The sequence below is a fragment of the Capricornis sumatraensis genome, chromosome 3, assembly GCF_032405125.1.
Source record: "Capricornis sumatraensis isolate serow.1 chromosome 3, serow.2, whole genome shotgun sequence".
Taxonomy (NCBI): Eukaryota; Metazoa; Chordata; class Mammalia; order Artiodactyla; family Bovidae; genus Capricornis; species Capricornis sumatraensis.
Window position 1 is genome coordinate 170715552 of NC_091071.1, and position 144179 is coordinate 170859730.

The 144179-nt window shown below is 45.0% G+C and overlaps 2 protein-coding genes across 5 annotated transcripts; both read right to left on the minus strand.

Moving 5' to 3' along the window:
• Window positions 1-12149: 12149 nt before the first annotated feature.
• PIGV (phosphatidylinositol glycan anchor biosynthesis class V) lies at window positions 12150-21732 on the minus strand. Of its 3 annotated transcripts, none has more exons than XM_068969394.1 (5): window positions 21436-21732; window positions 20770-20854; window positions 18942-19076; window positions 14468-15589; window positions 12150-12928 (listed from the first exon to the last, which is right to left on the minus strand). In XM_068969394.1, exons 3-5 carry the CDS (start codon window positions 19017-19019, stop codon window positions 12647-12649), a joined length of 1482 nt encoding a protein of 493 aa, XP_068825495.1. In that variant the 5' UTR covers window positions 19020-19076; window positions 20770-20854; window positions 21436-21732; the 3' UTR covers window positions 12150-12646. The 3 variants fall into 3 exon arrangements, with proteins under 3 accessions (XP_068825495.1, XP_068825496.1, XP_068825494.1); XM_068969395.1 differs by lacking the exon at window positions 21436-21732 and adding an exon at window positions 20988-21416; XM_068969393.1 differs by lacking the exons at window positions 14468-15589; window positions 21436-21732 and having other exon boundaries at window positions 12154-12928; window positions 20770-21416.
• A 6506-nt stretch (window positions 21733-28238) lies between these two features.
• Window positions 28239-96743, minus strand: ARID1A (AT-rich interaction domain 1A). 2 transcript variants are annotated; one of them, XM_068969388.1, is made up of 20 exons: window positions 95598-96743; window positions 72046-72258; window positions 70086-70538; window positions 68767-68883; window positions 45338-45578; window positions 44979-45068; window positions 44258-44425; window positions 43233-43545; window positions 41768-41913; window positions 41570-41679; window positions 40163-40372; window positions 37333-37540; window positions 36058-36190; window positions 35714-35889; window positions 35236-35386; window positions 35016-35147; window positions 34839-34932; window positions 33477-33732; window positions 33001-33131; window positions 28239-31276 (listed from the first exon to the last, which is right to left on the minus strand). In XM_068969388.1, the coding sequence occupies exons 1-20, from the start codon at window positions 96741-96743 to the stop codon at window positions 29546-29548; spliced, it is 6219 nt and encodes a 2072-aa protein (XP_068825489.1). In that variant the 3' UTR covers window positions 28239-29545. The 2 variants fall into 2 exon arrangements, with proteins under 2 accessions (XP_068825489.1, XP_068825488.1); XM_068969387.1 differs by having other exon boundaries at window positions 33477-34368.
• Between the last annotated feature and the right edge of the window lie 47436 nt (window positions 96744-144179).

Here is a 144179-nt window from a genome sequence, read left to right on the forward strand (position 1 = left end):
GACCCCTCCTAGCGCCAATTTCTGTACCGCTCAGGGTCCTCCCAATGAGAAAGAAACCACACAAGTCACTGGAGAAAATGTAATAAACAGAATGGTTAGCCATTCTAGGTATAACATTGTTATTGGTTATCTGAAAGGGTGAAAAGAAAACAGATTCTATGGAGGCAGCAACAGTAAGAGGCATCTAAACTGCTAGGACTAGGAGAACAGAAGGAAGAGTTTGGAATTACTAAAACTTGGAAACTTAGAAGAGGGGTCCTTCAGAGTTGAAACTCAGACCTCTAAGTCTAGTGTTGGTAGAGGAGAGACCAACACTTCTGAGAAAGAGGTGCTACACAGATGGTGCTGGTGTCTCTGATTGGTACGCCATGAAGCGGGGTCTGCAATTTTTGGAAAAAACTGCAAGTGGATTCAGCTGCTGCTAAAGGACGACACTGCTGCTGCTGGGGTGAAGGAGCATAGTTAGGATGATCTCACAGGAACAGGAAGCAAACTGAAGAAAGCAGTCTTCCTCCTCTGACCTCACTATCTCCCTCTAGTGGCCCTTACTGGCAGAGTCAAACATAGAGCCCGCTGACAATAGCACTGTGATTGGCAAAGTCCCAGCTTCAGTATCTCATAGCAGAAAGTAGAAGGGTGGATTTGGAGCTAAAACAATAACTTAATAACTAGCACAGGTACCTTCATAAAGTATTGGAAGAAAGAGGTGAATTTAGGTGAGGAGTAGCTGATTTTTCAAGCAGAGGAAGTCCAAAAACGATGGGCCTCTCAGGGTCACTAAAAGTGACTGTTTCTGGACTAGAAATTGTATAAGATTGAAAAAGTTCTCAGACAACATGAGTTGAAAGATGTGGTCATCTCTAAGGCAAATATCAGATGAAGACTGTGGCCTTCCCACTTATTATTTCAGATGACCTCAATGTAGCCATCATTGCATTGGAAGTGAGGCAAGGGGATATGGAGGAGATAAATATATCAGCTTGAAAATTCTATCTAGAAAAGAACTGGAGTGTGGTTGTGTCACATGGATCTGACTAGAAGCAAATAGAGCAGAAATCTATTGTGCTAATTTTGTGTCAACTTGGCTAGGCCACAGTATACATATATTTGGTCAAATATACTGGACATTTCTGTGAAGGTACTTTTCAGGTGAGAGTAACATTTAAGTCAGAAGACTTGAGTAAAGCAGATTATCCTCCATAAATTAACTGGGTCTCATCTAATCAGCTGAAGGCCTTAACAGAAAAAAGACTGACTTTCTCTGAGAAAGAAGGAATTCTGCCAGTAGACTGCCTTCAGACTTGAATTACATCAATTGTTCTATTGGGTCTCCAGCTGCTGGCCTACCCAGCAGATTGTGGACTTGCCAGCTTCCACAATCATATGAGCCAATTCATTAAAATCTCTCTATAGACAGATAAATAGATAGATAGGTATAGATACACACATATACACACAATCCTATTGGTTATGTTCCTCTGGAGAATTCTGACTTACACACCAAAAACATTTTGAGGTAATGGTATTGTCAAAGAAACCATGAGCCTAAATTGAAAAACAACAACAAAAAAACTTTGACAACATAAATATAACAGGAGATCTCAAAGGACCCTGAATAGCCAAAACAATTTTGAACAAGAAGAGTAAAGTTGGAGGTCTCACACTTCCTGATTTCAAAACTTACTACAAAGCTACAGTAATCAAAACAGTGTGGTACCAGCATAAAGAGAGGCATATAGAAGAACAGAGTAGAATAGACAGCTTAGGAACCCTTGCATATATAGTCAAATGATTTTAATAAGGATTCCAAGACCTTTCAATGGGGAAAGCACAGTCTTTTCAATAAATAGTGCTGGGAAAACTGGATATTCACATGTATAAGAAAGTAAGAACTTTACCTTATTCCACATACAAAATTGGACCCAAAATGGATAAAAGACCTAAACATAAAAGCTAAAACTATAAAACTCTTAGAAGAAAACATAAGGCAAAATCTTCATGACACTGGATTTGGTGATGACTTTTCTGCATATGATAACGAAAGCATAGGCAATAAGAGAAAGACAGATGCATCAGACTTCATCAAAACTAAAAATTGTGTGCATTGAAGGGTACTATCAATAGAGTGAAAAGGCAACACATCAAATGGGAAAAAATATCTTATTCACATACCTGATTAACATCCAAAATATACACAGAACTTCAACAATTCAACAACAAAGAAACAACCCAATTTAAAAATGAGCAGGGCTTCCTCGGAGACTCAGTGGTAAGGAATCCGCATGCCAACGCAGGAGACATGGGTTCGATCCCTGATCCAGGAAGATCCCACACGCCATGGAGCAGCTAAGGCTGTGCACCACCCACACTGAGCCTGGGCTCTGCAGCCCAGGAGCCATAGCTACAGATGCCCGTGCACTAGAGGCTGTGCTCGGCAGCAAGAGCAGCCACCGCAGTGAGAAGCCTGCAGGCTGCGGCCAGAGAGCAACTCGAGAGCAGCCTGCAGAGCAACGAAGACCTAGGACCGCCAAAAGTAAATAACTGAAATTATAAAAAACGGGCAAAGGGTCTGAACAGACACTTTCCCAAAAGTATACAGACGGTCAATAAGCACATAAAAAGATGCTCAACATCACTAGTTATGAGGGAAATGCAAATCAAAACCACAGTGAGATACCACTTCATACCCACTAGGATGGCTAGTATTAAAAAAAAAAAATAGAAGGGACGAAAAAGGAAAACAAGTGTTGCTGAGGATGTGGAGAAATCTGGATCCTTGTGCATTGCTACTGGGAATACAAAATGGTGCAACTGCTGTGAAAAACAGCATGCTGCTGCTGCTGCTGCTGCTAAGTTGCTTCAGTCATGTCCGACTCTGTGCGACCCCGTAGACAGCAGCCCACCAGGCTCTGCCGTCCCTGGGATTCTCTAGGCAAGAACACTGGCGTGGGTTGCCATTTCCTTCTCCAATGCATGAAACTGAAAAGTAAAAGTGAAGTTGCTCAGTCGTGTCTGACTCTTAGCGACTCCATGGACTGAAGCCTACCAGGCTCCTCCCTCCATGGGATTTTCCAGGCAAGAATACTGGAGTGGGGTACCATTGCCTTCTCCGAAAAACAGCCTAGCAGTTCCTAAAACAACAACAACAGCAGCAAAGGATGAACATATGATCCAGCACTATATACTTCTCAGTATATACCTCAAAGAATTGGAAACAGGCAACTGTAATGTTCATATGCCTTCCCTGATTGTTCAGCTGGTGAAGAATTTGCCTGCAGTGCAGGAGATCCTGGATCAATTCCTGAGTCAGGAAGAGCCACTGGAGAAGCAGTAGGCTACCCACTCCAGTACTCCTGGGCTTCCCTGGTGGCTCAGCTGGAACAGAATCCACTTGCAATGTGGGAGACTTGGGATGGATCCCTGGACTGGGATGATCCCCTAGAGAAGGGAAAGCTCCAAACTCCAATATTCTGGCCTGGAGAATTCCATGGACTGTATAGTCCATGGGGTCGCAAAGAACTGAACAGGACTGAGCGACTTTCACTTTTACTTTTCAATCGGCTTCTCTTGTAGTTCAGTCAGAAAAGAATCTGCCTGCAGTGCAGGAGACCCTGGTTTGAACCCTGGGTTGGAAAGATCTCCTGGAGAAGGAAACGGCAACCCACTCCAGTATTATTGCGTGGAAAATCTCATGGACAGTGGAGCCTGGTGGGCTGCAGTCCATGGGGTCGCAAAGAGTCGGGCAAGACTGAGCAACAAATACTTAAATTACTTTTCAATGTTCATTAGTAGCATTATTTGAAATAGCCAAAAGGTGGCGCTATCCAAGTATATCCATCAACACACAAATAGATACAATACCTAGAAGACAATACGTGGAATAAATACAATAACATTTCATTGTCGTATCTTTTTGCCCTTTCACCAGTACTTTTGCCTGGAGAATGCCATGGACGGAGGAGCCTGGTAGGCTATAGTCCATGAGGCCGCTAAGAGTCGGACACGACTGAGCAACTTCGCTTTCACTTTTCACTTTCATGCACTGGAGAAGGAAATGGCAACCCACTCCAGTGTTCTTGCCTGGAGAATCCCAGGGACGGGGGACCCTAGTGGGCTGCTGTCTATGGGGTCGCACAGAGTCGGGCACGAATGACATGACTTAGCAGCAGCAGCAGCACTCTGAGAAGAAAAGGAAACATACACCCATATGAATGCACAGTTCCAAAGAAAAGCAAAAAGAGGTAAGAAAGCCTTCCTAAGTGAACAACGCAAAGAAATAGAGGAAAACAATAGAATGGGAAAAACTAGAGATCTCTTCAAGAAAATTAGAGATACCAAGGGAACATGACCCAGATAACCACGATGGTGTGATCATTCACCTAGAGCCAGACATCCTGGCTCTAGGTCAAGTGGGCCTTAGGAAGCATCACTATGAACAAAGCTAGTGGAGGTGATGGAATTCCAGTTGAGCTATTTCAAATCCTAAAAGATGATGCTGTGAAAGTGCTGCACTCAGTATGTCAGCAAATTTGGAAAACTCAGCAGAGGCCACGGGACTAGAAGAGGTCAGTTTTCATTCCAATCCCAAAGAAAGGCAATGCCAAAGAATGTTCAAACTACTGCACAATTGCACTCATCTCAGTTCAGTTCAGGTGTGTCCGACTCTTTGCAACCCCATGGACTGCAGCATGCCAGGATTCCCTTTCCTTCACCAACTCCTGAAGCTTGCTCAAACTGATGTCCACTGAGTCGGTGATGCCATCCAACCATCTCATCCTCTGTTGTCCCCTTCTCCTACTGCCTTCAATCTTGCCCAGCATCAGGGGCTTTTCCAGTGAATCAGTTCTTCGCATTAGGTGGCCAAAGTATTGGAGTTTCAGCTTCAGCATCAGTCCTTCCAAGAATATTGAGGACTGATTTCCTTTAGGATCGAATGGTTTGATCGCCTTGCTGTCCAAGGGACTCTCAAGAGTCTTCTCCAACACCACAGTTCAAAAACATCAATTCTTCAGCGCTCAGCTTTCTTTATAGTACAACTCTCACATCCATACATGACTACTGGAAAAACCATAGCTTTGACTAGACAGGAGCTCATCTCACTGCTAGCTCAAATTCTGCAAGCCAGCCTTCAACAGTATTTGAACGGTGAAATTCCAGATGTTCAAGCTGGATTTAGAAAAGTCAGAAGAACCAGAGATCAAATTGCCAACATCCACTGGATCATCAAAAAAGAGAGTTCCAGAAAAACATCCACTTCTGCTTACTTGACTACACCAAACCCTTTGACTATGTGGATCACAACAAACTGTGGAAAATTCTTCAAGAGATGGGAATACCAAACCACCTGACCTGCCTCCTGAGAAATCTGTATGCAGGTCAAGAAGCAAGTTAGAACCAGACATGGAACAACAGACTGGTTCCAAATTGGGAAAGGAGTACATCAAGGCTGTATATTGTCACCCTGCTTGTTTAACTTACATGCAGAGTACATCGTGTGAAATGCCAGGCTGGATAAAGCACAAGCTGGAATCAAGATTGCTGGGAGAAATATCAATAACCTCAGATATGCAGATGACATCACCCTTATGGCAGAAAGTAAAGAGGAACTAAAGAGACTCTTGATGAAAGTGAAAAAGGAGAGTGGAAAAGTTGGCTTAAAACTCAACATTCAAAAAACTAAAATCATGGCATCCATTTCCATCACTTCATGGCAAATAGAGGGGGAAACAATGGAAGCAGTGACAGACTTTATTTTCTTGGGCTCTAAAATCACTGCAGATGGTGACTGCAGCCATGAAATTAAGATGCTTGCTCCTTGGAAGAAAAGCTATGACCAACCTAGACAACATATTAAAAAGCAGAGACATTACTTTGCCAATAAAGGTCTGTCTAGTCAAAGCTATGGTTTTTCCAGTAGTCATGTATGGATGTGAGATTTGGACCATAAAGAAAACTGAGCACCGAAGAACTGACACTTTTGAACTGTGTTGGGGAAGACTCTTGAGAGTCCCTTGGACTGCAAGGAGATCCAACCAGTCCATCCTAAAGGAAATCAGTCCTCAATATTCATTGGAACGACTGATGCTGAAGCTGAAACTTCAATACTTTGGCTACCTGATGCGAAGAACTGACTCACTGGAAAAGACCCTGATGCTAGGAAAGATTGAAGGCAGGGGGAGAAGGGGACAACAGAGGATGAGATGGTGAGATGGCATCACTGACTCAATGGACATGAGTTTGAGAGAAATCTGGGAGTTGGTAAAGGACAGGGAAGCCTGGCGTGCTGTAGTCCATTGGGTTGCAAAGAGTCAGACATGACTGAACAACTGAACAATAATAACATACCTACAATGGAATGTCATTTAGCCTTAAAAAGAATGGAAGTATTTTTAAATCTATTTTTTATTGAAGCATAATTGATTTTCAAAGTTAATTTCTGCTGCACAGCAAAGTGACTCAGTTATACACATACATACATTCTTTACATTTTTTTTTTCTCTTTTTTTGGCAGCACTGCAGAGCTTGTAGGATCTCAGTTCCCAGACTAACGACTGAACCTGGATCATGGCAATGAAAGCCTGGAATCCTAACCACTAGACCACCAGGGAACTCCCTATATGTTCTTTTTTATATTCATTTCCATTATGGTTTATCCTAGGATATGAATATAGTTCCCTGTGCTATACAGTAGGAACTTGTTTATCCATTCTGTATAAAAAAGGAAATTTTCACACCTTCTATAATATGGATGAACCTTGAAGTGGTGATGGTTGCCCAACAATGTGAATATTCTTAATGCCACTGAACTTTATACTTAAAAATGGTTAAAATGATGAACTTTATGTTATGCATATCTTACCTCCTCCCCACACACATACACAGGCTTTTGGCTAGCCAAGATTTAAAGTAACTTTTAGGCTCTCCATTGCTTGTACCAGCAAGAAGTGGCTGAACATTCACCAAGGAGGTCGTACTTCCGAAAGCTCATTTCCTGTGTGGTCATGAAGGATAAACAAGCCAGGAGCTGTGAGAAGAGTGGAGAACAACAGACAAAGGAGTCTTTCCGAGAGCAAGTCAGGGTTAACCAAGGAACTCTCCCCAGGCCCAGGGAAGAGAGCTTTGACAAGACTGACCATTAGAGATTCAGAACTGCTTTGGAAGTGACAGTTTTACATCTTCCATTCTCTCCTTTTCTGAATAGGAGCTTACACTGAGGTTACCCTATTTTTGCTCTATCATTGCATATTTTCTTGTAGGGTATGGATAAAAACTCCCAACAAAGGAGCAGATGGATTCACAAGAGAATGCCACCAAACTTTTTCTTATGGGTGTGTATACTTTTTTTTTTTTGGAGTATAGCTGATTTTGGGCTTCCCAGATGGTTTAGTGGTAAAGAATCTGCCTGCCAAGCAGATGTGGGTTTGATCCCTGGGTTGGGGCAGATCCCTTGGAGAAGGAATTGGCAACCAACTGCAGTATTCTTGTCTGAGAAATCCCATGGACAGAGGAGCCTGGTGGGCTATAGTCCATTGGCTCGCAAAGAGTTGAACCAAACTTAGTGGCTAAATAACAACATAGTTGATTTACAGTACAGTATTAATTTCAGGTGTACAGCAAACTGAATCAGTTATATATATACATATATCCACTCTTTTTAAGAATCTTTACCCAGGGATAACTTGGTTTTTTAGTTCATAATCACCATAAGGAACCATATTAGAAGATGGCTGAGTGATCTGGAGCTGAATAGGGTAACTAGATGGGATGTGGGAGAATCTCCCTTGGGAAGGGTAACTGTTCTTTCTGTGGGAAGGGCAGAAACAGGCATTTGATTCAGAAACACAGACTGAGGCATACTGTGACACACAAATATCTGTGTTCTCTTTGTCCTAAACTCATAGCCACTTCACTTCCCACTAGGGTTGCCAATTTAGCAAATAAAAATACAGTATACCCAATTAAATTTGAATTTCAGATAAACAATGAAGAACTTCTTACATGTCTCCTACAATATTTGGAATATAATTATACTGAAAAAATATATGTCATTTACCTGAAATTTAACTGAGCATCCTATATTTTATCTGGCAGCTCTACTTCCCAACCTCCCTTGGGAGTTAGATGTGGCCATATGGCCGAGTTCCAGTCAATGGAATGACAGTGAAAGTGACGTATAACTCTCCCAGCTCTGGAGCCTGAAAACTTCTCTGCAAGCAGAGGACTCTGAGCATCTATCTGAAGGACGGCAGGGTCAGGAAATGGAAGCAGCCTGGGTCCCAAATGACCTGGTGGAGCAGGCATCCCTCCCCAAATCTCTACTAGACTATGATGTGAGCAAGAAAAGTCTTTATTATTAAACCACTGAGTTTGGGGAGTTGTTACCGCAGTTAGCCTACCCTGATTAATATCCCTAATCCCTAATTTCAATAGCTTTTCTCATCCTTTCCCTAACAGCGTATGAGCCTGGTAACCGTTTCTTTCTTCTTCTTTTTCTGGCCATGCAGCACCGCATGTGGGATCTTAGTTCCTTGACCAGTGATCAAACAAATCTTAATTGGACCTCCAGGGAAATCCCCATTTCTTTCTTCTTGAAACTCTCTTTTCCACCTGATACTATTTGTTCCTGGTCTTTCAGTGACAATGACGATGATGATGATGATAATGACAATAAAAACTAGCTACCGTTCATGAAGTTCCTCCCATGCGCTAGGTGTTGCACTAGTGCTTTATCAGGCTTCTCATTGAATCTTCGTAACTACTCCGTACGGTAAGTGATATCACCCCCATTTTAGAGACGTCCCATCCAATATCGTGGCTGCTGTAATTATCCTGTCAGTGTGGATAGCTCCCTGACCCCCCTCTTTGTCTGCAGTTCCACCTTTCCTGGCATATGAATGTGCTGATGGCACTGTACACTCAACATGTCCGAAATGCAGCTATTCCTTGGTTAGTCCTTTTCATTTGCACAACAACCCTATGAGACAAACAATGTCATTATTCATATCTATGAGGTAGACCGTGTTATCCACGTTTTACAGATGAGCACACAGAGGCCTAGAGATTCAGTGCCTTGCTCACCTTTACACAGCTAGTACGCAGTGGAGCTGAGCTTGTGGCTTTCAAGGCTTAGATCTCAACAACGACACACCTCAAGCTCCACTCAAACTGAGCCCTCCTTGTTCTGTTCTGTTTCCTATTTCTTATACTCATTCTCTGGCCTTAACTTTCAAAGTCTATCCCTTGTGAAGTCTTTTCAAGTATTTCAAGCTGGGAGGAACTTCCATCTTGTGTGAATTTACAGTGTACTAACTCTGTAATGTGGGGTCTTCCCTGGTGGCTCAGCAGTAAAGAATCTGCCTGCAATGCAGGAGATGTGGGTTCGATCCCTGGGTCGGGAAGATCCCCTGGAGAAGGGAATGGCTACCCACTCCAGTACTCTTGCTTGGAGAATCCCATGGACAGAGGAGCCTGGCGGGCTACAGTCCATGGGGTCGCAACAGTCAGACACGACTGAGTGATTAAAACACCACCAATTCTTATATCACACTTACTCTTTCCTAAGTAAAATTCATCCTCATCACAGATAAGTTCAAGTAGAGAAATACAGAGCAAGAAGTTTTTAAGTGTCTCTTCATTCCCCAGAATTTATCAGTTTTTCCCTTGATTAACGGTCCTGTGTTTCTGCTAGAAACTCTATCAAACAGCTATTTGAGGACAAGAGGCACACCAGTCTTATTCCCCTAAAATAGGCATTACTAAACAATTGCTCAAAGAATCAGTTTCAAATCCCCTAAGCCTGCACACACTACATGTTTTACATGAAGGTGAGAGGGCTGGGTCAAGAAAAGTGATTTTTTTTTTCCAGGGAGGCTGGTAAAGACAAGTCAAACACTCCCTTCTCCTCCCACCTTCATTAAAGAACAAAAAAGCATCTACTTCTAGGTACATGAAGGGTCTGGTTTCTGTTTTAGCTGGGTCTCAGAAGGAAATGACTTTTCTCTGAAATTGTAGAAGCCCAACCCAGCTGCAGCATTGTTAGACCTCAGGGTAAACAGGAAGCTTCCTGACTTGGGCCCTTCATGTCCCTCTCCCAGACTATTAAAGACTGTTAATAGGATAGTAAAAAGACAGCTGCTGGCCATAAAATCAGCCCATTCCTTAGTTCCTTAGAGAACAGCAACTATATCCCTCCAAGGTCAGAGGGAAAACGGTGTCTGTCCCAGGTCACACCAGGTGTGTCCACCTAGCTGGGGTTCTCAGTTAGCTCCTCTACGATCAACTGTAACTAGATTGGTCTTTGCAAAATACCAGAGTGATTTAATTCCTTGATATTAGTTGAGAAGGAGAGGTTCCAATTTATAAGGGTTTCTGGTCCTTGAAATCATTTGTTTCCGGGGTGATGAGATCCAGTGTGAAGGTTAAGCTGAGGCTGCCAAAGCAGTGAAATCACCCCCTAAACTATGGAGTCTGAGTCACCTCTTCCAGTAGGGGAATAATCGGTCCTTATTACCCGCCAAAAGCGGCAGCGAGGTACATCCATGAGGGCAATCCGCCTAGTGCCCCTCCCTCTGCAGTGAAGAGCTGACTCAGTACCTCAACTCTTCCTGCACACAAGGTGGAAGGCCCCAGACTTGCAGCTGTTGCTGAGGAGAGAGGGAGCAGTTTCTGCCAACTGGAGGGACACTAGGGCAGGGGTGATCATCTTTTGCCAAGGGCACTCGGGTGTCTTGGCAGAAGGCAGAGGGCTGTCCCGATCTGTGTGTACATTTTCAGAAGCACTTGACTCTGGACCAAATTCTCTCAGCTGTGCTAAAGCTGGGCCGATGGATGGGAAATGCTTATTGGCCAGGCTGACTAGGAGCTCCAACAGAGGGTGCTGGGGCTCAGCCAGGAGCGTCCCTTCAGCTGGCAAGTTGAGCTTTCAGCCATGGTCAGAGGGAGTGTATCATAATTCTAACTCTCACAGGGCTCTCCAGAAGCTGGTTATCCATCTATTTTGAAGTTTCTGCTTGCTGGAATTTTTGGTTCAAGTGGGGAACGAGTTGTGATGATGCAGAACCTCTTACCTGGCTCAAAGAATTGAGAAAAAGTAGCTCAGCAGGGATCAAGGTTTTTACTACAACTATACAGACAGTCCCATCACCAAACGGGGGCCAGAAGATACCATTTCATTCAACCATGGACTTACCTACAATTTATCAACGCCTGCTGCTGTGACGGTTCCTCTGATCCTTGTCTACTAATAAAGCAAGCACAGGCACTCTGGAAGGGAAGGAAAACCAGTCACCGCTCACCAAGCTGAACATCTAGTTGCCTTGGGCAGGTTTACTAACACACAACAGGAGCCTTAGTTGCCAATGTCAGTGCTTTTCCTCATTCAAAGGAAAGGTCACTGAAGTTACTCCTGAGTTGCACCTGAGAAGAGGGAAAGTTTCTTCTAAGTGCTGAAAATAGGAGAACTGGGTATTTTTCTCCAGTAGGCTAATACAGTTTCCCCTTAGTTTCAGAGAGGTAACTGAGGCTCGGGAAGCTCTTCCTAGGGCACAGCTGCTAAGTGGGGTTTCCTGGGGTACCAGAATCTAGGCCTTCTGCCTCCTCATGCAGTGTTCTTACCATGACTTTCCCCCGCAAATAACTTGATGCAGAGCATGTGGCAGGGTCTCAGCCCTTAATTTGTATTATTTTGTAAATCTTTATTTTTTAAATTATTTTTGGCTGCACTGGGTCTTCGGTGCTATCTGTGGGCTTGCTCTAGTTGCAGTGAGCAGGGGCTACTCTTCATGGCGGTGCACAGCTTCTCACTGTGGTGGCTGCTCAGGTTGCACAGGCCTTCAGTAGTTGCTGCATGTGGGCTTAGCAGTTGTGGTTCATGGGCTCAGCTGACCCATGGCATGTGGGAATCTTCCCTGGCCAGGGATCAAACCTGTGTCCCCCTACATTGGCAGGCGAATTCTTAATCATTGCACCACCGGGGAAGTCCTGTATTATTTTTTTTGAAAGATAATTTATGGGATTTCCCCGGTAGTCCAGTTTAGTGCTCTCACTGCAGGAGCCCGGGTTTAATCCCTGCTTGGGGAACTATGGTCCTGCAAGCCAGTACAGCAATAAAAATAAAAAGGTAATTCATTACAGATATAAACAAAAGTTGTTTAATTTGCATATCTTTTCATATAAATAAGTGAACAAATCATGAAAAAACTCATCAGAAACAACATCCCATTTGGAAAAGATGGTCCCATTTTACTCACTATTGCTGCTACACTGTTCAGGCCTCCATCATCATCACTGTGTGGACTATGACCAGCTTGTCAGCTAGAGCCTTTGATGAAATTTATATTTAAACTTACATGTGGGTAGGTGGTAAGCTTAAGACTATCTCTGCTAAGATTGACTGACAACACAGATCTGGAATAAGATTTCTTCCTTTATAGAGAAACCAGTTACTACTTTAACATTTACCACAGCAAGGACCAGAAAGGGCTCTCTAGAGGCTTTCACTTCTTCCATTCCTAACCAATGTTCAGCTAGAGAGAGAGGTTCTAATGGACAGAGTAAGGGTTCCAGGGAGCACAGGCAGCCCCAGAGTGTATTTGTACTTTCAGACCCTGGTTACGTCTGCTTCAGGCCTGTCCCCTAGGTCTCCAGGTTATGTCCAAGGCAGCCAGTTGCAATGGAGGAGTAGTCCCAAGAGCCAGTAAGTCACGAAGTAGCCTAGGATGCATCGTGTGACCAGAGAACAAGTTTTCCAGTTGTACAAGAGTCCCATCATAGAGTTTCTGGGGACCTTTTGTCCTGGTGGGGGATGCCCTGCAGGAGGCTTCCCAGGCACAGCCTCTAGGGATCTCAGCAGCGGTTCTTGATCCAGAAGCAAGTGAGCTGAAAACCAGTACACAATAGGAGTGGAGGAGCATAAAAACCTGGTGAGAACCTGAAATCATAAGAGGGGGAAATCCACACATTTACTGGAATGTCACTGCCTCAGATGGATTGAGCCTGGGACTTCCCTGCTTCTGGGTAAACTATAGCTCCCAGACTAGGAATGCATTATGCTGGAAAAGATATTCATTCAGCAGAGCTTAGGATCTGCCTTATAAAGCTGTGTATAACACCAGCCAGGTGACTGCAATGTTATAAGTAAACACAGCTACAGACTAATTACCACAATAATGGGCCAATCAATACTCAAAACTCCATGGGGTCCATTTTTAGCCCAGGACCAGGACTCTAAACTCTAGGCTGGGGACCTCCCTGGTGGTCCAGTGGTTAAGACTCAGTGCTTCAAATGCAGGGCGCCTGGGTTCGGTCCCTAGTTGGGGAACTAGATCCCACACGCCACAACTAAAGATCCCAAGTGCCGCAACTCACACCTGATGCAGCCAAATAAATAAATAAATAAATATTAAGCTCTAGGCTGGCCCTGGGGCTCTGGGAACCTGAAGTGGTTCTTTAATGCCCTGGGGATGGTAAAGCAGGAGCAAAGGGGCAGGGGATCCTGTGGTTCAACACGGCCCCTCTGGGGGAGTCCAAAGCCAGGTCTCCAAATGGTCTCCCTCATCTCTGGAAACTCTCAGCTTTGCTGGCATTCACTCCAGTAGCTAATCTGGCTGCAAACACAGAATGCTACTTTCTATTTCCCCGTGCCTCTTATTCATATAGCTCGGAGAACTTTAGAGACAGCCAATGTGCACCTCCGAGAGGCAGAAACTGCTGAGGAATGACCAGTGTGGAGACCAAAGACTTCCCCACGGTCATGCTGACCTGAGGCCACAACCAGGAACCAAACCAATTGGATATACAACCAAACCCTTCCCACCTCCCTCCATCCTCACCACTGACTGAATACCGCACAAGACGGCCCCTCTGAAAACAGAGCCCCTGCCAGAGCTCAGAGTACCCCAGAAAGCTGGCATTCAAGGAGACATTCCAGGTACAGTGGTTATGTTAGGGGAAGGTCCCAGAGACATCCTCTGTGCTCATCCCTGTAACTCAGTCAGATCAGGTCCTTTTAGGACTCTCATGTCTTCACCCATGCCCTTCCATCTACCAGAGTGCTCATCCTCTGCTTCTTAAACAGAATTCCTTCTTACTCTTCAGGACCCAGCCGACATATGATGCCCTTCTCGACTCCTTGACAGCTGACTACTGTTTCCTCCATGCTTTCACAATACTTTATCTCAAAAGGATCTCCTCTTCCATTCCGCTATACTGTAGTTTTACCTTTTACTTGTTAAATGTCTGCCTCTCCATTTTGACCGCAAGACCCACTAGGGCAGCAATCTTATCTTATTCATGTTCTATTCTCAGTGGTCTGACCCAGGGACTCACAATAAAAACACCCCCAAATAGTAGCTGAATGAATAAATTAGGTACAGGTCACTCAAACGGAAGAAGTTAGCTGTCTTGCCTGTTCCTGACCAGCGGGTTTGGCCTGTGTTCACACCTTTTCCCAGCCAGGAGTCCACCTCACCTGAACATGCATGCATAGACTGCCAAACAGCAGCAGCGCTGCAGCGTGGACCACGTACACAAACACCCGAGGACTGAGGAATCCAGGTTCAGGCTTCTCTAGGGTCCTTTTGTTCTTGCTCCTTTGCATCCCAAGTGTAAGGAAGAGCCAAGGGTGGCTGGTCACATATGTCCAAGTTGCCCAGGCAACCAATATAGCCATCGGTGCAGCCAGTAGAAAATTGGGCACCTGCTTGAGTTCATAGTATCTCAAAAAGCCAACATTCCAATAGACATCCTGGATGTAGCTGTATATTAGGGGAAGTTCCCAGGAGCACCAAGGTGGCTTGTTTCCCTCTGCAGTTCGGTAGCCCTGGTCTACAGCTAGTTGAAGCAAGGGCTGAGGAATGGGGTGGGCTGAGCCTGGCAGACAGAACTGGGTATAGGCGTAATACTGAAAGAGGGCAAAGGGAAGGCCGAGTGTGAACACTGATAGGAACACAGAGCCCACCAGCTTCAAGAGCTGTCTCAGAGCATTCTGCACCGTGAGAGATGAGAAAAAGCCTTGGCACTGAGAATGTATGAGGAAGCCAATGCTGACTAGCCCATTGGAGCGTACACCAGTGGCAAGGGCGAAAAAGAGTCCACTAGTCCAGCTTCGGCCCCTTTCCAGCTGCCCCATGGCGCTGAATGTCAGGAGAGCAAATAGAGCTTCTGAGTAGCCAGCAGTCAGGAAGACATTGGCGGGGCTGAGGCAGAAGAGCAGCGCTCCATAAAAGGCCTGGCGGGGACAGTGCAAAACCAAACAACCCAGGTCATGAAGTGCAAGTGCAGCCAGCGCGGAAAACAAGGAATTGAGCAGAGCTACTGAGATGAGCAAGCAACTCCGTAGGTTCAGCAACCCCCACAGGGGTCTCAGCAATTCAGCCCCCAGCAACAGGACCAGGGGGAAACCAGGGAAGAAGGCAAAGTTGTGCTCATACAGGTAGCCGTGCTCGGCAATGAACAGGAAGTGTTCAGCGTCCCAGTGAGACAGGCCACCCAGAAGACCTTCCACGAGTTGGTCTGCAGAGCCAGAGGGGGCGAGGCGAGGAGGAGAGAAGGCTTCTGCACGATGGTCTGGGATGATGGCGTTGAAGAGAGCCTGTGGGATGAAGAAGAACTAGTACTTTGGTTGAGCAAGTGGAAGAACTACCATTTAATAAAATGAGGAAGAAAAGACACGTTGGGGAAGAATCATGAGTTCAGTGTGAAGTAGATGTTCCAGCGCAGAGGTCAATGAGGCAGTGAGACATATGAATCTTGAGGGTGAGGAGAACCATCAGGGGTGGAGATATAAATTTGTAAGTCATAAGTGGATGGATAGTACTAAAAGGTATGAGACTGAAAGAGATCACCCAGGGAAGAAGTGCAGATAGAGAAAAGAAGAGCTCTGAGGACTGGGTCCTGGACATGCCAACATTTAGAGGCCCAAAAAGAGTGAGGATCCAGCAATAATGGTAAAGGAGGAAGGGTCAGTGAGGTAGGGAGGAAACAGGAGAGCACAGTGTCACAGAACCAAGCAAAGCAAAGGAGTGATCGGCTCTGTTAAATGTGGTTGACAGGCCAAGTAAGATGGGAACTGAAACTGACCACTGGATTTAGCAATCCCGTGAAGGTCACCAGTGACTATGACGAGAGCTATTTCACTGAAGTGGAGGAGAGAGAAGACTGCCTAGACTGGGTTCAACAGAGAAAGGGAGAAGGGAAACAGTAGATACAGACAACTATTTGGAGGATTTTTGCTGTAAAGGGGAGCAGAGATGGGGTAGTAGGTGAACGACATTGTGGGATCAAGAGAAATCTTTTTTTTTTAAGTGGGAGGTATCTGTTTGCCAACGGGAATAATCCAGCAGAACGGAAACCACTGTGTACACGAGTGAGAAAGGGAAGGGTTGATGGAGCAAGCAAAAGAGGATGGAATCTGCTATGGAAGCGGAGGAGCTGACCTTAGTTTAGAGAGGAGAGACAGCTCACGCCACCTTCAGCAGTGAAGGTGCAGAGGTGCCGATGTAGGTTTGTGGATGGCTGTGGAGGAAGAATTCAGAAGGTTGCTTCTCATTGCTTCTATTTTCCTGAATTCTCATTCAGGAAAACAAGCTAGAGAAAAGGTGCTAGAGACCTGAGGAAGTAAAAAAAATGTGTAAAGTAATTTCTGACCCTAGCTCTCAAAATAGCCTGTGCACTGGATTTTCAAATACAAGATGCCTGGGTTTCTCCTTTGCTCCACAACATTAATGATTTAACCAGTGTGGGGTACAGCCTGGGCTGCTGCTGCTGCTGCTGCTGCTAAGTCACTTCAGTTGTGTCCGACTCTGTGCGACCCCAGAGACGGCAGCCCACCAGGCTCTCCCGTCCCTGGGATTCTCCAGGCAAGAACACTGGAGTGGGTGGCCATTTCCTTCTCCAATGCAGGAAAGTAAAAAGTGAAAGTGAAGTTGCTCAGTCGTGTCTGACTCTTAGCGACCCCATGGACTGCAACCCACCAGGCTCCTCCGTCCATGGAATTTTCCAGGCAAGAGTACTGGAGTGGGGTGCCACTGCCTTCTCCGACAGCCTGGGCATTTAGGTTGTTTTTAGTCCTCCCAGGTGATTCTGATACAGAAAAATTTAGAGAATACGTAGGGACTGGACCAGGGAAATACACTAAGATTGCCAGGCAGCACTAAAGACTCACTTCGGTTAATGGTATTGAATAAAAAGAGACTAGTTAATAGAGTCGTATGCTTTCCTCTGAGCAGATGCAGGCGCAGAGTACACATGGAATTGAATTTAATCAAGGGTGGGCTATTGTCTTGTGATTAAGACAGGAAGAAGGGAGCAAGTGAGTTGTACATGTATGCATGGTGGACCATGGACTCCAAGCTGGGTAAGAAGCGGAGCTGAAGCCACAAGGTGAGTGAGGGACAGGGAAACAGAGCTAGAATCAATGGCTAAGTCCTGAGGGAGTAAACTGCAAAGATAGGAGATAGTGGTTAGATGTATCAGCTTTATTCATATTGAAACCACCAAGAAATATACAGTAATGCTGGAAAGAGCAAGAGTGAATCAGGAGCCAAAACCTTAAAGGAATGAGGAAGAATGAGCTGCCACTAGCAGAGATGACAGAAACAATGAGGGTTAACTGGGGATATAACCTGATGGCAAGAGTTTTAAAGCTGCCAGTGGGGGAGGGGAGGACAATGAAATAGCATTATTATTAAATGTGTTTTTCCCCATTACATTGTCAGCTACTTAAGGGAAAAGAGATCGTGACTTTTTATACTCCCACCTAGCAATTCTTTGAACAGAGCAGGAACTTAATAAAATTTGGTGGCTGAGTGAACAGCACAGAGGAAACATGCTTGTTTCCAAATCACCACCTGAATTAGAACCCCTGCTTCCTGGTACTCCATCCCAGGTGCCATCCAGTCACAGCACTGCTTCCTTAGTTCTGCCAGTCACTCAGCTGATGCTGGTTCAAAGTCATCATCAAGTCAGTTTTCCAAAGCCTGGCCACAGGAGTACAACCTCATTTTTAAGGCTCTTTCCTTTTTTGGTCAATTTCTTTACTAGGCCACTTTGAACACAGAAAACAAGTGGGACAGGACTGACACAGGGAACAGTCCTAGGCTTCAAGCTGAAGACCCTTTTAACTAAACCTGGGACCTAGCAGAGCCTGTTATGCCGCATATACTTGGGGAGGAGAGCGGAAAGGAGTTTTCCACAAAGGAACCAGCTATGAGCCTCAGAGAGAATGTGCTTATGATGACAGGCACACAGAATATGTTGACAGAACATCCCTAGGCTGCTGACGTACATTCAACAATAATAGATACTGTGGACCTACAAGCAGTGGGTACTGTGCTAGGCACCATATATAGTTCATATATACCTGAAATCGGATTAAAATATCTATCAAGGGCAATCGTGGAAGGGAAAGGGAGTTGCAAAATGCACTGGAGGTTGTGTGTGGGTGAGACAGGAAGGGAACACAGCTAGGGAAAGAGTAGAAGACACATGACTAAACAGATAAACACAGATGGTCTTAGGACAGTGCCCCTCTCTTTCACTCAACTGATTGATACTGTGCTCAGCCTCCTGGTTGGGGACCCAGGGTAATGCTTTGAGCTGTCATACCCTAAAGGCAAAAGGTTACAGAATGTAGTCTGGTGGAAAGATCACTAGCCCAGGGGTAAGGAAACCTGGGGTATGATTCTGGCCCTTTTCTAACTTGTCTTGTGACTTTAAGGAAGCCATTGAACCTTTCTGGGCCTCAGCCATTTCATGTGTAACATAAGAGATTAATAGATCACTTCTAAGAGTCCTGTCCACTTTTCAGCTGTGTGGTCTGGGTCTCTAGAGCTGTGCCCCACGTGGAGGGGCACATCTGGGAAACCGAAAGATGAGGCCTATTCTTAGCAAATAGCTCAGTCATGTGGCAACGGCATGTTCGGGACAAAAGATCAGAGACTGACCTGCAGCGCCAGAGTCAGGACACGGCAGCTGACTGCAAACCCCAGGACCTCTTTCCGGGATGGGTCCAGGGGCCACATCCTCTCACCACCAGGAACTCAGGGGGCCTGCTGCCAGGGCTGAGCTCCCTCAGGCTTCTAAACACCAAAATCCAAGGAGGAAATGTTACACATGGGCAGAAAGTCAATTCTTGAAAGCATTCTTCATAGAAACACCCTCCTGCTTCAGCATTATTATGGCAAACTTAACCACCTAACCTCCTAAATGAAGAAAAAGTATCTTAAAGGCAGATGGGACTGCCTCCCGTCACTCTGAAGCACTGTATTCTTATAAGGGAAGTTCCACACTTCCTCTAGGCAGGAAGCTGGAAAGCTAAGCTCACAGAAAACCTTTAAATGCCTGTTGAGAGCCCCTGTGTGGGAACTAAAGGCCTGGGTTCAAGTCCTGACTTTCTCATTCATAAGTTTTCATTTTGTTCTTCTCAGCCTCAGTTTTCTAGGTGTAAGTGAGATTGGACTCTTTTTGTCTGTCTCATGAAACTGTCATGATGGCGAAATGGACTGAAGTGTGAAAAAAGTACTACCAAATCTACACTGCGGTTGCTATTATTTGGTGTGTGCCCTTTCCCTCTTGCCCAGAATAATAAACTAGGTCCCAAACCAGAGTCCCAAAAGTGGGGCATAGAACTGAACTGGAAGACCATAATGACTACACACTCTAGTTAAGCTCTCTGATGTGTGTTCAGTTGGTCTGTTAAATTAAGTGGAGAAGGAAAAGAAAACCACCACTCAGCAGGACTTCAGCCAGCTCATATTGCTAAAACAAACTGAGAGGGACGACAAAGTCGACTACTACAGATGGAGAAACTGTTATTTCCCATCTCTTCATTGGAATGGCAGCAATGTATAAACAACTGCAAAGCCATTCTGAGGGAAGGAATGCACTTTACGGCTTTCTTTCTTTTTTTTTTAAACACAATTCCTTGGGTTCACAGAAGTACCAATGGCTCTTACAGAACCAGTCAGGAATCAGAAGGGAGGGCAGGAGCATCACAGGCAGCTCATCAACTTGGGGTGAAGAACTAACCCTAAAGGAAAAATATTGTACTTAAACAGAAAAATTAAGAGGGAGGGCTGGAAGACTTTCCTTTCTTAACACCAATCAAACCTTTAAGTATCACTTGTTTCTGGAATTCGGTGACCCTCACTAGACTATGTGATATGCTCTCATTACCCTCTTCCTTGTCTTTAATAGTTATTGTTTATTTGTTTATGAGAGCAGGGGCTTTGTCTATCTTGTTCCCAACTATCCTTCCAGGGCCTCGCATTAAACCTGTGTTCTGATTTAGTGGAAGTGGCAGGAACTGGATATGGCTTCACCAGTTCACTGGCTCTGGATACAAAATCTCTGCTCCAAGTACTCCTCCCACCATGTCTCACGTTGAGAGCAAAACAAAGTCACAGAAGCCACAGGAAAATACAATTTCTCCAGAAGCAGCAGTTCTCTTTCTTCAGCACAAGGGGGCGCCTGTTGATTACTCCATCACCAGGAGGCCTGGAGGAAGGGAGGGGCCACCAACGCCACACCGGTTTGCTGATCAAAATTCAGTTCAAAGGCAAGCTTTCGAAATCCCCAGAGAACAGCGGTAGTTTGTGAATCTACCCAACATTGCCAATATCTGACTCGCTGAATCGAGAGGAATCGTAGAAACAAGAACAGCCAACCTTACACGGCCGCTGGTTCTTTATCCTAGGATGAATTCACTTTTTCCCTTCCTTCACTTCCCACCCACATGCAGAAGAGTCGGGAACAGAAAAGCACAGAACCCACCTCAGCCTCTTCACCAGGCTTCCATTCTTCCTTTCGTTTCTCCAGACTCAAGCTCTAGACCCAGCGACCACAGAAGACGTGTAGCCTACACTTAGTTTGCAGGCAAACCAAGTGAAAACAAGAATAAAGCCAGTGAGCTCTCCCTCTCAGCTAATTGCGGCCCTCACTTCCCAACAACCCCTTTACGAAAGCAGACTCTGAACTGGCAGGACACTTACAGAGCAACTAGTTTTACTCTCTTTTCCCTTGAGATAAATATGCCCCAGGTAAGTGAGTAATAAAAACTCTCCAGAGTTTTTACACAGAGAGCTCATTAGACCCTGTGTAATTACCATCGCCATTTTACAGATGTGGAAACTGAGGCTCACAAGTATCAAGTGGCACACCCAAGGATATATTTAAGGAGAATATCTTTTTTTTTTTTTTTTTTCTGTCCGAAACATCAGTCTTTCCACCAGCCCTCACTCCTGCCAAAAGCGGATGCGCTCTTTCAGAGCCAGGATTTCCCAACTCCAAGCTCAGTACTTGTCAGGTGACAGCGCATGCTGTTGTATGCTTAGGGCAGGGAGGGTCCCATCTGAGCAGACAGGAAAACCTGCTGAATCGGAGCCCTGGACGCCCTGGGTAAGACTAACATCCTCGGGGGCAAAGGGGTGTTGTTCTGACCCAGGGTCCTCGGGACCAGAGGCCTTGCTGGCCGCCGGCTTCAGGGGCCACCTTCTGCCCTCCCACCCGGGTCCGAAGCCCGTTCCAGCCGTTTCCTTTTCGACAAGAGTCCCAAGCAGAGATTGGGCATCTTCTCTGCCCAAAGGGCCACAGCTCAGGGGTTACTCCGGAGGGGGCCGGCGACGCCTGCCCCGGCCTACGACCGGAAGGCAGGGGAGGGCGGGAGGCTGTAAAGGAAGAGGCGGCACTGGGAGGCCGCTATGGCGGAGGGGCGGGGCTCTTCGCTTCTCGGCGGCCTCCGCCTCATTTCCCTCGGCCTCCGTTTGACGATTTCCCTCCCCCCACCCAACTCAAAACTCCTAGGCTCCGAGGCTGGCGCCGGGTCCCCAGCGCCGGCGGGTCTCAACCTCTCAGGCGGGGCCCGAACCTTAGCTCCTCCATCCGGGGCTCCGAGCGGGCGCGCCTGCGCACTTGCTCCGCGGACGGCGGCCCCGCCCCGCTCCTGCCGGGAGTCGGAGCTGCCCCGCCCCCCTCCGCAGCGGCCATGTTGACTCCGGGAGAGCGGGGCGGGGGCGGTATAGCCCCGCGACTCAGCGCCCCTCTGCCTTGACCCCTGCCAGCCCTGGTGACACCTGAGGAGTCCCCGCTCCGCCAGCCCCTTCCCCCGCCTTCAGTTAGTCCTCCAGGGCTGCTGTCTCAGCGTCAGTGCTCTTGGCCCAGTTCGAACCACCCCTCAAACATCCATAAGTTCCCTTGAGGGCCGAGGCCCTCGGAGTCGGGGGCTGCCCTGCGGCCCCTTCACGGAAGCCAGAGCCGCATTTTCCCTGCTGTCAGGCAAGAACAGCTCAGCACAGGGCCTGGCACACAATAGCTGTAGTTTGAGTAGAAAGAAAAGCCTTCTTGGGGTTTCTGTGGCCAGCAGCGGCACCCCGCGTCTTGGGTGTGAAGAAAGTGGGGGTTCCCCCTGACTTTCCCCTCCTCCGGCTACTAGGGACCTTCTGTCCTGCCTCAATCCTCAGCCCCAAGTCAGGTGGCTAATGAGGGTGGTGAAGGAAACTTAAGAGAACGCCCCCCACGACTCCTTTCTCCTTCACTGAAGCCGTTTTTCTCGTAGGAAGTGGGGCCAAAAAAGAAGCTAACAACAAAACCGTCTGTTAGGGAGGAGCGGCCAGTTGGTACCCCTGTAACGGAAACTGTTAGAACAACTTTGCACCCTCTTTAGAGGAAATAGATAATAAATCCTTCTCCGTTGGTGGATTTCTCGTTTCTCAGGATTCCAGAGCCCTTTGTGGTTTCAGTTATCTGCCCTCCAAACGAAGCTAGGGTCTGGGTTAGCCTCTGGCCACAGCCCTGGCTGAGGGAGGGGTTTATCTTCCGCCACAGCTACTCCTGTGGGTGGGAACAAAAGAGGTGGTTGCTATCTCTCCAGGCAAAGAGAGGCAGCTCACAACACTTCTGTGGGGGCCAGCGACTGTATCTTTGGATTCTTTATAGCTCATTTCAGGCTCTGAGACCTAAATTGCCCTCAGATATTTGTTGTGTGTAAGGTGGATCCATCACGTTGTAGTGGTGGAGTGCTGGAGACGGGGGGGGGTGGGGGGGGGTGGGGGGGTGGGGGGGTGGGGGGGGTGGGGGGGGTAGGGGGGGGGTGGGGGGGGGTAGGGGGGGTGGGAGGGGGAATGGAGCTTAGAACCCTAGGTTTCTCATTGACACACCCTTGTTCTCGGCTCCAGAGGCATGTGAGTGAGTCGGCAAAGCTGTGGGTTACACTCGTGACTGGGGCCTAAGGTTGTTGCTTGAATCTCTAGAAGTCTTTGAGGCTCCAAGCAGTACTGTGTCTGCAAGGACAAAACTGAGAAATCAACTATCCTTCCTTTCTGAATTCACAATAGAAAAAGACATGCATTGTTAAGATTCCCTCTGTTCACACACCAAATTCTCTCAAAAATCTACTTGTGAAAAGGAGAGGCGTCTATTGTGACAATTCAGAATGTTGTTTTTAAAGCTCAACTGTCACCCTTCAGAGGTAGAACTTTGTCCAGCTCCTCAGCTCTACTTTCTTGCAATTTCTCCTTCCCTTCCTTCTCTACTACCCACCCCCCTCCTCTTCCGCTCTGTTTCCTGTTTCATTTTCTGGCTCCTGCTCCGACTGGAAAACAAGGAGGCTGAATCTTGTGCTCACAAGGCTCTGGCTTGTCAGAATGGAGGAAGCCTTAGGTGGGATGGGAGGGGTTCTGGGCCTCCAGGGCTGTGAGTAAGTAGTGGAGGAGGCAGCTCTCTCTAGTCTGCTGTTAGTCTGCTGCTAAAATGGAGCCTGCAGCCACACACAGGGAGCCAGCTGAGCGGCCAGCGCTGTGGGAGAGCCCGGAAGACAGAGCCTTACCCCAGGGCTCCCAAAAGATTCTACACTACTCAGCCACTTCCCTAAAGAAGTAAATATGCCACACCACCAAGAAACGGTTTCATAATACAGATCTCTGACTAAAACAATGTAAGCAGCACACCACTGTTTCTAGAATCCTAGAATGTAAGAAAGTTAGAACATTTCTCTTTCTTGAACTTGCCTGGCTATGCTCTTGCTGTTTCCTCTGCTTGAAATGCTTCACTGCCGACTGGCTGCCCTTTGGCCAACCCACTTCAGGTCTCAGCTGAAAAGCCACCTCCTTGGAGAAGCTTTCTCTGTCTACCTCACCACAATCACCACCCTGTACTTCCCACCACCCTAATTCTGCTCTCTTTATGGCATTTATGATCACCTGGTTGTCCTGTCCATGAATTAAGTATTTGTTTCATTGTCTTGTTTTCCTCTTAGGAATGTAAGTGCTATGGGGGGGAAGGGGGCCTTGTTCACCAAGGTGTTTCCAGCACTTAGTACCTTGTATATTGTGTGTTCTCAGTAAGGATCTAGTGAATACATCTGTTTGTTTAACCTGCACTTTATGGATGAGGAAACTGAGGCTCGGGTGAAAGTGAACAGTTCTGAAGTTACACAGCTAGTGGCAGAGGTGGGATTTGAATTAAAAACCTCCCCCTTTTTTTTTTTAACCACCCCACGCTATTTTCAATCTTTCTCAGGTTTACCTCTTTCTCTCTCTTCCTTTTTTCACTCAACTATGGGTCTTTATGGGCTATATTGAAAATTCTACATAGGGCACACCAAGTCTTAACAGCGCCTACCTACTATTTCCTTCATTAAATTCCAATTTTACCTTTTGATTAACTCAACAAAATAGGACTACTGTGTAATGAGGATGAGAACATAACACTGAACAAGACAGAGTCCTTGTCCTCTTGGAGATGATGGTATCCTTTTAAAATTAATCTTTAAATGAAACAAAGGTGAATTATTTTTAATGATAAATGATACAATTCACAAAGAAGCTAGACATCATAATCCATGATGGTATCGTTTGTTACAAGGATTTTATAGCGCTTGGCACAAATTGCTTGATAAAGTTGGGCTATTAAAACTCCCTGAACAAAAAAGGGAGCAAGTGATTTTCCCATTGACGATGTGAAGGAAGTTTGGTAGTTTCCATAGGATTAGGACCATGGAGTGTCTAGAGACAAAATTACTGAGAGATGGCCAAGGCCATCTCCAAATGTGATGGCAGAGCCAAGCAAGGTAGCTAGAGAAGTAAGTTGTCAGGTTGCTCCAAGGAAGCGTGTGCTCTATGAGAACTACTAAACTTCCTTCAGAGTCGGACAAGACAGAGTACCTGAGAACACAATCCTACGGGAAGGATGGAGTAGCTGATGCTGATCTTGGTTTTGAGGGGATGCCATTATGGGACAAAAGTGACCACACTGGCCTCTGATCTGCCAGCTGTTAGCAGGCAGTGCTAATGCCTGTGAGGACAGGCAGATGTGCCTTACCAGAACTTTATGCTGCTTCTTTTCATGTGGATTCTTTTTGTGGGCATTCATTGGGAGTTTTCAAGGATGCTGGATGATGCTAAAATCCATCTTGAAACTAGGGGTGGCACCACCGGAAGCATCCTTTTTGTCCTTGCCATATGTATCACTTGAGGATGCCCATCCACCCTGCGACAGAGACCCCACCCTCCTGTCAGTTTCCGCAGTCAAATGCTGATCCTTTAAAGGCCATGGATACTAGATATTTTCCACCCTTTCTTTGGTGTTTGCCTTTCAGTAGTTAGAAAGCCTTGACCCCACAGAGAGGCCTAGTGGGAAGGTCCTTAGCCACTTGGGGGTGGTAGTGGCTGCAGGGCAAAAGAGCCAATGAGGTTGAGAGTATTGTTTAGGCTGGACTTGGCAGCTCTCCAGTTATGAAAGAAGGTTAAGGTCATTTGGGGGGTGGGGAGGGAGGAGCCTGGGAAAAGAACTGCTGGCCACACCCCTGGGTTCTCCACTGGCTAGGTTCTATTTACTTCTCCAAAGCAAATTACTCACAGCTCAGTGGCCAGCAGTTCTTTCTGCATGTGGTAACTCCAGTCAGAAACTGGAGACCAGGCTAGGCTCCTCCTGCATTGCAGGAGAGCAGATGAAAGGAACCCAGGAAACCAAACTCCTAGGTAATGTTCCACACATAGCCCAGAAATGCACTTTCTTGACTAGAAACTGGAGTTTCAGAGGGCCAGAGCAAAAATACCCATTAGCAGTATTACTTGCCAAAATATAGATATGAAAAGTTTGCCATTTAGTTTTTTTCCCCCCAAGAGTTCTAGTAAGGCAGCTTAGTTGACAAACATTAGCCAGTTGTCTCTATTTCCCCCTCTCTCAATGGAGAAATATACAAACTATTCATTCCTGTCCCTGACCCAAATATTAACAACCACACTTAGTTTGACAAACACTTGATTGAAATCAATGGAACAATTTTACCTCATGTTAAACACAACAAGAACCAAATCTTGCTTGCTGTGCTCCACAACTAGATCCAGTTACTCCTGGTTGTCCTCCAAGCCAGGAAGGAGGTGGAGTGTGTATTAAGAACATGGGCCTTGGAGTCATGGTCCTTTGTGTATGAGCTCAAAGAAGCTCCTTTTCTCAACTGTAAAATGGGAGCCAGAATACTTACCTCACAGGCACAGAACTGTTGGGGAATTATTTGCAGTACTATGTTTGGTACACAAGTAGATACTCAATAGAAAGCTGTTGTTTCAAGTTTCACTTTAAATGTCCATGATAATAGCATTTTCTGTTACTGCGTTTGGTTTCTCCATTGTGTCCCTAAGGAAGTCATGAAGGGAAAAACTATATATTGCAACATTAACCTTATAAAAGTAACTGTGTCTGGCCAACATCTACCATTTCATTGAACGACTCCTTAGTAAGTGGCTACAATGTGCCAGGCTGTTCTGTAGGACAGGAACATAGAAATGAACTAAATAAACTCCCTGTCCTCAGAGAACTTACATTAATTACAGTGGAAGACAGTAGGTAAGTACAATATACAAGTATGATGGTAACAAGTGCCATAAAGAAAAATCCAGCAGAGAAATGAGGCAGGGGAACAGGTTGCTTTTTTTTCCCCCCTTTTTTGGGGTCATATCACATGGCATGTGGAACTTTCCCAACCAGGGATGGAAACCCATACCCCTTGCAGTGGAAGCAGAATCTTCACCACTGGAACACCAAGAATGTCCCAAATTACTATTTTAAATAAGGTAGCCAGGGAAAGACTCACTGAGACAATATTTGAACAAAGACCCAAAAGAGATGAGGACTTTAGCTATACAGTTATCTGGCAAAACAGTGTTCTAGACAGAGGGAACAGTAAGTGCAAAGGTCCCAAGGTGGAAACAACTCTATATATAGTGGAATGTGCAATGGGGAAGACAGAAGAGGAAACCAAAAAGTAACAGCAAGCTAGATAACTGAGGGCCATGTAGGTCATAATAAGGATCTGGACTTTTATTCAGAGTTAAGGCTGAAGCACTGAAAGATTTTGATCTTAGATTTTAATGGGAGCATTCTGGTTGCTGTGTTGAGAATAGGTTCAAACACCAGGCAAAGCAGAAGCAGGGAGGCCAGTTTGGAGGATATTTTAAAAGTTTAAGAAAGACACAATGGTTTCTTGAACTACAGAGATAGTAGCTGGACTGAGGATTATTTTTTGAAGAATACCAACGGATGAAAGGAGTCAAAGATGTCTTTGGCCAAACGATGGAGTTGCCATTTCCTGAGGCTTCTAGGGGAAGACAGGGCTTTTTAGGCATGTTCAGATTGAACTTCCAAGCAGAGATGTCCAGAAGACAGCTGAATGCTCTAATCTGGAATCAGGGAAGAGAGCTAGTCTGGGGAAATATTTCTAAAAAAAACCAAAACAGATACTCTCTTTGCCAACTATTTCCAAAAGGTTTCTTTTTCTGGAGTATCATTACTTTCTTTGGCTACTTGAACCCACTTTATTTCAAAAGGCTAATAAGATTTTTTAGTTTTTCTGGTGGTTCAGTGGTAAAGAATCTGCCTGCCAATGCAGGAGACGCAGGTTTGATTCCCCAGGTCAGGAAGATGCACTGGAAAAGAAAATGGCAACCCACTCCAGTATTCTTGCCTGGGAAATCCTGTGGACAGAGCAGCCTAGTAGGCTACAGAGCTTTCTTAAATTCAGACTTACACTGTGGAAGGTCAAGTGGAATATGGTACAGAAATGACAGGGGCCAGGATGTCACCATTTAGGGAGAGAGCATACATACCAAGGGAGATTTGCAAGAACAAGATGGGTTCCCCCAAGCCCCCCAAAGGTTAAGATTTTAAACAGTTTGAAAATAAAAAGCCTCACAAACGTCTTACCAAGATTTAATGTACATTTATTCTTAACACGTGGAACATATAGTATAAAGATTTCATACTGAATAAATGATATTCATTAAGCCAAAAAAGGAAAAAAGGAGGAATTTACATCAAGTTTTAGCTACATTGTTTGAAATACAAATATGCAGATTTTATCACTGAAAAAATCTCAATTGTGTTTCTTCATCAGGAACTTCAACTGAACCTAGAACTTTTTCACACCTCGATTAGAAAGAAAACAAAAACAAAAACAAAAACCCAGAAAAAAATAAACTATAAGTTGATTGGCTGCTGAGACAGCAAGGACTTTTTACAGAGACCTGTACAGCATCGCACCAAGAGGGGCGATGTCTGGCAAGAGATTAAATAGCTGTGTCTCGCTTTGTGCAGGTCACCAACTCGTTAACTCGTCATACTATAAAGGGGTACCTGGGAGGGGGACCAAACTGTGGGGATCCAAGGGTATGTGCAATGTACAACGTCATATATATACACACGTGGCAGCGCAGCCGCTGCAGCTAAAGGTTAAAACCAGTTCTAAGAGGTGATCTCAGGGTTATTCATACAATCAAGGAGGAGAGAAAGAGGTCAGGGTGTTGTAGGTTCACACATGATACTTTGGGGGAAAAGCCTTTTTTTTTTTTCTCCTCAACGTTTAACTAAAAACATTTTTAAAAACTACAGCTTGCTGCTGACCCAGCGTTTTCTCTTGTTTCCATGTGAGACATTATTATTACAGTATGCTTACAGTATCAGGTGTACAGTACAGTACATGAAAGGGTCTACACTCTACTGCACAGGCCTCTCCAGTGAACAGGGTCTGTCCACAACTGCGAACTTCTCGGTTCCTGCAAGATGGTGAATGTACAACAATAAACCACACACAGTTCAGCAGTCACCTTTTTTGTCCTTCAGGGTTTTTTTTTGTACTTTTTTTTTCCTTTTTTTTTTTTTAACCATTAAAAACAGTTATGAAATGTGGCATCCCCTTGATGCAAGGACCGGGAAAGCCATTTTTTATTTTATTTTTTTTCCCCAAACTCACTGTAAACAACAGTAACTTTGGTTAAAATAAAAAAAGTCTTCTATGTAGGCAGAGCTTTGTCTTTTCAAATAGGGCAGGGTCCTGAGGGGAGTAAAGTGAGGACAGGGAATAGAAAGGTGAGGGTGAAGAAGGGACGAGAAGGGGGAGGAAAGAGGAAATAGGAGAGACTTCTTTTCCCGGGGAGAAGCTGGACAGCACAGGGTAAACTGGATTCTGAGGTGGTTTTGCATAAATAAAGGGCAACAGTCAGTTTCTAAGTTCTCCACACACGCACACACACACGGGGAGGGAGGTGTCCCACGGCTGTCATGACTGGCCAATCAAAAACAGTACATCACAAATGACTTGTGAAACCAATGAGTTCATCAACGGTGACACCGAGATGTCCAACAGCCGTGACTCATACAGCGTGAACTCCGAGTGGTTCTCGTCCACCTTGGCCAGGGCCAGCAGCGCACGGGCAGCCCGTCGCATCATGTCCACACTAGTTGGCTCAAAGGGCGGGTTCTGCATGTGGAGCAGGCTAGCCTGGCTCTGCTGGAACTGTGTGGCCGCAAGGCTGTCCTCCAGGAAGCCCAGGAGGTTGCCGATGCTGCCCTTCTGCACTGCGATGGCACGGGCTGCCAGGCTGTCGCCCTGTGCCAGGTTGGCCAGCAGGACTACAGCCATCTCCCGGCACACTGGGTTCTTTCGGTCACTGAGGAAGCGCACCATGGTGCTATACAACTTCTCCAGGCGGCTGAAAGGGGGCGTGGCCAGGATCAGGTCCACATTGTTGTCCTGGATGCTGAGTTTGCTGAGGGTTTCCAAGACCAGTCTCTGGGGGGAAAGGACGGCGTTGGGGCCCAGGGTGGAGAAGGGGTCCTGGGCTTCAGCTGAAGGGCAGACTGCCCAGTGTAGGAGTCCGTCCAGGACAGGCAGGCAAATGCTCTCGGGGTATGGGGAGAGGTCCAACTGCCCCGAGATGTTGGCGAGCGTGACCAAGGTGTTTTCCCGAAGCATCTCCAAGCAGTCCCACCACCACTCCACTTTGTTGCAGCTCACCCCTTGGTCCTGCTCCTCCTCCTTCTCATAAGTTAGTGGTGCCTGCTTCCGTTCTGGGTGCTTGTGGTGCAGAAGGATCAGCTTGCCCAGGATCAGCAGCAGCCCCGGGTGTTTGGACATCTCAAAGTCGTTGCCTGGCACAAATGACAGGCTTCGGATGGTGTTGGAGACACAGATGCAGCGTTTGGCAAGGGAATCCTGCCAGTCCAGAAGGGTACACAGTGGGGTCTCATCTTTACTGTGGGGTTCATCCTCTAGGATCTTGATGTTCCGATGGCTCTGCGCTGGGCTGATGCCGAATGGAAACTTACTGCTTTCCTTCGTGGCCTCTACACTTTTAGCTCCCTCCTCGGTCAGTGTGCTAGACCTCGTGGACAACATGTCATCCATAGTGGCCGTGATCCGTTTTTCTGGAGGGCCATCAGGCGGGGGGCCCTCCTGCTCTGTTGTCCCTGGTGTGCCCTCTACTGCTGTGACATACTTCCGAGGGACTGGTAGGCAGGGCACGTGAGGCCGGGAAGGCAGCAGCTCTGTCTTGCTCTCAAAGTGGGTCTGGATATGCTCAGTGGTGTCGCCCCCACCAATCCGCCAGTGCAGCAGGCCGCTGTCAAACTCCTGCACGCGCCCAAGCTTATCTGAGCAGTCCACCACAAACGGGTCATTCTTCTGCACGATCTTTACTGGAAGCTTGTCAAACTTACTAATCAGTTTCTCCTCACTATTCTCTGAGGCTGCTTTGTCCTTGCCCGAAAAGGCCATCTCCTCATCATTTTCAATTACTTCCTCCTCTTCCTCCTCCTCTAGTTTGGGACCTAGCAGGTCTTCCTCCTCCTCCCCCTCCACAGGGGCTGGACTAGACGCTTTGCTGAATCTCCCAGGGTCCAATAGTGTTCTCTGTCCTGGGTCACCCACCTCGTACTCCTTTAAAATGCCAAAGATCTCAATCAGGCAACGTCGGAAATATTCCACAAGGAGTTCGAGCAACCCTGGGAGCTAAAAGAGAAAGAATAGGAACTAAATTAAGGGAGAAAAGTGGCCAAGAAGAGAATCCTTGACTTGAGAGGCCTGCCAAGGTCTTCTCTCTAACCTCTTCCCTTCCAGATCACACATCTGTATCACTGGGAGAGTCAGGGTTCTTTCCCAAAGGCCGTTCACAAAGCAAGTCATTGATTTCTCCTCTGCCTAGCACAAAGTTCTTCCTTCAGCCCAATCTTCACAGAAGCCTGCATCTGCAGATGGACATGCTGACCAGCAACTCTGTACCTCACCTACCAGGGCCACCCACCTCCCCACCTCGCCTTTCTCAACCAACTCCTGCTTTTCTTCACCAGGCCGTTCCCTACCCACTGAGTCACTGGCATTGTCCCTCTAGGAGGCCACTCTACATTCCAGTGCAAGTGAAGCCCAAGGCTAGGCATGCTGGGATGATGCCTTCCAACACAAGGCAGGCTGGACACATGTTTGTCTACTCTTCCCCAAGCTCCCCAACTTTCCAGGAGGCTGGACCTCTGTGCATCACGTAACACAGTAAATGGGATGAGGCTTATGCTCTCTAAACACTGCTCCAAGCTGGTACAACTTTCCAGCTTAGATCCTGTACAGGCTATTTCCTACCCCTAACAGAAAACATTAATCCAGTCAGATTAATCTCTGGCTGAAGAGTATAACTGAAAGGAAAAAATAGGGCTTTAGATTTAAAAAGGGGTCCAGGTTCGAATTCTGGCTTTTCCAGGAACTATCTGTATGATTTAAAATACGGAGCTGTAGCTTTCCCATCTTTCCACTGAAAATGATGCAAATTCCTAAATTTCATAGCATTGTTCTGAGGTTTAAATGCAATATGTCAAGTGCCTGGCTTATGGAAATTGCTCGATCAATATTTGTTCCTTTCTTTCTCATGGGAACCAGGCTTTGGATTCAGAAAGACTGCTAACAGCTGTGTGAACCTGGGCAAAAATAAGACTCTGAGCCTATTTACTCATCTCTAAGCAGCCACACCTGCTCAGATGGCTACAGTGAAGATGACACAAAAGAAAACACGAAAGACCTAGCATGAAGTGAGGGCACGGTAAATGGAACTATTAATAACATTGCCCCACTAGTCAATTCCTTGACAGATGAGCTGGGAGGTACTGAGGATGATCAAAAGACAGTAGGATGGTGCAGAAGAACCTCTTCCTAGCTGAGAAAACTCCAGCTACATGTCTCTGGAGAGAAGGTTTGGAATTTGGAAAGCCACCTCTGTGTTAACCTCTCCCACTGCCCCACAATGTACATTTCTTCACACTTTTCATTCTACATCTTAGGAAAAATGATTGTCAATAAAGACTTCATCTATTCAGCATGGGTGAAGAAAGAAAGGGAAAATAAAGAAACTGCTCTGCTCACGGACAGAGACCACAGGTTCATGGATAGAGACCCCGGGTTCTTTTTGGTCTAGACAATATGCTGTCCTCATTGGCATCAGCAGAATCTGCCCTTCTTACCAACACCAAGAAGTTTCTCCCAAATTCCCTTTGAAGTCAGTCCTGATCGACTAACACAAGTTATCAGGCCTATGGCCAGTGGCAAAGTATTGGCACAGAAGGTATCAAAACAACAAGTGAAATAAAGGCAACCATGTTGGCCAGGGAGGGTGTAATTCCCTGGTCACTTAGCACCATCTACTTTAAGAAGATCCCAGGCCCTCCCGGTGTTCCTCCAGCACCTGGACTCACCTGACTGAGGCTGAAAGTCATGATGCTGTTGTCATCGTACAGCAGGATGTTAATGGTGTCTAATGCCCACGTGCTCTCTGCCAGCAGCCCAGACTTGAGGGACATCATTACCCGCCATGCCTCCGGGGTTCCTGAAATAAACCTCCACGTCGTCCATCCACCACGCCCAGGTTGGCAGGAGGCCCCCCACCCCAGAGCTGGCTCATTAGTCAGGCTACTCTGAAGAGAACACATGGTGAGAGGCACTTCCCATCTGCCCCTCGTGGCTTCTAGGCTCGCTTAGGACATCACTGCGTGGCAATTCCTTTAGTAAAGCCTGACATCGGCTGATTTCTTCCTTACTCAAAGTTCTTTGGCTCTATTTTAGTCAACACTGGACCAGATTTTAACTCATCCAGAACATCAGGATGGAGAGAGAACACTGAACCAGATGTAAAGAGGCAGATTAAGCAACCCAATCAAGGAGGTCTCCTTACCAATGTCTTTCATTGTGAGCCGCCTCCTCTGCTTCAACACAGGCTGTGTGGCTTCAACAGAGCCAGGTGGGAAGGTGATGTCCCGCCGAATCATAGGGGGCTGCACAGGAGCAGGTGCTATGTGCGAGGCGGGTACTGGGGGCCCTGCCTTCTGCATCTTCATCCCAGAGTGCAGGAATGGAGACTTGCTTGGAGAGGTGCGGTTCTCCATTGGCCGGGGCAGGGGAGCGGGGCTGGATACCTGAGGAATGTGATTCTGCATGCTTGGTGGGGGCTGGTAGTTGGCTGGAGGGGGCCTTGTCATGGGGGGCACGGGGGCAGAAGGACCATAGGGGGGCTGGCGTGTGCCATGGGAAGGCCACGGGCCTTCATGGTTGGCCCTCTGATCCGTGTGCAGCATTTCATCTGTTCGGTTCACGCCATGATAGGCGGGGCCTTGCGGGGCCGAGCCCGTGCTCTGCCTGTTGGCGTAGTTGTAGGTCATGTCATTGCGCCCCTGCCACATGGTGCCTTGCTGGGCAACCTCAGCCGATGCCTGTATGGGGCCGCCCATCATCTGTGGTGGCATGTTCTGCTGGGCATTGGAGCCAGGGGGTGCTGAGACACGGTCCCGGCCAAACTGGAATGGAAACTGGTTCTGGGGGCCGCCTGCTGGTCGGCGCTCAGTAGCAGCGGCGGCAGTGGCAGGATAGGCGTTTCCGTACTGGTTGTACACATCCTGCTGAGGGGGAGGCTGAGCAGATTGCTGCTGGTTGGCAGGTGGGGGCTGGGCGGGGGGCAGCTGCTGCTGCTGGGGCTGCCCCTGCCCCGCGCTGTACGGCACGCTGTACATCTCCCCTTCGTGCCGCTTGGCAGGAGGGCCGTAGGTGCCATCCATCGGCCGCTTGTAATTCTAAGACGGGGACAGAAGCAGAGAGAAAGTTAACACTGCATTCAGGGACGCAAGACCACAGCTGCTAAGGTGAGACACCAGACACGTGCTGGGCTTACTTCTGGCCCTCTAGGAGAGGGGACACAGACTCCACGGGAACAAAGGAGTCACCTTTACGGAGTTAATCTTTTGAAGCTCCTTCTGAAAGCAAGAATCATTCTCTATTCCCTCTGGCTTTCCCTTGCTCTAAGCAGAAAAATGTAGAAAGGTTCAAAAATCAAAATACAAAATACCCTAACCCTCGTGGAGCACTGGAGATGGGCCTGGGCCCCAAACAGGGGAAGAAGAGACTGAAGGCTTGGCTCTTCACACAAAACTGGCTGTCGGGGTGGGAGAAGAACGCCAAGGAATCTAAAGGGACTCCTCAACTCGGCCTGCTGACAAGGCTCCTGGGGGAACCTGTGGGTCAGCCCACCCACTGCCCTCCTCACCTGCTGCTGCTGATACACTGTGGTCTGCTGGCTGGGGAAGGGGCTGCCGGAAGGGGTGCCTTGAGCGGAGAACTGATTGCCATAGGAATCATGTCTGTGGGCAGGAGAGAAGTGGACGATCAGGGTGGGAGTGGGGAAGCCTGAATCACAGCAGCGTGGCGACCAGGCTTTACTCACCGCTGCTGCTGCTGCTGCTGCGGCGGGTAACGGCTGGGAGAATACATCCCCGAGTCTGGGTTGGAAGGCATGAGATTCGGCTGCGGGGCCCCAGTGCCCATGTTTCCCTCGGGTCCTATGCCAGGCTCCGTCCTAAACAAAATCGGAAGAGCAGGTTGAGTCCATGATAGCTGTGGGGTGTTGGGGGTGGGACGGGGTGGGGGTAGGGGGACATGCTTACCTCACTCTGTCATAAGGACCTCCATAGGGATAGTGCTGTCGCGGTCCCATTGCCACATTTCCCAGCCCAGGGCCGGCAGCTCGACTGTAGGGGTCCCCCATCCCGCCATTGGGGCCCTGACCTGAGGACATGAAGGGATCGTTCCCCGGAGCTGAGAGTAAAAGGGAAGGCAGTAAGTAAACTGGTGGGTCAGCAGGCCAAGCAACCTCTGCCTCGCCTGCCTCAAAGACCCAGACCCTCTTCAGAGCTCAGGTTTGTTCCAACTGTTTTCCTGACCGGTTTGAAACAGAGATCTAGAAAGGCCCAAACTAGCAAAGAACACGTACTTGTAAAGGATGATGTGTGAGCCCAGGGAGAAGACGACAAGAAAGGAGGATGAAGGGGATGGCGTGACGAGCAACAAGAACCTTAAGCCACTCCAACGCCCCCGTGCCCTGGCCCTGCCCTCAATGACAGAAGGCCAACAGCAGTCGGTCACCTTTCCTCATGCTGCCGTAAGGATCCTTATTTGGCTCATAGGACATGCGCCCCATCATGTCGGAGGTATTCATACTGGGTTGGTACCCAGGGTTTGGAGTCATGGAATTCCGCTTCTGGAATGTGGGGTCACTTCCATCAGGAAAGGCATCCTGGATCCCGACCGAATTGCTCCTACTCAAGAGTGAAGGGAGCCAATTAGACCCTAAATAAAGCAATTCCTCCAATAACGCAGGTCACATGGGAGTCACTGGTTGGAGAAGCAGGGTCACACCCTGGGTTGCACAGGACCTCGTGCACCCTGTCCAGGCCCCCCAGGCCGCCTGGCCCTGCTCCTGGCCTTACCTCATGCCTGGTAAGGGGGGGATCTGGCTGTGCGGTGTGGATGCTGGAGTTGGTGGCTTCAGGTCTCCTCCTTCTGCCATGGAGCTGCTGGTTGACTGAGGTGTCTGTGGCCCCTGCATCGACCCTGATCCCGCTGTGGACAATGATACAGGATGAGCAGGAAAACTCTCGTAGAAACACACAAACGCCCTAGGATCTCTTTGAAGAGGAACACTAAAAAGGCTAGAACTAGGGTTCTTTAAAACCTAAATCACCCTTCTCAGCAGGAGATCTGCAAGGCCAGTAAAAAAAGAAGGGAATTTCAGGGCTCCATCTCTTCTCGCTGCTGTTCACGTTTGGAGACCATTAGCATGCTGGTGATGACGTGAGTCTCTGTCAAGATTCCCAACTCCTTTTCTTTACTTTCCCAAGGACCCTGTCTAACCTGTTATACCTTGTAATGCTGGTACTCAAGCTGCCAGGGCCCTAAGAGGCCCAGGAAAGCTGGGTTGGCGAGGTTCCCTCTTACCCCAAACCTGCAGAGCACTGTAGGAACCTACAAGCATCTAACCCAATGTCACCAGCAGTTCGAATGTTCCCTGAAGCTGATGAGCACAGTGCCAGTAATTAACGCTTCGATTAGTTACCATTCTCAGCAGCAGATACCCCGCGGCTTGGGCCTCCCCAGCTGATGAGTCATCTCAGGCACTGCTTACACCCTCGGAGGTCAACCCCAGGGCACATGTGTTCACACCCACCTTATAGGAGCCCTGGCCTTCCTCCCTCACCATGCCTGTCCAGGCCCCATCCTCCTCTCAGAAAGGAGGGTGGGCAGAGGCGCTCCCGGCAGAGTGCTCCATTCATATTCCCGCCCCACGCCCTCCTTCCCATTTCCTTCCCATTCACTGCCATCTCAACTCCCTGGGGAATTCAGGGCTCTAGTCTGAGCAGCATTCTAAGGCGCTGACATCAGTGGGCCAAGGCTCCCAGATGGCCTGCCTCACTGCTATCTGTCAGATTTCCCGACTTGTTCAGTGTCCCTCCCACTCACTAGTTTACAAACATTTGGCAAGGCGCCAGGTGCACAATGAAAATTTAAACTTAAGGGTTGCTGCAAACTACCTCCCAAGGGAGGTGCCACTGCCCACTCTTCAGCCTGCCAACCTGTTATGCTCAGTCATAGGACAGGACAGAGCACACATCCCTGGCGGTGGCCACTGGTGAATGAGGAGCCTAGGCCCTGGAATGCTACCCCTGCAGGGTGAGCCTTGGTGAGGCTGCTCACCCCATCCTTACCAGGCGAGGGAGGCTGGATCTTGGGCTGGGACTTCTTGGAATCAGCAGCTGCAAAGATGTCTGGGGGAGGGTCTTCTCCCCGTTCGATCTTGCACTCAAAGGCATAGAGACACTGGATGTACTGTTTTTTCAAGGAGCTGGCAGCACTGCTTGAGGTGCCGACATTGAGGTTGGTCGCAAGTTCCCGCCACTTCTTGTTCTTGTTGACCTGTACAACCAACCACAAGAGTCGGGGTGCATCTTCCATCTGGCCTTCCTACCCATATACCCTGAACCCCATCAGGCGACTGACCAGGTATTCATCTTGTAAAAGCACAGTTCTCAGTTAACCACAGAAGTTACCCTTGCTTGGTGGATAGTACACAGCCAACATGAAATCCATGGCTTCCCTCTACCCTCAGCAGATCACTGCAACTGTCAGACAGCGCTTATTCAAAACAGGGCGAACTCTACATCACTATTAGTCAGAGAGATCAGAATTCAGAAGGTATGTGCTTTGCGTTACACAAGTGTACTGCTGAAAAACGATGTGCAAAGCACCATCAGATCCAAATCATACTTTACATGCACTGATAAAAACTAACATTTTATAAAATGGAGGTGTGTGGCAATATCAACAACCACCCTGCCTGACTTACTGTGTCAAACTGGGGGTTTTCATATCTGATTTTTTTTTCCTCTCAGTGTGGGGCTTCTTGCAAATTTGACATTCTTGTGTCCCTGCTCCCGCATCTCAGTGACGTATGACTGCAAGCCCCTTGCCCTCAGCAGTCACTGTCCTGACTGTCCAGGAGATGCTTCAGGCCCCATGACTTCTTTTTTACCTTCCCAGGGACCAGTCTAGAGCTCTGCTTCCTTTCCTCAGCTTCAGAACACACTGTCTCCCACCCCTACAATTAGTCTGTCTGCTTTAGCCAGGCAGGATTCCTTCTTCACGTAATTGTTTTTTGACTGCGCTGCACAACATGCAGGATCTTAGTTCCCCGACCAGGGCACAACCCCGTGTCCCTTGCAGTGGCAGGATCTAACCACTGGACCACCAGGGAATTCCCCTTGAGGTATTCTTATATTTATTCATCCACCATGTGATAAGCCTGTCTCTCAAGGGCTACAAACACCAACTTTCCAGTCCCAATCCACAGGGAATTCAAATGTTTTGACACCTGCTGATATGGTACCTATGACACCAGAGACAAGAGTGATAAGGAAGCAAAGGAAGGAACAGTTTAGATGGAGGGGAAATGACCAGGAACACTTCCTATAGCAGGCAATGTCTGAGCTGAGACTTGGAAGGCTGGAGGTGGCATTGGTAGGGTATATTCCAGACCCTTTCCCATCTTCATGCCATCAGGGCTAGTCAACTGGAACAGCTCCTCCCTTGACCCAGACCCTGTTAATCCTTCAGAAGAGCTCAGGACTCATCTTTTGCCTTCTTGGAGCCTTCACAAACTAACTCGTAACACCACTCTATCTTCTCTGAACTGTGTTTAGAGTTCAATCACATCACAGCATCTAAAAGGCTGGCAACCTTTTGGAAACTGGAAGTCAGACCCCTGGGCTTTGGGATTCCCTCTATACCTCATTTTAGGTCCGGTGAATCCAGAAGCCCATGCAATAAAACAGTATGCCAAACCTAACCCAATGCCCATTTTCTCTACACGTAGGAGTGCCCTGACTATGAGAACTCAACACCAGGGAGAAGGGCAGCAATGAACCCAGGGTCACCTCAGAAGCCTGCTGGGGCTCTGCTTCCCACGCTGGTTATGTGGCAGTGTGCACGTGTCTTGTTTTATTTTGTTTTCCTTTTGTGAGGGAGGGGAATAAAGCCTGAGGGAGAAGGAATTCATAACTGACTGTTGGTTGGCTTCATTCCAATCATTTTCTCTTCTGCTGGTGACAGCTGTTTTCCTCTTCTGATTTAGAAGATTTGGAGTCCACCCCTTCCCACTATGCATCCCCCTGAGCTCAGCTGCACATTCAGATCCAATAGCAAGCTCCTGGTATGATGACTACAGGGCATACATAGGAAGAAAGTTTGCAAGGCACGATGGGCTGTCTGCCAGGATTGCCTCACCTGTTTGACTCTCGGGCTGAGTATAAAATAAAGATTTAAGCTATCAGGGCAGGCGCAAGGCTCAGGGTGGTATTCAGTTCGGGTTTCCAGTGGAGATTAATCCATTCATTTAAGTCTCCCATACAGAGTAACTAAACACAATTTCCCACCTACTACTTCCTTCATAAACTATTTCTACTTAATAGCTCCTGAAGTCCCATCTCCACTGGGAAGCTTTCTATTCTGGCTTCCCTTGTACCATCCTGCAGACCAATGTACGTGGCACAAATCTTGCTCCAAGTTTCGTTTGATTATTATCTCCAGCTTTCAAGAGTCTAGCAGGATACACACTGTCCCTACATTACAAATAAGAAAAATGAAGGCTCAGAGTGGTTATACTTCTTGATTGATCACTCAGGTTGTAAGTGGCTAAGAAAGAATTCAAAACCAGACCCCTCTCTGAATCTTGCCCTTGTCTCATACTCCAAACTGCCTGCCATGGAATCAGAATGCTCATAGACTTGCCCTGATTTGCAACTCAGGGGGACTCTGGGAACATGTAAAATAATGCTAATACTTCACGCTACCCATGGAGACCTCAGCCTCCTCCTGCGGCCTTGTCTTCTGGAAGGCCTGGGCTCCCTGGCCTGTCAGTATGTGACTCAGAGAGCAGGGGAGGGTGATGTGCCTGTGGGAGGCATGGCACCAGTGAGGCCACTGAGTACCTACAGAAAGGCTTGTTGAAACCACAGGGGGAGCCAAGTGCCAGGCACTCACCTGAGTCAATCCACCAATTTCCTTCACAGACACATAGAGGCGGTACAGGTCCAGAGGTTTCCTACCCACAGCAGGCAGATTTGTCATGCCCATGGCCTTCTCCTCCGTGAAGGCCAGATAACGGTCCACCCACATCTTCCTCTCAGGCTCACCACCCAGCTCATACAACTTGGTGATCTTCTCATTGGTTGTAGTAGAAGAACTGGATTTCTGGAAGGGGCAGGTCAAGATTCATAGGAACTGGTCAGATTCAAAGCCTATGCTAGGGGTCTCAGAAGCCCCTTGATCAGGGCAGTAGTAAAGCTTCTCATTCTGGGGTGGTCACTCACATCTGCCCTGCCTTCACAAAAACCAAAAGGGAGCTAGACCTTCCTGTAAAGAAAGCAAGCTAACCCTGCCTATACATTAGGTATTGAGTGCTGTGCCAGAGGCCTTTACACATTAGGTATCACAAATCATCCTTCTCTTAAAAGGTAAGGCAGCAGGCACCAAGGAGGCCATGCCTAAGATCTCCTAGTGTTTCAGTAGCAGGACTGAGAGTCAAACCCTTGTCCACCTGACATCAGTGTCACTAATACACCCACACCATTACCCAGGAGCCTGGACACGCTTTAACAGACGTTTCAGAGAACTCAAGAAACTCAAAAATATGACCTTGAGACAATAGACTAAAATGAAAAGGAACTTTTCCTCCTCTCAAGAAAGGAAGGGTTCTGCTTGAATGGCTTTGGATGACTATCCAAGACATGAGGATGACTAAAAGGGTCTGGAAGCCAGAGGTGAACGTCCACAAGAGGTGGCAGTTATGCTGTTATTTCCCCTACTTTATAAGGTAGGGAAAATGAGGTATGACGAAGGGCAGAAATATTTTAAATGACTCAAATACTGAGCAGATCCCCAGAATGCCACACAGCCCAACAGAGAGCACACCCAGGACCAACCTGAGAGAGGTCAAGGACCCAAAGCCCACCTGCCTCTTCTCCCCCTTTATGGAACATAGGACACCAACCAATCCTGCTGTTCTGAGTCCAGGAAGGTCCAGGAAGACAACAACCAGTCACCCATGACATACGTCATCTATCAGTGCATAAGGACAGGGGTCACAGTTTCAGAGAGTACAGCGTAGAGAATTCTACTCTGCCAGTCTGGCATTTCCTCCGTATCAGACAGCCATGAGAAAACACTATGTTATTTACATTAGGACCCCTTGGGCTAACTCAAACCTAATTCAATGAACGATTATCCTGGGACCCTTCATGGTTAAGAAGAGGTAACAGCAGCCTTTGCCAAGATTATCTAGTCGGTGTCATATAAAAGGCTGGAGGTCTAATCACCCTCTCTTCTTTTTCCTTCCTATCACTGAAAGGATGGGACAGAAAGTTGAGGAGTCAAGATATAAGCCATTACCTTGGATTTAGATTCCGTCTTGGGTGTCCCATCTGCCTTGTTGTTCATTTTGGAGGCTGGAGTTAACTTGACATCCCCAAGACCCATCATCTCTGGACTGGCTGCCATTCCTACAAAAGGAGAGAAAAGCCCGATGGGTTTGTGACACAAAGACCATTCTGGAAGAAATCCCTGGGGTGAGCAATGCCTATGACTTACCTGCTGAATTGTTGGCCATGGTTCCACCCATGGGATATGGGGGTCCCTGAGGGTTGATCATGCCAGCCATACTATTAATCCCCTGTCCATAGGGAGGTCCAGTTCCCATTATGCCCCCTTGATTCATATTGGGGTAGCCGGGTGGCCTAAGGAAGAAGATGCAGAGTGTGAGAGACAAGAGTTAGAGACACTAAGCTTTCAAATTAGGACTTGAGATAAACAGGGCTGTGTGAGCTAAGATCACCTAGTTAGGCTTACAAGGGAAAGTCTTATGGGTCCCACAAACTACAACCACACCATAGATATTCTTATTTTCTACCACCCACAGAAAGTTCTAAGAGGGTTTAAGCTCCCAAAAGGAAATCATCGCTCAGTTTTAAAGGATGCACTCCTTGAAGAATGGAGTCTTACTGTGTCTCTTAAATACTACTTCCCTTTAAGGCATCTCCAAAGTCAAGCTGTGTTTCCATTTAGGGGCCCTCGCTATGGCAAAAGGCCTAGACTAAATGCTCAGTTTTATTACTCTGTCATGTCACCCCAACCAAACTCGCAACATAGCACCTGGAGGGGCTGTGCATTTTTAACTATGCCTCAAAAAAAAAAAAAAACACCTTAGTTTTATTTATTTTTTTGGCCACACTGCACAGCTTGTGGGATCACAGTTCCCTGACCCGGTATTAAACTTGAGCCATGGCAGTGAAAGCCAGAATCCCAACCACTAGGCCACCAGGGAACACCCCTTTGTATTCCTCCTTGATGGGCCTACTGCAAACTCTGTGTTTCTATCATCCTAAAGTACTACCAAATCCACCTCTCTTTATTCTGTTACCCTAGTCTACCTTTGTTCACCAACATCCCAGTTAAGAGTCACTTTAAGAACTGTCAGCATCAACAATGGGGTACACAGACAGAGCCTTCAGAAACAGTAGAATCACAGTCACTGAAGCCAGTGGCCAAGGAAGAGATGAATGTTGGAGTCATAAACCAAATCACACGAGCCTTCTGCACTTTTGCACCAGAGTCAAATACAAAGGACCACACAGAAGAGTAAGAGAGATGGCAAACCACAACCTCACCATCCTCCATTTCCCACGCCACAGACCCAAATCATGTGCATCATTAAAAACATTTTTGGAAACCAAGAAGCTGGATTGGCAGAAGAAATAAACTCTGAAGACCTATTTTACTAATCAAAGGAACGTATACTTTATACATTTCTTTACATATGATGTCTGATACCAATCTGAGATGCTTACAAGTCAGCACTTCTGCTCTTTTTCACTGTAAAGAAACCTGGTTTTCTAAAGAGCTCTCAATAAAATGCCTATTTACCAAGACAACATGGTTTAGGTCCAGAAGTATCTCCACGACCTACATGACTCTGCAGTTAGATTAAATGCTTGCTTCCCAATTAGATGAAATGCTCTCCTTGCACTACCGTCCCCCTTCACTTCCCAGGCCTTACCTGTTTTGGATAGAGTTGGCAGCAACATGCATGGCGACAGCAGTTTCTTGAGTTTTCCGGTTCATGCCCCCGGGAGGGGGACACATCCCTGACCCAACCTGAGGTGGCATATTGGCCATGTTAGGGCCATAAGGCCGGTTGCCCATGGAGGCGTGACTCATCCTCCCGGGAGGGAGTGTGCCATAAGGTGGGATGCCAGGCTGCCCATGCATCTGACCTCCAGCACCCATAGGGTTCATGCTTCCAGCCATGCCTGCACTGGGGTAGTTAGCATTGGGCAAGGCATTATAGTTTGGCTGCCTGGGGTAGCCTCCTGGGAGGGGAAGGAGAGAAGATGCAGAGACTTGGTTAGTGACTCACTGGCAACTCATTAATAATGCTCAACTCTAAAACTCTAAAGACATAAACAATGGGAATCATTCAATATTTGGTCTGGAAAGAGACCAATTTCATGGTCTCTTTAAAAAAAGAACAACAAAACCTCATAGTCCATTAAAAAAAAAAGTAAGGAGGGTGTGGCAGGAGTGTATAAAGCCAGGCCTCAGTTGCCCCTCATCTTAAAGACAGCACAGTACAGGGCAAGGCTGGCTGGCAGGCAAGGCTGGCTAGGCTGCTAAGCCAGGTCCTTCAACTCCCAGAATTCTTCCCTTTCTACATACTCATCTTCCATGCTCTGTCTAAGAAATTCAGCTTGCGATCCATCTAGGGCTGATTCTGAGCAAAGATCTATTCCATTGGGACTAATTTACTAAAAAATAAAAATTAATAACCAGTAATTACCACTTACTAAGTGTCTGTGCTCTGTCTTGGGCTAAATTACCTTATCCCCACTTTACAGATGAAACAGGGGCTCAGAGAGATTCAAGGACTTTCCCATGACAGCAGTCCTGCTCTACTTTAAGGCCTGGCCTGGGTAGATTTAAGGCAAACGTAGTTCTACTCTTATAACCCAGATAGCAGCGTATCAACCAAGGAACTCTTTTCTAGTCTCACCCCATGTACTCCTACCCGGGTAGTATACTCACCCTGTGGGCCGTACTGACTCCCCTGGGGACCGTAGCTCCCCATGGAGTTCTGCTGGTAGGAGCCCATGCCTGTGTGCATCTGTCCTCCGGAAGGCTGACGTGGAGATAAGGCTGACCCGGGCTGGGGGGAGCTGTACTGGGGCATCTGGGGGTTCCTCTGCATGTAACCTATTTGTGGGTAGTGTCCACATAGTTATTATCTCAGTACCATGGGAACGAATGCTCTCCCTTATCCTAAGACTTCACCATCTACATTTTCTTTAGCAAATACTTACATGAAGTCTCTTATTTGTTGTATAATTATGTGTTCTTTTAGGCACCCTCAAAAGTGACACAGTCATTAACCCAGGGCATACCAACTGTTTCTACTAAATGGAGGTTTGGGGAAAAAAAAAAAAGGCAATGACCCCTGCCCCAAATCCCTGATAAATGCTGTAGGATTTACAAGGTAAAGATCTGATGCTGAGTATTTAGTATTTGCTGACCAAATAGGGCACAATGGAGCAGTAATCCATCAAAACACATGACCAACAAAAATGGCTGTGGGGAGATGTAATTCTGGAGCCACCAAGATGGCCAAGCCCATCCTAACTTCACAACCTGCTGCTGAGATTGTCCTAAGCCTCATGGTCATATAGTTCTCCAAAAGCTGTTGCAGAGATAATCAACCAAAGGTCTGCCTCTGCCCTCTACCCCTCTCCCTTGAAGCCCAGGCTCTCACCTCGATCTTGGGCAATGCTTGATTGGTTCATAGAAGGATGCATGATGCTGTCCGACTGGCCACTGGGTGGCCGAGGTGGCATCTGGTTGCCTGCTCCAGAGAGAAAGAAATAAGCCAGTCACGGCTACACCTGGAAATCCTAGTCAGCAGGTTAAGTTCGAAGTGGAAATGGATTCTGGGAAGGCCAAGAACCTCCCAGGATCCCATACACTGGAGGATCCAGCAAAGGGGCTCCCATCTCCTTTCTTCAAACGCTGAAGGGAATCTCTCAGCCAGTGGAAGGCTGGGACTCCCTAATATCATGCAGGGGTCACGGCAGTTCTCCTTCCCTTTCCCCAGAGGCCAGCACTTGATGGTACCTGGCACTGCAGCAGGCGAGAGTGGTCCTGAGCGAGACTGGGCAACACTGGCAGGAGAGCCAACTGGGGACGGGGAGGGGCCTCGGATGCCAGGCAGGTGAGGGGAGGTGTGGGGAGAGAAAGGAGACTGAGCTGGGTTACTCTGCTCCCCTTGGCTGCTGGAAATCCCTGATGTGCTCACTCCAGGGCTCAGAGCTCCTTCTGTCCCCATGGGGAGATCATCTATTGAACCAGACAGATCCTAGAACATATACACAAGGATATGGATTAGCAATTTTGAGGCAGAAAGATTCTTTGTTCAACAATCCTATTACATGATTAATATTTTCCTTAAACAGCCAAGTAAATACACGGCACACATTTATGTACTCATGATACTAGAGCTTACATACAGCAAACCCTCTATTAAGGGCTAGATAGAGAATAGTTTAGACTCCGCAGCCCATACAGTCTGTGTCACAACTGTTCAACTCAGGCCATCAGAGTACAAAAGTAGTCACAGACAATTCGTAAACAAATGGATGTGATTGTGCCCTAGCAAAATATTATTTATAAAAACAAGTAGCTAGCCCACAAGCTATTGTTTGCTGACCCCTGGTCTATCCACCAGAAGCAGATTGAGTACTTTCATCTTCTTTCCCAGCCCCAACTTCTACAGTTATAAGAGAGCAGCTCTTTCAGGGAGCCTTTAGTTCTCTTCCAACCGGGAAACTTACAACACTGCCAGCATGGCACCAGGAGCTATAAGAAAATGTTAACAAGTTTGGGCAACATTCACAGATCCCCTCTGCATCAGATTATTATAACCTACATTTACCAAGAACTCACTCCAAGTTGCCATACTTTAAAACATAAGGGGTAGGAGGTAAGAAAGGGATATATTACACAGACAATTCCTTAACTGCCAAGAAGGCCTGGGACTACATTCCTAACACCTGGCCAATAACAGGGATGAACAAATGTTTGCCAACTGAACAAACCAAGTGTTTTTTTTTTTTTTTAGTTTTATGTTTCAATGAGAACTTGGTGTTTATTTGGGGGTTGTGCTTAGGGATTATGTCTTGAATTAAACTGTAAAGAGTTCACTCTTACAAAGTTCATGCTACGTCAGTAAACCCCAAGGTTAGCAATTAGGACCTCAATATGAAAAAATACTCGGAAAAAGAAAAAAATAAATAAATAAAAGAGGGACTTCCCCAGCAGTTCAGTGGTTAAGATTCCACACTTCCACAAAAGGGGGTATGGATCTGATCCCTGGTCAGGGAACCAAGATCCTGCATGCCATGTGGCCTGGCCAAAAAAGAAAAAGGAAGATATTCACCCCCAGGAAATGCATCCCCACCCCAGCCCAATTTCACTCTCTGGCAACACCACAGGCTCAACATCATACATTAACTTCAAGCTGGGAACTAACTATACCTTGAAGAAAAGGATGAGAGCTTTGGGAACAGGCTCAGGTCTAAGAAAACCCTAAGACTCAAATGGTTAAGAAAAGAGTTCTCTTAAAGAGACACATCTGAAGAGGAAAAGAATCCAAAATGGCCTGATTTGAGCCTATTCCTATTTCCACAACAAGCTCACCTTGGAAAGTTGAGTTCGAGGGGATTCTGCCCCTGAAGTCAGACACTAACACTGGATATCAAAGAGTACCTCTTAAGCTCTCCCCAAGTGTCCAGGTTGCTTGGACCTTTTGCAAACCAGTTGGTTACTTTACTAGGTTGGGAGTATTTCTGCTGAGTTTTGTGGGAACAAAGCTTGCCTTGAAGGCAAGGCAGGCAGGTAGGTGTACATTTGTGTCTGTGTTCAGCTCTCAGGGTTAGCTGAGATTTCAGAAAATGCTAGCTTTTCTATAAGAAGCAGACCCAGTACACCATAGCATGCTTTAAAAATGCAATTAGAATTAGTCCCAGCATGGAAAAGAACTCAAGAAGCCCTCTTCTAGGTAACACCAAAGGGCCTCTTTCTTTTCAAAGGACTAAAGCACCTGGAGTTCTAAAGAGCCTTGGGTTCATTCCAACAGAGGATTCCTTCCACGTTGAGGGCTAAGCTGTCCCAGGACACCTGGCTTCTGAACCAAGAAGGGTAAACCCAAAGTGGCAGCAAGATGACAAGAGGAGCCAACTGTGTCGGCCAGAAAAGGCCTCGAAAGCCACTTGTTAAGCCCTGGTCTATAACAGAAACCACAGCCCAATGCTCTGTTTTAGGGACCATGAGCTTCCCTCGCATTCCTTCCTACTGTCTCCATTCCTTACCAAACCACCAGCTTCTAGGAATAAGAGCTACTTGCTTAGAGGAAAAAGAAATCAGCGTATTTTGGAACAGAACAAGAATCAGTGGTCCAGCCATAAGACAAGAACTCTTCCAACGGCCTTGAAAAATTGTTTTAAACATTTCTGTCTTTAATTAAAGAAGTAAAACATGAACATTTTCATGGTAAAAATAGCTCAGATAGTACAAGTAAACTCAAAGTCCCCCTCTGCTCTCTTTTGGCTGCTTTCAATAGAGGCACCGCTATTCCATTTGGTGTATATCCTTGGAGACCTCAGGAACTGAGAAGGGGAAAAAAAATAAAGGATGTTCAACATCACTAATTGTCAGGGAAAAGGAATCCAAACTATAATGAGCCTCACGTCTACTAGGATGGCTATTGACAAAAAGTAGAAAGAAACCCATTTTGGCAAGGATGTGGAAAAAAGGGAACCCTTAGGCACTGTTGGTGGGAATATAAACTGGTACAGCCACTACAGAAAACAGTATGGACATTCCTAAAAAAATGAAAAAAAAAGAAAAAAAAAAAAAAAAAAACTACCAAGTGATCCAGCTATTTCGCTTCTGGATATTTATCCTAAGTAAACCAAAGCAATAACCTGAAAAGATACATATACTACCACATGCATTGCAACATTATTTCCAACAGCCAAAGCAGGAAAGCAACCTAACCCCATTGACAGATGAATGAATAAAGAAAATGTGGCATGTACACACACAGGAATATTCAGTCATAAAAAAGAATGAAGTCTTGCCATCTGTGACCACGTGGATGGACCTCAGGGGCATTATGCTAAATGAAAGAAGTCAGAGAAAGATAAGTACCATATGATATTACTTACATGTGGAATCTAAAACAAAACAAAGCCAGCTCACATTGGTTGGCTGCCAGAGGGGGAAGGAGAAATGAGAAGGGAGTCAACAGTACAAACTTCCAGTTATAAAATAAATAAGCCAAGGGGGTATGATGTACAGCATGGTGACTAGAGGTAATAAAACTGTATGTCTGACATCTTTCAAAAGTTCTCATCACAAGAAAAAAAATTCTGCAACTATAGGTTAGTTAGCCAGCGGTGTCCGACTCTTTGCGATCCCATGGACTACAGCTCTTCAGTCCATGCATTTTCCAGGCAGGAATACTGGAATGAGTAGCCATTCCCTTCTCCAGAGGATCTTCCCAACCCATGGATCGAACCTGGGTCTCCCACACTAGAGGCAGATTCTTTACCGTCTGAGCCACCAGGAAGCCCCTGTAAACTTTACAGATGATGTTAACTAGGCTCACTGCAGTACTCGTTTTGCAGTATACGCATATACTGAATGTTATACACCTGAAACTAGTATTGTGTTGTAAGTCAACTGTATCTCAATAAACAAAAATAAAAGGAAAAAACCCTACCAGCTCACCGACCACTGCTACAAGGTCAGAGTAAAGCCTGCAAATGCTCCTTCAGTTACAGAGTGTGGTATAAATCAGGCTCTCCAGAGACACACAGGCGAATGTCCTAGTCCAGCTGAGGGATCCCAGGGGCCTAGAGGCCTGTGGTGGCAACGTGGCGGCTTCCTTCACAGAGGCACTCTGAGGAGAGCTGTCAGTTTTGGTAAAGTGCCCTGAGGCTCCTCTGGAGAAAAAGTACTAAATAAACCACTTGTCAACAGCAGCCCACGTGGACTGGAATGCCTGGGCAGAGAATAACAGTAGGGAAAGAACCAGCATTCATCTTCTTACCTCTCTCATTTGATTGGTACGAGGCCAGTCCCTCAAAACTACCCTTTTCATCAGATGGCAACTGGTCGGAGGAGGGGTTGATTAAAAAAAGAAATTTTTAAGAATCAGAATGTTGGACTCCCCTGGTGGCATAGGGATGAGAATCCGCCCGCCGATGCAGGGGACATGGGTTCGATCCCTGGTCCAGGAAGATTCCACATGCTGCAGAGCAACTAAGCCCAAGCACCACAGCTACTGAGCCCACACGCTAGAGCCCATGCTCTGCAGCAAGAGAAGTCACTGCAATGAGAAGCCTGCACACCGCAACTAGAGACAGCCCACGCATAGTAACAAAGACCCAGTGCAACCAAAATAAATAAACTGAAAAAAAAAAAAAAAAACAAAACTAGAATGTTAGCACAGGAAAGAACTGAGCATTTATATTAACATTGAGCATCTATGATGCTTCGGACATTTTATGGAAATGGAAGTGTTAGTCACTCAGTCATGTCTGACTCTGACTCTTTGTGACCCCATGGACTTTAGCCCACCAGGCTCCTCTGTCCATGGAAATCTCCAGGCAAGAATACTGGAGTGGGAGGCCATTCCCTCCTCCAGGGGATCTTCCCCATCCAGGGATCAAACTCGGGTCTCTCCTGCATTGCAGGCAGATTCTTTACCACCTGAGCCACGCTATGGAGTTCCTTAATTTTCCACAATTCTCAGATGTAGGTACTAGTACCACTAATATGTTAAACAGGAGTAAGTTGATGCTCCGAGAGACTAGGTTACATGCCCAAGCCACCCACCAAGTAAGTGACAGAAATTAAGACTTTGAACCCAGATCTGCTGAACCCCAAAGCCTGTGTTCTCTCTCTCTCTCCATTACGTTGTGATGCCATAAAGACTGAGGAAAAAGCATCACAACCTTGAGTTAGGAGACTAAAGCTCTTGGTACTTATCAGCTGTGACCTTGGTCAAGCTAGCAACAAGCTAGGCTTCAGTTCTGTCACTTAAAACGACAAGATGACTGGACAAATCTGAGTCTGTAATGCCCCTGGGGCATTTGCAAGAAACTCTACTGGCACCACATGGTCAGGGCCATATGGAAAATGCAATACCAGCAGCAGTACCCTGGAATAAGAGACACAACAACACGCGGCAGTATAAGATGTAAGACACACCCATCAGCCCCAGCAGCTAATCACAGGAGAAGTTTTTATTGGGAAATGAGAGGGAGAGGTAAAGGCGGAAGACTCCAAAAGAGGGCTCCCCGCTCCATCTACATGGACACTGCTCTAAACTCTGTGTCCTTTTATTGCACAGGACACACCTCTGCTTTCTACCCTACAAAAAGCCAGTTTTTCAGGTCGTTTGTTCCACAAAAAGCCGGATGTCTGGTCGTTGAGTCAGACTTCAATGTGCCTAACGAGTTCGACTTTCTACAACACTTAGCACACAAAGTCCAAACAATCCAAGCCCCTGTTCGCTCTTTCTGCTGGGGCCACCTTTTAGCATTTCAGGACCCTGGGTCTCAGTTCTCCCAAGTCCACCCAACAGGTGCCTTCTAGGAGGACTGCTGAAAGAACTACAGCATGCCCTGTAAGTGGAACGATCTCTTTTCCCAGCTCTGTTTTCCTCCAAGCACAATCCTGCTGAGAGACAGGAGGTGAGGATCAACCCACTCAGTGCCCTGCCAGTTCCAAGGAAGCAGCAGGGCCAGGGAGAATTTCCTCACGTGTTTCCAACGTGTTCCATGCATTTTATTGCTCATCTACCATGCAGATCAAAAGCGCTGGAGCAGGTCCAACTATTTCACACAGAATCTCACACTCCAGGCTGGCTACAGCCCCGAAAGCCTTCGTTTCTTCACTTGAAATACTGCCCAATGTTATTTTGGGATATGACCTGATAGAGGAAGCCCATAGGGATTCCATGACGATAAGCGTTCCAGCTGTGATTGGTTGCCCAGCCCCAGCGAGTGCCAGCATGAGTTTGTCAGGCTCTGCTGACAAACAGAACTCAGCAGCTAACACCTTCTCTTCACACCACAACAAAACCATGCCCGAAAATCACACAGTCCATACCTCATCGGGGGTGTGGGGCGGGGGTTTGCTAGTGCTCTCGCAGGAAGAGCTGCGAGTTCTAACATGAATTGGCTGCCTGATTGAGTACATTTTCAAGCAGAAAGATACCAGATCAGGGTTACAGAAGGGGGTTAAACAATCTCCCCACAGAGACTCACAAGGATGACATCAGTGCATTTTGCTGAGCAGATTAAACAACATCAATAAGGAAGTTTGATGGCAATGTTCAGTTCAGGGTTTTCTCAGAAATTTGGCTCAATCCTTGAGAAATGGAGCTTTTGTTACCCCCCCAGATGGAGTTCTCATACTCTTTCACTTGTGAAGAGCTTTCGCCAAGTTGTGCTGACTACTGGCAGGGAAACCACCCACCCCAGGTAAATGCTACACACACACTTGTAGTAAATGTGCATGTGTGGGAGCATGGGGTGCATGTGTATGTGGTAGGAACTTCACAGCTCAGCCATACTCACTTAGATGACAAGTCCCGGATGAAAAAAGCCCAAATGCACAGACTGAAGAGACCAAATCTGCACTGGCACTCTGCCAGCCTAGCCTACCGGCCCCACAGCCACGGAAGGAGGCTGCCCCCAGGCTAGAGAATGGGAGGGAGTCCTGAAGAGCACGGAAGAGGCTGGGAAACTTAACCTTTGATGAAAGGCAGGTAGTAGGAAAGGAGGCAATAGTTTTGACAAACTAAGGAATGACTTAAGACAAATAAGTTTTGAGGAGGCCTGATTTTTCATAAAGCCTTCTTTAAAGCAACATTTATTTGTCAAGGATGAGAGGAAGAAGAGACTACCTCTATCAAACACCTCCCCCGCCCCAAATATTCAGTACAGTAATTCTCTTTCTCTCCTTCAGTCTTTGTGATCTGACCCACCCAGACTAGAAGGGGCTCCAGAGTCACACGCCTGCTGCTCTGTTGCTCCAATGAGGGGTCTTTGTCCAAGAGGTTAAATGCCAACCCTCCCTAGAGAGCACTGCTGGCTGAAATGCCAGGAACGAATCAACACACAGAAGAGGCTGCCTCTTACTCCCCAGTCAGGGTATAAGCAGGCACTAAGGAAGAAAGGGGCTTCCCTTGTGGCTCAACTGGTAAAGAATCCGCCTGCAATGCAGGAGACCAGGGTTCAATCCCCGGGTTGGGAAGATCCCCTGGAGAAGGGAAGGGCTACCACTCCAGTATTCTGGCCTGGAGAATTCCATGGACTGTGCAGCCCACGGGGTCACAAACAGTCGGACACGACTGAGCAACTTTCACACTTCAAGGAAGAAGAAAAGACAAGGACACTGGCACTACCCTACAGTTTGGGACCATCATCCTGCCTGGACTACATTCACTGTGTGGAAAAGCAGAAACCACTCTGGGAAAGGCTCAGAGAACTCTTATTTCTTGCCTCCCACCCCAAGTTTCCAAAAAACAAAAAAACCCTCACCAAACTCCCTCTTCCCTTTTTCTACAGGTTATTACTCTGTGGACAATGAATGATTTCTTCCCGGTACCTTCTGGCTGCCTGGTGGGGAATGCATGGTAGAGAAAAGGTCAGACTCTTCTTGTCTCCAGGATGCTTTTCAGGGCCCACCCACCTCCAAGAGGAAATCCCATACATGTACATGTTGAATTTCATAAAGAAAGCTCTGGGAGACCAAATCTCCAAATTCAAAGAATGTTAGAAAGAGGAGTAAAGCAAGATCCTCCGTATCTTCCTCTTGAAGGGACTCAGAACTGACATGAATACGTGACTCTCAGGTGTTCAACCCAAGGGTACATGGCTGGCTCACACTTCATTCTCACATCATTTTCTGAGGTAGGGATCATGCCCATTTTAGCAAAGAAGCAAGAAGCTCAGAAGTTAAATGACTTGCCCAAGGACAGAAAACTGTTAAACAGGAGAACTGGGTTTAAACCCATATTTCTGACTCCAAAGCCTGCACTCTTCCCACCATAAGGTGGCAGCTTGCCAACATCGAAGGCTGGGCTCCATGCTCCACACAACATGAGGCAACAGCCTGTCTCCAGACATGCTGGGTGCTTAGCTACATGACTCTAAGAGGCTAACCTCACTCGGCATCACTTAGTTCTGTGCAGAAGGAAAGAGCAAAACTAGACGACTCAGCTCCCCCAGTCTACCATGCTGTGTGGCCCTCTCTTTCCTAGCCACTCTTCCTTATTAAACTTTCTTTCATGGTTATTTCAAGTCAGCCCTTTCACCTTTAACTTTCTTAATTTAAGCCTACTTTTTCTAAACTAAAGGGTATAGTGCTTTTCCTCACCTCTGGGTCCTCAGAAGGGTACTTAATGGATGGAGGGGGGAAGAGAATGACTTGGAATCTGGGGAGACAAGCAGAAGTCCCATGAGAGTAGGTATGTGATCTCTGCCTGTGCTCTGTGCCCTAATCCTACTATCAGGCACAAGGGTGGGGCTCAGAGAGAGAAGTCAACACATTTCTGGCCTCCAGGTGGCCTCATCTCGGATAATCTCAAACCCTCACACTTTCTTCCTCACCCGGCCCTGTAGCCACCCTTCCAAACTGCAGGACAACTGGGTGTGGCTGAGCAGCCCCAAACTACAACATGGGAAAGCTCCTTTCCAGGGGCATGAGCCAAGCAAGCTCCAACCCCCTGACCACAGCCATGCTCCAACGATGGGACGACAGAATGCGCCCTGACAGTACCAGGCGGCCCATTTCCCAGCCATCAAAGAGAAGCGGGTGGGAAGACCAGTTGTGTGAAGTTGCACCATCCATGCAGCAACTACAGACTACAGCTGTTTTCGGCCTTGGAAGCTTCAAAGATGAGAACAGCTTCGTGGGGGCAAAGCCTCCGCAACCACAGTATAACTTCCCTGATCCCCCTCCCTCCACAGACAAAGCCCAGGGTCCCTTCAAGATCCCCCAGACCCAAAGTTCAGGACTGGTGGCACTGTGCTGAGTCTGCCCCATCCTCACTAGCCCGTGGGGCGAGAGCCTCCAATGTTCCTCCTAATGCCAGGCCCACGAAAGACAGAACGCTTGATAAGTGTTACTCAAAAGCATCCTCTTTAGATCCAATCTCTATTAGTCTCTCTCTCTTCTTTAACGGTCCTCCCCTCACCACAACACTGTACCTTCACTCTAGACCTCCACAGTTGAAGGAGGGACTCTTGGGTGTTGTCATCAAGGGAACTGACTTTCCTGACTAAAACTGAGAAGTGTGACGCTGAAAGAACCTCGGCCACCTGGTAAGAACTCTTGACAGAATTGCACTGGAGAGGAGGCTGTTGGGAGGCGGGTCTCTGTGTCACTGGAGAAACTTCCATCTAATTACAAAAATACAAGAACCTGCTGTCCTAATCCACCGCAGCAGAATCTCTTCAGGTAGGTCTGACCCTTTGAGTGAAGGTTGAGGGCGCCGCTGAGGTGAAAAGAGGGGAGAAGAAAGACTGGCGGGCTGAAGGCATTCCTACAGTGGGCACCCCTTCAAACGGCAGCTCGGCCGCTGCAGCAGCCATTGATTTTCCAGGGGTTGATACTCTGCTCCCACAGATCTGCTCAGCTGGAGGCTGAACCACATTGAGCGCTTCTGCTCAACATCTCCCTGCACTGGCCCCTCCCCAAACCAGTAAAACAAACACCAAACACAATGCGAGTTGGAGACAGAGAGATAGTGCTCCCCACAGACACCCCACCCCCAGAAAAATTATAAACACCAGTTCAAGGGAACCAAAGCTACATGGGCAACCCACAAGACGCTGCCTGGGCCAACCCACAGACCCCAGAGAGCCTTTTAATCCACTGCCCAACATCCCCAGAGAGATCTTTCTAAAGATGTAGACGTTCTACATAAAAAAATCCAGGCTTCCAACTTGTGAAAACCGTAGATCCTAGAACTCCCAGAGAGCGCTGATGGATTGAAACCTTGCTTTCTGGTTTGTCACAGACCCCACCAGGTCTGTATGATACCCATGTTACTACCTGACCAGTCTTCTGACACACAACCCTCTCTCTACCAGGGTTTCTCACTTAGGCCAGGATAGAGAACGCCTTCTTTAGTCAAAAACCACCTCTTGGCCAAAAATGTACAGCGTGTTCTAAGGGTCACTAGCTAAGACTCAAATTTAAAAAAAAAAAAAAAAAAGAAAAGAAACTAGGGCAGAGCTGGGTCTGAGTTAGAGCAGTCAAGACCGGTGCATATTTATGGAAAAGGGCTATTCTAATCCCAGCAGGAAAAGGGCACTGTAAAGCTAGAGAAGGCAAAGAAGTGAAGAACTCCCTACTTTCTCCAAGTCCTGCATTCCATCAGGAAGGCCAACCACACAGACCATGTTCCTTCATGGTCATCAGCTTGGATCCTTGAACTTGAGCAAGGAGACTAGGAAAAGGGGGACAGGAAATAACACAGAAAACACAGTAGAATTCTGGGTCTGAGAAGTCTAAGGGGGAGGGGTACTACCTTAAGCAACCACCTCCTTTGGCTGCTCCTCGGAAATACAGCAACCAGAAAGCAAGGGGGATGTGATGTGCACCAGAGAGGAAGGTGAGGTTGGCACTGGGCTGAACACAGTGCAGACCAAGGTCTGGGGGCTGGAGGGCCTCCTTGGTTTGATATTTAAAGCTCTAAATGTGTATCTGCCAGTGGTGTTCCCTACCATGACCTACAGGTCTAGATAAAATCCAAAGATTTAGAGGGAAGAGTGGAACAAACAAATCTGAGTGGGAAATGGATAGAAGCTTAAACCAGAAAAGACAGCCATCAACCCTGAAGGCCTTTAAAACCAAAAACACCAACTCTATATACAAGGAAAGACACGTCCTAAAGGCAGGAGGGAAGGAGGGGAGGACACACGTTCGTGATAACAGTGCCTCTGAGCACAGATCCTCTGCCTCTATCGGAACTTCTCTCCTACCTTTCCCCCAACCATCAGGAAATCACCTGCTCACATCTCGGTAAACAACATTCAGGGTTCTTCCCACATCAAAGCTGGCCTTCAGGAAGGGACAGATACGCTGTCAGCTTAAGCCTCCAATGCCCAGTTCCCACCTTCAACAAGGCAAGGCTTCTTAGCTCCCTTGGGAAAAGTCAAATGGGAAGCAAGCCAACAGCTTGGAGGTGAGCTCCGCCTCAGAGCAATCAGAGACTATGTCACAATACCAGACAATTCCATGCTGACAGCAGGTGTGGAGAAGGAATAGGTTCTGGCCACCGAAGTAGACGGAACAAGAGATCAAGCAGTGGCCCCCAGAGGGACAGCCCTGGATCACACAACAGTTTCATCACAGCTTTCAGGTAGAACACCAAGTATCTTAGAAATATGAGAAAAAGACAACAGAGCTGATTCTATGCTTGATTTATCAGGTATGTTAACATAGCTCCACACCTATGGGCCCTCCCCTCTAGGCCCAGATTCTCACTCTGCTGCAGGGGGACCCACTGGTTTCTGTAAAGATAGCACTGCTAGGCGAACTTTGTTCAAAAACCCCAAGATACCCCCTCACCCTCCACTGCTTCTCACCCTCTTCCCCAGAAAGACAAGACACAGCTTGGCAGTCCCACACCGAGGAGCTAGCTTTTGGATTTTGGTTGGTCTTCTTGAAGGAGGACAATGGCAGAACCAGGGTAGGTACCTCACTGAGGTCATCTCCCAAACAGCTTTGCAGAAGGTTGTAAAAACACCAACAGGAGAGAAGAGGAAGAGGAGATAAAGATGGAGGAAAGCCACTATCACCAAGGCAACTGAGTTCATCCATATGTTGACTCGGGAAATTCAAGAAATATGAGCTTTGGAGGTTTCTTCCTTCCAGAATAAATGCTTCCTACATCTTCCTGGGGAGCAGGCCCAAACCCAGAAGCTATATTATCATTACCTTTGCCTAGAAGTCTCAGTCTCACACCTCTCCATCCCACCTCCTTCCCTTTCTCCAAAGAGAAGAAAACATGGAAGACAAAGTCTGTCTTTTTAATATGGCATTCTTCCTTCTCTTAAAGGAGCTTTTTGCAGATCCTTTACAGGAGTTGGTCCTAATAGTAAAAGCAATGGGCTAGAAGTCAGGGAACCCCATGTTCTCAGTTACTGAATGACCTTGGGCATGTCCTTTACCCTTTCTGGGCCTTAGGTTCTCGTATATGTAAAGTGTGGGGTGAAGGGGGACGATGGTGTTTGTGTTAGTGTGGTGAATATTCTGTGGAGTAGCTCATGCTGCCTCCACTCTACTCTTTTCCTAATAGCAGAGGTTAAAAAGCTAAAAACTACATTTCCCAGAATCCCCCTGCAGATGCTTTTGGCTGTAATTCAGGTTCTGCTAATTAGAATCAGACTCAAGATTAGATCAAAGTATGTCAGCGACCACACTTCTGTCTCCTTCACTTGTTTCTACAGGAGCATTTGGTTTCGTCTTCCAGTTAACTGGTGCTAGTTCTGGTGGCTGCGGCCGCCGCTGCTTGATTCCAGCTTACAGATCCCTGGAGAGCAGATTGAGAGCACTCAAGCTGATAAGAGACTCACAAGCGGAAGTTCCCTTGGTGGGTCAAATCTAGGTCTAGATCCCGATTCCTGGAGGACAAGCCTAGAGGCATGCTCCCTCAATGCTTCGACCAATCTTCAAGCCCTATTTACTATATTAAATCCATCTCTATTAAACTACTTAGGGTTTAGTATGACGTAGGTTCAGTGTAGAAACCACTCTTTCTGATATAATTTGGTCAGACGACAAGAGTAGTAGTTGTGAAGACAAAAGAAATTATTCACAAAGCATATTCCCTAAGTCAGAGTCTTCTGAGGAAAAATGGGAAAGATGGGGAAGCCCATAACTTTAAAATACATTTGTCCAGGACAACTTCCTTCACTTCTTCCCTTTTTACCATCTTCCTGTACTTTCTCCCTCCCACTCTAAGCTCTGGGGGGAGTTGAACGGCTCACAGACGATGGAAGGCTGAGTCAGCACATGCTTTCCTTTCCATCCCTATATTCTCTGCAAGCTTTTACTCTGCTGAGGGTAGCATTACCTGCCCAACCCCAAATAAGGATTCTCTGGGCTTGGCTAGAGAGGGCACCAACTGTCTTCCTCAGAAGCAGGAAATATGTTTACATAATCCAGGGGGTAAAGAACCAGGCCACAGCCCTGCACAGCTAATGACCAAAGACACAACTGGCCCATACAAGATCCTAGTTTATCTTCTTATACCAATTTCTGGTTGAAGTAACAAACCACCAGCTTCCTGTAGCAGGAGTGCGGACAAACAGAATGCGGACAAACAGAAAGAACAAGGTCAAATTCAAGTGGCATGCTTGGTGGAATGGGGTATTTCCCACGAGTCCTCAGTAATGCTAACTAAGCCCAGGAGCCATCACACTAGAGGCTCGGCTCGGTTAGTTTTCAGAATGAAGTTTTCTGAAGAAAACAAAAGGTTCCAGCAAGAGGAATCTGTGTGAGACACACAGGCAGGAAGCAGAGCTGAGCCACCAGCAACTAGAATAGAAACAGGAAACGGGCCCAGGAACAAGCATACAGTAATCTGCTGCAAGCAGCGCCGGCTCCAGCAGGCACCAGGCAGCATCGGGGCCGAAGCAGCGTGACTGAGATGGAGAAGCAGACTGGCTGGTCCTGCCGGGGCACAGGCGCTTAGAGAAAGGATGGCTACCTGCACAGGGTGCGTGCTGCTCTGAGCACTCTGGGCAGATGTGACAGAGGGGTTGGGGATTTCCTTGAGACTTTGTAAGAGCACCTGGGTTACAATTCAAGGGGACAGAGCACAGACACACAGTCAGATATAAACAAAACAGGTCACCGACCTCAGAATGGCTCAGCTTCTCTGGGTACCGAAATTGCTAGTGACATTTCTGTTATCCCTTAAAAAAATAAATCATCAAAAACCTAGGCAAAAACTGTTGGTCCTGCCTTTTACCACAAAATGTAACAAAAGGGAACATAGTGTAAAACTTAAATCCTTCAAACATTCCAGTTTATTAAGCTTTTAGAGAATTTCTGTCACCTCTCCTACCCCTCACCAATAAACCTAGACAATGACAAGCAGGTCCCCAAGCTCAGGCAGGTAGTAAGAACCTACAGGCTAGTCAACAAAGGTTTACTAAGATTTGCCTAACACAGGTATTAGACACAGGTCTGAATGCTCAAGCAGAAGTACCAGCATAATGCTACAGCAACATGAAGAAAATGGGAAGAAGTCCCAGAGAAGGTATTTCACAGCTAGGTTTTGAAGCCAAAGGAGAACTTTGCTGGACATTAAAAAAAAAAAAAAAAAAAAAAGGTGGTAGGGGAGGAGTAATAGAGATGACACACACACCTTAAGCCAAAGGACAATGGCTTTGTGAGGACCAGGAATTGCGAGGAGCTTAAAGGCACCCCTGAGTGGCCAGAGATGAGGCTGCAGAGGCATGCTGGGAGTGGTGGATGGCCCCATCTGGGCTGTAGGTACAGGGACCCAGGGCTTCCAGAGCACACACAAAACAACTAGTTTACTGCACGCTTGCATGTGGGTGCACACACACAGACACACACACACACACACACACAGTTTCTGGCAAGATATTTCACTTGCAAATTTTACTCAGCTTTCAGGGTCTCACTCTTCCTTGCTCCAGAACCATAAGACACATGAATCACCTGAAGACCTTGTTAATACTGTTGGATTCAATAAAGCTGGTGTAGGGCCCAAGAATCTGCATTTCTCACAAGCCCCCAGCGTAATGTCCGTGCTGCTTGATAATGGACCGCATTTTCCTCAGCGACAAGGATCTGACTGATTCAAGTTTCACCATTAATCAGAACTCTGTTTAAGAAAAAAGGCACAGAACAGGGCTTGCTCCCATACAACACAAGGGAACCAAAGAACCATTCTCATCAACTCTTCATTGTTGGAGCTGATGCCCTGCTTGGTGAGCTCCTTCAGCAGGCCTGACCTATAGATTTAACCACCTTCCCTCTTCCACGTCCTCCCTGACCCTTCAGTTCACAACTCATCTATGCTTCCATCACAGGGAGGTCTGGGGCAAGAAAGGGAAATGGATGTCCATTTACACCCCTCCTTTTAGGACAAATCTAGCAAATGATAAATGACAAAGGGTTGAGACTTGGCTAAATATTAAAAGAGAATCAGACTGTCCATGCCTTTCCTCTGCTGGGCGTGATGCTAAAGGAAATATGAATTCAAATTCTAACTCCAACCCTTAGTTTACTATGTAAAATAGAAGTGATTATTAAACTTTGTACATTTCAATTCCTGCCCTTCCAGGAGGATTCACTATGGCTGAAAATCTTTTCCTGGCCTCACACCTGCCCTTTCAGATTCAGATTCTGTAAGAGTTCCTTTCCATTTTCTCATTCCAGATCACTATAACTCAAGCTCTCAAGATTTGAGAACATCACAGTAGTAAAGCTTGAGTGTGAATAGGTACCCTGTTGTTAAGTAGAAATGTAAAGCAGGGCTTGGAAACTAATACCTTTCGATAATTTAACAGATATTAAAAATCCTATTTCTATTTACTTCACTCCTGGCATCAACAACTTTCACTCCTGTCCAACCAGAGCAAGCAAGTGTGGTCTAGATCTTCAATAGCAGCCTCTAAGGCTTTTTCAGTCAAGGATATAGTGTCCCTTTTAAGCTAACCCAGTGCCCTTGATTCCCTTCTCTTGTTAACTCCTGGAGGATGTGCCTGTTTATATCTTCCTAACACTCTGGCTGTCCAAGGGACTCTCAAGAATCTTCTCCAACACCACCGCTCAAAAGGATCAATTCTTCAGCACTCAGAGCTTTCTTTACGGTCCAGCTCTCACATCCATACATGACTACTGGAAAAACCATAGCTTTGACTATATGGACCTTTGTCAGTAAAGTAATATCTCTGCTTTTTATTATGCTAAGTTTGTCATAGCTTTTCTTCCAAGGAGCAAGTGTCTTTTAATTTCATGGCTGCAGTCACCATCTGCAGTGGTTTTGGAGCCCAAGAAAATGAAGTCTCTCACTGTTTCCATTGTTTCCCCATCTATTTGCCATGAAGTGATGGGACCGGATGGCATGATCTTAGTTTTCTGAATGTTGAGTTTTAAGCCAGCAATTTCACTCTCCTCTTTCACTTTTATCAAGAGGCTCTTGATGTGGTGTTGGAGAAGACTCTTGAGAGTCCCTTGGACTGCGAGGAGATCAAACCAGTCCATCCTAAAGGAAATCAGTCGTGAATATTCATTGGAAGGACAGATGCTGTAGCTAAAGCTCCAATCCTTTGGCCACCTGATGCGAAGAAATGACTCACTGGAAAAGACCCTGATACTGGGAAACACTGAAGGCAAGAGGAGAAGGGGATGACAGAGGATGAGACAGTTGGATGGCATCACCGACCCAATGGAGATGAGTTTGAGCAAGCTCTGGGAGTTGGTGATGGACAGGGAAGCCTGGCGTGCTACAGTCTATGGAGTCTCAAAGAGTCAGTCATGACTGAGTGACTGAACTGCACACTCCAGCAGCAACTTCACTTTGTACCCTGTCTGCTTTATACACATAAGGATCTTGAAATGAAGCTGAGGAATTCGGGCCAATTCAGCCAACTCCTCCTAACATGCCTTTCAAGAGTCCTCTTCACCTTTACACCCTTCCCTTACTCATTTCCTTCCCTCCAGCCTCAGAAATCAGGGCCTCTCCCTACCTTTAGAAGGGTCCCAATAAACCGCTTCATGACAAATTCAACTTTACATTCCTTGAAAATACATTAGATGCAGACCATCTTTGTCCCTTTCCTCGGCTTCCAGAAATATGACACAACCCTGGGCCCCCTCCAACCTTTCCAGTTATGTGCTGGGCACTTCTACTCAGTGACCCCAAGCACAGTCCAGCGTGCCATCTGACTCCTCACTCCATGCTGCATGACCTGGGAGGTTTAACTATTAACCACTATGCAGACAGCTCTCAAACTCTATCCAGACTCAGCTCTTACCCGAGTTTCAGCCTCCTAAATTCCAACTAGTAATGAAGCATGCGTTTTTAGACATCTCACTGTATGGAACTTAACTTCTCCTCAAAGGTGAGTTTCCCTATTAACCTTCTATTTCTGTCAATGAGAGCCCCACCCTCCCCAAACCTGGGATATCAAGATTGTTACATTTTCCAGCCAGTAGAATCCACTTATTCCCAGTTCTATACATTCTTTCCTGAGCACCTCACAACTAAGACTAGGTAGCTATGTAAATGAGCCTGAGGAGTAGAACTCCACTGAACGCTAGAATTATTTCAATAGTTTAACTCATCCCCTTGCTTGCAGACTACGCCCTTTCCAAACCATACTACACACCAGTGGATCATTTTTGTTAAAACATTAACTTCATTATGTTATTGCCCTAATTAAGTATCTGCAGGCCTATGAGATCAGATCCAAGTGGCTTACTTATCGTACCAGGGCTCCAGCCCCTGTGATCTAGCTTTTCTTCCTGTTCCTGCCCACCTCAGGAAGCTTGATCCTGACCAACCCCCCAGAAGTCATCCACACTGCACCCCACCCCCACAGAGCCTCTGCCCAGCACTTTTCCTTTCCACCCCACCCAAGACATCCGTATCTAGTTCATTCTAATTAAACCTCTGCCATGATGTCTCTGGAGAAGGCAATGGCACCCCACTCCAGTACTCTTGCCTGGAAAGTCCCATGGACGGAGGAGCCTGGTAGGCTGCAGTCCATGGGGTCTCGAAGAGTCGGACACAACTGAGCGACTTCACTTTCATTTTTCACTTTCATGCATTGGAGAAAGAAATGGCAACCTACATCTATGGGGTCACACAGAATCGGACACGACTGAATCGACTTAGCAGCAGCATGATGTCTCCCCTCTACGACTTTATTTTTTTATGCTTATTTTAAATTGATTGATGATTACTGTACAATATTGATTTCTTTCATACATCAACATGAATTAACCACAGGTGTACATATGTCCCCTCCCTCTTAAATCTCCCTCCCATTCTACTCTTTAGACATAAAAGGATCACTGACTTCCCCAAACCCTGATAGCACTCACTGTAACATTCAGGCACACATTCTTCTACCTATTTTACCAATGAAATGGAGGAGGATCCCTGAGGGTTACAACATATCATAGTCAGAATCACCCACCTAAGAGTTCAGGTTACCTCAGAAGTCATCGGAGTTCAACCCTTCCCTGATGCGTCTAGGCCTTCTATACGACAATCAGAGCAAATGGGGTGCCAGAATTTACTCCAGAGACAGGGAGTTTACCTACTTTTCTTTCTGAAATATCCTCAATCCTCCAGATCACAAAGGAATCCACTTGGGCTTAGACCTATAGGATTCAAGTAGTCAGAGGTAGTGTAACTTGTGAAGCTTGATTTTTTAAAGATGATCACCCTGGTGATTATGTTGAGGATGGACTCGGAAGGAAAAGAAACAGCTCAGGACTCTGTAGCAAACAAACACCGGGTGAGAGATAATGGGAGCCCAACAGAAAGGCAATGAGGAAGGACAAGGGATCCAGTGATGAGTGCCAGAGAGCGAAGAGTTCCCAGGGTGGAGCTGGCAACACAAGAGGTGCCTTAACCCAGGAATAAACTGGGTTTATCTCTCCCAGATCTCTTTTCCTTCACCCATTTTCAACCCAGTCTTCCCTCCAGATCATCAAGAGACAAACTACAGCGTAAGTCACCACTATTACTCAAGTTGCCATTGTGGCTTCCCAGTCCAGTAGTTTTTTCTTCCCTTTTCAAAGGACTACCAAAGCTCACTGCTATTCATTCAAGTATGGTCTTAAGAACTACAGCACCACCCGAGAGCTTGCTAGAAATGCAAATTCTTGGGATCTACCCCACAACTACTGAATCAGAATCTCTCTGGGTGGATGTCAGTAATCTGTGTTTTAATTAATCTCCAGATGATTCCTAATGCATGCTTAAGTTTGAGAAGCAGTGATATAGCTAACGTCCCCAGATCAAAGCTTTTAATCCTATATCCATTTTGCACCACTGAATGGAAACTCTATTCCAGGTACACTTGCAAGACTAACATGTAAATTTACAAATGTGCCTCAGTAAGAAAAACCCGGGAAGCCATCATTACTCTTAAGGAAACCACATACACTTGAATGAGTCACTTAAATAGAAGCTTTTCAAGATGCAACTATTCCAAGTCATTCTCAGAAATGACTATAATCAAAAGTCAGAAACCAATTTTCAGATAAGTCCCTTACAGATTTCACCCCCAAATAAAGAAAACTAAAGACTTAATGTAACACCATGAGATTTGCTCACCTACCCCTTACAAGAACTTTTTTTGGGGGTGGGGTGGGGGTGGGGGAGCCGCACTGTGTGGTATGTGGGATCTTAGTTTCCCTGACCAGCGACTGAACCTGTGCCCCCTGCAATGGAAGTGTGGATTCTAGACCCCTGGGCTACAGCAGGGAGGTCCCAAGAACCTTCTTAACATAAGGTGAAGTGAGACTATTTTACAAGATAACGACAAATCAATCCTAACCCCACTTCTTCCTAGACCACTGTCAGGAAGCACAAATAAATTAATTCATCCTCTAAAATGAAGTTTGGGTGGTCCCATAACAGTCTGTAATAACTGTCTTGCACTAGTAGGGAAAACAACAATTTGGTAATATGGTCAAGTTGTTCCCTGTCAGCCATACACTTTTTGGATGAGCAATGAATCTGCTCAGGTGTACCTATTCGATGAGTTGGAACCTATTATATGGCGAGCACTATGATAGCAATGAACAAGACAGAGCAAGTCTGACCCTCAGTGAGCTTGAAGTAAGTAACAGAAATTATCTTTGAGATGAGCACTGACAAGAAGCATGGGTGCTAAGATGGTCTACTGTAGTAAAGGAACCTGACCCAGTTTGGACTAGAGAGGATCTCTCTACCAGGGCTGTAAACCAGAATCACCCAGCATAGATTCTAGCATGCCAAAGCCCAAGCCTTACCCCGTACCAAACAAATCAGAATTCTGTGAACCCTGGCCATTGGTTTTAAAAATCATTTGCTCCCCCAGGTAATTCTAACATGCAGGGAAGGTAGAGAACTACTGGTCTTGGGTATAATGAGACACGGTTTGGGGTACAGAGGTCAGTAAGACAATGTCTGCCCTCCAGGAGCTTTCTATCTAGTGGGAAAGACCCAACAACCCAGAGGTATTAGCAAAATGCTCTAGCAACATGGAGCAAAAACCCCTCATATCCAGCATAACGCTTCTCTGGGCACAAGGATGGAGAAGTGATCCCAATGGATTATATAAGGTGCTTTTACCTGTGGCAGCAAGGTTTGGCTCAGGCACCTAATTATTCTTTATACCTTTTCATATATCTTAAATATTGCAGGCTTTTAAAAAAGTAAAAATAAAAACTGCCTTTAGTCAGTGAAGGCAACATGGAAATTATTTAAGCTGAATTTTGAAGCTTAAGGGGTTTTCTGAGGAAATGATTCTAAAGATATAGTCTGAAATATAAACAGAGAAAGTCAGAAGGAAAAGCACCTTAGGCAAAGGGAAGACTGTGTGCAAGAGCTGGAAGCAGAAAACGCTTGGGGCCCTACAGAAACTGAGAGAAGGCAGAAAGCAAAAAAAAAAAAAAAGGATGAAGCAGAGGTTCTCAGGGGCTTCCCTGGTGGCTCAGACAGTAAAGAATCCGCCTGTAATGCGGGAGACCTGGGTTCGATCCTTGGGTTGGGAAGATCCCTTGAAGGAGGGCAAGGAAACCCACTCCAGTATTCTTGCTTGGAGAATCCCCACAGACAGAGGAGCCTGAGGGGCTACAGTCCATGGGGGTCACAAAGTGTCGGACACCACTGAGTGACTAAGCACACACACAAAGGTTCTCAGAGTGCCACGTTCTTGGTCTAGCAGCAACAAGAATGTGCTAGAAATGCAAATTCTTACTAAATCAGAAAGAGGTGAGGAGGCAGGGATAGCCTTGGTAATATTAAGGATTTTGGATTTTATTCTTAAATTAATCAAAAATAATTGAGAGGTTTTAAATAGAGAAATAACATAATCAGGATAACAGTAACTAAATGGTTTGGCGTTAATAGCTGAGCAAAACTCCTTCAAAATCTAATTTTTGTAATAATTAGGATCAGAAACCATACTGAGTCTTTAAATCAAGGGTCACAATCATAATGCCTTTAGGGCTAAGCTGGAAGTGTGCCTGAGTGGAAAGTGGGATGTGAAAAACTGAAGGGGCTGCCCTCCAGTCAGCAGAGCATCTGCTCTGGAGCCAAACACAAACACGTGCTGAGTGGAGGGATACACTGGTGAACCTAGGGCTCCCTTAACATAGCTGCTTAAGAAAGGAGCGGGCTCCTTGCAGGGAATCCCGCCTTCTCCTTTCTTCAGATGTGACTATTTCCCCAGCCTGGCTAGGCAAATCTAGCATCAAACCAGCATAAATTTCAAAGAATAAACCACCTTTTGTTTCTTTGTCTAAGTAGCAGAGGGATAAAAAGCAATTCAACAAACAAGATGCCAATAACCCGGCCAGTTCGCCTCCCACATGGAGCTTCTACTACTACAGAACAAATGACCTGTTTGGATGAACCCAGGGCAGAAGCCTGAACCTGGGAATGCTCCTTGGGATGGGATACCCAGGAACAGCTCTCTCCTGGGTCCAAGAGGCTACGGGCTACTGGTGTCTTCACTTCAGTAGGTCAAATCAAGCTCTTGGATTCAACCACATAAGGCTCTCAAGCCTTAACAGACAACGTGTTTGTATGCTAGGTTTCTCAGGACCTACCTGAAAAACTACCAAATGCAGTTCAACCAAAATGTCACCAGAAACAAGTGGAAACTTTCTGATGAGACACAGCTTACAGCATGGGCAGAAATCTACCGATTTGGGTTCTTGCTATAGTACCTCACCCGGATTTAGCCACAGATGATAGGTGATGAGGGAGTGGTTGCACAGTTCTGACTGAATCAGGTTAAAAAGCACATTCCAGTGAAGCTCAGGATGCAGAACAGGATTGTAACAGACATTAATGAGAAGGGAACAAGAGTGATTGCCTTATTCAGACATTTCCTCCCCCAACCCCTCAGCTGAAATAGTCAACAGTCTCAGAAGGCCTAGCTGACAATGGTGATTCATCCTGGCCTGGGACGCCTGAATTACAGGTGCTGAGGGACTCCACAGACCTTGTCCTACTAAGGTTATGTCTTAGAGATCTTCAGGGGAAGCCATAGGGCCTTCATGATAAAGTGAGTTCCCATCTCCTACCTTAAAGATCCAGAAAACCATTTTCTTACAAGTCAGAATAAAGGAAGAGACAAGCTTCAAATCCAAGTAGAATAAAAATTCCAAAAGAATCTTATTCTTACCTGCAGCTGAATTTCCATTTCCTAACTGAAGCCAGATTTGTAAGGAAAGGTTTGCTACCTACAATCTTCTCAGGACAGTCAATTTTATTCCTGTGCCCAGACTGCGGGACTTGCTGACATGTAGTGACAGAGCTAAGACCAAGGGTAAATGCTCCCAGGACCAGCCTACTATTAAATAGTTGGTGTTACCTGCCTTTGAGTATCGAGTATAGTTCCTTGAAGATGATGGTCATCAGAGCCGATGTTTACGGAGGGCCTACAAGCACCAACACTCTCTTTATACTAACTTAATATTAACCTCTCTATGAAGCGGGTACTTTTAGTTTCATTTTACAGATGCAAAAGCTAAGGCATGGACAGACTAAGTGACTTGCTCAAGGCTACAGTTAGTGGCAGAGTCAAAATGCAGATGCAGGGCTCTAGAGCCCAAGCTCTTCATCAGCAGACCATACTGTCTTTTTCAGGATACTGTCCATCCATTCTATAAACACTGCATCAAGCATCTGGCACCAAAAACTCTACTAGACAAAAGCACCTATTCACATAAAACAACTAGAAAACCTGCTTTTACTCCTCCTGCTCAAACGTGACAATCCATGCTGAACACACTCCAGATTCTACCTCCTAGCTAAAAGTTAAGACAAATACCTAAAAATTTAGCTTTCAAAAGTAAGATATAGAAAAAAGCAAAAAACACTGAGCTTTTTCTCAGCTTTGATGGAGAGCAGACAGTGCTTCTATCATTTCCATCTTCTCTGTCCCTCAGCTGCATCTGTGCCTAAGAGCCCAAGATTTAAAACAAACAACAAAAAAAAACCCATTTAAACAATGTTTAGATCTCTGAACAGAGATCACAAATATATTCTTCCCTGGGCAGGCAACCAAAACAGACATTCTATAAAGTCGGTTCACAAATGCCTATTCAGAATTCTGAGCTTGAATTTAAGAAATAGTTCATCATTCATTTAGCTCAATACCACCAAAACATCCAATCAGAAACTGGTCTTCCTTTGCTTTTCTCTCTGCCCCCATCAGCTTTCAGAGAGTGGCAGAAATACTCACAGGCAAGCTGGAAGGTCTTGACTGAAGACTCAGGTTCATATCTTCTTGCCCTCCCTTACTGGAGGTCATTGAGGGGGCTGAGGATGCCTGAGACCCAAATGAATCTTGAGATAACTCCTAAAACAAGAGAAACAAAAGCTGTGAGAGCCTGGTTATTGATAAACCAGGCCAGCGTGCTTCATGGTGAAAAGGGCTATGGGACTCTATCACACAGAGGGAAACTGGGTTTGAGAGACTGACCACTCGCACACAATACTATTCAAAGGCAGAAAAATACAAACTGCGGCTCTTAAGAATGGCAACAGTGGACATAAGACTCTCTGATGGCACTACTGACCATTTATCATCACCAACAGAAAACTGTTCTTTGGGAACGAAGGCTCAAATCTAGCTAACTACAAATGGTATCTATCAAGGAAAGAGACCAACTGATTTCAAAATACCAACGAAAAACTCATACTAGAACCTCTGAATTAAGGTGAGTACTGCTTCCTTTAAAGGCACTGGCCTGGGATGAGACTCCAACAATGCCACCAACACACACTCTCTAGTGGACTTGTCATCATCCAGTCATTTCTCCTCTTTTCGTTCTTTAGAGAATAAAGCCCAAATTGTTATTTTCAGGCTTTATCACCTAACTTGTTCATAGACGTGGCTACAAATGAATTTTAGCTATTTCCCAAAATCCATTCTCAAAAAAAAATAAAAGTATTTGCTACAACTGAGAATGGGCTTCCCTGGTGGCTCAGTTGGTAAAGAATCTGCCTGCAATGTGCCAGGAGACCTAGGTTCAATCCCTGGGTTGGGAAGATCTCCTGGAGAAGGGAATGGCTACCCATTCCCGTTTTCTTGCCTGGAGAATTCCATGGACAGAGGAGCCTGGCAGGCTACAGTCCATGGGATAGCAAAGAGTTGGACACGACTGAGCAACTTTCACTTTCACCACCAAGAATATTCTAAAGAATGTTATATCAGCCCTGATAGCAATTTCAAATGAAGGGGTCCAAAATATTTTGAGCAGTAGCAGAACAGAATGGCAATTGCATGGAAGTACAGTACAGTCTCCCAAAGTGACTGTTTTTAAAAAGACCAAACTCACTTGGATGCTCAAGTTCTGAATGCTCAGTTTAAAAAAAAAAACAAACTAGTCCATTATCTTTTCTTCCTGTCTGTCTATGCAACTTTCCACTGCCCTATTAGTAAAAGGAGCTACAAGTTTTTATGCAGCTAGTTCAGTTAGAGAACCAATTCGTGTGGCAAAGTTCTTGTGACACCAACCCCCAAAGTCTGCAGTCACGTGGAGGGAGGGCGCATCTTACCTGCGGTGGAGGGAAGCGCTGCTGGGAGTAGGCAGTTTGCTGTGACTGCTGAGACTGGGGCTGAGGATACGCAGCCTGCTGGGAAAGCGTCGAGGATGCTGGCTGCTGAGGTTGCTGCTGCTGGTAAGGAGACTGTGCCTGCGGCTGTGAGTAGGGGGGCTGGCTCTGGGGGTGCTGTTGGGTGCTGGACTGCTGGGAGGGGTATGGAGTCGGGGACGGCTGATGGGGAGGCTGGGACGGCTGCTGGGAGTACGGAGGCTGAGAGGACTGGAGCTGCGGTGGCTGAGACTGAGGCTGCTGCTGATACGAAGGTTGGGCATGGGGGGTCTGGGATGGTGGCTGCTGGGAGTAGGGTGGCTGCTGTTGCTGGGGGTGAGGACTTTGCTGGTTGTAATATGGAGTCTGGCCCTGCTGACCATACCCGCTGGGGCCTTGCTGTCCATAAGGAGGAATCTGTAAAAGGAAAGGATACTTTTAGCACTGACACTTCTGAATGAAGAAACGTGAGGTATTCTCTCAGAAGCTATGCCCTGAAGATGGGTACTGAAAGCAGGCAAGCCAAGCCTCACACTTGGAAGGCCCAGGGTTTTTCTACCAACCCTGTTAAACTGAGCCAGGAGGGTCAGCCAAGCTGGGTTACTAGGTTGGTTTGTTTACAGATGGATGACATTCATCCATGGAAAATTTACACTGTTTAATAAAAATTTGGGCAACTTACAAGAGTTCAAGAAGAGCTGTCTTCACCAATGAGACTACTCTTTTTTATCATGGCCTAGACGGTTTTTATAAGCGCTAGGAATCTGTATCCTAGCCACAGTGAAAAGTCACTGGCTCAGTCTACTGAAAACCTAGGGTTTAGTAGTCTAGATGGTATGCCAATGACTAAACTACTCTGGTTCTCTTTTTCACTTTGTCTTTACTCATAAAGTATCTGAGAGCCTACTTGCTTACTTGTACCAGGCACTATTCTAGGCACAAGGGATACATTTGGCCAACTAGGAAAGAAAAAAGACCAATAAAATTCACCCCAAATCTCCTCCATTTCTCAGTGGGGGTGGGGGGGAAAGGCAATTATATTTAAGGGCATACTTTGCTTCACAGTCTTAGAAGTAAAGTTAGGTTTAATATTCTATTCCTCACACCATTTTCAATATGAGTATCACTCATATATAAATTATAGAAAATGCTATCAAAACAAACAAAAAATGAATGGCAATAAAAAGATGGTGCAGATGGTCAGACAAAAGGAGATGAGTAAAATCTTAACGTCTGTAATAGCACCGTTAGCACCTTTACTGTTCAATCTTCCCTTTTCCTGCTGCTCCCAGTCCCTTCTACCTATTTGCTGTAAACCAAACAGCTATATGTTGAAGGCCTTGAGAAACACAAAAGGCCTCTTCTCTCCTCGGGCTTCCCTGATGGCTCAGATGGTAAAGAATCTGCCTGCAATGCAGGAGACCTGGGTTTGATCCCTGGGTCAGGAAGAGCCCCTGGAGAGGAAACGGTAACTCACTCTGTATTCTTGCCTGGAGAATTCCATGGACAGAGGAGCCTGGTGGGCTACAGTCCATGGGGTTGCAAAGAGTTGGATACGACTGCACTTCTCTCCCCAGGACAGATGGTATGAGTGGTTTTTCTCGATAGCAGTGGATTGGTGTTCAGCTACTGCCTTTTTCTTTCTTTCTACCTCCTTCAGAGATAACCACTCAGTGGATATAAGCAGGCCAGCCAGGTCAAAGAAGACAGCTATGTATAGCCAGTGGCCGGGGAGCAGTTTTCCTTCAAGTATACACGCTATGATGGCCACAACCTCGGCCTTGTACGTAGCACAATGAAATTGAGTCAGCTGGCCTATGTCCCTTTCAAGGGGTTTAGAAGCCAAAGACACATTCTGATCCTACAGCTCAAGACCAGATCTTGGACAGCAACAAGGATTAAGGCCATTGGAGTCACCATCTACCTGCTGTGCATAAGAGAGGCCGCCCATGGTACTCTGCGCTCGGCCCTGCATGGTCATCGGGTACCGCTGTGGGGTCTGGGACCCATATGGCTGCCCTGGGTACCCATGTCCTTGCTGCGGTCCTGATGGAGGTCCCTGTTGTTGCGAGTATGGGTTAGTCCCGCCATATGGCTGAGGTCTCATCTTGCCCATCTGATCCATTGGACTGGATGGCTACAAAATAAAGAGTATTTCATTAACCTGAAGCTTTGATGGCTTCTGGCCTATATGAACACAACCTAGGCATACAAGTCTGTGTGCCATAGAGGAAAACAGTTACTATGAAAAAGTAACGGTATATACCCAGTAACCCTTGGACAAGTCATTTAACCTTCTTTAGAACTGGATTCTGTCATATGTAAAAGAGAAACACCACCCATTTATGAAAGCATCTTGTAAGCTATATTCTATTTTATAACTCGGGTACTGCTTGAGACCGAAGGAACAGATCAGGTGTGGAGCAATGAATACATGGACTCTGTGATACAGAAAGCAAGACCACAGGCCCTTTAGTTGGGAGGGCTTGGTGTCGCTATACTCTCCCATGATCCTGTTCAGTAATACCAAAACTGATGCTTCAACACTGTGGTTGGGAATTTAAATATATAAGCATCTAGGTATTTTTATTCTTTAAATAGTGAAATCTTACTTCCTTGCATAGCAGTAGCCCATTTGTACTATGGCACAAGCTCTTAAATTTATACTTTCTTCCAAATGGGTAACATAGCTAAGTTACCGTTGTTGAAGGAATTGTGACCATGAGTTTACTTAAAAGCCTGTACAACTCAACTGAAAAGTTCACCTCCTTGAGAGTGGCAAGGCGGGTGGGTAGAACTTATGTCTCTTTAAACAGCAAGATACAGAGGTACCGATGAGAGTTCAATTCATAGGTATTTGGCTACAAACATAACTTTCAGCTCTTTACGGTGCAACACCATCAATCAACTCATTCATTTTCTGACCTAACTATCTTACTGGAGCTGCATAGAACAGAGCCCTGGCACATTTTCCCCTCCCCAAGACACCCAGCCGTATCTACTGAAGGTGAGGTGAGGAGGGAGTGTCTCCAAGCACTTAACTAGGTACACCCTGGCTGCAGGGCAGGCCTGGACCTGACATAAAACTTGAAAGCTGAATCTTAAATTGGGGGTGGGGAGCAGATAGTAATACCATGGACCTGCATATCAGTAACTTCAAATTAAGGAATTCAGAGGCTCTCAAACTTTAGAATACTCCAGAATCACCTGGAGGGCTGGTGAAAATGCACACTGCTGGCACCTACTCCCTGAGTCTGATTCTGGAGGTTCAGGGCTGGGCCTAGGATATGCATTTATAACAGTGCTCAGGTGACGCTGATGTTGCTGGTCCAGGGACTACCACACTTAAGAACCACTGACCGAGATTATACCAAGGGTCCCTTCTGGTTCTATTACTCTCTAATTAATATATTACTTTAGCCTTAAAAACAAAAGCCCTCCAAAGTAAGGGGAGAGGGGTACTCAAGTAATTGGTTCTCTGTACATATCCCTTTTTTTTTTTTTTGGTGGCATACTACATCTAAGTGTTTTATGTTAGAGGAAGTTGAGCTGTCTTGAAGAAAATGGCTAAGATTAAAAAGCCACAGAGACTATTCCTCTAAATATCAACAGAGAAAAAGCAGAAGCAAAGCTCTCTCAAATCTCAGTCTTAAAGGTAACACAAATCATGAGAATACCCTCCTCATAGTTTAGAAACTATGAGAATCATAGTAAAACCATGTCCCAAATCACTATTACATATCAGTATTATTAAAGCGCTCTTTCCAACAACCATAACTGAACAATTTTGCCCAGTCCAGCCTTGGTATCAGAAGCTCCAACAACATTTTCGATCAGAATTTTGGAGCTACATGCATTCTTTTGGGAAGTTCAAATTCAACAACTGCACCAGTGAGTAATAAATATCATGTGATCTTCCCCAGATACATCTGGCAAATGGAGCCAAAATATCACCGTTCTCTCTTACAAGGAGCTCTGGGGCTTACATAGCCACATCATGCTGCAGATGACAAGGAGATTCTCATTTATCCTAGACTGCAGCTGCTTTCCATGTGGCCCCCAGGCGAAGAAACTACATTGGCTGAACAGAGACCAGCCCACTCTGGGTATCTCTGTCAGTCTAGGTCTCCTCAACACACAAGGGGCAGTCACTACCATGGTTACTATGGGGCTTCTAGAGCAGCAGTTATTAACCAGGGCTACAGATCGGAGTTTTCTGTGAAGCTTCACAAATGCCTGGGCCTCTCCCTAGAGATTTCAACTTAGTGGGTCCAGAAAGCCTTGGGCTCCCTCCTCTCAAGCCCCCTAAGATCCCTGGATGATTCCAGTGTGTGCACATTGGACTGCACATGCACGCTAAGATGGATAGTTTGAGTGACTTTAGTCTTAGTTCCTTAACCAGGGATTGGACCCAGGCCACATCAGTGAAAGCACCAAGTCCTCATCACTGGACCGCCAGTTCTAATGTATATTATGAGCTGAGAACCAGTGATTTAGAGAAACATGCCCAATAAAATTTTCTGTGTTATATAACTATTAAGTACTTCAAATATGCCTAGAGTGACTGAGGAACTGAATTATTTGTATTTACTTTTAATTAAATTCAAAGAACCACATGTAGCTGGTGGCTATCCTATCGGACTGCACAGCTCTAGAACAACACTCACGAACCATTTGCACCTCTCTCTGCTCAACAGCAGCTCCAGTCTTCCTACAGACTACGTCATGTACAGTATCAAACGGAAAGAGCAAAGAACACAGCAGATCGACAGACTCGAGTTCACATCCTAACTCTACCACTGTCTGACCCTGAATACATCAGTTCTTTATCTAAAATGCACATAACACACTTCACACAGTGCCTGGTACTTAAAACGCCCAATGAACAGTAGCTACTATCAATAATGATAAATCGTGCTTCTGCCTGGCTCTGAAGTCCGCCACAGTGTGCTCCAGTTCTTCACATTTTTCAGGCTCATGCCAAACTTTCCGCTGTTCAGCTCCACGCAACTGTACCCCGCCCCACCCTCCTGCCCACAATGGCTTCCACCAGCAGAAACTCAACCGTTCAACATGAAGCCACTTTCCAATTCTTTAGCACACTCTTGCTCTTTCACGTTTCCAAAGGTTCTGCTGTAAAATCAGTCAGAAGCACAGGTTGCAGCACTTAGTTGTCCAGTTCACCGGCTGCACCTCTCAAGGCTAAGTTCTTGGAAGTCAGAGACCAGGTATTTTATCTTCAAAGTTCCCCCCCAAGACCCCATCTGCAGAACTAGGGTTCAGGAATTTCAATGTGCCAGGCTGTCTTACTTTAGGAAGTGGTAGAGGATAGCATGGGTGGAAAGCCTAGATTAAACCATCGAGTCAAAGGACCAGGGGCACTGCTAAACCCTAAACCAGGTTACGACTCTGAGGGCAGAAGAAAATGGGGATGGCACTGAAAAAGCAGAGGGGAGGGGAGAACAGGCAGTCAAAGAGAATGAGCACATTTCTGAGGAGAATCGTGGGTGCCACCCTATAACCAGAGAGGCCAGCAAACTACACAGGCATCCACAAACACGCCGCTTAAAAAACAAAAAGGCTAAAGGCAACTTACTTTTTCCTCTCTCACATCAGGGAGACTGCACTCCCAGTTAAGGACAGCTACTAATGTAGGGGCTAGTTAATAAAGGGTTCAAGGATTCTTCCATTAAGAAATTCCTTGCAGACTAAAAATAAAGGCAAGTTAAAGAAATTCTTACTCTTAAAAAAAAAAATGAAATGAAGACATTTCCCTTTCCTGGACGTGAGATTTCTGACCCCCTCCCTTCAACAGAATATGCAGCTTAGCAAACTAAAATGTATTCAGTTCAATCAGATTACTCTGGTCTCATGTGAAAGTTAAACATCTGCTCATATTAGGAGTGGAGGTGGGCAGGGACTGAATTGACACTTCTGACATTTAAAACCATTGTGAAAGATTTGTGACTTGCAGTTATAGATGAAATGTCATCTTCCAATCTTTCCTAACAGAGAAGGGGGCCTTAAATCTTCACTAATCAGTTTTATTGGAAAGTAGCAATTGCAGACCAGAAAAAGATCCCTACTACATGCAAGACAGAAAAACCAGTATCAGCAGTCTGCAGGCACCCAGGAAGAGGCAGAGGATGGGAAATACCAAAGAGCCAGAGGTTCCACTCTGGGAGAGACGGAGAGGAAATCCTTTCAATGGGAAACCACGGGGGTAGATTACTGTGATTACACTTCAAAAGCAAAGGCTCTGCCACAAAGACACATAATTGAGAGGAAAATGCTGCCCCCTTGATCAGGGAAGTCGGGCCCCCCTGCTATATACTCTCCTGCATTCATAAAAATAAAAATAAAACAGAGGAAAAGAGCCATAAGAAAACCCCCATCTCCATTCACCATTTATCTCTTTCCAGATCACTGGACGTGTTACAAACTGCCTGCCAAATGAAGTGCATCAAAAGATGCTGTTTAGGGGCATCAAAAGGAAAAGGATGCCTGGCAGGCTGGACCCTTTGAATATATTCAGAACAAACAACTTACAGACTCACCACTTGCATAGAGTCCCCCTGCTCTAAGCAAACGGAATTAAAAGCCCCACCAGATCAGAGGGCTAACAGAATCCCTTACAACTTCTTATTGCACCAAGGGAAGCCCTAACAACCTAAGGGGTTGCTGAGATATAACACACTTGACTTCCAAATTCTCTTGTGATCATGACTGATTCAGAAGGGAGTAGAGAGGGCAGGGACAAGGACCCAACTACCAAGTGATATACAACTCATCAAAACACACCATACCACATGGCAGGGGCAAAAGCAAAGAGAAACTTCTTAATTTTCTTGAAATAAAAGCTATACTGAGAAAAGCTCCAGGTTTCAGTCCCAGTCCAAAGATGCAGAAAGGAAGTGACCAGGCAGAAAACCAAAGGAGCTAGATTTAGTAACCAAGGACCAGCAAGAACGTGATCAGAGAGGGATGGGCCGGGGGCTGCCACAAATGCGTCCATCAGCAAGCAGAAGTCTTTTGACTGCCACTCAACCCTGCACCCTAAATGCCAACTAGTTGGGGCCAGCAGAAACCTAGAATATCATTTCTTACTCCTTGTGCTTTCAAATTTATTCCTGGCCAGATTTGTTGTATGACTTTTAATAATAACAATAAAAAAAAAGCATCCCTGGCTCTTTAACCGAAAGAACCCCCTAATTGATTCCCACAGTAATTAACCTGCATTTTACCTCAGAGAGCGGTAGTTAAGGAAGTCGGCACTGCTATTTATAACTCATCTCAAATTGAGGGCAGACTGCCTAAAATCTAACACATCCCAGCTGTACTCCTGTTTGAACTGGGGCCAAGGGAATTTTTTAAAGCAATCTTGGCACCGAATGAATGACACCAACAGTAAGAGAGCGCGAGTGGTTGTGTTGTGGTGACGTAGCACTGGAGGTGGAATGGGAGGGGGCCAGTGTACTGTGATCCCTCTCGTGCACGCCTGCTGCTTGCTGAGTCCCAGTACAGTAAGCTGGGAACCGCCCACTGAGAGCCAAACACAGGAAAAGGCTTTTCCTGTGGAACGCCTTGAAGTGAGAAACACATGGCTAATCTGCATAAACGCGAAGCCATACCGCCCCTGCCAGGAAGGTTAGTGCTCGTAATCTCTGGCCATGAAGCTGGCTGCCTGGGAGGACTTGGACTGGCGCCTGATAACCCAGAAAGAGCCGAGAGAACAGATGGGTAAGGACCCCGGCAGAAAACAGCCCCAGGTCACGTGACGCGCCACATGGCCCCGCCAGCACAAACTATTGTCTGGCTGCGGAGCTCCCATACAAAGGCACCCGGCCTCAGCTTCCTGTGATTATAGGGAAGGGCCGCAGCTGTTGATCCAGTTCCCGGGTGGGACCCTCCCCTACTGAGCAGCATTCCAGGCAGGGACAAGTAGAAAAAGTTAAGGTCTCTCGGCTTCCCCTCAAGCTCCACGTGGCCCCACTCAGATCTAAGGAAGGGCAGAGTAGACTTCCATAAACAGAACCACCCTTTGCACCCCGAGACACACGTGTTGACCAGCATAAATCATTCTCCTTGTGCTCCCCTCCCCAGCCACACAGACATCTGTATCCTCATCCAGTCTTCTCTCACTCCTCCAGCACGCTTCAAGGCTTTGAAGACTGGTCTAGGGGCCCAACCCCAATCACAGAGAAATTGCCCAGAAACCTGCTTATTTAGTTCTAACCCAGATCCTGCCTCCAACAATAAGGAGATTCCTTCCTTTTCGTTTTGCCTTGCAGTTAAGCAGTCATTTCCCCACCGATAATGTGACCCAGGGCAGTAAGAGATTCTTTACTTCCTATCTGGTCTCACCAGAGGCATTCACTGATGATTTCCTGAATCTAAATTGATAATAAAAATCTCTCATCCAATCTACCCATACCTGACCCAGGAAATCAACCCACTTAGCCTATATGTCTTATCATTCAAAACCTGAGAATCACACCCCATTTTTCTACTTCACAAAAGACTGAAAATTCTTTCAGTTTAGTTCTAGTTCATTCAGGTTCTCAACAAACTGGTCAAACGCCTGTGGTGTGAGAGGAATTACCAATCACTAGTTTACAACTACTACTCCAAAGAGACAGTCAAAAAAAAAATTCTTTCAAAGTTCTGTACGTGTTCACACTGAATATAAATAAAAAATCCAAAGTCAATGAAAAGTTCTACCTACCCCCATTCTGTTTATGGAAGTGATTCCTGAAGATCAGGGCACATTACTCTTTGCAGCCTTAAGTAAGAGCTCATTTCAAAGACATCGCCTGAAGCATCAACCTCAAGGAACCCTAGGAGGGGCTGCAACCAGACAACAGACTCAGGACCTTCCAACCCACACTGTCTCAAAAGTGACAGAGAACAAGACAGGAGGCTTCGCTTGTCCAGGCTCAGAGTTATTTAGGCTGCTGTGCTCCATCCTTCCAAACCAGAAGATCAGGGGGTTAAAAGCAACACCCTCACTGAAGGCAGAAAACAGAGACCAGAGGGGGAAAGTCATTGAGTCTTCAGATTATGAGAGCCAACTGTAATAACCACCTCACAGCTGTCCATCCAAAACAGGCATATGACAGAAAAACCACAACCAGGTGGCTGATATATCTTTATTTCTTCGCTGGTTCCTGAAAGGGCCTTCAAATAAAGCAGCTAGAGCATCAAAGTAATAAATTCCCCAACAAATGATAAAGTTCTTCTCATTCCGAGCACTTTTATTAGCTACCTTTCACAGAGAAAGTGGTCTTTCAAAAATGATGATCACTTTTTTGAAAGACCAAACTTAGCAAACCAAATTCTCCCAATTTCCAGTGAATTACAAAAACCTCTAAGACAGACACACACCTTCTTGAAAAAGGTACTATAAAAACATACAAATAAAATATATAAAACAGTGAGGCCCCAAGACAAGACTTCCCTGATGGCTCAGTGGTAAAGAATCCACCTCCAATGCAGGAGACACAGCAGTTACGCGTCTAGATCCCTGGGTTGGGTTGGGTTGGGAAGATCCCCGGGAGGAGGAAACGGCAACCCACTCCAGTGTCCTCCACTCCAGTGTCCTCCACTCCAGTGTCCTCGCCTGGAAAATCCCACGGAGAGAAGAGCCTGGTGGGCTACAATCCATAGGGCCACAAAGAGTCAGACACGACTGAGCATGTAGGCACACAAGGCCCCAAGACAATAACTAAACAAGAATGAAATGCCATTTGATAAAATTAAACATCCCCTTCTTTACAACCTTTTAATCTGAAGAATGAGGGAGCAGTACAACGTGGTGAAAAGAGTACACCAGACAGAGAACGACTGGGTTTCCATCCCAGCTCTCTGACCAACTGGGGCGAGAGGGGCAGGTGCTAGCCAGGTCGCACCTTAACCTCATCAGCTGCCCTCCAGCTTCTGAATCAGCAGCTCTGGGAGGGGGCCAGGAATCTCCTCAGGCGAGTCTCAGGGCCAGTCTGGAAGCATTTGGGCTCCATGGCCTCCCTCCAAATCTCCTCCATCTCCAGCACAGAGCAACTGGAGAACTCAGATGCACGTTCAGTTTTCCTTAGCCAAACAACGATCTGAAGAGGGCAGTGCCCGGCCAATCGAGCAAAACCAGGAATGGAACTCAGATTCCCAAGTAAGCAGCACTCTCAAAGCTAAGATTTCCCCAAATTGTTAATACTCAATCCCTGACTGTCTTGTCCACCTAAGCACCTATTACTAACCATTACTATAAACTTTACGTATTTATCTTGTTCACTGTCTATACCCTAGAGTAGAACATAAGTTCTGGGAAGGAACATAAGACACCTGTATGTAAAACACACTTACCTACTTTAAGAGGGAAAGAAAGGAGACTGTGAAAGAGAAAGTGGGATTCTGTAGGTCCTGGCAATTCCTACCAGCATTCATGTTGAGAGGAAATGCTCTGGCTAAACATGGTCAGTCCTAAGAGCTCTGCCTCCCACTTCTACATCAACAGAATAGAGATGACAGTAGTAGCACCCTCAGGGTTGAATGAAATAAGTTAGTAAAACAAAACAACACAAGACACTGTTCTTTAAACCAGCTGCACATGCTCCAGCCTCAGAGTCTTTGTACTCACTGATCTCTCCACTTGGAATATTCTTTCTCCTTCCAGGTATTAGCACAGCTCTCTCACGGAAAATATCACTTCAAAACTGACCTCCCCTGGTGCACCTATTCACAATTTCAATCCAGCACACTTCTCACAGCTGACCCCTGATTAACTTTGCTTCTGAGCACATATCACTAAGCATACTATATGCTAAAGTTTACTTATTTATCTTGTTTAATGTCTATACCCTAGACTAGAATATATAAGCTACAAGGCTAGAATACAAACCATGTATCTGTGTTTAAACGATTGCTATATCCTCCAGAACTTAAAATGTTAGCTATTATCATCTACACAAATCCCAAATTTCTAGCAATAAAGCTTGGAAACCAGAATAGTTAAGGTCCGGTCCCACATACTCAAGACCAGAAACCCAAAGTGGTCAACTAGAAGTTAACAAATTACTTCCCTCTCTACACCCTCAACAGGAGAAAAAGCAGAATGGAACTGCAAGTGGTTTCAAAATACCTACTTAAAAAACAAAAGCACACACAGACACCAAAAGGGTTGACCAGTCCAATTCTCAAGCTCCACCTACTTTCAGTGTATTCTTCCAAAGGAATTTGCTCAATAGCTCCTTCCAAGAATCCTGACAGTAAAGTCCAACAGTTTTCAACCAGGACAATATGAGCCCCTGAGAAATGTTTGGAAACAAATGTATGAAAGTGCCTTTCTGGTTATCACAGCAGTTCTGTAGAGTTCCTGGCACTTGTTACCTGGGGAGCAGGATGCCAGATGCCCTGCAATGCATCGCCACACAAAGAAGAGCCTCTCAGAAACAATGGACTCTAGCCCATTACAAGCCGAATCTGAGATGGAGAATTTCCTGCAACACTTGACTCGGGAGCAGTGGAGGGAAAGGGAATCAGAACTGACTGGTACCCATCCCAAGTACAAAGTCACTCACTAGCCAAGATCATCATAAATTAAATATTTACTTTATGAAACAGTTGGAAGATAATTTATTGAAGGTAGTACTTTCCCAGTGTGTAAATCACAATTATATAGTACTCCATGGCATTAGAATCCTGGTGCCTGATACACTGTTCAGTGCAGTTCAGTCACTCAGTCGGGTCCGACTCTTTGCGACCCCATGAATTGCAGCACGCCAGGCCTCCCTGTCCATCACCAACTCCCGGAGTTCACTCAAACTCACATCCATCAAGTCGGTGATGCCATCCAGCTATCTCACACTGAAGAAGCTCATTAAGTATTTGCTGCATTACTGTAAGCAACTGCTGAATGGCGGGTAGATACAGGTTTTTCAAAAAAAGTTTTGCCACAAGACTTCTTACACTGGCAAGTCCCAACTATTGTATGCTTTAAATGAGACAATATTTCAGTAACAGGGCTGGACAATTAAATGAGCTAAAAAAAAGTTCTTATCCTGAAAATTCTTGAGAAATGAAGCATGATCAAAGCCTAAGAAATCTTGATGATATACAAGGAAGACAGATTGGTATACTGTATCCCCCGTACATGCTTAATAATTAAAAACAATGTACAGATCTTGCTGCCCACACTGTTATGGGTAGACATCAGAAAAAATGTTATTTCCTCCTGCAAGCCATCCTTTGGTGCTTCTACTCAGAAAAGGACCTTAGTGTGGATGGACCACAAGCCCAAACAAGAGGGGCAGTTTTTTAAGACATTTTCTTCCCTATCAATTTGTCATTCATCATGAATTGATACAGTACACTTAAGGGACACCTGGAGAGACAAGGGTCACATAACCTTACAAACGGAGCTTTATCCAGGAGAGTACCTATCAACTTTTCAGTAAGGACAACACTTCTAAATCACACCTAGTTCTTTTGACCTGGTTTCTAAAATACTACTCTTTCTTCCATGTATTAAATTGCTCTGCAGGTAACTGCTCAGAAACAAAGAAAAAAGGTAAAAACTGTTCTTAACCAAAAAACTTTAAGGTCTCCTTGCCCTGTCTTTTAAAAAGCTCTCTTCCCCCTTTCCTATCCCCTATTCCTTTTATCTCCAAAGTTGGACTGATCTTGCATGGGTTATATAAAAAGATCCTAAACTCTTGAGTGCACAGTTCTACATTCTGCCAGTTTTTTTTTTTCTTTACTAAAAAAGATATCTGTGATACATCACTTAGCTGTAGGAACGTGACTTACATGCACTAGTGGATTCTGTTTGTCATCATGCTTTGACTGTCATCAATCCAACCAAGTAGTATATTTTTGATGAAGATACTGACAAAAGGCAGCCATATCACTATTCATTAATTCCTAGGGCTGCCTTGGACCACTCTCCAAAAATGCCAGCCTTTCCCTTGGTCCCCCTACGTCCCCTGGGACTGTAACAGGTACAATAAAATGAGTCAGAGAATGGCTGAGGGAACAGCCAGCCTTAAGATTATGCTGTTGTTCAGTCGCCCAGTCGTGTCCGACTCTTTGCGACCCCATGGACTGCAGCACGCCAGGCCTCCCTGTCCCTCACCATCTCCCGAAGTTTGCCCAAGTTCATGTCCATTGTATCGGTGATGCCATCCAGCCATCTCATTCTCTGAGATGCTTCCAAATCAGGCTTTTTTTTAAGGTCATTAGTTCCCCAAATGAAAAACCAGAGAGTCCTTCCTATAGATTCTCCAATTCTCTCTCTTCAGAGCTCCAAAAGTACCTGGGTACCAACCTCCTCTACACCACTGTCCACACAAATGTGTAAAGAGCCTAGCTTCATCATTTACACCAGAAATACACGAGAACAGGCCAAAGATACCAGCTGTCTTTCTTGCTATCTCTGGCCAGTATAATCAAATTGGGATGGATACTTGGCATGCTAAGCTATGGAAATCTAGCTAATATTTATCCGTACCCCCACCCCCAAGTCTGTTTTGGCTCACAGACTCTTTTGAGACTGTCTTATTCAAGGCACACAGAATTTCCCTTTGGTAAATGTGTCTGGGTGGGTGAACACAGCTATCTCAATCTCATTTTATTTTAACCCAAAATACCATAATGAGACCACATATTGGTCACTTGAGGTTTTATGTAGGGGTTTTAAAGAAGCCAATTCAAAGCTGCACTGGGAAAGCAGAAGATTGAAATCACAGACTAGAAAGAAAAATAAGAATGTTACAAATCTGTCCTAGACCAACAGAACCCCCAAAACAGACCGAGGAGGGCTGAGAAACAATCCCCAGACCAAAGGAAATAAAGTGGGAAAGGAGAAGAGGCAGAAATCACCTAGGGAACTCTGGTTTATTAGCTAGTTAGACAAAGGCACGTCCTGCCTCTAGTTAGCCAGGCCATTCCAACAGAGGTGAGCAGACACCGGGAATCTTCACTGAAACGATGCTGACCTGAGAGTGGTACAAATTGCCTCTCCAGTTTTTTCAAGACGTTTTACCAGCTCTGGTGTGTTAAAGTTACTGATGTCTCCAGGTGCTCTGCATTCTACTAACAGAGTTAGACACCAAAGGAGAGAATGAAAAAGCAAGAAAGCAAGAACAGAGAGAAAATAAAGCTAAACGGCAGAGGGATGATCCAGTGAGTCCAGAACACGGAAACACACACGGAGCACGTGACTCCCTGCCCGACTATTCACCTGCACGTACAGACATCAACTCACAGACCACACTGTCGACATACTGCCTCCTGGAAGCCTCTGCCTTCATCGCAGCCGGGTCGCAGCAATCAGTTTCCCTACTCAGGCAGGAGGGAAAAGTGGTCCGGTACAGGAAACTTATTTTTAATGGGAAGGATTCAGAAACCACATAGGGTTTTCAGAAAGCCCACATGAACTAGAACACTGGTTCTCCTCTTGGTCTTTCCATTATTAATGTTTATCATCTGACCATTTCTGTGCCAAGCACAATCCTTCTTAGGACATACAATGACGTACAGGTCTTGGCTCAAATGTCCATTACTCAAAAAGACCTCATCCACTTCAGAGACAGGGTAACTTGTCAGGAGTTTTCTTAGAGGGTTTATTTACTAGGACTTGCCAACAGGTGACACAAGGAAAGGAAAAGCAACAAAACTCAAGATGGCCACGGGACAATGGGGCAGGGATGAGAGATAGAGGGAAGTTATTAAGAATGATCTGCTCAGGGACCACCAGATTCTCAGATCAGCTGGCCATCAACAAGCTGAAAGGTTATCATAGCATTTAATTAGGGCTCCCATACTGGCCTCTGAGCAGCATTTTCAAGCATCAGTTTTTGGGCAGTTTTCTTAACTGGTCATACTTGGAGACCACCATAGGTCACCATCCTAAAATGAGCTTTTCCACCTTCATCAACCGACCAGACCACAGGTTCAGATTATCCTCATGCTATGCCACCAAAGAGCTAGAAGAGAAAGAAACGGAAGGCAGGGAGTCCCCAGGTCTTATAAACAGAGTTTGTCATTATTGCATAGTAGAAAATATACTATGTATATCAAAAGTATTTTCTTGGGAAAAAAAAGAAAAAGTATTTCCTTTCTCCTCCCCCCCCCCCCAACTCCAAGCACTTTTAAACTTTTCTCTAACTAATAACACACTTTGAACACAATGTCTGGGGCAGATACATCTGAAACATTTTCGCCTTTGGTACAATTTGGAAGAAGCCCCTCAGGTAATTCAGATACACTCTGTAGCCTAGATGAGCATAAATCCAGTTCTCAAGCTTGAGTATGCACTTCAGTGGACAGTGGCCTGGAGGCCTCACTGAAGCACACTGCCACAGCTGCAGACTCGGCAGGTCCGGATGAGTCTCTGCACTTCTAAACAGGACCCAGGCAGTGCTGGGTGATGGCTGACGGGTAGGGATGACACTGAGAACCACTGCACTAATGTAGCTCTCAAACTAGAACAGATGCTTAACAAAATTTGTTGTGGTTTTGTTGTTTTAGCATTAATACAACTCAGATGTAGCTAAATACTACAGGACAGCTTTTAATTTAGCAAAGACTAATGCTGTGTTTAAGCACTCAATTCTATCCCCTTCTCAAGCAGAGGCCTCTACCAACTAGGGAGTTGTGTTCGAATTTCAATTGATAAAAAATAATACTTTCATATATGTTATTTAACATTGACTACAGTTTCAAGGCAGTTGGTTTTCCTCCTTACACAGTTGAGGATACAGATTCAGGGAAGTTAAGTGACCTGCATAAAGTCACACAGCCTAGGGGAACTTTAAACCTCAATTTCAGAATTGACTCTAACATGAAACTGTGAGGCACTTAACCTTTATGTGTTCACTCTCTTGAAGTAGAAAATTAAGACAAAAATCCTCATCTCTCCAGTGAGTGCTCCAAGTTCTGGAAAGTAAAATCACTCAGCAAACATTTTCATAATGCAAGTTATGTTCACTTAGATCAAAGTGAAGGGTTCTATCTTTGAGTCTGAATCCTACCTCCACCCCCACTGTCAAAGAGAACAGGGCCTCAGGACCAAATGCTGCCAATTCTTACCACTGGTATCATACAGCCATTCATCAGAAACTTAAACAAAAATCTAAATGGAAGAGATGGATGGGACAGAAATCTTGGTATAATGTCAACTGTAACTAAAGGCTTTTCAGTCTTTCACCCCCCATTTAAGAGTTTTAGACTATTGCAAAAATAATGTCCCAACAAGCTCCAGTGTTTGAATAATTTATTTTGGATAAGCAAACTTAGTATTTTATAATGTTACATAGCTCTGGAGAATCAGACAAACCTAGATTCAAATCTGAACTCTACGTTTTACTAGGTTTTTTTGCCCTAGGGCAAACTTCTCATTTTTACTCGACTTTCTCATCTGTGAAGTGGGAGGCGAAACACTAGAACCCGCCCTTTCAGGGTTCTGAAGATTAAATGAAGAAATTCATGCAGAGACACAAGCACAGCGCTTGGCACATAGTAAGTACTCAAAGACATGGTAATTGCCATTAACAGTCACCTCCGACATGCCATCGGTTGAAAACTGGGAACTCAGTGAGGTCCCTGATCTATCCCTGGCCCAGGACAAAACTGTGGACACATTAACTATAGAAGTGATCCCCAAATCTTTTATAATATCTTTGGCAGCCCAGATTCCTAAACAAGTAAAAAAGTTAGAAGTCTAGAAACAAAAGGCAGGCTAATGCTCATGAAACTCCATCACTTTGTGGCCAGAACAGAATCTTGTCCAAAATGCAAGAGAGAATGCCATCTGTATTCACCAGAGAAGGTGCAGTAACAAACAGTAACCTATTTCCAGCATTTCTGCGCAGGTGACTTCTTTAGGAACAGCGGAAAGCAGTAATAAGGTCTACCCAAGGGAGAGGGGAAATCACTGGGCAAGAAGAGCCCAAAGACATATCTGTTTCCTCTAAAAGGAAGCACCCAGCACGATGTAGCCTTTAATCCTCTACCACGTGGCTGAACTCACACTCTTCTTAAAGTCAAAGTACACCAGGCACCAGTCAGTTGAGAATAAACAGCTGGATCCAGATGCGCTCATGCAAGTTGTGACCTCAAGGAAAACAGGAGGCAAAATAAAAAACACTAAGCACGCAGCAAATGGGTTTTCAAATGACTGATATCACACCAGTCCCTAATCTCCCCTGCTGCTGTCATGCTGCTGCTACATCTTGAAGGGGGAGTTCCTTTTAACAGAGGCGTCTATAAACAAGCAAGCTGAAAGTTAACAAGTTTAAGAAGGAAACGCATACAAAATTCTTGGCTGCTGGTAAAGAGCCACAAAAAAATCATGAATGCGCCAGTGCCAAGGGAAGAGGAAGTCTAATATCTAACACTGCAGACTAGGGAACCCAGAAGCAATGAAGCCATGAGGAAGCCCAAATGCAAGAGAGGAGGAGGAAAAAAAAAAGCACATGGCACATTTCTTCTTCATATTCAAGCAGCAACTCTGGGCCTGAAGAGCACATAGCCCAGTGCCCAAAAGCCCCTTAGTATTTCATATCAACATTAACTTCCTGGAGGGCGACAAAAATCTGTCCTGGATTACTGAGTGATTTCTAATATGTACCATAACCAACACTAAGTCAACATTTCAGGGATCAAATTTCCTACTCGGCTGCATGTTGGAATGCATTCTTGGCATCAGACTTCTTCCCACTGCAGTCCACCCTTAGAAAATGCAGACGCCACTGGGAAATAAAGATTCAACCTGTCCCAAGACCATCTTCTAGTATGCACAAATGACTAACAAAAATAAACAAAAGTTCACTCAGATGTCCCTTCAAATTCAATAAAAAACTAATGCCATCCATTTAAACAGGGGGAAGAGTGAGTTCAGAGAAGAATACTTAGGACAGTTAAGCCAATATTCACCCTAACTTGGATTCTTCTAAAACCTAGATTGACTGAGGAGTTCATCTCAGCCCCTACAAACTTGCTGCTGAACCACCGTGCCCATTTCCGAGTTACTGGAAACTCACTTTTGCAAAATGCCAGAACGGCTAGGAAAAGGTGGTGAAAGAGATATTTCCAAACTAGAATCTGTATTCAAGACTCCACACAACTTTACATGGGAACAGCATAACCCACCCTCCTCCTCCAGGTGGAAGCCCTGTAGTAACCTGGCACTGGATCCTCCATGCACCTTTAGCTGTTAAGCATCTACTTAGAGCCCTTTGAGAAGTGCCAAAAATTGCTTGTGATCCAATCACACATGGACCAGCAGGTAAAGAGAAACCAAAATTACTACATTAAAGAGGCTCCTATAAGGAGTAAGCATGTGTTTGCAGCATTTAGGAGCTTCTTGGCCACAGCCAACCTAGTCAAAAACAATATTGAAGGCCATTTCTGTGAACAGATGGGCAAACTGCATATGCGCAGGTTTACCTGTCCAACAACCCTCAATATAAGGTCTGATCCAAGCAACTCAGCTTGAGCATGGCTCCCAAATCTTCAAAAACAGCAGGAGTCTAAGATCTGGACAGGTACTTCATGGCTCCTGTTTTAAGAAAGGTCAATTAACTCTGCCAAAAAGGAAAAAACTCAGGCTCTCTAACCAAAGTTGAACCACTGACACTGAAGCGTCCAGGGCACACAACTCTGAAGGTGACACAACCTTCCAAACCCAAAATTACTACAAAAGAGGCCCTGAACTGGCCAAGAACTTGGCAGGTTGTACTAAAGGCCCCACATAACCACAGGAACCACTAAGACCCTGAAACCACTCTCTTTCATGGAACTGGTTACAGTCCAAATTTCCCAAAGTCACCAGAATGAGACAACTACAGGTCTGGGGATGGATGTGTAATTTGGATTCTGTAAAGCCCGTGAAACTCAGAGTAGCACTATGAAAAAGCAAATTAGTAATTTAACTTTCCCCTTTCTGGACGTTTAACTTCATAAATCACTGCCTCTGAAAAGTTGTCCCAGGTTTACCCTGCCCAAATCTGATCACTCCTTATTCCCAGATTCCTTCAGGCCATACACCTAGTTTGGTCTATATCCATTTATAAAACCTCACTCTGCAAGTTTTCCAAATGTGTGCACATAAGCATGCTTCCCAGGAAAACCAAATTCCTCTGAAGCAGATATTGCCTCTATCTTCCAAGTCCCTCCCTAGTATCTAGCAGATACGTTCACACAGAGCTCCTTCCCACACTCATCTGAAACTCCAGACCTCCCTGAGCTAGAAATCAGGCTCTTAGCAAGAAACCTGAAGTTCTAAGACCCTCCCTACCACCATACTGGGAAAGGCCTGGATAACCACTGTCAGTGTCAACCCAAGTTTTTGTATCTTGTTTTAAAACAAGCTGATAGTCTTTGGTAAGTGAGCTGAACCTAACTAAAAATTATGGTCAGAGCCATAATTACATTCATACTCCCTACTATCGATACTATGCTGGGTCAAAAAGGCACTTCCAGGAATCTGGTCTAAAAAACACTTCTTGGGAAGAAAACTGGTGTCAGAGCCAGTGGATTACGTTTGAAAAGGGACTTTGAGAAAGTGAATCCAGTCATCTCACAAGACCACCAAGGGAGATTACAATCAGAAGGCAGTTCAAACAATTCTAAAATACTTCCTCCTCCATAAAAAGGATGTTTCACTAAAAGAACCCAGAAACGTGTTTAATCCTAAAATGGAAATTTTAAAAACAAAAATTGAATCTACCCACATTAACCCTTCAGGCAGGATTTGTTGAGTCCTCAAACACTGTACTGAAACCTGGGCATTAATTTTCATATATAAATAAGTGATGCATAGGAGTCCAGTGAAAACTACATAAATAAACCCAGCCCTTGGAGTGGGCTTATAATCCTGAGAGCCAAAGCACAACAGAGGCTTGGGACAGACAACACTCAAGTTGTAGTATCTTTTTTTCTCTTTATAGTATTCTAAAAACGCAAACCCCAGCCCTAAAAACATCTCACCAAACTACAAAACCTTTCTGAAAGAATAAGGCTTTAAATTTAAAACTCACAGTCTCATAAACAAAGCTTAAGAAGCACACTTAATTCACTGACTGAAACTTAGGTCCTTCCTTCCAAACTTCTATTTATTTTCACTCTGAACTCCAATCGATTTTAAACAGGGCTCCACGTGTCCTGAACTTAGCACAGAGCCAGGAGGCTTCTCTTCCATGGCATCATCTTTTCACTTCAAATTCTTTTAGACCATCTCTTATCTCCATGCTCCCTGCCCTCACCCTCACCCCACTCTCTCTTCCCTATCCCCAGGTCTTTTTCTTCAATGTTATTTTATTCCACCACGTGAAAAGAAACTAGCATTATCTTTGCTTGAAAACTGTTTATTAATTTGCCTGTCAAACATTCTATAGAGCCGCTTACATCTTACTACAGAAACCTCCTGGGTACATATTGACAGCTCAGCAAGTATTTACACAAAGCTCTGAAACATTTGGTTCCTTCAGAGAGAAGAAGCTGCTGTGTCAAGCAGAGAATTATCAAACACCTTTCCCTCATTCATAAAGGGAAGCTTCCTTCTAGCACCCCTCTAAGATGCCTAAATTACACTTTTTAACTACTAAACCAAGAGGAGAAAGACTGGAAATTCAGCGGCGCTGGAGGACACCTGAAAGAACAGCGTTTCCAGGAGCAACTGCAAGCCACACCACCTGGTTTAAAACCAACAACGACAACAACAAAACCAGGGGTATGAGAAAAAGCAGTACACCCACGAAGCTGACCCTGAAACACCTGAGCTTTTCCTGTTCCTGTTCCAGTCTCAGGAACTTTTACTCCTCTCTCAGCAAAACTTACAGGGCAAGTTCAGGCACTCAGATTACAACCAACTGCCCAAACCAGACCTAGACCTGCCCAAACACCAGAAGAAGCTGGAGAGCTTAATGCTGCCTCTCCCCACCTTCCTATCCTGCTCCGGAAAAGAAACGGTGTTAACATTCAATTTATGAACAGCCACTCCTCACTCCATTCCTAATCTACCTCCAAAATTGTCTTGTGGAGATTTTGAAGGTATTTTTCAAGTCTTGCTTTAATGAAGTCTGCCTAGTTTTTTCAATTACAACTTAGTGTTTTAATACCACAAGCCAGGTGGAATGACTAATGACAAACAGATTAACAGTCTCAAAGCAAAGGAGTCTGGTAGGGCCTTTTCTGCGAAGGGCCACAGACACAGTGGTACCCAACTATTTAGAGCCTGATCCTGTAAATCCTCAAGAGAAAACAGCCTCGAGTTCCACGAGCCCAGGGGAAGAAAGACGGTCTCTGGATCCCTTTCAAAAAAGGTACAGGAAGAGGCTGCCCTCCTAACAAGCCAGGTATGGAAGCACAGACAGATACGTAGCATCAGAGAAGGAGGTCATGCAGTCCGACGAAGAGAAAATGAACCAGAGAAGGCAAATGCCCTGCCCAAAGTCACACAGCTTAATCCAGGGCTACATATGGAGCCAAAGCTCCTCTTCCCGAGTCCTGTGCTCGTCACCCCTCACTACTGTGCCACACGCAATGCGATGTACAACAGTAATGATAACGACCAGTCTAACCAGGGAAAAACTCAAGAGATAAAAGCAAAGGAAATTTAGGACTCTATATCGGAGATCGAGGTATCACTCCAGCTCAAAGACAGAAGAGAACTGTTCAGTGCCAATTTATTCTGAATACCATATTTGCATGCTTCAGATCCTTCCAGAATTTGGGGATTTGTAGCCAATCAGTACAACCTTTTGAGGGACGGGGATGGGAAAAGCCCCTGACCATTACTTTGTTAGCTGATTTCCACATTCCAAAAAAGGTTCACTAACTTTGTAAAAGGCCTGCTAGAGACATCACACGCTCCAGGAGTCAATCTAACATATGAATGTTTAATGCAATCCAGGACATCTTGTTACAGCAGGTGCCACTTGTCATGGTAACTCTGTGTCACACACAAAGGAAGGAACCTTAAAAAGTCCCCACAGGGACCAACACAAACAAGCCAGCCTTGGTCCTGACGGCTTTCTCTCTTCTCTCACCATCAACTCCACTCCATTACCCCCAGTTCTCTCATGGAGAGCAGAGACACACGAAGCCCTTACAACTAAGCGCTGTCTCATGTGCTTACCCTGATCCCTCCTACTTGAGAGAACTCCAAGAGTCCTGTGTTTCAGCCAGCCCAGAATTTCTGCCAGTAGGCATTCCCATAATAAGCCTAGGATTCCTGTGTTTGTTTCCCAGGATTCGGAAGTATCGTTTGATATTTCCATAGCAGGAACTAACAGCCAAGCTTCTACAATCAAATTCACTTTGATCCTGGACTACATAGTCTATTGGATTTTTTTTTTACTTTGATGAGCTGGTACTACTCTCAAGGTACTATAGCTAAAAGCATCCCAAGTAAAAAGCTTTAAGTGAGGGTCAGTCACATAGGTGACTGAAAAGTATTCCATTACTAGCAGGACACAACTCTTTGAGATACAATTTTACTTATGGAAAGGCATAAAGGAAAAGTCTGTTTGCTGGGATCTTTCCAGCTCCTGTGAAAAAGGCATAGCCACAATACCCACACTTATCTAACCTTTCTTTCATAAAGGCAGAGTCAAAGGAGAGCATCACTATCTTAGATGCGTTAATCAAGTATCTACAAAAAACTGTTAATTCAAGACTGAGGGAAAGAAAAGAACAGAGCAATATCTTATTTAAGAACGTTAAGAACAGGCCATCATGGTCTGACAAGAAATTTATCCTTAAGTAGCAAAAAGGAATTCAGTACGAAATCTATCCACCTACAACCTTCATCTGGATGACGTATCTGAAGCAACCTACAAAACTGCAAGTTGCACTGTCTCTCCTAAGAGTGAATGCTCTCCAGCCCATGGCTGTGGGTCTCAGGAGAACAGGCAAACGAACTGAAATCCAACAGGAATCTATGTTGTGTGAGGTGCTAAGCCTGGTAATGTTGAAAGGGAGTCAGAAAATCTGCCCAAAGGCAGCACAGACAAGCTTCTAAACGGGACTGTATCTACTTTCCCACCTTTTACCTAGCATAGAACATAGTACCAAGTACAGAGAGAATGCTCAAACATTTAATGACTGAGAAGCAGAAAATGCTATACGGTAAATGTTAATTAAAAAAAAAAAAAAGCCTGAATATCCCCAAACTTAAAGAACTCAAATTAATTTCTGTCTTTAAATGAGCCTTGACTTACCCCAAATTCTTCCTCCAATGGTTTAAGAAAGGTAAATTTCTCAGCTCTCTTTCCCCCTCCTCCACAAATAAAGGGGGAATTAGGGCAAACAGATACAAACTACAAAATGACCCAGAGACAAGAGGATGTTCTCAAACAAAATTTATCCTCCACACACTAGGAATCCAATTTAAAATTCCCCTATTTCTTGCCGAGATATAGGACATCATGGAAGACATGGAGTCAAGGCACAGAACTCTAAACCTGCTATCTGATACAATCACTTTTAAAAAATCCCAGCTCCAAGTAACAGTGGAAAAGCAGTTCTAGAATGGGGAGGGAATATATATACATAATTAGGCTGCCTAAGTGAACAAAATGTGAATAAAATCTCACAGGACAAAGGTACAACTGGGTACTGCTGAGAGAGGGGCAGACACGAAAAAGCATCAGGCCTTTTCCCCTTGCTTTGAAAAGATAAGATGACTCCATAGAATACCCAATATTCCTGACCAAAGCACTGAAGACAGACAGAACACGAAGAAGAAGGAAGAAGAGCAAAATAAAGCAGAATGCACAGAAACATTCCTAAAAGTTGTAATTTCTAAGCAAATCTTAAGTATTATTGTAGGTCATATTTTTATTATCTTGGAAGACAGAAATAAATGGAACTTAAAATGCAGAGAAAAAAACTGACCTGTATTTCAAGCTGTAAAATGATGACAAAACAGAAAACTGGGTTTTTTGATATTCCAGAAACATATGATAAATTTCACCAAACTAAGCCTTTAAGAAACAGTACCTCTCAAGATCACGAAAGATGAAAGATGTCCTTCCCTTTAAATTGAGCTGCTCTCCCAAAGTTTAATTAACAAAAGAAAGTGTTAACAAGATTTAACATGTAAACAAAGAATGACGCCAGCCTTCCTTAGAACACTTAAATGTGAAATTCTCTCTCAGAAAGCCTCCAGTTCTCAAAGTTTTCTCTTACCCCCTCTGATAAAGATCCCACATTTGCCACTCAATAAAAAGCTCAGTAAAATAATTTCAATTCTGCAAAGCGAACAGGGTCAAAATTACTCAAGACAAACGCATCTTCAGAGCCATCAAAGAAGTCATTTATACCATCAGGAAAGTCACAAAACCAAAACAAACAGCAAACCCATTGTAGAGAAAAACTCAGCTACTGTTCGGACAACACAGAATCTATTTCAGGCTGCATAAAACATAACAAGCAAAATAAATCCAAGGTACAAGCAAAATCCCACTGCCTCCTCTTTTGTTCCGGGCACAATGTAACAAGGGCAGCCTGTCTGGGGCTCTGCTCCTGCTGATACAGTATTGCTGCTTAAATCTCCCTCCTCAAGGTCACAGCCAATTTCAGCTCTGGAATAAAAGGCAGATAGTGGCAGCGATGGTTTGGGTTATCACTGGCAGAAAAGCAGAGTGTAAAAGTTTATGAGCTCATCAGGATTGTTGTACCATTACATCAGAGGCAATTATAAATGGCCAAGAGCAGGAGATGGGGAGCCAATCAGATCACAGATAGGATGTCAACCTAAGACCAACTGTCTCCTGGCTTTGACAGAAGGATTTTACCTCCATAATTCAAATCCCAAACCAAAGCAATCTGCACTTACTACTCCAATCACTCAGCTGTTTACCAGCACTTCCAGGGAGAAGCCCAGGCCACTGGGCCGACGGAGACTAAGACAGGAGACGACCCGGGCTGCCCAGGGTGAACCGAAGCCGGCCTCTAGCTGCTCCCAAGCAGGCCCCTGCCCTCCCTCGAGGTCCCCCCGAGCCCGAGGGGCCCCCTCCTTGAAAGCACAGATGGGGACCGGCCTAGAGGAAGGTAGGGAGGGCAGAGAGGAGCGGCAGGTGAGCAAAGAACTGTTCACTCAACTCCCGACCTCCGAGGGCTGCCTACACCCCTAACCTGAGCCCCCAACACCCCCTCACCCCGGGCCGGGCCCTTTTCCCGCACACCCGGCTCCGCACCCCTCTGAAGACCCCCCGGAGCTGGAAGGGACCCGGGGAGGAGGAGGAGGGGAGCAGACACCTCAAGGAAAGCCCCACACAAAGGCTGAAGGAGGGAAAGAGAGGAAGGCAGACGGGCAGCCATTTTAAGAGAGAAAGAGCGAGACAATGGCAGCTCCCCAGCAGTGGGGGCCCCAGACTGGGGGTAGCCCACGGCCGTGGCCCGCTCCCCGCCGCCGCCATCCACTCCCAGGACCCCCCCGCCCCACTCGCCACAGCCCCCCCTACCCCACCAGCGTGTTACCTGCGGGGTCCGGGCGAGCGGCTGCCCCCCGCCGCCGCTGCTCCCAGGGCTCATGGGCGCGTGGTGGCTCCTTTGTTGGGCCCCTCCCGAGGCGGCCGCGGCCGCCGCCGCCGCCGCAGCAGCAGCCCCCCAGCACTGAGAGGCCATGTCCGCCGGGCCCTTGCCGGCGCCCCCGTCCTGGGGCCCGCCGCCGTAGTCGCCCCCGGGGTAGCCCTGGTAGCCCCGGGCCGAGCTGGGCGACGTGAGCAGTTGGTTGAGGGTGGGGGTGGCGGTGGGCTGGGGGGTTCCCCCTGCGGCCGCTGAGGGGCCGCCTCCCCCCATGGCCCCGAAGCGCTGCTGAGCGAAGGACGAAGACGACGAGGAGGCGGAGGCGCTGGAGGAGGGAGGCGGCTTGGAGCCGGCGGCCGCCGCCGCCGCCGCGCCGGAGCCCGGAGTGCCACCTCTCGGGGAGCTCAGCGCGTAGGCCTGGGGGGGCGGGGGGTAGGCGCTGCGGTTGGGGTAGTAGGAGTTGTACTGGTGGTTGGGGAAGCCGTGGTCGTGCGAGTTCTGCTGGGGCCCCGCGTAGGGCTCCAGGCCCCCGCCGCCGCCGCCGCTCTGCAGCGCTGCCAGGCCAGGGCTTTGTTGTCCGCCATGTTGTTGGTGGAAGACGGCGGCCGCGGCGGCGGCGACGGCAGACGGGCTCCGGCCGTAGGGTTGCCCGAAGCCGTAGGCTGGGGGCGGCAAGGCGGCCGCGGCTGAGTGAGGAGGCGCCCCCACCCCGTCGCTGCTGCCGCCGCCACCGCCGCCGGGCGGCTCCGTGAGGTTATTGTTCAGGGCGGGCCTAGGGCCCGCGTTCCCGTTCGAGTTCTTCAGGTCCGGCTCCGCGCCGGGCCCGCCGGCTCCGCCGCCGCCGCCACCCCCATTGCTCTCGGCCCCGTCCTGCAGCTCCTTTCCCAGTGGCTGCGGCGGCCCCACGGCGGGGCCCTCGCTTTCCTGCCCGGCGGCTGCCTTCATTTCCCCGCGCTCCGCCGCGACCGCCGCCGCCGCCTCGCCCCCCGCCTCCTCCCGCTGCTGCTGCTGCTGCTGCTCCGCTTTCTTCAGCTCCGAGGGCGGCGGCGGCGGGTTGCCCAGGCTGCTGGCGGCGGCGGGGGCGACCTGCGCGGCCATGATCCCCGCTGTCTCGTCCGCGGAGAGACCCGGCCCTGTCTTCGTCTTCTCTCACCCCCCTCCCACCCCACCCCGCCCCGGGGCCGAGTCCCCCCGGGCTTCCCTCCCCACCCGCCCGGGCGGGCCTCGCGGGGCTCCGCGGCTTTTGCGCTGCGCTCGCTCGCTCGCTCGCTCGCTCGCTCCTCTCCCCCCCGCCCCGCCGGCTCAGGCTCCGGGCTGGCGGCGGCGGCGGAGGAGGAGGAGGCGGCGGCGGCGGCCGAGGCGCCGGCGGCTCAGCTGCTCCCGGCTCTGTAAGCTCGGGACCCGGCTCTCCCGGCTCATTCCCCCCCAAGCCCTTGCCTGGGAATGAGGGGGGCGGTGGAGGCTCCGCTCCCCAGGGCCTGGCCCCGCTGTGACTCTCCGCTTTCTGCTGCCGGAGAAAGGAGGGAGGGAGGGAGGGGAGGGAGGGAGGCGAGGGGGAGGGGGCGGGGAGGGAGGGAGGGAGCGGGGGGAGGGGGACCCGGGACGGGCGGGCTGGAGGGCGCGCGGCAGCAGCCCGGGCGCCGGCAGGCAAAGTCGGAGCGTGGGCCGGGCCGGGCGCCCTGCCTCCCCTCCCCGGCCGCGGCGCCGGGCCGAGGCTGCTGCGCGGCGGCGAGCGGGCGAGCGGGCGGGCGGCCGGACTGAGCGGCTAGAGCGCCCCACTCTCCTCCGAGTCCCCCTCACTCCGACACGAGGCTCAGCACTGCCATTTTACCCAGCGCCGTCGCGGCCGCCTGGCAAACCCGGAACGGAGCGCGGAGCGGGGCGCAGGCCGTGGAACGGACTCGCTCCCTTCCCCTCACAAAGGAGGAGGGGAGAGAACCAGCCGCGGCGGCGGCGGCGGCGGCGGCAAGCGCTCTGCCGCTCTCGCTCGGCAGCGCCGCCGCCGAAGGCTTCGGGGAAAACCCGGCCCGGAGCTCGCGCCTCTCCGGAGCCTGCGCGCCGCCTCCCTCCTGGCCTCCCTATCCAGGTCGGTCCCCTTCGCGCCGCGGGCAGCGTGAACTTTACTCGCGGCTGCAAAATTGGCCAGAGCCCGAGACCGCGGCCGCCTCGGCCCAGGCCTGACCCCCCTCTGGCAGCGGGCCTGGTCTCTTGGCCGCTACTTAGCATCTCCGCGGCACTTTTCCTTCTTCAAAGCCTTTTGCAGACCTGCTCCAAAGACCCAGCTGAGCTTTACGTTGTATCCTCTTTGCAAGCTGCATGAAATGACAGATCATTGTTTCAGACTTTCCGTTTTCCCACTCTCTGCCCTCATTAGCCGGTCCTCACAGGCCCTGGGGGCATGAAGTTCCTGATCCCCATTTTACAGACTCATAAGACAGCGAAGGGGACCGGCCTATCACTTAGCCTATCACTTACAAGGAGCATGAAGTCCATTGTCCCCATTTTACAGAGTTATAAGACAGCGTAGGGGACTGGCCTGTCACTTAGCCCATCACTTACAAAGACAAGGGCAGTGGAGGGTGACTTTAAAAAGTAGTAGAGTCCCCAGTGCTGCCCCTGTCTACTTAGCGTTAGAAATAATAGTAATAAAAAGAAAAGTGGTGCCATATACAACAGTGGAATCAGAACATCAGAATGGGTTTGAGATCAAAGTTGGTCATCTCAACTGATATAAAATGGTCACCCCTGAAGATATTTTGAGGACATATGACCGCCTTCTTGGAGGAAGACACAAGCCCCACCTTTGCCCACAATGACCAAGGTCCCCAGTCTCCAAAGACAGTACCTGTAAGACTGTAACAGACCACAGAAGAGACTCCAGGGACTGGTGGAACCTCAGTGTTCAAAGGAACCCCTGCCGAAGAGGGATGACCAAATAGAGGGAACCGTTTTCTCCTTAAAAAGAGAGAAAAGGTGCAGTCTAACACCTCACTCAGAAAACAGATGCAGCCTAAATTTGTTTTTCTGTCCTTCATTGTAAGGAATCATTAAAGTTTACTGTTACATTCTAAGAGATGCTGAGTGAACTGGAGGTATACACAGAAAATTCTAGATTCACAGGCTCCACCACATCTCAGCAGCAGCCTTGTCCTCCTCTGACTGACTTAGAATGCTCTGACATGACCAGCTACACAGGCCAGAGGGGATACTGGCTCCTCACGAAGCCCAGGGCTGCCTTGAGAGATGCTAGGTCAGCTAGTCATTAGACACCAGGGCTTCATCCCCACTTAAATATTGTAAATAGATGCTTCATGGCCACAGAACCATTACCTTAGAATTTCCAGATTCCGCAGGCCCCTGGAGTTTTTTTGGCTGTGCCACTCACTGGTCACTGAATAATTCCCCAAACCTGAACTCATTCTTAACCCCCAGAAAACCTAATATCATCTTACACTAAAAAGGCACAAACTTCTTAAGACTCTAAGAGTGGTGTTTTCTTCCCCTCAAGCCAAGAACCAAACCAGCCTACCAGAATCTGACTGACTGGAATGGACCAGTGCCCTCCTTTCATTCACAGTCCTCAGGGGCAACAACTCTCCTGGTGCATCAGGTCCTAGAAACCAAATTATAGGCTGCCTCAGAAATGGAGCTTGGCTATTTAATCAACTGCCTCTGAGCTGGCAAACAGTCCTGAGTCCTGCACACAAATGAAGAATTTTTTACATGCAATTACCCTGCCATTTCCCTCAGAGCTGGAGTGTAATGAGAAACCTGGAGCCCAGTGAAAATCTGGAAGCCAGAATGAATTTGCCTCCAGAGGAAGCCCTCATCCCCCTTCTTCAATAGCTGTGAAATTTGGAAAATGCCAAAATCCCTTTCTGACACGTGGGCACGCTGTTTTGAAAACAGCCACCATCTTTATCTAGCAATAAAGTGCACAAAAATCTATCTACTTGGGTTGAAAGAGGTAATTTAGGATTTCCCCTTTCCCACCTTTTTTTTTTTCTTTTTTTTAATTTCAAATCCTTTAGGATTCACTTCCACGGCTACCTCTAGAGCCCACATCACTGTCCCAGGGACAGCCGAGTGGACGGGAACTTTCTTAGAAACTGGCCCATTAGCTTTCCCGAGGGGCAATGGCAGCGGGAAAGGGGGGGAGGGGAGGAGCTGGGCACGTGGCTGGCCCGAGCTCCAAGACCCTGGTTTGGGACTGTGGGTCCTCCAGTTGGTGGAGTTTTCTCCCCCACGGCCCCTGCCTTTTAACCCCACACCCTGGCAGCTCAGGAATCCCGGCGCAGATTGGAGAACTAGGACTAGGACAGCGCTACCCGCACGAAAGCTCCAGTGCCACCAACAGCCTGATGGCAAATATGGACTGAATCGTTGACATGGAAACCGGACTAAAGTCTCGCTGGCTCCCTCACGAGAGAGTTCTTATCGCCGTCCCCGACCGCACGGCACTTGGCAAACGTGGACTGGATCTCCGGCCCGGAGGATTAAGGCGGAGTTTTCTGCGCGCAGCATTAACTCCCGCTGCTGCCGCAGCCAGGGAAGGGGGCAGGGCTGCCAGGACAAACCGACTGAAAATGGCAGAGGATGTGCTCTCATTTAATCTGGCTGCATGGTGTGCATGGATTGGGCCTGAGAGTAAGGGAGCAACCTATTAAAATCCACGCAGTCAACTGCAAAATGTGGAACCCAGGCCTGGAGACTTTGCTAAGAGATGGAAGCGTTTGCAAGGTGGATCGCCTTTCCTTTCTGGCTATTTGCTTCCCCTAAGTGTCCGAAATACAAAATTCAATAAACAAAAGATTGGGCCCGGCTCTTTCTTTTCTACAATTTTTTTTTTTGAAGGAAAACGTTTAAGTCCAGGGACCAAGTGAGGGTTTGTCTAGGTTCTGAACTAAGACGCGGGGAAATCGGATGGAGCGCCGGGTGGTGGCCCTGCACGCGTCTCCGTCGCGGCGAAGCAAGCAGACACCCAGCAGAGCTCTCCCGAGTGAGAACTGGAGCTGCGAGTTTGAGCAAAAGGGCAACTATGTCAGTTGACGGAAGCCAGAAGCAGAGCTCAAAGCCTGGCGTGGATTTCCGTCTGGATCGGTCTGTTTCTTAAAGTTTGTAACTCCGTGTTCCGAAACAGCCCCAGTGGAGGCTTTGGGAGCAGTGTGAAAGTCTAGCACTACCATCTGACAGCGAGCTGCAAAACTTTGGGCTGCATATTAAGCGAGGAAAGTGGATTGAAGCAAGAGTCAAGGCAATTCATTATATTGCCGGCTTCCAGGCGGGAGCTGTAAGATACGAACTGGATCGCCACCGAGAAAAATGGAACGGAGTCCGAGTGGCGCTCTCAACAGACCCTGGTAAAATTGCCCTTGCCCAGGACCTAGAATTCCAAAGGAACAAGTCCAGAGGTATCAAGCATGGTGGTGGCTCAACAACTGCTTGTCTCGATCCTTTTGCCATTCATTTTAAACTTTTAAAATAAACAACTTGAAGGAATTTATCTTTCACAATAAGAAAGAACACATTTGGAGAAATGTTAATTTCTGAATGAGTCTTTTTTTTCCACCAGAAGAGGAGCCCTGCAAAAAAAAAAAAACCTTAAGTATAAGTCAACTTGCTTTTTTTGTACCACTATAAAAAAGAATTAGCCTCACCATCACCTACCCCAAAACTGAAATGTAAAATAAGATAAAATAAAGGTCCAGGCTGATCTGGATTGTGGTAGATTTCAAACAAAGCCAGGACTCAGAGTCAATCTAACGTGAGGAGAAAGGCACCAATTCTCTCAGACTAATATATTCATTCTCCTTATCCACCTGTCTCATTGGTGAGCTTGCTGACGATTCTTTTGCAGAAGATAGTGCAAAAGTATTAATACTAATTTAAGACAAACCATTGCAGACTGGAGTTTTATAAAACTACTAAGCATATCAGGAATTTGGGCATTTCTGCTGAGCCTCCTTGAAGGTTGACACAGAAACAGTGCATATACGAGAAACCTACTTACAAAGAAGTTTGAAAGCCACTTTATAGTCCATCAGAAGACACAGGACAGTTTTGTATTTAGCACTTATTACACAAAGCTGTTTTTAGATTTGGAAAACTAAACAACACACTAACAACACACTCACAACACTACCAAAGAAAGATAAGGTCACCAGTTTTAATACTGAAGGCATTGCTCAGGAACAGGAAAAGTCTGTTTTCTTTGACTTCCCATATTAAACCAATACAGGCTGCTTTTGTTCTGCTTTATTCTTTAAAAACCAGTCTAGAACATTTCACACATGTAAAATGATTGTAAGGGAAATTTTTGAAAGTTGAGAATGGAGAAGAATATCAGAAAGAAAATCAAATATTCTAGGTGGGTATTTATTTCAACCCTGATTGCACAGAGCTTTCTTACACTGCCATTTTACTGAGATAGGAGAAAAAAAAAGAGAGTGGGGAAGTTTCTCATAGCAACTCTGGAATGGATCTGGAATGGAGTCTTTTGCTCCGACACAAATCTGTAGAAGAGAGGTGGAAAGTAAAGGAAAAACCCAGTGAGCACGGACAAAATGGAATGAGGCAGGGCATACAGTCCTTTGAAACATGAAGGGAGGCTAGAGCAGCAAGTGTGCAACTCAGCCACCTCAAGAGAATACTCCAGCATGATCATCCCAGGCTTTTTATGTAAGCATCAAGGAAAAGCCAAAAGAACTTACAAGGCATAAGGCAGGAAGTGAATGGCCCTTAAGGGAAAGCATTCCAACTAGCTTTAAGAGAGTGTAAATCCATCTATCCCTACTGAAAAATGGCTTCTTCCGAAGATGAGAGTGGACCAATTGAGAAAGTCTGCTGTGGAGTATTGTAGTAGCAGTGGTGTGGTACTCCAGTGAAATGCAGAACTTACCAGTGACACCAAGGGAAAGCTGCCAGGAAAAATTACAGTCAGTTTTGGCACTTTTCCAAATTATCACTTTCTGCCCTGAAATTTAACAACATTAAAATGAAGCTACAGAGGGGCTGGGGGTGGAGACGAGCAGGTTGGTTCCAATTGGCTCGGGTATGAGTGTGGTGTTGCTCTTCCAGTCTGGCTGTAGAGAGAACAGGAGACAAAAGTAAAACAACCTGACACACTGCATCAAGCCTACCCAAAAGGCCATTTAAAAACTGAAATAATGAGACACACACACACACACTCACGCACGCTCCTCTCCACCACAATGTATTTTGTTTAATAGAATCCATCCACAAACTCTGTTCAAGCAAAAGAATACATTATATCACACAACATTAGGTACGATTTTTGCCCCAAACACAGAGATCATGATATAAAATACCCATTTTTTAATGTGAGGTCACTTTTGACCTCAGAACAAAGTCCAAGAACTCATTTAAGTATTTTTTCCCCCAGGCAATGACAGTTACCTAAAAATATGGCAGTCCGTTCTACGAAACTTGGGAGTTCATGACTGATGTTCTGCTTTAGTCCAGCTAAAGTTGGAAGTCCAACGTAGCTAGAAAAGAACGATTCTAGTTGACTCGCACGTACTCTGGTTTTTTATGACTACAGCCCATGTTTTCAAGATGAAAACATAGGAGAACTGAGATACTACATAACCTTCCTAAGATATTCTCTAGGACTTCCCTGGTGGTGCAGTGGATAAGAATCCACCTGCCAATGCAAGTCCATGAATATTCCACAAGCCACAGAGCAACTAAGCCCATGTACCACAATTACTGAGCCCGTGTCCTGCAACTACTGAAGCCCCTGGGCCTGGAGCCTGTGCTCAGCCACAAGAAAAGCCACCGAGATGAGAAGCCCAGGCACTGCACCAAAGAGTAACCCCTGCTTGCCACTAGAGAAAGTCCATGCGCGGCAATGAAGACCCAGCGCAACCAAAAATAAATAAGTAAATAAATACAATTATTTTTTAAAGAAAGATATTTTCTAGGAAGACACTTAGAGCTAAGGAGGTCACAACCTGATTGGCTACTGAAATTTTTAGTAATCCATTATGAGCACAAGTGGTAACTATTACAGGGAGTTTAGGTAGAAACCATTTTATAAAATTCACCAAGGACACACAGTCTATACAATGAATATTCACCTTTCATGATGAAGCAACTTCACTCTATGTGCTTGCCCTTCTTCAGCAATCCTTGAGTTGCATGTGCTGTTCTGACCCAATTTCCACCCAAAAGGGTCCTCTATTTAGGCTCCAAATTCCTGTAAGCATTTTATTTTTTCAACTAGAAATTAATATTATGACTATTGCCAATAATGTCAGTATAAAACCATATTTTAAACCACACTAAGTAACTTGTTCTTTGCTTTAACTGTCTCCTAGAATACTTGTTTATGCTATTGTTGGCAGGAGACATTTCTAAAGTCCCACAATAAAATTCAGAGGAGAGCCCTGCCATAGCAATGGTGCTAGGACTAAAGCAATAGCAAACAAGCAAACATGGTGAGCCATAACTGTTCACTGACATCACTTTTTAACTGCCTGTGAGTGATCTGCTAATTGGATATGAATTAATTTAGCAAATACTTTACCACTGTATACACTGTACTATCTAACTTAGTCTTTCCCTGTATAAACATATATATACACAAATCCTGATCAGGACTAGGGTTATATCAAATACATTCTACACTGCCATTTCCCAAACTACTTGAAACAGAACAAAAACATGGATAAGAAGGAATTTACAGGAATGAGGTACTACAAAGACAACAAAAACTCTCTTAGAAGTGTAATTCTTAGGAGTGATTGGGGGTGGAAAGGGAAGACAAAAAGTTAAAGGAGAACAAACTACCTAATAATCAAGGCAAAGAGCCTACCTAGAGTTTGAGAGTATCTCGTCATTGGAGTTAAAGGTCTAGACTTTCATTCTAAGTCAGATTTCCAAAAGGCTGTATCCATTTATAGACGGCAATGATCAAGATTCCAGACTCACAAAATCTAATCATGTGGACCCTGTACACTCTGAAGCATCAGGGCACAGGTTTTCCATGAGTCAAATGACTGTCTTTTCACTGTGATGCTTTGAAACCAGTCTGGAAGTTTCCACTTTTTTTATTTTGGATGCCAATCCTCTCATTCAGTTTACAGTAAGTGGAAGGTTCTCTGACAGTTACCCTGCTGTGATGTACAACACTGTAATATACACTACTTTTGTTCATCCCGTAAACACCGTGTAGGATGATCTCTAACAGGAAAGATATTATCTACCTCCAAAACAGTATATACCTTTTTCCTTCAAAATTTATGAGTTTCTAACACTCAGAGCAAAAATCCCTCATTTTGCAAGAACGCTGATGAATAAAGAGAAACAGGGAAAAACTTAAGACATGGTTATTCCCATTCTGTGGGGCCTTAAAGAGACTTTGGTGAGTACAAAGAAAATAGTGGATTTTAAAAGTACTTTGAGATCACTGGCCTAATTATCAAAGATATTAATATTACTAATGCTCTTACACTCAGGTTATATTTTAGTCATTTTTCCCCCAGAGGAGAAGAGAATGGAGATAATTTCTCTCCTCCTGCTCCTCCTCTGCTTCTGTCTTTTTGTTTCAGGGTCACATAGACTCTCACAATGGGCAATTGTACTTGGACTAAACGGCATAAAAATGTCCACAAGGCGCAATCTATGCCACACTGGCTGCACTCAGAGCTCAGGCTCCTGTACGTCACAGTGCTTATGCCTGTGATTCCTGTATAGATTGGAGTCCAGTCCTCCTAAGGCAGGTATGTGGAATTATGAGATATTTGTTTTACCTATTTGGCTGACTCTGGGTTTAGAATGGTCTTTGGCCTTTAACAAGAGAAACAACTGTCCACCAAAATGAATGGCTAAGATGCACCAAACCAAATAATGTCCTTAATTGGCCAGATGAGAAAGGAAAGAACAGGTCGACTTAGAGTCCACCCCAGGGTAACTCTTCACCAGAACCCTGGTGCTAGATGAGGAAACAGGATGCAGACTTCCAACCTTTTGATCCTTGCTATTGAAGAGAAGAATTTGGTCATTAAGATCAATGTTTAGGGGGTTTTTCAAAATTAGTGACCTGGGAAATCCCCAGCCAGCAGCTAGCACTTCCTCACTCCATGAACACGTGACTGTCCCTTCCAGGGGGCTGGTGTTTCTAGTTCAGCCTTTCTGAGCCCCTCATGCAACAGTGACACAAAGCAGAACAGTTAACAGAAGAAATCCTAAATATTCAAAGCTGCACTGAAGAGGCAGAACCCCTTGTTCCCTTCTCCAAATTTGAAACTATGTTTTCAACATAATTCTCCATAAAATAAAAATTTTAATTTGTTTTTGACATCTCCAAAACCAGTTTTCTATTACAGCATTTACAAAAATTAGAGTGCTGTTTACCTTAAACTCTAAACATTTACCAGCTGACACCATTAGAGTCTTCTATAATTGAAAAAACAGAGAAGGAAACATATTTTTAAGTCTACATACTGCTTAGGTCTTCATATAGGTAATGCTGAGTACACAGTGATAGTAGGTGTTGGCAAGAGGCTAAATTTACAAAAAAAAAAAAAAAAAAAGAATTATTTATCACTAAGAAATGAATTTCGCTAATGCTGCATACCAGGAACTTTCCAGTGACAATTAGTATCTGCTACATATTCTTCCAAAAACCAGGAAAATCCAGGAGATAAAGTCAGCCTAAAAGTCAAAAGAATATAAAAACAAAAGAAAGCAAATACACTGGGCAGCCTCCTCCTGCTGCTGCTGCTGCTGCGTCACTTCAGTCATGTCCGACTCTGTGCGACCCCATAGATGGCAGCCCACCAGGCTCCCCCCATCCCTGGGATTCTCCAGGCAAGAACACTGGAGTGGGTTGCCATTTCCTTCTCCAATGCAGGAAAGTGAAGAGTGAAAGTGAAGTTGCTCAGTTGTGCTGTTGATTATGCTGTTGTTCAGTCGCCCAGTCGTGTCCAACTCTTAGCGACCCCATGGACTGCAGGGATTTTCCAGGCAAGAGTACTGTGGCCATTGCCTTCTCCGAGCCTCCTACTACTAACAATCAGATAGTAGCCCAAGTATAACATGGGAGACAAGGCACCCGGGCGCTCACCTAATACTGTAGTCCGTGGACCTCCCAGATCAGAGTACTACAAGAGGGAGAAGCAGCAGTCCTCACTCTGGCCCAAGTTGTGCGCCTGTGATGTCATGTCATTTGCAAGAATCCCTCTTCCATAGGGAGCTACTAAGAAGCAGCTCTGCTCTAAAGCAGGATTTCCCGAATTGCCTCTCTCTGTAGGCTTCCCTAAGGACCAGGCATTAGAAGAACTTGCCTGCTGTACCTGTAAAGGAAAAGGAAAACAACAGAAGCCCTAAAGTGAAATTGAGTAACAGCTTGAAAATTCCTTTCCCCCAAAACAAAAGCCATTGTGGTTGAATTATTTCAGCTTTGCACTTGAGAATTGGGGAGACCAAAATTCCTTATTAAATTAAATATCCTGAACTTTTACTTTGAGTCTCTTAATATCAGAACCAATAATCTCCCCATACAAAAAAGAAAACACACATCTATGTATTAAAAATTATTTTCCATATGGATTTTACCAGAGTTCTAAACAACACCTTCTTCAAGTAGATAAAGAAAAATAATCTTAGAGAAGCATCTCCCACACAACTAAAATTTCAAGATTTAGGAGATTTAAAAGAAAATACAGAGTGTGCAGATGTGAAAAGGAAAGTGGGGTAGCTCTCTCACCTCACACAGATTTGATGACAATAATAGTGGTTATCTCAAGAGTGACTCACAAAAATCCGCTGAGATAGGTATTAGTATTTCCAGTCTATAAACAAATAAACTGAAACACAGATAGTTCAAGGCCATGACATTGGTAAATGATAGAGCCAGGATTCAAACCCAGCCCTCTTACAAATTCCAAATCCTGAACTTATCAATGAAAAACAGATCATGCTTGATTTCCCAGGCAAGAATATTGGAGTGGGTTGCCATTTCCTTCTCCAGGGGATCTTCCTGACCCAGGGATCAAATCCATGTCTCCCCTGTGTCTCCTGCATTGACAAGCGGGTTATTTACCACTGAGCCACCAGGGAAGCCCATAAAGAAAAAGATAATAAACCCCATAATGTTAGTAATGTACTTTATTCAACATACCTGTATTAACTGTTGTTAGAAGCATCATATATATATTTTGCCTCTAACAAGTAAAAATGAGGTCAAAATACAAAATTTACCTGGCATTTTACCTTCATACAGAGCAGACATACCACTGATCCCAATCCAAGAGTACATATAATTTCATGAAGTCTCTTAGAGTCTCTCTATTCAAAGTGCGGGGCTTCCCTGGTGGCTCAGCGGTAAAGAATCCGCTTGCCAGCAAGAGATGGGGGTTTTTTCCCTGGGTTGGGAAAATGCCCTGGAAAAGGAAACAGTGACTTACGAAGGACTTAGTGACTAAACAACAGCAACGATTTAAAGTGTAATTCCAAGCCAGCAGCTTTTAGGCGCTTCTTAGAAATACACAGTCTTGGGCTCCACTTCAGACCTTCTGAAACAGAATCTGCATTTTGACAAGATCCCCACGTGATTTGTATGCAAATTAAAGTTTAAGAGGCACTGACTTAGAGATGGGGGATTCCAGGTAAAGGAATTCCTCTCATCCCTACTGAAGTCTTCCATATTCAAAGACCAGGGAGGGAGAGAATGGTTAAGAATGCACTCAGATTTCCTCTCTGGTTTTTAACTAAATCATCTTCTTTTTTTTTGGTAACAGCGTTATTGAGGTTTCATTACAGTTCATCCATTGAAGTGCACGATTCAATGGCTTTTAGCTTATTCAAAGTTGCACAACCATCACCACAATCAATTTTAGAACATTTCATCACCCTAAGAAGAAATCCCATACCCTTTAGCAGTCACCCCCTCTTTGTCCGCCTGCAATACCAGAGACCACCTGCAGTACAGGAGACCCAGGATGGACCCCTGGGTTGGGAAGATCCCCTGGAGAAGGAAATGGCAATCTATTCCAGTATTCTTGCCTGGGAAATCCCATGGACAGAGGAGCCTGGCGGGCTACAGTCCATGGGGTCACAAGAGTCAGACACGACTTAGTAACTAAACCACCAGCACCATTCTCTTTGCCCCCAGCCTCAGGTGCTAGGTAACCACTAATCTGCCTTCTGTCTCTGTAGATTTGTCTATGTTGGACATTTCATATAGGTGAAACTGTACAATGTAGGTCTTTCGTGATTGGCTTGTTTCTCTTCCCATGTTTGCAAGGTCCATGCATGTTGTTCATCGACCCATCTTGCTCCTTCCTCTTAAGTGGCAGTTGTTCTTTTTACAGATGTGCGGGTGTCAAGCAATGTGACCTCCTCCCCCATTCCTTCCCGGGGAGCTCCTGGGTGCCACCGCTCCCCTAGAAGAAGGCTTTTTGCTTCCATTGCTAACTACCCTGCTACGGAGGCCTTTTAAAGAGTTCCCCTTTTCCATCTTTTCCCTGGAACTTAGCAGCTCAAGCCCAGCTGGCCCTAGGCCAAGTTTCTCTCCACAGCACCTGCAGGCACTACCAGTGCTGCCACCTTATGCCCGTTCCTTGAAGTAGTGGACACTGGGTCAGGTACTGTCTTCCTCCCCGAGCCCAGCTCTTTGCTCTTTGCTCAGCACTCCAGGGTGTGACTCATGACAGACTGTGACCAGGAGAGGTCGAGGGTGTGCTGTGTGGCCATGCACGCCTGGCGCCTCCAAACAGCCAAAAGCCAGAGAAAGAAGCAAATACAAGATGCACTTCGGGCTAAAGGGGGCCTGTTTTGCAATCTCTCTTCCTGATTCTTGGCTGTTTCTTCAGCTCCCATTTCTCTTCCTCTCCTCAGTCCACTTTCATTTCCCTACGTTACTCTTCACAGAATAGGGAACCTAAACATCTTTTCCTGTTCATTTCTACCTGGATTGTTTTCTCTTGTCACTTCCAGCAGCATAACAGTTGTGTACATAGACATTTGGGTATGCTAAGTTACTTCTATAAAAAAGACAGCCAGTCTAAACATTCTGCCCTACTGAACAGCAAAACAAGGAAACGGTTTTCTGTTCTCCAAAATCAAGATGTTCTTCTTTAATGAATGAAGCTGCCCAAAGCCAAATTTTTGTTATGAAACGTAAATGATCAGTCCCAAAGAAAAACTAGCATGATAACAAAAGCATTTTCCCTAGATGCCTTTTCCTGGATTTGGAAACTTGTCTGAGTTCATTTGGAGGCGTATAGTTCCATTACAGATTGTTGTACATTGCTTAGTACTCCCTGAATAGCCTATACGTCCCCAGGTCATGTCCTTATTCCTGGGAAAAGCTTTCCAAAAGAAGACTTCAGGTACCTCGAGCTCTCTTTGCTACTCTATCATGTTCATTCAAGAAATGCTTGGATATTACTACATGCCAGCCCAGTGCTGTACGCAAGGCACACAAGGTACCAGCTCTCATGGGGGTTTGCCCTGGAGTAGGTGGGAGGGAGGACAGGTAACAGACTGCAGCCCTGACCGACCTGCCATGTGCTTGGGTGATTCCTTCACTGTGTCTTGAAGAGTCCTGCTCTTACTGAGTGAAGCAGGAAAGAAAGACTCTGAGGTCTTGGACAGCAAGGAAGAAAAGCGGATATACTCATGAGTTCCTGGTAGCCTTGTAGAACCTTCTGCTTTCAACCTACTTTGAGCCTTGAATAACAAATAACCCTAAGAGCCACAGAGGTATCTCAGAGGGTGAGAACAAGAGCATTGATGGACTTCATAATGTCACTGGGTTCTTAAGCAATAGCTTATATGTATTAGGTTTAGAGGGCTTCCCTGGTGGCTCAGTTGGTAAAGAAATAGCCTGCAATGCAGGAGACTCAGGTTTGATCCCTGGATTGGGAAGATCCTCTGGAGAAGGAAATGGCAACCATTCCAGTATTCCACTCCAGTATTCTTGTCCAGAAAATCCCATGAGCAAAGGAGTCTGGTGGGCTACAGTCCATGGGGTCGCAAGAGTCGGACACAAGCTAGCAACTAAACCACGTTAGGGTTAGAAATTGTTCTTGTATATAATCTTTGCTAATTTGTATAGATTCATGTTATTTAGCAGTACAAATAATTTACATTGTGGGTTTGTTTGTATGATCATCCTTTAATCCTTGGGAACTCAGAACTTGGTGTCTCATAACTTTCCTATTTTCTACTCTTTTTCTCTTCTACAGGGCTGGGCATACCAATGGGAACTTGTTACACTTTTACTGTTAGTCAGCTTCTAGAGGAATGCATTATTTATTCTCTCTTGCTTGGGGGGAGGGGGAGGGTCAAAGCAACCAACCAGATCTAAAGACACATTTAGAAGACCTGTCAGTGTAAACAGATGTGTATTTACTCTGACTTTGCTATTACAGTGTATTTTTTTAACAGTTAAAAAAATTTTTTTTAATTTATTTATATTGGGCTGTGCTGGGTCTTCACTGCCGTGCAGGCTTTGCTCCAGCCGTGGTGGGCAGCACTGTCTAGTGTGGCCAGCGGGTTTCTCACTGTGGTGGCTTCTGTGGCAGAGCATGGGCTCTAGGGCGCGTGGGCTTCAGTAGTTGTGGCGCTCAGGCTCCAAAGAGAACAGGTTCAGTAGTTGCAGTGTATGGACTTAGTTGCTCCAAGGCATGTGGAATCTTCCCAGATGAGGGATCAAAGCTGTGTCTCCTGCACTGGCAGACAGATTCTCTACCACTGAGCCAATAGGGAAGCCCTGCTGTTACAATTTAGAAAAGCTTCATTTCTCTAACACCTTTAGAGAATGTGAAAATTCTGAATTAGTTTTCTGAATAAATTAATTAACTAAATGAATCCTTTTAAGTACAAGATGTTAAAAAATCTGCCTTTAATAAAATATTATTTTAAATAAAATAGATGCTTGCCTTCCTTAAACACACAGCAGATACACTCCAAGCTCTTCTCGTGGTCTCCACTGGCATTAAGAAGCAGAGTTTGCAGTAACGCATCTTGTGCTACTGTGCTCGGTTGGGTCCGACTCTTTGCAGCCCCATGGACAGCAGCCCACCAGGCTCCTCTGGGTGGAATTCTCCAGGCAAGAATACTGGAGTGTGTTGCCACTTCCTCCTCCCGCACTGGTCAAACCCACATCTCTTGCTTCTTCTGTATTGGCAGGTGGATTCTTTACCACTGAGCGGTCTTGGGAAATATTAAAAAACGCCAGGCTCTTTGCTCTACCCCAAGTTACCCAAGGCTGGCGTGTCTTTGTGTTCTTTGATGTACTTCTAATAATTTTCTTTCTGGCTTCTCCCCCTTCCTTTGTTAAATTGTTAGATAGTACCTCTTGCTACTTCCTAGGTGCCTGGCTTTGACAGTCCTTTTCCTAATCTGTGTCCTAGGAAACCAGATAACTATGTTTATTAGCATTGTGTGTAAAGTAGAAGCAAATAGGTTAATCTGAGAGTTTTTCCTGGAAGTGAGTTGTATTGGCTTTTTAAAGACAGTTCAATGTTCCTTTTCACTATCTCCAGTATCCTCAGTTTCCCTACAGATGTCCTAAATTGTTGGATAAATTATCTTCGTTGAAAACTGAATTACCTTAGTAATTTTCTGTTAACACAATTCAGCCAGATATGCTTTTTCCCATCAAAAGTTCTTCATTTCTTTTCTTTTTAGTTCTTCTGATTTCAAACTGTTAGTCTCTCCAATATGGGCATAAAGAAAACCTCAGTAACTTAGAAACCTGATCTTAGAGATCACAGGGAATGCTCTAAACACAGTTTTGGTTTGGGATTTGTGTGTGTATGTGTGTGTGTGCGCATGTGTGTGTGAAAGGAAAAAGGCCCAAGTTGTAATTTTAATTTAAAACCAATGTATTCAATTTTAGAAACATAATGGCTATTATTTAAAATTGATTGTCCACTATATGCCAGGTATACCTAGTTTCTTTACTTAGAACAGTGCTGTGAAGTATATAACAATCTTACTTTACACTTATGAAGCTAATAGACCTTAAAGGGATTTAATCAGTTCACAGGAGTATTAAATGTAAGAGCTAATATTCAAATTCCACCCTAAATCAAGAGTCTATGTTCTTTTCTCTTTTAAAAAAAACAGAAAAAAGAAGTTTATTTCTCAAGTAGCAATCTGGAAGATGCTGAACAGCAGGCAGCTTTGCTGTCCCCGAGGAACAGAGACGGGTTCCTTTCCTATTGTTGCTTGCCGTCTCTTAAGGATATCACCTCCGTTGCATGATCAGAACTCACAGGCACATCTGGTCCAGCTTGCTCTGGAATGGTGGAGGTCAGACTGGAGTGGGTAAGGGACCTTTCAAGTCCTGTATGTTGAGGGAGAAGAGGGTGAGGGAGTCTGGGTGCCCTGGATAAGTAAGGAGTCTTAAGGACGGGGGTTGCCCATCTCCCCATCTCCACCCATCTCCCTCTCTCTGGTACCCAGACCTAGAAAGCTACTCTCAAAGTCTGCATGCTTTCTATTAAGTCAAGTTGTCTTCCTTCTACTATTGCTGAGAGGTAATAAAAGAATGTTCAGCATGTTTTCAGCAGTATAATTGAGACCAACTTGCCCATGGACCTACTAGTAATAAATGTAACAAATCAGCTGTGTTTGTAATTGGCAGTTATCATTAGAAGATAAAGTGGAAGTGGTTCTTCCCAGTTGCTAGACTCTCCTTCTGAGGGAGGGGTCAGGGCCAAAGGCCAGCTGGCTTAAAGGCTAGGGTTGGGTTCCATAAGAGCAGACCTAAAAGAGCAGATCTAAGGCCATCTGATGAAAGCCAAATGGCCAAATACTAGGCAATCAGGGATATGAATATCCTGACTCAGTGGACATGAATTTGAGCAAACTCTGGGAGATGGAGAAGGACAGGGAAGCCTGGCGTGTTGCAGTCTATAGGGTCTCAAGGAGTGGGACATGACTGAGCAACTGAACAACAACAAGGGGTATGAACGCCCCATCCAGAGTACAAAGGCAAATGTTGAATTAAGATAGTATAGCACTGAGACTTTGGTGAGAATGCGCACAGGCATAGTTCAGTAAGAGGAAATCTTAGGCAATTTTCTAAAACACCTGTTATTGAAAGATATACAGAGGGGTCAACCTTCCTTAAAAGAGACAAGGTCTTCTGTGATGGCCTGGGATGATTTGAATCATAGGCGCCACTTACAAGCTTTGTTCAGGCAGTGGCATAGTCCCCTAATGAATGAATGATGGTGAGAACTGTGCTTTTCTGAGTTCTCACTTAATATTTACAGCAACTTTTAAAGTGTTTAATTCTTTATCTTTTCTTCCCTTTCCCCCTCTAATTGTGATAAACACCAATTCTAGTGTCTCTCAGTTAATTCTTGCTCTTTCTTCCACTGTGTTTCTGCTTTAATTAGTTGTTTATATATTTATATCTGCTGCTGCTAAGTCGCTTCAGTCGTGTCCGACTCTGTGCGACCCCATAGACGGCAGCCCACCAGGCTCCCCCGTCCCTGGGATTCTCTAGGCAAGAACCCTGGAGTGGGCTGCCATTTCCTTCTCCAATGCATGAAAGTGAAAAGGGAAAGTGAAGCCGCTCAGTCGTGTCCAACTCTGTATGACCCCATGGACTGCAGCCTACCAGGCTCCTCCGTCCATGGGATTTTCCAGGCAAGAGTACTGGAGTGGGGTGCCATTGCCTTCTCCAGTATTTATATCTAGATATATTTATATCTATGTCACGTTCTCTCTAGTTGTGGCAATCAGGGCCACTCTCTAGTTGCGGTGTGAGGGTTTCTCATGGTGGTGACTCTCTTTGGTGGAGCACAGACTCTGGGGCATGCAGACCAAGTTGCGGCTCATGGGCTTAGTTGTCCTGTGGCATGTGGGATCTTAGGGATCAAACTGACCAGAGATCAAACTCATGTTTCCTCATTGGCAGGAGGATTCTTAACTACTGGACCACCAGGGAAGCCCCATGACTCTTTTTTGCCTTCAGATTTTCAGATGTATAGTTTTCTCTGTTACTTTGCCTTCCACAGGGGCTTCCTTTGTGGCTCAGATGGTAAAGCATCTGACTACAATGTGGAAGATCCGGGTTCAATCCCTGGGTCTGGAAGATCCTCTGGAGAAGGAAATGGCAACCCACTCCAGTATTCTTGCCTGGAGAACCCCATGGACAGAGGAGCCTGGTAGGCTACAGTCCATGGAGTCGAAAAGATTTGGACACAACTGAGTGACTTCACTTCTTCACTTCTTTGCCTTCTACATACCTCCTGTCTTTCTCCCTAGGATATGTGAAACATCTCATCTTCATTGTGGTCAACAAAATTGGGATTCTAGGGGTTCTCCTTTCTTCAGACCCCTCTATTCCCTCTAAGTTGGGGCCCAAACTCAGTGTGATTAAAACTCAGTTTAACTGAAAGTAAATAGAGGCCTACAATTCACCGTTAAAAGCTTTGCTTCATGCTTGTACATGAGGAGGAGGGACATGTGAGGCTGTGAGCTATAGTGCCACCTTAGTGTTGAGCCTTGTGTTTCCCCATCAGTGTTTTGTTCCTTCCGTTCCTATAGTCGGAAGCTGCAGTGACTGAGACAGGGGTTAACCTAGTGTGGTCTTGCTCTAATAAAGACTCCTTTCCAATGTATTAGGAAACATCCCTTCATAACTTATTTCATGCTGCTCCCTTCAGCGGAAGGACTCCTGTGGCTCCCCCAAGCCTCATCTCAAATATCACCTCCTTAGGAAGCAGCCTCTAATTTCTCTAACCTAGGGTTGGCAAATATTTTCTATAAAGAATCAGATAGTAAATATTTTAGGTTTTACAGGCCAAGGGCAAAGAGAGTGCTATATAAAGTCTCTGTCCCAAAGAAACAACCCTACTATTGCAGTGTAGAAGCAACCATAAACAAGAAACAAATGGGAAGGGTTGTCTTGCAACAAAATTTTACTTACAAAAAAAGGCAATAGATTAAATTAAGTGCATGGTTTGTTGACCCCTATTCTACTCAGATACATATTCTTTTAACATTTATTTTTTATTTGGCTGCATCAGGTCTTAGTTGTGACATGATGGATATAGTTTCTTGAGCAGGGATTGAACCTGGGTCCCCTGCACTGAGAGAGCATGGTGTTCTAACCACTAGACCACCAGGGAAGTCCTGACTCAGATATTTATTATTCAACCTAATTGTTCACGCTTCCATTATTACATTTGTACTGTGAGTTTCCTTCCACTAGAACATGAGTATCTTGAGAGTAAATATTCTGTCTTTATATCTTTCTGAACTGTGCAAAACTGAGCTTCTAGTGATGGTAGGTATTCTATGAATATTTCTGGAAGATAGTGGGGCAGAAAGGTAGGAAGAGGTGTGTGTTAGTCGCTTAGGTGTGTCCAACTCTTTGCGAACCCATGGACTGTAGCCCACCAGGGTCCTCTGTCCATGGAACTTCCTAGGCAAGAATACTGGAGTGGGTTGCCATTTCCTTCTCCAGGGGATCTTCCCCACTCAGGGATCGAACCCGGGTCTCCCGCATCGCAGGCAGAATCTTTACTGTATGACCCACCAGGGAAGGTAGGGAGCAGGAGCATGCTAGTCCTCTACTGACATGCAGTTGTGTAAGACCTTACTCGAGTAAAACAAGCAGAGGCTGTTTATAAAATGGTTACACTGGGTTCTTCTGAAAGTCTGATTTCAGCAAGCTTGCATTTGGAGATTCATACAGGCGGCAGTCAGCCTCCATGATGATCTTCAGTAGTCTTACCTCCTGGTAGTCATGCCCCCTCCCACGCTGACAGGGATGACCTCTGGAACCAGTAGGATAGTGTGGAAATAAAGGTACAGGATTTCTGAGGCAAGTCATAAGAGATTTGTAGCTTCTGCGTGACTCTCTCTTGGATCACTCTTCCCAGAAAAAAACTAATGGCTATGTCTTGGAGACGAGCAACTCTATAAAGTAGTCCATGAGGTGAAGAACTGAGGTCTCCTGCCAACAACCAGCTGAACGAGCCATCTTGGAATTGGCTCTTTTTGCCTCAGTTAAGTCTCAGATAACCGCAGTTCTGACTGACATGTTGCCTATAAACTCGTGGCAGTCTCAGAGCCACACTACTCAGACACTCCTGAGCTCCTCACCCATATAAATTCTGTGGAATAATAAATGTTAATTTTTGTCTGAAGTTTCTCATTTTGGAAATTATTTGTTATATAGCAATAGATAACATACAATAGACTTAGTGGCTTTCCTTTTATCTAAATTCCCTATAGTTTTGCAAGACACCTTGAACTTCTCTTCTTAGTTTTGAAAATAACTAGTTCTCTATTTGTTTAATGTCTGTCTATCTCCTTCAATGGAGGCAGAGACCACATCTAATTTTTCTTCAAGGACAACTCCTAGCATTCAAGAGGCATTAAAATATGTTTTAGTAAATATCTAATAACAAACAAAATGAAGAATCCTAAACCCAAGAATGATTTGTTCTCAACATTTTACATCTCTAAAAATATTATAGTGGTGTCATTCCCTAAAGCATTTTTCACATAATATTAAAACATATATGCTCCTCTGTTATAGCATTATCGCACATAGTAATAGTTGGCACTCTGTGAGCTCCATGAGGGCGAGGATCTTAGCTTATTGACTCGGCTTTCCAGCATTTGCAAGCAGCCACCACAAAGGTGTTCAGTAAATGCTAGTGAGTGACAAATTAAGAGACGTGATCGATCTGCGGAATGACTAAAGATGGACTTCTCATGACACTTACTATTCAGGACTTCAAGGTATGCCATCTCATTCTCTGCAGTTCGGAGGATTCTTTTCTTTGTTGTGGAATCATCAGTTATACTGAATTAAAAAAAAAAAAACCTTCTAAAAAAAACCCTGCTAATAATGCCCATTGACCAAACCAAATTTAAACAAGAGGTTCTACTCAGAAAGACAGTAAACAAGAGGAAGGATAGTAGTATCTTCTGGTCCAAATGCTGCTTCAGTTTGGCAGATGGAAAACACAGGAAATATACATTCCATGAGACAAGTAGATCCATAGACTAGTCACTTCATGTTCATACTGAACCAGCAAACCCAAGAATGCTAGGTACAGATTCTATAATTAGAAGGGCTCCCTTGGGCCTTCCCTGGTGGTCCAGTGGTTCAGAATCCGCCTGCCAAACCAGAGGACACCAGTTCGGTCCCTGGTCCGGGAAGACTCCATTCACAACTACCAAAGCCTGGGAGCTCTGAAATTTGTGCTCTGCAACAGGAGAAGCCGCTGCAATGACAGGCCCACACACTGCAACAAAGAGTAGCCCTCACTCACTGCAACTAGAGAAAACCCGTGCACAGCAACGAAGACCCCGTGCAGCCGCAAATAAATAAATAAATACTTGAGGGTCCCCTTAAGAGAGATTGTCATTCAAAACATTAGAAAGTCCAAGTGATAACAGAGGAACTGGGTGATACATGATACATAGAATAGTAAAACCCAGAGCAAAATACCTGAAACTGTATAGTATTTATATAATACTCAGAGGGCTATGGGTACAAATACCATTATTATGATGTCAACAAGTCAGCAGACTCTTTTAAACAAATTTTTATTTTATCTTGCTGTGGAAATTTCAGAGAAGGCAATGGCACCCCACTCCAGTACTCTTGCCTGGAAAATCCCATGGGCGGAGGAGCCTGGTGGGCTCCCGTCCATGGGGTCGCTAGGAGTTGGACACGACTGAGCGACTTCACTTTGACTTTTCACTTTCATGCACTGGAGAAGGAAATGACAAGCCACTCCAGTGTACTTGCCTGGAGAAGCCCAGGGATGGGGGAGCCTGGTGGGCTGCCATCTATGGGGTCGCACAGAGGCGGACACGACTGAAGCGACTTATGTGGAAATTTACAATAGAACTGTTAAAGTCATTCTCAGTGAAAACAGTACATCTAAAATATTATGTTAAGTACTCTATAATCTCACTTATATGTGGAATCTAGAAAAATGATATAGATTAACTTTTTTGCAAAGTAGAAGTAGAGACACAGATATAAAGAATGAATGTAAAGATATAGAGCAGGGGAGGGGCTACCATGATTTGGAAGAATGGGGTTGACGTATGTACACTATTATGTATAAAATAGATAACTAATGAGAACTTGCTGTATAGCACAGGGAACTCTAATTGATGCTGTATAATGACCTAAATGGGAAGGAAATCCAAAAAAGAGGAGATATATGTTATATAATCCAAAAGGAGGAGATACCTATTGCTGATTCACTTTGCTGTACAACAGAAACTAATGCAACATTGTAAAACAACTATGATCCAATAAAAGTTAATTTAAAAATATAAATAAAGTACCATGTTATCCTAGAAGGTATCAAGCATGATCTATCTGACTGCAACCAAAGCTGCTTATACAAATTATGTAATAAGTATACACTCTGATGAAAGTTAGCCAGAGTATCCATTGATTTAGGAATGACTGAGAGTTGAATCAGTTACTTTTCTTCTGTTACTTACAGTTCCTACTGCAATGACTACTAGTATAACTTCTTCATACTAATGCGTCCATGCAGAGTTCCATCATCAGAATAATGCGTTCATGTCTTTCACTGGTGGTCTTTCTAACTGTTGATGACCTTCTCAACCCATATACAAAGAACTGCCATAAAGCAATAGCAAAAACAAATCTATCTTATATCGCCGAAGTATAATGACCAAGATGAAACATAGATATCTTGACTAAAAGAAAAACAAAACAAAACAAAGATAACATTTAAGCTGGTACTCCCATATTCAAACATTTTCATTTGGATATTCAGTAAAAAACAGGAGGGCACAGTAATGCCACCAGTGGCTCACACAGCTTTGAAGAGGATCTCGCAACAAAGCCACCAATGTACACTTGGAGTTTAATGAAACATAAAAGTGCAATGTTCTAGGAGAGGGCTATGTTTATACAGCGTTGGTGTAAAGACCATCTCAGCTCCCACTCTGGCTTGCAAGGGTCATGAGGGAAGGAATTTTGTTAACTGATGAAGCTGTTAATTAACAGTTCTGAAGACATAACCGTGAAGGCCTGAATGCTAATTTTCACAGAAGTAGCCAATTTGATGTTATCCCTATTTAATATACTGGATTTCATTATATATTCTCAAACTACGATGGCAATCATTCATCCATATTTCCCCACCTTGGTCATTCATTAGGTATTTATTTTACTACACATTTATTTTGGTGATAGAAAAGATTTTATTTCATTTTTTTTAAGTGTCTTGACGTGTATCTTTTTTTAACATTCACTTATTTTTTAAAAGCCTATGATTTGCCTGGCCCTAGTTTTAGTATTAAGGAAACAGGGGTGAACAAAATGGATAAAAGTCTCTACTGTTAAAAACTGACATTTTAGTGAGGGGAGCTAGACAATAAAAAATAATTAAAGTATAGTTATAATATGCCACATGATTCATTGGAGAAAAATAAAGCAGGAAAGAGGGAAAGATAGCTGGGGTTAGATGGGATTGTAACTTTAAACAGGATGGTGAGGAAATGCCTCACTGAGAAAGCAACATCTGAGCAAAAACCTGGAGAAAGTGGTGTGTGTTAATCAATTCAGGCTGCCATAACAAAACACCATAGGTTGGGTGGCTTAAACAATAGACATTCATTTTTTTCGAATTCTGGAGGCTGGAAATCAGAGATCAGGGAATAAGCATGGTCCAGTTCTGAGGAGAGTTCTTCCTGGCCTGTGGAAGGTAGCCTTCTTGTTCTGTGTGCACAAGGAGACAGAGAGGGGAGGAGAGAGGGAGGGAGGTGGTGCTCAGGTATCTCTCCTCATGTGGACATTAACTTTGTTATATCGGGGTCCACCTTTATGACCTCATTCAACCTTAATTACCTTCATTAACGCCCTATCTCCAAATAGTATACTGGGGGTTGGGGCGTCAACATATAAATACGGGTTGGGGGGACAACACAATTCAGTCCATCGCAGGTTATCAGTAATGTGTATATCCGGAGGAAGGATGTTTTGTTTTTAAATTGGAGTATAATTGCTTCGGGATTCCCTGGTAGCTCAGCTGGTAAAGAGTCTGCCTGCAATGCAGGTTCAATTCCTGTGTCAGGAAGATCTCCTGGAGAGGGGATAGCTACCCACTTGAGTATTCTTGGACCTCCCTGGTGGCTCAGACAGTAAAGAATCTGCCTGCAATGGGGGAGACTGAGTTCAATCCCTGGGTTGGGAAGATCTCCTGAAGGAAGGCATGGCAACCTACTCCAGTATTCTTGCCTGGAGAATTCCACGCACAGAGGAGCCTGGTGGGCTACAGTTTGTAGGATCACAAAGAGCCGGACTGAAGCAAGCACGTAGTTGCTTCACAATGTGGTGTTAATTTCTGCTGTACACCAGAGTGAATCATCTCTGTGTGTACATGCAGCCCTTCCCTCTTGAGCCTCCCTCCCGCCTTCTCCCCCATCAGATGATCCCTCTAGGTCATCACAGAGCACCGAACTGAGCTCCTTGCAGGAAGAATGTTTTAGGCAGAGAGTTTGGGACAAAGATACCAGTCAAGGAGCTGTCAGCATATAGATGATATTTGAAGCCATCAGGCTGGATGAAATCACCAATAGAGTAAAAATAGAGAAGGTCTGAATCCTAGACTGAAAGGAGCAGTCAGTGAGTGCGGTAGGAGAAAACCAAGAGAGTGTAGTGACCTGGAAGTCTAGTGGATAAAACAGGTGTTTCAAGAAGGAGGAGGCAAGAGCTTTGTCATAAAGAATGAAGGCTGAGTCTTGACTGTTGGATTGACAACATGGAGGTCACAGATGGCCTGACCAAGAGCAATTTTGGTGCAGTGGTAAGGGCAAAAGCCTGGTTTTGGAGTAGGGTCAAGAGAGACTGAGAGGAGAGGATTCAAAATATTGAGAAGACAAACAACAAAAGAACAAAAACAGAGAAATTGGACTGTATCACAATTAAAAACATTTAGCTGCAAATGATACCATCAAGAAAACAAAAAGACAACCTACCATATGGGAGAAAAATTTTTATAAATCTGATAAGAGACTTGTATCTAGAATATATATTTTTAAAAGCTTTATAACTCAATGGTGAAAAAAAAAAAAAAGCTCATTGTTTTCCAAATGGACAGAGGACTTGAATAGTCATTTCTCCCAGGAAGATATGTAAATGGTCAGTAAAAATGTAAAAAGGTGGGACTTCCCTGATGGCTCAGTGGTTAAAGCTCTGCACTTTCAATGCAGCGGATGTTGGTTTGATGCCTGGTTGGGGATCCCACATGCTGGGCCATGCAGCCAGTAAATAAGTAAATTTATAAAATAAAACAAAATAAAATTACCTATGGCTGATTCATGTTGAGGTTTGACAGAAAACAGAAAAATTCTGTAAAGCATTTATCCTTCAATTAAAAAAAATAAATTTTAAAAAATAAATAAAATTTCTTTAAAAAAACATAGAAAGGTACTCAAGAATCATTAGTCATTAGAGAAATGCAAATCAAAACCACGGTGAGAAACTACTTCATACCCGCTAACATGCATATAATACAAAAGACAAATATTTACAAGTGTTGGTGAGGGTTGAAGAAATTGGAACCCTCATATGTTGCAGGCGGGAATACAAAATGGTTCAGAATTTGGGAAACAGTTTGGCAATTCTTCAAAAAGCCAAGCATAGGAATAACCTACAGCTTAGCCATTTCACTTCCAAAGATATACCCAAGAGAAACAAAAATATATCTGACCCAGATAATCATGATGATGTGATAATGTGTAATCTAGAGCCAGACATCTTGGAATGTGAAGTCAAGTGGGCCTTAGAAAGCATCACTACGAACAAAGCTATTCGAGGTGATGGAATTCCAGTTGAGCTGTTTCAAATCCTGAAAGATGATGCTGTGAAAGTGCTGCACTCAATATGCCAGCAAATTTGGAAAACTCAGCAGTGGCCACAGGACTGGAAAAGGTCAGTTTTCATTCCAATCCCAAAGAAAGGCAATGCCAAAGAATGCTCAAACTACTGCACAATTGCATCCATCTCATATGCTAGTAAAGTAATGCTCAAAATTCTCCAAGCCAGGCTTCAGCAATACGTGAACCATGAACTCCCTGATGTTCAAGCTGGTTTTAGAAAAGGCAGAGGAACCAGAGATCAAATTGCCAACATCCACTGGATCATCATGGAAAAAGCAAGAGAGTTCCAGAAAAACATCTATTTCTGCTTTATTGACTATGCCAAAGCCTTTGACTGTGTGGATCACAATCAACTGTGGAAAATTCTGAAAGAGATGGGAATACCAGACCACCTAACCTGCCTCTTGAGAAATCTGTATGCAGGTCAGGAAGCAACAGTTAGAACTGGACCTGGAACAACAGACTGGTTCCAAATAGGAAAAGGAGTACGTCAAGGTTGTCTATTGTCACCCTGCTTATTTAACTTATATGCAGAGTACATCATGAGAAACGCTGGACTGGAAGAAACACAAGCTGGAATCAAGATTGCCGGGAGAAATATCAATAACCTCGGATATGCAGATGACACCACCCTTATGGCAGAAAGTGAAGAGGAGCTAAAAAGCCTCTTGATGAAAGTGAAAGAGGAGAGTGAAAAAGTTGGCTTAAAGCTCAACATTCAGAAAACGAAGATCATGGCATCCGGTCCTATCACTTCATGGGAAATAGATGGGGAAACAGTGGAAACAGTGCCAGACTTTATTTTTGGGGGGTTCCAAAATCACTGCAGATGGTGATTGCAGCCATGAAATTAAAAGACGCTTACTCCTTGGAAGAAAAGTTATGACCAACCTAGATAGCATATTTAAAAGCAGGGACATTACTTTGCCGACTAAGGTCCGTCTAGTCAAGGCTATGGTTTTTCCTGTGGTCATGTATGGATGTGAGAGTTGGACTGTGAAGAAGGCTGAGCACCAAAGAATTGATGCTTTTGAACTGCGGTGTTGGAGAAGACTCTTGAGAGTCCCTTGGACTGCAAGGAGATCCAACCAGTCCATTCTGAAGGAGATCAACCCCGGGATTCCTTTGGAAGGAATGATGCTAAAGCTGAAGCTCCAGTACTTTGGCCACCTCATGCGGAGAGTTGACTAATTGGAAAAGACTCTGATGCTGGGAGGGATTGGGGGCAGGAGGAGAAGGGGACAACCGATGATGACACGGCTGGATGGCATCACGGACTTGATGGACGTGAGTCTGAGTGAACTCTGGGAAATGGTGATGGACAGGGAGGCCTGGCGTGCTGCGATTCATGGGGTCGCAAAGAGTCGGACATGATGGAGTGACTGAACTGAACTGAACTGAACACAAATACTTATATGAAAAGAAATGTACATGGATGTTCACAGCAGGATTATCTGTAATAACCAAAAAGTGGAAACAATTCAAATGTTCATCAACTGGTAAGTGGATCAGTGAAAGTGGTTTATTCAAGCAATGGAATTATAATTGAGCAATTCAAAGGACTCAAGTACTGGTGTATGCTACAACTTGGATGAACTTCAAAACATTGTGTTAAATGAGAGAATCCAGTCAAAAAAGATCACATAGCATAATTCCTCTATATGAAAAGTCCAGAATAGACAAGTCCATAAAGACAAAAATTTAGTGATTGTATAGGGTTTTATTCGGAGAAGGCGATGGCACCCCACTCCAGTACTCTTGCCTGGAAAGTCCCATGGACAAGGAGCCTGGTGGGCTGCAGTCCATGGGGTTGCGAAGAGTCGGACATGACTGAGCGACTTCACTTTCACTTTTCACTTTCATGTATTGGAGAAGGAAATGGCAACCCACTCCAGTGTTCTTGCCTGGAGAATCCGAGGGACGGGGGAGCCTGGTGGGCTGCCGTCTATGGGGTGGCACAGAGTTGGACATGACTGAAATGACTTAGCAGCAGCAGCAGCAGCAGCAGCAGGGTTTTATTGGATGGGAGTGATAAATGGACTGGAGGTTCTTTCGTGGAAGATGGGAATATTTCAAAAGTGCTTCTTGTTGCACAAGTCTGTGAATATGTTAAAATCATTAAATTTTACACTTTAAATGAGTGAATTTTATGGTATGTGAATTACATCCCCATGGAGATGTGGTAGGGTTTTTTGGGTTTTCTGTTTGTGTTTGAAATTACTTATTTATTTATTTTTGATGTGCTAGGTCTTTGCTGCGCGCAGGCCTTCCTCTCGTTGCAGAGGGCAGGGACGACTCTGTTGCAGTGCCTGGGCTTCTCATTGTGGTGGCTTCTCTCGGCGTGGAGCACAGGCCCTAGAGTATGTAGGCTTCAGTAGCTGTGGAGCATACGTTCAGTAGTTGTGATTTGCTGACTCTAGAGCTCGGGTTCAATAGTTGTAGCACACGGCTTAGTCCTTCTGCGAGATTTGGAATCTTCCCAGACCAGGGACCGAACCCATGTCCTCTGCACTGGCAGGCAGACTCTTACTCCCTGGGCCACCAGGGAAGTCCCAGGTTTTTTTGTTTTTTAATTGCATAGTGATGATGAGAGCCACAGAAATAAAACTCTAGGAGATGCTTACTCATCACTGTTTGCGATCCAATTCTAAGTTTATCTGACTCTTAACCATTTTGCTATACTGCCTGCTAAGGATTATTTTCTCAAGTTAGATTCCTTGTAGAATTAATTACTGAAACAAAGGATCTGAACAATTTATTGGAAGGGCTGAAGGAGTCCATGCAGCCATTTGGGCTTGCCAGGTACTTGGACCCTTTCTAAGCAAAATGATCCAAACTGTCCTTTCCTGCTCAAGTGATATGACTCATACAATCTGTTTTGAATGAAATATACTTTGCTATCACAACTGATTAACCAGAGGCCAAGACACAAGTCGAAGGCAGCTATATACAGGCTAGTCAATTGCCACTGAGGCAGTAGCAGTAGTTTAGCATTCAAAAGCAGAATTCACTGGAGACGGGAACAGCAACCCACTCCAGTATTCTTGCTTGGGAAATCCCATGGACAGAAGAGCCTAGTGGGCTGAAGTTTATGGGGTCACACGACTGAGCACGCAAGCATGAGGTGGTGGAGGGAGATGGGTTGATAGCAATAAACAGAGGTGCTGCTGCTGCTGCTGCTGCTGCTAAGTCGCTTCAGTCGTGTCCAACTCTGTGCGACCCCATAAACAGCAGCCCACCAGGCTCCCCCATCCCTGGGATTCTCCAGGCAAGAATCCTGGAGTGTGTTGCCATTTCCTTCTCCAATAAACAGAGGTAGAACGAAAAACAAAAAAAACAAGAATGCACAATTCAGTCCTGAGTAATGGCAGATCAATCCAATCAAATTATCTCTTTAGGGACATATGCCAAGTGAACAAAACAAGGCAAATAACTCAAGCCCTAGCTGTTAAGCTTTTAGCAGCTGTGTGGTAAGTATAGAAAATGAATTATTTGTGAAGAGTTTCCAGTTGTCCAAAGAATGAGCCCAAACACCTCTTGAAGACAAGCCCACACCGCTAGGAACCCACGCGTAACACATTGGTGCCAAGTTAATTATACTAATGTAATTATATGAAGCATTCTCCAAACATAAAGGTTTCAAAGGGAAACAAAGTCATTCCATCAGGTTGAATCATTATACCAACAAAAATTTTAAATAAATTATCCTTTGTTCCAAGGTGGGGAAAACGAACACGAACTAAAACATCTAACCCAGTAAGGCCTCCGAGTCGTCTAAATATTCACCTGCCCTCAAACCCTAACATCTTTTTCTGCTCTGCACCTAGCTAATAAATTTGCCTTTATGCCACTGGGAAAATATGGCAACCAGATAAGACCCTTCTCATCCTCTCACCGCCAAATCCACCAACCTATATCTGCATCAGCACCCATATTCTCAGGGGTGTCCTGTTCTTATTAAAGACCAATCGTCCCATTTAGGCTTTGTTTCACATTTCCTTTAGCCTAGTTATAGACTTTGCTCCTGAAATTTTCCTTAATCTCTCCTGCATGATCAGTTTCTACCTTTCTATTGAAATCATGTGAACACGCTGCAGAATCTCCTTTCCCATACTTGAAAAACTCTCCTGGGAAATTAAAACAAAAGAAACAAAAACTTTGGGGGTGGGGATGGTTTTCGAAGTATGACACAAAACTCAGAAAAATTCAACTGTGTAAAAAAAAAATTTCTTCAGAGAAAAATCAACATAAATTGAAAAGACATATTTGCAGTTCATATCACAAAGAGAAGGCTAATGTGCCTAATATATTCAGAGCTCTGACAAATTAATAAGACCAATAATCCTTTAGAAAGATGAAAAAAGATAAAATGGATAAGAAGAGACCATTCAAGGAAAAAGAAATACAAATAGCTTTAAAATTTTTGAGACTATATTCAACCTCACTTAAAAGAAATAAATGAAAATTTAAAACACACTAAGAAACCATGTTTCATTAACTAGATTGGCAAACATAAAAAAAATTAATAACATGATAGAGGGAAACAAATACTCTTGTCATTGCTGGTGGTAGAGATATCGGTACAAATTATATTGAAGTCTTTTGGAACCATATCTATCAAACTCACAAATGTACTTATCCTTTGACTCAACAATTCCTCTAAATGATTTCACCCTATAGCTATATTGCCACACATGTGAAAAGACTTATATATAAAATTATTCATTGCAGTTTTGTAACAGCAAAAGATTGAAAACAATCTAAATATTCATCAACAGGAATCACTAGGGGGTCGAACGAATAAATTATGGTAAAACAACACAATGCAACCACAAGCAAAGTAAGTGGAAGGCCTTTTTGTGTACCTAAATGGAACAATCTCCGAGATATGCTGAGAAACAGAACAGCGAGAGACAGAAACAAGTGTGTAGAATGAGCTACCATTTGTGAATTTGTTTAAAAGGAGGGAAAGTGGACGAATATATGTATATTTGCTTGTACAAACACAGAATATCTCCAGAAGGATTCCAAAGAGAATGGAAACATTGGAATGAGGAGGGGAAACACTGAGCTGGGGAAAAGGGATGGGAGTGAGACTTTTCACTGTTTACCCTTTTGCATCTTTATAATTTTATACCTAATGCAACCTATTCAAAAGTTGTTTCTATTCTTTTTTTTTTTAAGTTTTTTCCAAAGTTTTCCCTGACCTACCTCCCCTCCCAGCTATCCTAATTCTTTACAGAACCACTCAAAGGGTTTGTCTCTATTTGCTATCTTTACTTTCTCATCTTTATTTTCTCTCCAATTCATTCAAACCTAGGTTTTATCCCCACCATTCTACTAAAGCAGGTCATTATAACCTCCATCTCTACCTTCATCTTATCCTCTCAACACTGTTCGACACTGCTAATTACTCCCTGCTTGAAGTAATTTCTTTTGTTGACTTCTAGGACACTTCTCCTCGCTTTCTTCTTGCTCCCATGGCCACCACTCAGTCATCTTTGTTGGGTCCTCCTCTTCCTCTATGTAACTTCTAAAGATTGGCTCTCTTTGGCTCTCTTCTACTCTACCCACACTCTGCCCTATCAGTCTGATAGCTTTAAATACTGCCGTTTACCATGTGATTTATAATCCAGTCTTGCCTGTCTCCCCGACCTTCCAGTTCATATATTAAATATACACTTGAAAATTCACTGGATGTCTACCAGACATCTCAGATTTAACATATCTAAAATAGAACTGTTGGGACTTCCCTGCTGGTCCAGTGGTTAGGAGCTGGTGCTTTCACTGCTGGGCCAGGTTCCATCTTCAAGTTCCTGGAGTGGCCAAAAAAAAAAAGAACTCTTGACTTCTCCTTAAAACCTCTATCTACTTCAGTATCCTCCAACTCAGTAAAAGACTCTTCTGGGAGCTTCCCTGGTGGTCCAGTGGTTAAGAATCTGCCTTGCAATGCAGGGGACACTGGTTCAATCCCAGGTCCAGGATGCTTCCACATGCCGTGGGGCAACTAAGCCCATGTGCCGTAGATCCTGTGCTCGGCAATAAAAGAAGCCACTGCAACAGAAGGCCAAGCACCCCAGCTAGAGAGTGGACCCTGCTCTCGACAACTGGAGAAAGCCTGCACACAGCAACAAAGGCCCCAGCGTAGCCAAACGTAATAAATAAATATGGGAAAAGCAAGAGAGTTCCAGAAAAACATCTATTTTTGCTTTATTGACTATGCCAAAGCCTTTGACTGTGTAGATCACAATAAACTGTGGGAAATTCTGAAAGAGATGGGAATACCAGACCACCTAACCTGCCTCTTGAGAAGTCTGTATGCAGGACAGGAAGCAACAGTTAGAACTGGACATGGAGCAACAGACTGGTTCCAAATAGGAAAAGGAGTACATCAAGGCTGTATATTGTCACCCTGCTTATTTAACTTCTATGCAGAGTACATCATGAGAAACGCTGGGCTGGAAGAAGCACAAGCTGGAATCAAGATTGCCGGGAGAAATATCAATAACCTCAGATATGCAGATGACACCACCCTTATGGCAGAAAGTGAAGAGGAACTAAAGAGCCTCTTGATGAAAGTGAAAGAGGAGAGTGAAAAAGTTGGCTTAAAGCTCAAAATTCAGAAAACAAAGATCATGGCATCACTTCATGGGAAATAGATGGGGAAACAGTGGAAACAGTGTCAGACTTTATTTTTGGGCTCCAAAATCACTGCAGATGGTGATTGCAGCCATGTTATGAAAAGATGCTTACTCCTTGGAAGGAAAGTTATGACCAACCTAGATAGCATATTCAAAAGCAGAGACATTACTTTGCCAACAAAGGTCCGTCTAGTCAAGGCTATGGTTTTTCCAGTGGTCATGTATGGACGTGAGAGTTGGACTGTGAAGAAAGCTGAGCGCCGAAGAATTGATGCTTTTGAACTGTGGTGTTGGAGAAGACTCTTGAGAGTCCCTTGGACTGCAAGGAGATCCAACCAGTCCATTCTGAAGGAGATCAGCCCTGGGATTTCTTTGGAGGGAATGATGCTGAAACTGAAACTCCAATACTTTGGTCACCTCATGAGAAGAGTTGACTCATTGGAAAAGACTGTGATGCTGGGAGGGATTGGGGGCAGGAGGAGAAGGGGACGACAGAGGATGAGATGGCTGGATGGCATCACTGACTCGATGGACATGAGTTTGAGTGAACTCCGGTAGATGGTGATGGACAGGGAGGCCTGGCGTGCTGCGATTCATGGGGTCGCAAAGAGTTGGACACAACTGAGCAACTGAACTGAACTGAACTGATACATATGAAGACTCTTCTGGATATTATTCACAATTATTCAGGCCCCAAACCTAGGATCATCTCTGATCCCTCTTTTCCTGATACCTATATCCAATGATCAATAAGTTCTTTCAGTTTTACCTTTAAAATGTAACACAGATCCACTCACTGTTTTTTGGCACAAGGTATCTCCTTTGAGTCATGTGGGATCTTTTGTTGGCCACATGGACTGTCTAGTTGTGGTGCACAGGCTTTGCCCCACAGCATGTGGGATCTTCCCAGACCAGGGACTGAACCCACGGAGCCTGCATTGCAAGGCAGATTCTTAACCACTGGACCACCAGGGAAGTCTCTCATTCATTTCTTCTGTCTACAGCTTCTTAGCCTGAGGCATCATTATCTTTCTAGTGTGATGCTCATGGTAATTTAACATTTTTTTGCAACTACTGATAATTTAACATTTCCACCTCCCCAAATACAGCATGAGCCTCTCAAAAGCAGGTCCCACATCTAAGTCATTTTTTGTATTCTGTTATAATGCAGAGCTTGGTACATTATAGCTGCTTAATAAATATTTGTTGAATAAATAAACAATTAGAAGAAATTATGGTGAATGGTAACAAGTAAACCCTGACTCAGGTAAATAACAGCACCCATATCCAGCGCCTTCTGTCATTTCCTTGCAGTTGTTTGCTGCTGCTACTACTGCTGCTAAGTTGCTTCAGTCGTGTCCGACTCTGTGCAACCCCATAGACGGAAGCCTACCAGGCTCCCCCGTCCCTGAGATTCTCCAGGCAAAAACACTGGAGTGGGTTGCCATTTCCTTCTCCAATGCATGAAAGTGAAAAGTGAAAGTGAAGTTGCTCAGTCTTGTCTGACTCTGTGCCATCCCATGGACTGCAGCCTACCAGGCTCCTCCGTCCATGGAATTTTCCAGGCAAGAGTACTGGAGTGGGGTGCCATTGCCTTCTCCGAGTTGTTTGCTAGAAAGGCCATATCTTTATAACATTTCATACAGTAGACACCCATTAAGTTTTCTAGCCAGCATCACGTTTTCTGTGAACTGCTTTCCCCACCTCCCACCACACTGTGGTAGTGGTGGGTTAGTTGCTAAGTCGTGTCTGACTCTTGCGATCCCATGGACTGTAGCCTGCCAGGCTCCTCTGTCCATGGGGATTCTCTAGGCAAGAATACTGGAGTGGGTTGCCATTTCCTTCTCCAGGGGATCTTCTCAACCTAGGAGTCAAACCTGGGTCTCTTGGATTGCAGGCAGATTCTTTACCAACTGAGCTATGAGGGAAGCCCCACCATACCAAATTCACCTTATATTGGTAGTGGGGCCATGGTACCATTTTGTGAGATTTTTGGATACCAAAAACACCACAAACTAAATAAAATGGAAGGAAAATCCTCCTGGACAGAAGGTTAATATTATTAATTAAAAATAACTCCTATGAATTAATAACAAAATGATAAACAGGAAAAAACTGGGCAAAGAATAAGAACAGGTGGTTTATTAAAGATGAAATGGAATTGTTAAAAAAAACAAAACAACAACAAAAAACAGAAGATGCTCAACTTTACTCGTAGTCAGAGAAAAACAAAATAGATTATTTTATTTTTTAAAAATTATGATGATGATGATGATTATTTTGACCACACTGAGCAGCTCCCTGTGTCTTACAGCAAATTCCCACTGGATATCTTTTTATATTTGGTCATGTGCTTTCTCAATTTGTCCTGTCCTGCGGGAGACCAGGGTTCGAGCCCTACATTTGGAAGATCCCCTGAAGAACGAAATGGCAATCCACTCCCTTACTATTGCTTGGAAACTCCCATGGACAGAGGAGCCTGGTAGGCTACAGTCTATGGGGTCGCAAAGAGTTGGACACGACTGAGCGACTTCACTTTCACTTTCTTTCCCCTGCTGTGTCAAGGCTGTTTTATCTGTCTGTGTCTCTACTGCTGCTGCTGCTGCTACTGCTAAGTCGCTTCAGTCGTGTCCAACTCTGTCCAACCCCATAGACGGAAGCCAACCAGGCTCCCCCATCCCTGGGATTCTCCAGGCAAGAACACTGGAGTGGGTTGCCATTTCCTTCTCCAATGCATGAAAGTGAAAAGTGAAAGGGAAGTCGCTCAGTCGTGTTCGACTCTTTGAGACCCCATGGACTGCAGCCCACCAGGCTCCTCTGTCCATGGAATTCTCCAGGCAAGAGTACTGGAGTGGGGTGCCATTGCCTTCTCCGGTGTCTCTACTGCTGCCCTACAAATAGGTTCATCAGTACCATCTTTCTAGATTCCATATATATGTGTATTAATATACAATATTTGTTTCTCTCTTTCTGACTTAACTCACTCTGTATAACAGGGTCTAGGTTCATCCACCTCACTAGAACTGACTCAAATTCATTCCTTTTAATGACTGAGTAATATTCCATTGTGTATATGTACCACAACTTCTTTATCCATTCATCTGTCTATGGACATCTAGGTTGCTTCCATGTCCTGGCTCTTGTAAATAGTGCTGCAATGAACACTGGGGTACATGTGTCTTTCAGAATTGTGGTTTTCTCAGGGTACATGCCCAGTAGTGGGACTGCTGGGTCATATAGCAGCTTTATTGTTAGTTTTTAAAGAAATCCCCATACCGTTCTCCATAGTGGCTGTATCAATTTACATTCCCATTAACAGCATAATAGAGTTCCCTTTTCTCATCATATCCAAGATATTGTTACCAAATCCAGTGACATGAAATTTTTCCTCTGCTTATTTCTCCTGAGAGTTTTATAGTTTTAGTTCTTTCATTTAGATCTTTGATCCATTTTGAGTTAATTTTTGTATATGTTATTAGGTAAGAGTCTGTTGCATGAGGGTATCCAGTTTCCCTAAAACTGTTTGTTGAAAACCCCATTTTCTCCATTGAAAGATCTCGACATCCTTACTGAAAACATTTTGAACATCTATGCAAAGATTTATTTCTGGAATCTATTCTATTCCATTGATTATGTTTTTCTTTATGGAAAATAGACTTTTATGGACTTCCCTGGAAGTGCATAAAACTAAGATCTCACATGCATGGCGAAGCAAAAAAAAAAAAAACCAACTATAAAAGCAAAAAAAAAAAATAGACTTTTAATATACTATTTTCAACTCCTCAGATTGGTAATATATCAAAACATTGATATCATTCAGTACTGGAAAGAATATGGGGAGATGGCAACTCTCATACATTGCTGGGGGAAATAACAAGTACTATGACTATTTGGGAAACTAATATGGCAGTATCTTTTAAAATGTAATATATCCTTTTAACACAGCACATGGGATCTTTTTTATAGAAATAAAAATGCCAGTACATAAAAATGCCAGTAAGCATGTGTACAAAGATACTTATTGTGGCATCAGTTGTAGTGGGAAGAGGTCAAATTGGAAAATAGGTAGCTTTCTCTCCATGCATCTTTGTTTCCCTGGAGTCACATGCTTTCTCTTCTCTCTTTCTCTCTGTATGTCTTCTTGGACTTACAGAACCAACAAGGTCACCAGACTTGAATCTCTGTGATCCTCCAAATTTAAGTGCTCACCATGTCTCTGTCTAGAGTTTCTACTTTGTTCATTTACAAATCTGCTAATGTCACTTTTTATAGTTTCTAGTTCTCTGCCAAATTGTTCAAGTATAACTTTTATCTTCTGGAACATAGTAAACAGAGTTGTTTTATAGTTGTCTGCCCACTCATTGTAACATCAGAGTTCCTTTGGGTCTGTTTCTATTATCTATTATTTCTCTCCTTCCTCATAGTATCTTTTCTCCTCATGTGCCTGGTTATCTTTGTGCTGGCCACTGTATTTGAAAAAAAAAAAATTGGGAATTCCCTAGTGATTCAGTGGTTAGGACTCTATGCCATGCTTCTACTGTAGGTGGCATGAGCCAGGGGCACAGACTTAATCCCTGGTAGAGGAATTAAGGGGCTTCCCTTGTGGCTCAGCTGGTAAAGAATCTGCCTGCAATGTGAGAGACCTGGGTTCGATCCCTCGGTTGGGAAGATCCCCTGGAGAAGGAAATGGCAACCCACTCCAGTATTCTGGCTTAGAGAATTCCATGGACTGTATAGTCCACAGGGTCACAAAGAGTCAGACACGACTAAGTGACTTTCACTTCACTTCAGGGGAATTAAGGGGCTTCCCTGGCAGCTCAGATGGTAGAGAATCCACCTGCAATTTGGGATACCTGAGTTCAATCCCGGGGTTGAGAAGATCCCCTGGAGGAGGGCATGGCAACCCATTCCAGTACTCTTGCCTGGAGAATCTCCATGGACAGAAGAGCCCGGTGAGGTACAGTCTATGGGAATCACAGAGAGTCAGACATGACTGAGTAACTAAGCACAGCACAGTGTGGCACAGGGGAATGAAGACTCCCCATGCTCTGCAGCCCCTCCAAAAAAAGTGTATATAAATAGCCTGAGGCCAATGATGACATTTTCCTCCAAAGAGGATTATTTACTGTTCTCTAAATATATGCTCTTATGTTACATTCCTGTGCCTTTTCATATGCTATCCCTTAGTCAGGATTTCATCCCCTCCTATTCTAGTGAACAAACTACCATTTCTTTTCAAGTATCTTGACAGTCCCTTGGACAGCAAGGGGATCAAACCAGTCAATCCTAAAGGAAATCAACCCTGAATATTCATTGGAATATGCTGAAACTGAGGCGCCAATACTTTGGCCACCTGATGCAAAGAACTGACTCATTGGAAAAGACCCTGATGCTGGGAAAGATTGAGGGCAGGAGGAGAAGGGGGTAACAGAGGATGAGATGGTTGGATGGCATTATGGACTCAAAGGACAGGAGTTTGAGAAAACTGAGGGAGATAGTGAAGGACAAGGAAGCCTGGTGTGCTATAATTCATGGGATTGTAGAGTCTTAGTGACTGAACAACAAATTGTTGCCTCATCTCAAAAACAAGAAAACAAAAAAATAAACAAAAGTGCAAAGACAGACATTCCTTCATCTGTATGCTGTTTGTAATGTGCAAAACCTTTTCAGAGCAATCATTCTGTCCTTCAAGATAGGAATTATTTTTTCATTTATGTGTCTTTGGATTCTATGTTTTCTATGAAAATTAGAGAATGAGGAATCAAAGCAATTACTAACAAATTCAGAGCATTCCTCAGGGATTCCCGTATCAACCAATGCAACCAATTTCACTCCAGGGGAGAAATGGCAAAATGTTTTGAGAACTAAGGACCCATCTTTTGCAGATATTTTTAAGAAAGATAAGGAGGACAGGGAGGCCAAACAGGCTATCAAGCACCAATCACCTTCATCTTCATCAAGAAACCAGAAAGCATCGCTCAACCATATTCCCCAAAAAGAAGAGAGTAGGAAGAAAACAGACCACTAATAGTAGCTCTTTGTGGAGGAATAAAAAGAGAGGTTGAAGTATGACCAATTATACAAAGCAGGAAGGAGGAAAGAAAAAAAAAATATTAAAAGTTGCTTCAACTCTAATGAGAAGACATCTACTGTGTTTAGAAAAGCATCTGTAGCCCAAAACCAAAGAAGAAACAAAATAAAAATAATAAAATTTTACCCCAAAAATGAATCACCAAGTAGATTAGCTAGGTTTTTTTTTCCCTCCTAAAATATGCTTATTTAATAACAGTGTGAAACTTCTGGTATTCCATAGGTACTGATAACTTGAGCCACTGCTTTGATCTTTTGAAAGCCTTCATTTCAATAGTTGTGGCTTCCAGGCCTCAGAATCATTAGTGAAATGATGGCTTTAATATAATTTCCTAAGGTCTGCATGGGAATTTTCAGTCTATTATGTTCAAGAATCTAACCTTTCCACTCCAGTAATTTTATTTCTGTATACAGGAGGAAAAAAAATTAAGTTGGGGAAGGACTAAAGACAAGACGGAGTAGACCAGGCTGTTTCAGTAAATGCTTGTGAATGAGCTAATGGCTACGGAAGAAGAGGTAGGAAGGAAAACAGGATGGGGCAAGTGCTGATCACGTCTTGAGCACACTGATTCTTAAAGAATGCTGGCTACTTATGTAGTACTTTTGCCGAAAATGTTTAACTTTACTCATAAAGAAATAATCTGAATAATCCAAATTGAGACCTTACCTCTCCAAAAATGGCAATGTCATAAAGAAAAAAAAAGGGTGGGGAATTGTTCTAGAATAAAGGGAACTAAAGAAATGAAAAACGCTCGAGTTTCCTGGTGGTTCAGGGGTTAAAAATCTGCCTTCCAATGCAGGGGACTGCAGGTGTGCCCCTTAGTCTAGAAACTAAGATCCCAGAAGTTGTGGGGCAACTAAACCTGTGCGCCACAGCTACTGAGCCTGAGAGCTATGAGCCGCAGCTAGAAGGTGACACAGCCAAATAAATAAACTTAAGAAATAAAATTAAGAAAATGCCATGGTGTCTACAATGTGCAACTTACTTCTGAAAGGATCATAAAATCATATTTTTTAAGGTATGGATGTATATATTTTTAAGATATATGCATATATACACATCTTAGCAAATAAAACAAATATTAATGTTATCAATTCATAAATTTAAATGATGGCATGGATGTTGTACTATTCTTTCCATTTTTATATGGAATTGAAATTTGTAAAAAAAAAAAAAAGAAATTTGGAGAAAATGATAAAAGTGTACTTCTCTAGCTAAATAAGAAAAAAAAAAAGAGACATTTACTGGCCACGGGGCTGTCAGTTTTTAAAAGTAATATTCACAGGTAGAAGGACAGTTATTTCAGAACGCTTCTTGGAAATCTTCAAAACCAGCAAAATCTGCTGGCTGATATCCTCCACCGAACCCTCAAGACGAAAGGGCTATGAAAATTAATGCTTCTAAATGGCAGAGATAAATAGGCTCCATATATCACATAACCTGGGATGAGACAGAAAAGGTAGAGCAGCTAGTTTAAGTAAAACCAGAAAGAACCTTGGAAATAAATTTGTTTGTGATATTCCCTGTCTTCAGATTCATGATCTGAAGAAATAATTCCACCTGTACATATGGGTTCCTCCACATTCCACCTTTATGGAGTCAAGTACAAAGACGATTAACTTGAATGATGCTAATATGATTAAAGCCCTCTGAGGAGGAAACAAACTCAAGGTAATAGTTTTGAAAAACAATATAAATATTATAAGCCATATTCAGACAAAACAAATTCAGTGACCCAGTTAAACTCTTTGCTCTCAAAGCTGAAAGTTAATGAAAACAATTTTTACAAGTAAATCAGGAAAATAAACACTGTGGAAGTGAAGAGAACATGGACTAACCAGCTCAGTTCTGTAATGGTATTTAACCGAAAAGTCTCTGTTAAAGGTGACAAATCACGAAATAAAACAACAAAAGTGAAGACAAATCTTTGAATACAATATACTTGTTCATTGTGAGGATGTCGATCTGCACTCATGCTAGCTGCATTGCTAATTTACGGAGAGAACGAAGCAACTTTCTGGAGCCTAAAGATAAAAACATAGTCAGTTATTTCAATTTAGTTTTCCACTTATTCAGGGTCAGTTTTCATTCCAATCCCAAAGAAGGGAGATGCCAAAGAATGTTCAAACTACTGCACAATTGCACTCATTTCACATGCTAGCAAGGTAACGCTCAAAATCCTCCAAGCTAGGCTTCAACAGTACATGAACCGAGACCTTCCAGATGTTCAAGCTGAATTTAGAAAAGGGAGAGGAACCAGAGATCAAATTGCCAACATCCATTGGATCATAGAAAAGCAAGAGAGTTCCACAAAAACATCTACTTCTGCCTCATTGACTACCCTAAAGCCTTTTACTGTGTGGATCACAACAAACTGGAAAATTCTTAGAGAGATGGGAATACCAGATGACCTAACCTGCCTCCTGAGAAACCTGTATGGAGGTCAAGAAGCAACAGTTAGAACCGGACATAGAACAATGGACTGGTTCCAAATTGGGAAAGGAGAACATCAAGGCTGTATATTGTCACCCTGCTTATTTAACTTATATGCAGAGTACATCATATGAAATGCCAGGCTGGATGAATCACAAGCCAGAATCTAGATTGCCAGGAGAAATAGCAATAATCTCAGATATGCAAATAACACCACCCTTATGGTAGAAAGTGAAGAGGAGCTAAAGAGCATCTTGATGAAGGTGAAAAAGCTGGCTTAAAACTCAACATTCTAAAAACTAGGATCATGGCATCCAGTCCCATCACTTCATGGCATATAGATGGGGAAACAACGGAAACAGTGACCAACTTTATTTTCTTGGGCCCCAAAATCACTGTGGATGGTGATTAAAAGACACTTGCTCCTTGGAAGAAAAACTATGACACACCTAGACAGCATATTAAAAAGCAGAGACATCACTTTGCTGACAAAGGTCTGTATAGTCAAAGCTATGGTTTTTCTAGTAGTTATGTATGGATGTGAGACTTGGACCATAAAGAAGGCTGAGCACCGAAGAATTGATGCTTTCAAACTGTGGTGTTGGAGAAGACTCTTGAGGGTCCCTTGGACCCCAGAGACCAAACCAGCCAATCCCTAAAGGAAATCAACCTTGAATATTCATTGGAAGGACTGATGCTAAAGCTGAAACTCCAGTACTGTGGCCACCTGATGCGAAGAGCCAACTCATTGCAAAAGACCCTAATGCTGGGAAAGATTGAAGGTAAGAGAAGGGGATGACAGAGGATAAGATGGTTGGATGACATCACCAATTCAATGGACACGAGTTTGAACAAGCTCCGGGAGATGGTGAAGGACGGGGAAATCTGGTGTGCTCCAGTCTATGGGGTCACAAGGAGTCAGAGCAACTAAGCGACTGAATGACAATTCAAATATTTTTTGAGTATCTGCTATGTGTAAGACACTGGGGTTGGCAGTGGGTGGTCATTGAAAACACAAATAGGAAAATGAGCTCCTAACTTCAAGGTATATATGAAAACATATTTTTAATTTATATAATTCACATACCATAAAAATTGACAGTTTGAATGTAAACTGTGTAATTTGGTGCTTTTGAATATATTCACAAAGTTGTGCAAGCATTACCACTATTTAATTCCAGAACATTGTCATCATCCCCAAAGGAACTCTTGTACCTATTAGCAACCATTTCCCTTTTCCCCCTTCCTCTGGTCTCTGGTGACCATTAATCTACTTTCTGTCCCTACGGTTCTGCTTATTCTAGACATTTCATATAAATGGAATCATACATTATGTTGCCTTTTGTGATTGGCTTCTTAAATTTATCATAATGTTTTCAAGTTTTATCCATGTTGTAGCAAGTACTGGTACTGCATTCTTTTTTATTTCTGAATATCATCCCACTGTATGGATATACCACATTTGTTGATCCATTCATTAGCTAACAGACACTTGGGTGTTTTCTAATTTTTGGTTATTATGAATACTGATACTATGAACATTTCTGTACAAGTGTTTGTGTGAACAAAGTTAATACAGAATGATTATACTAATTAGGTATAACTTAATAGAGAAGTAATGGAATGTGTTCAGCATCATGTAATGGATTTTTACTGGCTTTGACTGCCCAGCACTTACTCCTCCTTCCCCTTAGAAAGAGTGCCCATATTCTCTTACGTACAATCACTAAAGGAAGCTTCACACTCAAAACCAGGATAGACCCTATTTGGCTTAAGCATAGCACATGCTATCTCCACAGACATTGATCAGTTCAGTGATGGGCAAGTCATCTCGATTGAGGCCGATGAGATATGAAAAACCTTTGCTGGGGCTTCTGGGAAAGATGCTTCCTTGTTATTCTGAAGGAGCTTACGTAAGAGATGTCCTCGTCCCACTAGAGATGAGGGAAGCACATGCAGCCCTCTTAGAAACCGCTACATCCATACTGAGATTATGTAAGAGGAAACTTTGGAAAATCAAATATTTAGAAGAAATGGAAAGAAACTAGGTCTTTAGTAACATCACTGAGCCTCAACACTGAGGACCAAACTATGGTTTATTAGTTGATAACTAGTAAATTCCCTTAATTAAGTCTGAATGAGCTTTAAGCCAACAATCCAAAGATTACATCATTTGCGACTCCGTGGACTGTAGCCTACCAGGCTCCTCCATCCATGGGATTCTCCAGGCAAGAATACTGGAGTGGGTTGCCATTTTCCTTCTGCAGGGGGTTTTCCCGACCAAGGGATTGAACCCAGGTCTCTAGCATTGGAAGCAGACGCTTTAACCTCTGAGCCACCAGGGAAGCCTATAGTATTAACAGAAACAAAATTTTTACAGCATTTTTATAGTATAACTTCAAACTATGTGAATTCAGTGGTAGATACACTGGCTGCTGCCTGTGGGAGTCATGAAAGCCTTTGTGTGAAAAGTAACATTTGAATTACAACTTGCAAGTCATTAAGTATTTACTGAGTACAATGGGCTAAACAAAATTAAGCAGATTTCTTTTACTGAAGATGTTCTCAGAGACTTTAGTATTCATTCATAATTATTCATAACATGAATCATCTCCAAGTAAGGGATATAATATACAGTGTTTATTAAATGTATTTCACCCAGAACACCTACTAATATCTCAAGCAACTGGCTGGCTTGGGAAACACTGATATGTTTTGTGTGTTCACGGATGACTAGAAGAGAAGAACAAGAGCATCTTGGCCATCTTATTAGGACATTTTTATGAAGAGAAGAGCATTTGAAACACATTTTAAGAGACTGATAAGTACTGACCAAGTAGAATGGATGTAGGTTTTAAGTCAAGCTCATCAACTAAGCTCTTCAGTCAAGAAGAAATCTGAAAGGGTAGTCAGTGGTGAGTCACTTTAAAGATTATCAGTAACACTCTTTTTTCTGGAGTCCTGGAGCGAATTCAATAAATAAAAGAAAATTTTTTCTCAGTTTAGCCTTTCTAAAAAATATAATTATTAATAAAAAAAGGCCAAAGTGAGAAATCTTTTTAATGTATTGGCCACTGTATTTATAGGAAATACTTGCAGAACAGAGGCATGAGTAATAAGCATGACTCTTTTATATTTGAAAATATATTCGATGCAGTGATTTATATTTGATAAAGTGACTTTTATATTTGATAAGAAACTTGGTAATGTGTGTGTCACATTCAGCTTCACTATATAATTGTGAATACAGCCTGGAATCAATCTTAATTTTTTCAGTTCTGGCTATCCAATACGAACAGCTGATAGTTGGAGAAAAGTCCAAAAGTTCGTAGGGATAAAATAAGGGAATTAGAGTTGTTACTTTATTAAGACAGAATCATTAAGTCTCTAAAACTCACTCGCAGTTATCGATCATAACTCCCTTAGCTCCAGATTAAGAGGTCTCTCTCTTCTATGTTTTACCAAATATATAAATAACAGGCCGATGAAAGGAAAACAGACCACTGATACATACCCATCGTTATTTTCCAAAGAAAATTGTACACCTTTGACATAAATTGCTTTCAACAAAGACTTCAGGCAGTCAGTCAGTTCAGTAGCTCAGTTGTGTCCGATTCTTTGTGACCCCATGAATTGCAGCACGCCAGGCCTCCCTGTCCATCACCAACTCCCGGAGTTCACTCAAACTCACGTCCATTGAGTCGGTGATGCTATCCAGCTATCTCAACCTCTGTCGTCCCCTTCTCCTCCTGCCCCCAATCCCTCCCAGCATCACAGTCTTTTCCAATGAGTCAACTCTTCTCATGAGGTGACCAAAGTATTGGGAGCTTCAGCTTTAGCATTATTCCTTCCAATGAACACCCAGGACTGATCTCCTTTAGAATGGACTGGTTGGATCTCCTTGCAGTCCAAGGGACCCTCAAGAGTCTTCTCCAACACCACAGTTCAAACGCATCAATTCTTCGGCGCTCAGCCTTCTTCACAGTCCAACTCTCACATCCATACATGACTACTGGAAAAACCATAGCCTTGACTAAATGGACCTTTGTTGGCAAAGTAATGTCTCTGCTTTTGAATATGCTATCTAGGTTGGTCATAACTTTTCTTCCAAGGAGTAAGCATCTTTTCATAACATGGCTGCAATCACCATCTGCCATGATTTTGGAGCCCCCAAAAATAAAGTCTGACACTGTTTTCACTGTTTCCCCATCTATTTCCCATGAAGTGATGGGGCCAGATGCCATGATCCTAGTTTTCTGAATACTGAGCTTTAAGCCAACTTTTTCACTCTCCTCTTTCACTTTCATCAGGAGGCTCTTTAGTTCCTCTTCACTTTCTGCCATAAGGGTGGTGTCATCTGCATATCTGAGGTTATTGATCTTTCTCCCGGCAATCTTGATTCCAGCTTGTGCTTCTTCCAGCACAGCGTTTCTCATGATGTACTCTAGTTTACACATAAAAAGATGGGTTGGGGGTGGGAGTAGGAGATTAACTAATAAAAGAAACCCAAAGATCACTTCTAGAAAAGCTACAAGGCAGAAGGAATAAAATGTAAACACCCACCTCTCTCTTTAAGAGTAAAGCTTCCAGGGTTTCCCTCGTGGCTCAGTGATAAAGAATCTGCCTGCCAACACAGGAGACTCTGGTTCAATCCCTGGTTCAGGAAGATCCCACATGCTGTGGAGCAACTAAGCTCACGCACCACAACTACTGACCTTATACTCTCTAGAGCCCAGGAGCCACAACTACTGAACCCCAGTACTGCAACTCCTAAAGCCCATGCGTCCTAGAGCCCATGCTCCGCAACAAGAGAGGCCACTGCAGTGAGAAGCCCTCACAGCAACACAGACTCAGCACAGCCAAAAACTAATAAATAAATAAAAATGTTTTTTAAAAAAGAGAGTAAAGCTTCCATTGATGTCTTACATATATCAGTCAGTGCTTATCCAGTCTCTAGGATGAAACAGTATCTCACATAAGGCATACCTATCAATGAAAAGTGAAAGTGAAAGTCACTCAGTCGTGTTTGACTCTTTGTGACCCCATGGATAGTCAGTCCATGGAATTCTCCAGGCCAGAATACTGAAGTGGGTAGCCATTCCCTTCTCCAGGGAATCTTCCCAAGCCAAGGATCGAATCCAGGTCTCCCGCATTGCAGGCGAATCCTTTACCAGCTGAGCCACAAGGGAAGCCCGTACCTACCAATAGAAGGCCAATTTGTCCCAAAGTAGGTAAAGTACACAAAACCAAATTTCTGGGCTGTAAGATGCGGATGCTGGCTAAGGTGTTCACAGCGTACTTCTTATCCACAACTAAGTCTTTAAAGGTAGAGAAAACCTGAGATACTCCTTAATGTACCAGATTCACATACCAAACATTCACTCCCAAGTTTTTCTACTTATTGGCTGAGTCTCTAGCTGAACTGTCTTAAAAATATATGAATTATAAGAGAGCAACTGAGTCTGCTCTGCTCTTTAAAAATTGCTACAGTATTCTTAGGACCCGAAGTCTTATTCTTACCCTGAAGTCTTCTACCTTCCCTCATGCTAAATAATTCTTTCCTTGATATTTTACTCGGTTTCCTTGAACATGATTCCCAGAGGTCTTTTCAAATAAAGAATTCAAAATTTTAGGAAAAAAGATAGGGTATATTTTCAGCAGAATCAAAAGGCAATTCAAACTCTACTCTGTGAAACTTAACAAAACATCACACATTCATTAAAAAAAAATAATATTCTAAGTCCTTTTGATTGTTTCATTGGGCTATGGTAATTTTTATTGTAAAGAAAGTTATTATCAACCACAGTTTTTCTTAAATTACTTTAAAAATATTTCATAAGTATAAAATAATACACATTAGACACACAAATATACAAGGATATCTTTCATTATCTTAAAACTGTCCCAGCTACTCCCCATGGTATCACTCCAGGAAGTAAAAATTAAGAAAATACAATTATTTTTTCACCATTCATCAATGGCAAAAATGGAAAGAGAAAGATAGAATGCACAAGCTAAAGTTTCTCTTGAATGATAAAAAGGCAAAAACGAGGAAATAAAGAAGATCCAGGTGACTGACAAGAATGGAGAGCTAAGAAAAAGATAAGGGGAGGAGAAACTGAGGGAGAGATTGACAGGCCTACATCCAAAAACTGGGCTGTAGAAAATATAAGGTAGAACATGGATACTGAGATAGAAAGATCACTGTCTTGGGAGTCAGGATATTGCATTCATGCCATACTTCTGAGATATCTGCTTTATGATATTAGCTCTGTTTCCTCATCTCAAGTATAAGGAGACTGAACCAACTGCTTCTGATATTTCAACTCTATGAACTACTGGATGGACCTCAGGTGGCAGAAGCTAATATAAGCCAAGATGGAAATCTGGGGGAACCTGAAGACTAGCGGGAATCTCACAGAGTGACAGGACAGAGGGACAGCCAGGGTAGGAAAAGTCAGTGAGAAGTTACAGATTCAA

Bases quoted from the DNA above. Each gene is read 5' to 3' on its own strand.
- ARID1A (XM_068969387.1), bottom strand. From the start codon at position 96,743: ATGGCCGCGCAGGTCGCCCCCGCCGCCGCCAGCAGCCTGGGCAACCCG. The intron at 43,546-44,257 runs GTGAGTATACTA...TTCCCCTCCCAG, and splicing joins GAGTCAGTACGGCCCACAGG to GAGGCTACCCCAGGCAGCCA. The intron at 34,369-34,838 runs GTGAGGAGGGCA...TCCCCGTCTTAG, and splicing joins CAGTGTATCAGCAGCAGCAG to AATTACAAGCGGCCGATGGA.
- PIGV (XM_068969394.1), bottom strand. From the start codon at position 19,019: ATGTGGCCCCTGGACCCATCCCGGAAAGAGGTCCTGGGGTTTGCAGTC. The intron at 15,590-18,941 runs GTCAGTCTCTGA...TTCATCCCACAG, and splicing joins TCCTGACTCTGGCGCTGCAG to GCTCTCTTCAACGCCATCAT. The intron at 12,929-14,467 runs GTGAGGTGGACT...TTATGATTTCAG, and splicing joins GTCTATGCATGCATGTTCAG to GTTCTCACCAGGTTTTTATG.